The following is a 124571-nucleotide window of genomic DNA, read 5'->3' on the forward strand; positions in this document are numbered from 1 at the left end:
ATCAAGGTGCATTTCCCCTGTCGGGTTTCCTGTATGTCAAAGCCATGTTAATTCTCTTTGATTTTCTTCCCTTAGCCCCAGCCATTGCTGCAGATCCTTCCTCTCTTTGTCCCTTTGGACATCAAAGGCTCGCGAGGGGACAGCCCTGGCGGGAAGCTCCTCCCTGCTCATTAGCCCCATAAAACAGGAACTCACCTTGGCTGGCGGTGCTGGACTCCCATCCTCATCCCTCTCACTCTTGACACTGGATCTCGGAAGGAAGGACTTGTTCTTGCTTCAGGAAATCAGACCTGCTTTTGGACTGGACTATTGTGGCTCCCCGTGCAAGAACTCTGGTGGCTCTCTTGGCCGTGCAAGCTCCTAGACATCCCAGTACATGGAAAAATGCAAGCTCTACCAGGTAAGGGAAGGACTCTCTCCCTTTCCTTATCCAGTGGAAAGGCCCTAGACTTACACCAGAACAAGCGCTCCTGAAGGGCTACCAGCATTTATAGTGGTGTGCAGGGGGCTGGAGAAGATTTATAAACCGGTTTTTCATTAGGAATAGATGAGAAATTGTGGCCTTTGGTGATTTTTGTGAGCTTTAGAAGATATTTTCTAAGGGAGCAAAGGTTTGCTCCCAGTGGGCCCAGAACTCCCTGAGCCACATCACGTTGTGCAGTGTGATCCTTCACTGCAGGCTGGCGGTGTTACTTTTCTATTGTGTGCAAAGTACTGAGTTCTTCAGGTTGAAGGCCAGGGAATGTTTGGAAATATTTGTTCTAATAATAGTTCTGATACCAACTATCTAGTTGTTTGGGGTTTTTTGGTTTTTTTGCGGTTTTTTTGTCTTCCCTCTGCCCTTCGAAAGTATAAACCTGAAGCAGGCATAGCCCACTTCTTCCAGGCTCGTGCCCAACACAGGATTTTTGTGATTTCCGTAGCCTTTCATTATGTTTTCCTTCCTCAGCCCATCTTGTAATGTGCTGGTAACCTCTCCTGTGTGGGGCATGATTGGATTGGGCACAGTGACTGAGATTCACTGGGAAGCCAAGGGCCAGCCCAGAGGCTCTGCATTTGTCAGTATGGCTGTGCCCCAGATTTACTCCTGGGTTTCACTCTGCTTCAGAAGGGACCAGCTGTTTACCTGTTTCAGGTGTGCAGTTCCTATTACACATTAGAAAAGACTGTGAATTCTCAGCTTCCTTTTTCTTCTTCTGCAAGGTGTTGTGTCATTCATAAGCAAAATACCTGTGCAGTGACTCAGTTATTTCCACCATCGCTCCTGTTTGGGGTTTTTGCAGTCCCTGCTGTGTTATCTGATAAATACTGATTTCTGCCACTTGAAAAGAATTTTTCATGAAAAAATATAGCCTGTATTGTGGTATTTGATCATGTTAAAGAGTCCAACTATTGCAGAAGTCACCTCATTTTCTTACTGAGTTGCTTCTGGTGTGTGACCCCCGACAGCAGAAACACTCCGGGTGGTGGTTGGTGCATCTGAGAGATGAAGCCCTTGCATTTGTAGAAACACCATATTTTTGTTATTGCCAAAAAACCCTCTGGTTCTGAGAAATGAGGTTCCCTCAGGAGGGTCAGGGCATTTCTACTGACATTTAGAAGATCAGAAAACTTGAGGATTTTTTTGATTTATGGCAAGATTAATTTCCTAAAAGGCTTTATGTATTGGCGTGCATTGCTTCCTGTGGACACTGGATAGCTGTTAGTGTTGGACTTCTTCACTCAGAAGATAACTGCAAGAAATGTAATAATAACTGGGTTTAGTGAAGGTAAAAAGCATCTTTTGCCTTGTTGGAGTTTTCCCAATATTTCAAACCCTACCCCATATATTTTAGAAGGGCTACAAAAAATTTTCTGACATTCTAACATTGTCTCAGCTACTGACAATGAATTGAGGGTTTGCTATAGATGAGGAGACTGTACTCACACATTTTCTATGCAAAGATCTTCCTCCTCCTGCAAGAATTACCGAATTGTCTCTCATTTCTCTTTCTTTCCTTTCTGTCCCCAAGATGGGAAAAAGATATGTACAACTTATTCTAGATACAGAAACTGTAGGACATGCTGCTCCTATTGGTATAAGGACTTTCAAATGAAGCACAGAATAAAGATATCCTAATTTTCAGTGCCTTTATCATCCCAGTTTTCTTCCTTTTCAACCTCCTCTGGGCACAAAGAATATGTTTTGAAATGTGCCACATGTGGTGTTACCAAAACAATGATAATCATAATACTTTTTAAGAAGCTTAGAATTGGAATTCTTGGAAAATGTTAAAATCTCTCTCAAATAATACTTAAAAACTAAGTAACATAGAAGAGGAAATCATAGAAGTACAGGCCTAATGGGTTCCATTCAGTGCTTGGACTCCCTGCCCAAACATCTCTGCTGCAATTCCAACAGGCAGGCAGATTGGGAGGGTGTTTTGTGCCTAAGTCTTGGAATTAGTGACAGGGGCACAAACTAGCAGGGAATTTGAAGTGTCTTCCGAGCCAGCCTTTGGCTCTGCAAACAGAATCCAGAGTGGCTCCTACAAGCAGATCCACTGCAGGATCCCTCTGGCACTGAGAGCGCGTGGCAGGATGTTCTGGCTCTGTGGATCCCAAGCTCACACCACTGCTGTGCTCCAGGGCCTCCTCCAGGCTGCTCTTGTCCTGCTTTTCAGCTTCAGACTGTGCACAAAAATCCTGTGTGGTGAAAGGCATTAACTACATATTAAAATCTTTGCTGCAGCTTTTATTGTCCCTGTGTCCCACAGCATCACACTCCTACAGGTGGACTCATTTTGGTAAAAACCAGATTATAACATCTGCCTTTGATTTTTAATTCAGTGTTGAACCCCTTCCACTTCAGTTCCTCTTGGCTTCATTGAAAGTCTCCCCTCAGCAAGGACTCCTGAGATCTGCCTTGTTGTAGTCTCATTTAATGGCATTGGAATTTGCTTACAGAAAAGTTAATTCCAGAACCCATTTGGGGAAGGAGCAAGCATCTGTCTAGCTAATCAAAATCTGTTTGCATGTATTTGTGACTGGATGGCTCCTGTGGGAAATCAGCCCAATTTTATTGTAACTCCTTTTGATACATGTGCTGCACTGAGCTACCAAATGCATCGTCTCATGGCAGCTTTCATGTCTTTGCAAGAGGATATGGGGGAAGCTTTAGTAAGAAGATGTTAACAGGCTAATCTTAGTGAGCAAACCAGGTGTCACTTCTTGGCCAGTTCATTAATGTTGGATCAAAGCAGAAAAAAAGGATAGAGGATTTTTTTTTAAATGCTTAAAGATCTTTACAAACTGACAAAATTACATTTAATTGTTTTTTTACTTCTTAGTACTGAAGGAAGAATCTCTTAGACTCATGTTGGGCTGTTTTGGTAGAAAGATGTCCCTTTATGAAGAAAGCTAATTTCTCTGGAAATAGCTGCCTACCTTTTGTGAATGTTCTTTTGAAGACATTACTCAGGAGAGCTGTAACAAGGTGAAAATTCCCTTTTATTCTGCCATGCTCTGCATGAGATCTGATCAGGCTGAGAGGCAGAAAAATCTCCCTTTTAAACAAATAGCTGTGCCTGGCTGCTAATGCATGACCCGGAGAGGTGTCCTGCTGGCTCTGAGCTGGGGCCAGCACTGCTGCCCTGGGTGCCCGGCAGAGCAAGCTCATCCATCCCTTGGTCAGACCACAGGGCAGAGTTAGTAAAGCCCTGCTGGGCATGAAATCAGCCCACCAGCACTAAACCACATCACATTTTGACCTAAAGTGAAACTGGGCTTTTCAGTACGGCAGCAGCAAACTTGCCTGCCTTACAGTGTTGTTAAGGGCAAATATTGGATGTCCTTAATCCAAACACCTGTGCAGAGGTGGTTGGTATCATTAACACCAAGGATGGTTTCACCAGAATAGTTTCCCCTTCCTCTTCCCCAGGACCTCAGTTGGTTCTCTGCCTCTAACGAAGTGCAGGCACGTTGCAGGCAGCTCCTCTGATGTGTTACCGTAGAGGTGCCTTCCACTACCATCACAGGCTCCTCAGTTGTTTCCAGCTCCAAGTCCAGTTCAGACCAGCCATCCTCTTTCCAGAATATTCCACAGTCTATCTCTGTCACCTCCTTTTCTTGCCTTCACTTACATTCAGGACTCCTGTCTCTCCCATCTCTGTCTTCTGGAGGGATTTTTCACCTCTGCTACCACCTACCTGTTGTTTTCTCCCATTACCCACTGGTACACTTACAACCTTTCCAATCCTATCAGCTTTCTCTTGGTAAAAGTGTTTTGTGTAACCTTGATCATACCAGAACAGTAGATTGTGGCCACCTGCCAGTATGAGTTTGCAACAATGGGATTTAGATTGAGTTGGTACAACACACAGGTGTTCACAAAAGAAGCTGCCAGCTCAAACCAAACCTGTTGGAAAAGGCTCTGAGCCTGTTAAGTAACACAAATCCTTTGAAGAAGAATGACAGATGTTAAGAAGTTTGCTGTGGCACAGAGTTCTCAGTCCCTGGCTGTGCCAGGTTGGTTCCCTTCCTGCCTGTCTGAAGTTGCCGTTTTCTCTCTGTCTCCAGACATGAAAGCGCCGTGTGAGGCCCTTCCTTCCCCCAGCCTGGAGCCCTATGCACAGAGCTCCATTGTGGTCACCCTCGAGGACATGGGGCTCTGGATGAAGTTTCATCAGATTGGAACCGAGATGATCATCACCAAATCTGGCAGGTGAGGGCAGGACAGCTGAGCACCCCACACCTCTGTGGAGCTGTTGTCAAAATCTCCAAGTGCTCATTTTTTGAGTGGTGGTCCTTAAACTAGTTTTGTAGCCAGTCACTCACATCTCCCTGATCCTGGCAGGAGAACTGCATTTTCAGGATGTCATAGAAGTCCAAACTGTGAGGTGCAAAAGGTCACTTGTGGGGCTGATTTGCTGAGAAAACTTCTGTCCCCTTATCTCACACTTAACACTGGTGTTCTTCCTGTCACTTCGAGGTTGCTCTGGAAAGTGCCCTGGGCTTTCTTTGCCTGGGTCACAGACAGCAGTAGATGAGCATTAAATGCCTGAGTTTGAGTCTGCATTTGCAGACAAGAACATGGTGTAGACAAGAACATGTAACAATCTGTGCATGCAGAATACTCTAAAGTATAAATGAGTCATGTATTGTGGAGCTTGCAGGGAAAGAATATGGAATTGTGCAAATCTAATGTATTATGTCAAAGCTGCTGTGAGCTGAAATAGTCCCTTTGGGTAGGGAGGTAGGTGTCAAAGCTTTTCTGCAGAGTCAGAAGTAGAATACAGGAACAGAAAGCCGGATGTGCTCTCAGATGAGAGCACGTTTTCTACCCACGCTCAGGAATGCTCTGATCCATCCTCCAGGTCTGTGAGAGCTGCAGCAGGTGAGGAACTACGTACAGACTCCAAATAGTTCCTTTTAAATTTCCCACTGTTGCGTTATAGGAATTGGAAGAACAAAGGCAGTAAGAGTCAGGCTGTCAGTGAGTGCTGCCCTGTTGGTGCCTATCCCACCTAAACCCATGAGTGAGATGGACAAATGGTCAATAGCTGGCCAGAGAAATACTGTTGCAAGGACTTTGCACAGTAGTTGGTAAATATGGCATGCTGCTTGATCATTAATATCCACTTTATAGAGAAATCTTTGTACTCTGTTTTTCATTTCTCCTTCAGACGAATGTTTCCACAATGCAAAATCAAAGTCTCTGGCTTAATCCCATATGCCAAGTACCTCATGCTGGTAGATTTTGTGCCAATGGACAACTTCAGGTACAAGGTAAGTACTTTAAATAACAGAATTTATGCAATCCTTTCATCTTTGTTTGAAATAGATTAATCTTTATGCTTCACTGGCCATGCTGATAAATAAATTCTCTTTGGACAACATTCTGAAGTAATTGGTGGATTTTATGCCTCTCTGGAGTTATTTGTCAGTTTTGCTTGGGGACCAGCTGGAAAGGTAACTAATTTTCATTGTAAGCAGTAGAGTTTTAATCATGATTAATGTCAGACTTCTCTGACAGCCATTGGGAGAACGAGAGGAAAAATGAGGCCTAAGCTTGGAGGTGATTTGGTAAAATGATAATGGCTCATAAGAGAGAAGCTACTACTTGTGCTCTGGGGGAATGCATTGAATTGACAGTGAAGCCAAGTTGCTGGGCTTTCCTGTACTGAAAGCACTGGGGTTTTTTAAGCTCCTGATTTCCTTCTTTCCCTTGACAGTGGAATAAAGATCAGTGGGAAGTTGCTGGAAAAGCAGAGCCCCAGCTCCCTTGTCGCACCTACGTCCACCCAGATTCCCCAGCTCCTGGCAGCCACTGGATGAAAGAACCTGTCTCATTCCAAAAGCTGAAGCTCACCAACAACACTCTGGATCAACATGGGCATGTAGGTTGTGCTGTGTTCTCTTGGGAACAATCACAGATGAATGTTGTGGGAAATAAGCAGGATTTGTGAGAAATTAGATCATGTGGAAATTAGAACATATTCAAGTGCCCTTTCTTCCTCCCTCAGCCCAGCCATTGTGCCCTCTTGGGGGGGCTTGGTCTGTGTGTTGGCAGTGTTTGCACATAGAAACCTTGTGCTTTGTCCCTGTGCCAGATCATCCTGCACTCCATGCACCGTTACAAGCCGCGCTTCCACATCGTGCAGGCAGACGATCTCTTCAGTGTCCGCTGGAGCATCTTCCAGGTCTTCAGCTTCCCAGAGACTGTCTTCACTTCTGTCACTGCCTACCAGAATGAGAAGGTACAGTGTGCAGGCACTGCTTTTGGTCACAGTGCTAAAAAATGTCTTTAAAAATCATTTAGAGGAAAGTGTCTCCTTCCAATCTGCTCACCCCAGGTACTTGGATGGACAGTGGGAGGAAACAGGCACATGGTGGTTCCTGTGGAAAACATCCTCTCTGTGATGAGATGAATCATGTATCTTAATGGCATTGATTGTGCTGTCAGTGACACACAGAACTCCAAATGCAGTAAAAAGTGTGGGCAAAAGTCCAGATAAAGATACTGAACACTGTATGTTTCTCTAGTTAGATGAATCTCACCCTGCTGACCCTGGCAAGGGCACCTCTCTCTGTCAATTCCTGATCAATAATGGGACCTGCTGGGAGAGCTCAGATACAAGCAAGGGCTTGTCCAAAACCCCCAGACAAGCTGTTGAGATAAATACCGAGATGAAAGTCTTGAAACAAAGAACCACCCAACCAGTCACCATGATACTGAATCTTGTTCCTTTTATTTTAAGATTACAAAGCTCAAGATTGACAACAATCCATTTGCTAAAGGTTTCCGTGAACATGGGAAGAACACTCGAAGGTAAACTGTTTTTTCATCTTAATCTATTTATAACTGGAATTCACTTGTGAATCTTACCCAAGGCCTTTGATCTGAACTCTGCCAGCCAGCTCTGCTGAGCCTGCTGCTTTGTGCACACTGCATTTGCCTGTATCTGGGAATGATGTCCCCCAGTGCAGCCTCCTCCCAAGAGACTTGGGGAGTGGGAGGTGATAATTCCTACAAAAATGTAGGAGGTGTGAGAAATTTGAGACCTACATTCCCTTGCAAGTTGGAGCTAGACTGAAGTCTGACATGTGAATAGCAGTGATAACAGGAGTCCACAGCAGATCATTTGGTCAGGTTGATCCTGACATTTGGAGGCTCACTTGTCTCCTTTTCCTGTGGGTGGAAAAACTTCTCTTCCAACAGGATATTTTGTCTGCAAGATGGATACCAATACCAGGGAGATGATCTGTCTGGTCTTGAGGCAGCCAGTGGATGAGATGAAAAAAAAGGCTTAAGTTGCAACCATGGACTGGCAATAGAGAAGGAAAAAAAATCATTTTTGTCCAAGCAGAAAATGTTACAAAAATATCTGAGAATTTGTTTTGTGGTATTTTATGCCTGAAGAAAAATCTCATTTCCTGACGTAAAAAGGCCAAAACTGACTCTTTTTTACTTAAACTTTAAAAATGTCATGGAGTTTCTTTCTCCTCTGAGTAGCATCATTCCTGCTTAAACTTAAACTCACCTTCGATTTAGGAAAGAGCTGCTTTCAAGCGACAGATCCACCCTGCTATGCCCACACCTGTGTGCACAGTGTGTATATCCAACATCAGGCTACACTTACAAACTCACTGCCAAACCCTCTGGTGCTGAGTTTCCAAGCTGATCATGCCTTTTGTACAGACATGAAACAGGAGCCCTTTCCTGATTTATCCCTGCTGTCACAGGCAAGGGCTTTCTCTGGAGGAACACAGGGTTGGCAGGCACATGGTTGACCCTGAAATTTGGCCATGTGTTCCCCGAGGGGCTGGCAGGAGAGATGTCCAGCACAGAATATCATCCCATCTTTTTGTCTTCCAGGCTTGTCCAGCATCCCTACATGTTTATCTAGGCAAAAAGCTTACATCCAAGCTACCCCCATGTCTTGTTTCTTTCCAGGGAAGGACGAGCCAAATGCCAGAAGTCCAGTCCAACCAAGAGCCAGAAGAGGAAGCTGCCTGAGGAGAAGGAGCCTGGTGCTGAAAAACGTGGTAATATTGATCCCAACAAACCCAGAGAATGATACTCTAAAAGTTCTTCAAGCTGGATCATTCCTTGCTCCAGCTCAGAAGCAGTAGCACAGCTAAGGAGGCAGGACAGGGCAGGACTGACCACCAGTGTCTGGGTAGAAAAGAGCTGGAAAGGGCTATTGCCTTAAGACAAGCCTGCAGGAGAGGTGTTAGCGTTTTTCCTTCCACCATCCTGTGATTAATGCAACTGCCAATAGACCATCATGAACTCTGTCTTTCTTTTCCCCCTTCTCATTCTTTTCCATTCTTTCTTTTCCCTGCTGTGAGTCAGATTTTGAGAAGGATGAGAATGTAGATGTGAAGGAAGAGAGTAACCCCGTGGTGGTCAGCAGTGGATATCCCTTCTGGGGCTCAGAGCAGAATGGCAGCCAGGCCTTCCCTGCAGCATCGCCAGTACCTGCGGAGCAGAGGGAGGCTCTGGCCAGGGAGCAGCAAGTGCCAACCCCATCCTACCAGACATACCGGTGAGTGCTGCCTTCTGGTCCAAAGCCATCCTTTCATTGATGGGATTCCTCTTCTTCTACTGGGTATTTCCTAAGAGAAACAGCTACTTAGGGGTAGGGAAGCCTTTCTGTTGAACAGTATTCGTGGTTGAGAGGTGTTAGATTAGCATGGACACAGGTCCACAGAGCCTTTCTGTGATGCTGCTTCAGACCCACTGATTCTGAGCATAGTTCTGTCTTAGGAATGCTCTCTATTTCCCTGTCCCAAAATGCTCTCCCAGCCACCTCTGTGTACTGCAGAGCTTGCCTGTCATTTGGAGGAAGATTCTGGGAGGAGTGGCAGGACTCCAGGGATTTTTCGCCTCTTACTGCAAAATGAGTGAGCCCAGACTTGAGCCCAGCACTAAGGTAGTCTGGTCTCACCTTCTGTGGCATTTCATTTTTCTGTGGGAACAACAGTGAAGCCAGGACTAGAATACACACTAACAGTAAGATGAAGCAGTAGGCAAGAGGGAGAGGTCGTACTGAGAGCTTGCCCTGCCTTCCCCCAGGGATCTGTGTGGGTTTTCTGTGGCTTTCTTCTGCGGTAGGTTTGACTCGCTCCTCTCTCTGCCCTGGGGCGCAGGTTCCACGAGGCTGGGGACAGCCAGCAGCTCCCCACCCGCGATGCCACGACCTTGAACGATTTCCGGGCAAGGTGCCACACCTTGGATCTCTCCACGGTGCCTGAGCACGACTCCAAACAGCTCCCCGAGGGCTTCACCAACCTGCCCCCGCTGCCGCCGCCCCTGCCTCCCCCCCAGGACTACACGGGCGTGGTGAACATGGCTCTGGACTCTGTCGGCAAAGCCGCGGCCCGGGCGCCTGTGTACGGCCCCTATGGCACCGAGCAGGGCCTCGGGCAGTGGGTGGTGCCGCCCCACAGCCAGTACAGGGCCATGAGCTACTCGGCCTTCTCCACGGAGTACAACACACAGGGCGCTGCGGGACATGCCCACGGGACCATGGCCGAGTGGAGCCAGTACCCTTTGTTCCCCTACGCCTGCTGGTGAGCCAGGAGGACCCTTCCCAGGGAAAAAAACTGAGAAAACTGTAAATGAGATCAAATTTGCTCTGGGGTGTTGGACTCTTGGAGCCTTGCCTACACTAGGCAGAGGTATTGCTGCAAGCAGTAGAGTGAGACACCTTCACTTCCTTGTCTCCTTGCACAACAACCCTCACCGTGTTTCACAAGCACTGGCTAAACTGGTGGCTGCTCCAGCTTATGTCACTGTGGATCAGACTGAATAAATGTGTTCTGCAGTGTCTTTTTTCCCAGCAGGAGCAGGAAACAACAGGATCTGCAGGGACAGTATTTAAAGAGCTCCCAAACTCAGTCACAGGCTGTTTGCACCTCACTTTTGGCAGTTTCCAAAATCCCTTCGTCCCTGGGACTTGGTGCAAGGAGATAGAGGCTGAGAAGTTTCAGTAAGCCATCCAGGTGGCAAAAAAGCTGTAGACAATATTGCAAAGACAAGCAAAACAAGCAATCCTGGTGACCTTTGAGCAGTTCCTCAGTTAGTATAGTCAAACTAAAGCTAGAGTCTTGCCTTTTTTCCAGCACCAGAAGAGAGTAAAATGCACAGCAAGGCATGTCTGGAGTGCAGCAGTGGGTCATGCAGGCAGGGAAGAATTTGTTCCATGCAGGAGAAGGGACAGCAAGGCTGTGTGTTGTGTCTGCATGTCCCCATGCCCATCCCTCCTCCGTCAGCCCTAGATTCAAGGTCAGTGAAATGCTCTTCTTTCTGCAGAGGTGGAGGGAGGTTGTTCATGGAAGGTGGGGAGCTGCCCAAGGTTATCACAAGCAGGGCCATGAACAGCAGTGCTGCTGTTTAACTCCACCATCTTCCTTTAGAGTAAAGGAAATCAGCTGCTGTGGACTCCTTCCTTCTCCCACACCCTGCCACCCCTGGAGTGTATAATTTTTAGTTGTGGTTCCTGTGAAGTCATCTCACCACTGTTTGGGAGTCTATAGGGATCTGTTTCCATGTTTAGTTATCAAAGTGGTCCCACCTCCCTCCTCTCTGGTCTGAGCCTGGACAGGAGCTGCTCTGCCAGCGAGCAGCCTGCATGTGCCATGCAAGGAGGGTTTCCTTTCTTCTTCCTGTTACAAGGGGGAACCTTCCCTGTTTGTCCAAGTGGCAAATGGCCCTGGCTATGTGGTCTTGTGTGAGACAGGCTCGTTGCTTCTTGGGGAGAATGGGCATGTTCCTAGGTGTTATTTAAGCAATGTTTTCTTGTCACACTAATAGCTGCTGTGTGGCCTGTTAGCTATCAGCAGGCAGACAGGTGTGTCCTTTAGCCTGTGTGCCAGATGGTGTTCTCTGTGTGTGTAGCAAGATGTTGTCTGTGAGCAGACCTGGGCAGGTTTGTGCCCAGAGCATCAGAACTGGGATGCAGGTACACTGGAGAGGCTGTGTGCTGATCTGTTGGGTACCAGCTCATCACTGTGCATCTGCATAGCATAGACATGTTGACCTACGTCTGTTATTGTTAAAATTACTTTGAAAAGTAGCCCTATAAATTTCTGGATTCAACTACAATGACTATTTCCTTATTTAAATTGTATATTGCTAACTGTGTTTGTACCACGATGATGATCCATGCGGAGCAGCTGAGTACTTCCCCTGGGCTTCCCAGGCTTTGAGGCTGTGCAGCATTGCAGTAAAGGTCAGACTTCCCCACAGTACCTGTACACAGTGCCCTGTGAGCCTCCCCTCTCAAGGCCCCTGGCCAGCAGTGGTTTGTACCTGCTGTGCATGACACACGTGTGGATGTGAACGACTCACTAAAGAGAAATCTTGTTGGAGAAAAAGCTGTGGAGGAGGTTGTTTTTAACCCCAGAATATTGTGATTTCCTGCTGTCAAACTGCCATCTGCATGAAGGCAGGTTAGCTGTAAAAGGCTGACCTCTGTGGATGAGAAAAATAGTCTGTCTCTAACCGTGAGGACTTGATTTTGCCACTGTTTTTCACACTATGGAAATGTGATGAGCAGAATGGCTGAGGAGTCGAGTGAGTGCCTTGAGCCCCATGTGTGGGGACTCTGGGGGTGCTTTGTGACCAATAGTCTTCCTGGCACCCACCAGGATCACTGCCAGTGCCATGCTCACAAGAAAAGAGACAGAATACATCCTCCCACAGGCTACCTGGTTAGATCTGTTCCTTTATCTTTGTAGCTGGGATGTGTTTCCCTGTCACAGGGTGCTAATGAGGATGGAAATCATGCTGTGGTATGAGTAACTGAGGAGAACTGGGCAGCTCTGGGAAACTCCTGTGCAAATACGAGTGCAATGTTTTTTCAAACCTCCAGAGTAGCATTGCAGGTGCTACTGCCCCATGGGCTGTTGGTAGGGCTGGTGTTTGGCAGACAGCTCTGCACTGGGCTAAAAGACTCAGCCTTGTGCCTAGGACGAGCCATTAATTACTCATCAGCCTTCTGTTGCAACAGGACCACTCGCCCTTCAGTGAATCATCCAGCTTGTGAGAGAAGTACCTTTACTTTCCCTCTCACTGTCTCTGGTAAGAGGCTGCCGGTCTGCTGGTTTGTGCAGCCTGTGGAGATGGTGCCCGTAGGTGTGTGCTCTGGACTCTACTCCCGCCTCCTCCCTTGGCAGTTCCCACTGTCTTGTTTTCTTCAGCTCTGGCATTTAAAAGTCTGTATGAGCTCGACTGAAATGCTGTTTTTGCACCCATGTGAGATAATGTAATGCCTCTGATGGCTTCATTAAAAGGAAATGAGACATGTGGAAGGTAGGCCATTAAGAGCAATAAAATAAACTCAAAAGTGTGGGGTTTGTGCATCTTTCTCAAGCACACCAGTGGCTCTGCTTTAGTCATGTTACCTGGGGCCAGTTTGTACATGCATGACACATACTGTTAATCTCAGTGTTCATTGTTCTCTGCAGTGTGTTCAGTGAGCCTCAGGTTATCTGCTCACACTGCTAGATGTGACTCAGGCTCTTGCACCAAATCTTTGCAGCAAATTGTTTATTTTCCTCTGTATTTTCTGCTCCTCTCCCACAGAGGAATTACATAAGGAGAGGGCAAATGGACTATAAATGGGATCTAGGTAAATTTCCTATGGGAAATAAAGATCTTGATTTATTTTGGTTTCTCCTACTGTTTTTTGCAGCCTTAAGCCTTGTCTGATGCTGCTTCAATGCAGATGGGAATGGCAGAAAAATGCTTTCTTGCCAACACTGCAGTTCTTCCAGAGGCATCTCCAGGCTTGGGAGAGGCACCTGTTTCCCTGCAGCACAGCAAAGAGATATGGAGAGTCCTGCCAGGTTCCCTCTCACCTGGCCCAGGATGTGGTCTCTGCTTATACCCTCTCTAGTTCTGCAGAAGCAGCTACCAGCTGGTTTCACTAAGAGCTTATTGCCTTTCCAGATGCTGCAGGGACAGAGAAGTGCTCAATAGGTGCAAACCAAACTCGCTGCCCTCTGGCACCTGCCGTGCCACCTGCTGTTATCCCGTGCGTGGTGCGGTCCGTCTGTCCCCGAGGGGTCAGTGGGAGCCCAGGGAGGCTCCTTGCCTGAGGACATGCTGTACAGCAGCGCTTCCTTGCCATGCCAAGGTGGGCTGGGGCTCTCGAATCAACTTGTGCTGCACAGCCAGGCTGAGCTGGACTCTCCCTTGCTTCGGGTTGGCCCAAGTGCCCCGTGTGGGGTGTCTGTCATTTGGTGCTCCGTGAGCCTCCCCGGGGCCTCCTGTGTGCATTTCCTTGATCTGTGTATGTACTGGATCACTTCAAGCAAATCCAAGCAAGCAGCGCAAACCCCCTTCCAGGAAAAACAACATTCTTGAAGTCAAATGGGTTTTTACTGCGAGCTTAAAAGCCACTTAATTCCCGAGCTCCAGGTTAGGGTACGTGTGGAGCCTCTTGGCAGGGGGGCTGCAGCATTTGGCAGCAGCGAACAGCAGCCGACACGCCCCCCCCCCCCCCTCCACGGGCAGAGCCGGCCCTCCCCCCGCCCATCGGGGCCAAATGTGCCGTGCAGGTGTCTGCACGTACCTGCTCACCCCACCTCGGCCTCCAGGGACCAAAGAGAGACGGGTAAAACTGTGCGGGCCTAGCCGGGGAAGGGAGGACAAAGGGGTTTCCCGGGAGCGTGGGGAGGGCTGGTCTGCCCTGTCCCCGGTGCTGCCGGCTGTGCTCCAGCTGTGCTGCGGTGCCCGTGTGGCTGCGGGGCTCGGGGTGCCCTGCCCGGGCTGTGGGCAGCAGGTGAGATGCTGGCCTGGCTCCCGGCCGCCCCAGGTAAGCTGCTTTCGCTGTCGCGCCTTGCAGAGCTGTAGTGAGGTTTACATGTGGTTTCTGATTATTACAGCAAATCTGAGCAGGAGGAACCGCGGGAGAGGTAGCGCAGCTCACGGGACACAGCGAGAGAAAGCGAGGTGTTTCTCCCCTGCCGTTCGCGGTACAAACACTGGAGCATTCTCGAGACCTGGACCTGAGGAGCAGTGTCGGACACAACTTTAACCAGGGGTGAAGCAATCCTTCAGTGCAGGGGTGAGCAGAAGCTGTGCTGAGCAGTGTTGCTGCATAATTTAGTGTTACTCTTTCTTTTGTTTTTCCAGGTCCTGTGAGTTTGTTTTATGGCCTGAAGTACTTTGCTGTGGGGTGGCTGGATTGCCTTTGACACTTCTCTAATACTCCATTTTTGTTTTTCTTTGAATGTGCAGGTGTACAACTACAGTGTTCTGGCCCAGACAGCACCCCTGCTTGGTGAGTGTAATGGATGGATTTAATTTCCATCTCTAACAGTTCTTTGGGGACATGCTGAGATTTTCATTTCTTCCTTCTCTATTTTTACTGGAGAGAGTAAATTATGTGCCCCCATAAAGGAGAGTGGGAGTGGGCAGCCAGCAATACAGGACAGGCACTCCATCAGTTCCAGGCATAAAGCACTGCTTGCTCACTTTTTTGGTATCTCTGCCTCTCTTTGTACAAATGAGACTGTACATGTAAAACAGCAGCTGTTCACAGGAGAGACTTTCTTGCGTGGTGCCACTGTCACTGCAGCTCCCATCTGCGGGGTCACAGAGCACCGGCATTTGGGAACTCTGTAACATCCTTGCTGGGACGTGGTACATTAAGGGTAGATCTGCGTGGAAGTGCTGGTGCAGAGTAGACAGGGATGAGTCAGGCGTGATTGCTGGCACACAGCGGGGTCTGTCCCCATGCTGGCGCTGTTCGTGCTCAGCAGCCAATCCTCTACTCACCCGCGATCTGGTTTGGGCGCTGCTTTGCCACCGAGAAGGGACTCCGTGCAGACAGAGCTCTCCAGAGCCGCTCAGGCACGACCCAGCAGCAGTCGGGTGAAGGGGGAAACGAGAATTGCTGTGGTAAGTTTAAGTCAGCCCTCCTGCATCCTTGGGGGCGCCCTTGGTTATTGTTCTCCAGGGATAAAAGCAGTGAATGATCGAGCAGTGGAGCGTCCGTGAACAAAACCGCGCTGTTTCCCAAAGGGACATGCTGAGCATTGCACTGACATGGGCTGAATGACACTAATGCGCTCCCTGTAGAGCCCCTGGGGGCACAGGGGCATTTTGAAAAGCAGGGATGAGAAAGCGAGGCCGGGGCAGCGCGGGTCGCTGCTCTGCAGGCGGGGCTGGCGGTCCCGCGTGGAGCCCTCCGAGTCGCGCCGCATGTTTCTCATCCTGCCCGTATGGCTGTTAATGGCCCTGTCCTGCCTCCATCCTCAGGGACTAATTGCCTCACACTTGAGCAAATGTGCTCGGTGTTTGAAAGGAGTCTGTCGATTTGTGCGTATTCCTGAAAGCCTCCCAGGGCCCTGTTCCCTTTGAAGTGTAAAAGCATCTGTCTGTCTGTGCTTCTCCAGCAGTGTCCTGCTCCGTTTGCATCTCTTCTCGGCTCGCAGGGGCCGCCCAGGAATCCATCCCTGGCCCCATGCCGCGCTCCGGTTTTGGCTGCTGAGAGGATTTCCCTGCCATGGGAAGATGGGACTTGGAGACAAAGGTGAACAGCTTCAGTCTGGGGAGGGGGTTGAGCTCAACTTGCAGCTGGGGATGCTCAGGATGGAGCTGTTCCTGGCGGCCAGTTTCCACTACTCCAGACTGGGAATGCTCTCGCTGCACGTTCATCCCTGGTGGGTGTGTTGATTAGGAAGGAGAGGAAATAGCCCCTATCTTCTTCCCACCATGGTACTCACCTTCCCACCCCAAACAGCATTGGTTTGGTAAGGAAGTAAGGTCAGACCTGGGCTGCTTTGGATAATCCACCATCTGGGAGGTGACCTGTGCATGGAGAACCAGAACCTGTGATGGTTCTGTGATGTACATTCTAACAAGTACTATTGAAATGCAGCCGAGTCCCTGCTCTGTGTGTGGACAATTTGGCCTGTGATTCTCCCCATCCCACCTTCCTGGACAATCGGACTGGCCCTGGAGGGGCTGCTTGTCCTCACTGGGGCATTTTCATGTGGGCACAGCCTTACAGGGGTGAGTGTATTTCTGGAGCCAGGACTAACAGCTCTGTCACTCCTTGGTTGTCCCTGGGATGGTGGTGAGAGGACAGCAGAGATAACTCCCGGCTGGAATTGCAGGGTCTGCCTGTAGCCGCTGCCATCCAGCACCTCCCAGATGGTGCCTTGGGTTTCCTATTTCAAGGGGCCCTAAGCAGAGCACCTCGCTGCTGGAGGCAGTAAATGGGCTTCCATCTGGTTTTAATGATCAGTAGCACTTCGGTGCTTGTTTATTCCCATGTTTTATGCTTCAGCAATAAAATACTGCTTCAGTTTGTTCAATCCATCCTGGGGCTGGATGGAGATGAGTTCACAGCCTTTGACAAAGAGGTCCCAGCGGTACACAGGATGTTGGCTTTTTTCTCAGACAGCTGGGCAGCATCAAATGATGTAGTGGCTTTTAATGTACAAACATCAGTGGACACTATAGAAGGAAGGGCACACAGCTCATCGTGTGCGTAGCAAAGAAATCTTGTCCTTGGATTAAAGGAGTTCTGGAGCTGGAACTGTCTGTCCTATCCTCCATGGGGCAGCACAGGTCAATATAGTCTAATATTAATTTAATCTGGGGGAAAACTGTTTGTGAGGGGCTGTGGGACTTTCTGATGTCACTCCCCTCTCCTCAGCACACTCGTGTGCCTGTCTGCCACTGCTCTGGTGCTCCAGAGGGATCACCTTCCCAAGGGATGAGCAGTAACACTTTGCAGTCTCTGGCAGTTGGTATCTGGGGATCCTGAACCGTTTTTGCAAATACACGTTAAGCTTTTCAGCACGTCTAAACATGACTCTGTCCCGCGGGGTAGGTGAGGACACCAAGGCGAACAGATTAAAGGCAGTAAACCACAAGGGGAGAAATGGGCTGTTTGTCTCCCTGCTGACTTTTATGGAGACCTGGAAACCTTTCGCTTTCCTATCTAACTCTTGTCTTCTACCTTAATGGTGGAGAAACAGTTTCCTCCTCTTTATTTCCCAACAGTATGCTCCTTAGAGGATCTTCAGCTCTTACTCTAAAGAGCATTGATTTTCAGCAGAGACCCTTTTCCCCAGCTGTTTGTCAAGGCATGGAGCTGTAGGTGGCAACTAAAGAGAGAAGGATTTTAACAAACTAATTAACCCCCCTCCAAGTCATTCAGGGTCCGTTCCCTTGGTGCCACTGATGTGGCATTTGTGCTAATTTCCCCTGGAAAGGTCTAATACAGGGGAGCGATTAAAGGAAGCTTTTCTCTGGCTGCTTTTACGCAGCAGGAAGAGGGAAGGTGGCAGCTGCTGCTCCAGTTGGTTATTACTGTCCCCAGGGTCGTCCACCTCAAAACCCTCTGCAGGTACCCTCTGCACAGGGGTCTGGGTTTCACCCAATGTGTCCCCCCTGCTTCCCAAACAAACGCGGGGTGTCGGTGTGGAGGGGGTTTGCCGTTGTGGTCGTGGTGTCCCAAGGGCTGCTGCTCCTCCTGTGAGCGGTGCTGGCTTTCAACTGCAAATGAAGCAAATGAAGCAAATGGCAAAGCTTTGACGAAGGGCCTCCCTGGCCTCTGCCCTGGCCAGTGCTGGGTTCTGCCTCTTGGCCCTCGACTCACACTGATGGTGTAAAAGCTCCTGGAGTTCAGGGCAGAGCTGTGTCATGGTGCCCTGGAAAGGTGAAACCATGATCCCTATGGATGATCCTCTTGGCCTTGTGCCCCTGGAGCCCAGTGGGGCTCTGAGTGATGGGAAACAAGCAAAGCCAGGCGTCAGAGCACTGTGCCCACCCTACACTGCTCCCAGCCCCAAAGAAGGGACGGTAGGGAGAAAAAACGCTGTGATTCCTGGGATGTGGGGCTGGGACAGCCTGTGAGCTGTGGCACGAACTCCTTGAGTCCAGACTATAAAGTACTTCACAAGGCTGTCCCAATTGCCTGGCCTATTAGTTTTATGGAGGGGCGTGTTGGGAGGATGCAGTTGATCTTTTGCCACGGTGATGAAAATGTAACCGCAGCTGGGAGAGACCCCGGCAGGGAGGCAGCCGAGCCCGTGTTTGGGTGTTGGGGTCACCTCCCTGCAGGTGCCCGGGGTCCCCGGGCATCCCTCAGTGCTGGCTGCCACACGTGGGTGCATTTTGGCAAGGAGAGCCTTTGACGCTTGGCCCAGGCAGGGGTTCCCCCCGCCCCCCGGCCCCGAGCAGAGGAGGAGGATGGAGCTGGGCAGCCGCACAGGCAGGGGCACAGTGCCACCCAGTGACTGCGTGTGACCTGCGAGGGGACAGCTGGGGCAGCCTTCGCTGGGTTTGCTGCAAAGGTGTGGAGGCCTGGAAGCTGCAAGGTGGGGGAGAATACGGGAGAAGCCAAGAGACCGTCTGTGGTGTTGCTTTGTGGTTCCTGCGCACAAGGGGCAGAGCTCTGGTACTGTCGGGGCGTGTCTGGAGCGAGGGGTTTGCGTGACTCGTCCTGTTCAGGTGCTGACAGAGGCTGAGTGTTGGGCATGTTGGGGCTGAAGCAGCTCACGTTTTGGGAGGTACCCTGGCAGCAAAACAAGGGGAGGAGGAGGTTATCTGGGATGAGCTGCTTGCTGTGGAGAGGATGTGTCTTTGCATTGGGAAGGACAGGATGGCTCCAGGGCAGCGTGTCCAGTCTCAGAGAGAAGAGGCTGTTGCAGGGGCTGCCTCAGAGCCACTCAGCCTTGGCTAGCCTGGCGCTGGACTGGAAGGGACCCCTTATGGCATTAGGTGACAGCCACGTGTGGTGGATTTCTGATTTGCACCCCGAAGTTAATACAAGATCCTTGCTGGGTCAAGCCTTGTGTCATGTTCCCAGGCTGTGGCAAGCATCAACAGGCAGCTTGAATGGTGGGGGAGAGGGAAAGGAGCCAGGTACAGTGGGGTGCAGTGTCAGCAGCTCCTGAGGTGGCTCCCTGCAGTAAATTGCTGCCCCAGCAACGCCCTGACATGTTTCCAGCAGGGACTGTGTCTTGGAGGAGGCACAGAATATGGCTCTATTTTGGCTGCTGACTGCAGAGCCCACAGAGCATTTGGCAGCAGAGAGGGGTGTTAAATCAGCCTGGCCTTCTCCAGGTACATCATCTTCTCCCTCCACTCCCTTCCATTTTCCATAGCTGTTCCAGTGCAGCGATGCCCCTGGGCTGAGGACTGGTGTGCAGCTGAAATCAGGGCACTGCAGTGTGGGAAGTGAGCCCTGCACAGCCTTGCTGGAAATCCAGCACCTGGTCCCATTGGCTGCAGAGCTGTTTCCATCCCATCACCCAACTCTGCCTCCTTCAGATGGTCACTAGTGATGGTGAAGGTGGATCACTCAGCCTCATACAGGCAGGAGCTGCCACTGAGTACTGGGAGTAACCTTTTCATCACTACTGGGCTACATCCTGCAGTTTGGGATGATTTTAGCCAGAGATTGGAACTGCTTTACCTTACCCTGCTTATCCTGTGTGTGGTGCTCAGACCTGTGTTACAGCCCATTCAGCAGAATCCCAGACCTGAGCCAGTTTTAGCCTTTCTGTTTTAAGACTCCTGCTGATGTGTCCCATGTCCAGGCCAAGGTGCTATTTCTTGCAGGAAATTATCTTTGTTAATTTTAGCTCTAGTTCTTGAAAGTGCCGAGTAGGCACAGCTATTCCAGGTAGTTGGGCACAGCGGGAGGTGTTCAATCTTCACGGGATGCGGCTCTTTCTTGTACAAGGAAGGCCAAGCCTGATGAATTATGTTTCCTTTGTGCCATGCAGAGTGTGAGGCTGATGCTCAGCAGGAGTCCAGCCCAGTGCTGTGTATCCATCCTCACTGCAGACTCCGAGCCAAATCACCAGCTGTGATACCTGGAAAGAGAAAAGCTGTTTCCCTTCAAGGTTGGTGGATTAATGATATCCTTGGTCACAAGATGAGGGCAAAAAAGAGATGGTGTAAGATTACAGAAATGGATGCAGAATGTAGAAATCCCCATGAGAGCCCCTGAATTACCTCATAATCCAGATCAAATTGGTAAAGTAACAGAATATATGAAAAAATTGTGGCATTAGAGTCTAGAAATACAGGGTGCCATTACTGCACAGTAATGAAAAATGGGCAAGTTTAATTTTTTATGCCAAGTTAAGGGTAGCAACAGTGTGCTCTAAGACCTGGCTGGGTTTGTCACTTCTGTCAGGAGCATTCCTGGAGGTCTCCAGCTTGGCTGCCGAGTGGTGGTGGGCTGAGCAGGAGTCGAGTGCCAAGAGCCTCAAACCAGCTCCTGTTGTTCACTTATGGCAGTCCCTTCTGTCTGTTCAAAACAGCATCCACTCCCCACTTGCCTCTCCTCCAGGTCAGTTGGATCTCAGGGGCAGGGGCAGCTGGGGGAAGGCAAAGCAGCACGTCCAGCGCTGCCCTTCTGCCTCCACTGCCCTCTGCCAGCCCAGAGAGAGCTGTTCTTGTTGCAGGGCCTGGAGAGGATGGTGGAGACTGGGAATCCACAGCACAGTGCAGGGTTAACAGTCCCCGGGATCCACACTCTCCCTGGTGCTTTAGTGATACATTTCTAGACCAAACACAAGTGATGAATTTTTCACCACTGACTTTCAGCTGCCCTTGTTGGACCAGCCAGGACGTACAAAGCAGGAGCCAGTTCCCTGCGGATCCCCCAGATTTAGCTCTGATCCCAATTGTCTGGTGCGCCAGCGGCAGGTTCGACTAATAACTCGTGCCGGGAGGGTTCTGGTTACAAAATGCCTGGAATGAAACAAGCAGGTGCTGGGGAGGTCATCTGAGGGGAGCACTGTGTTCATTGCCTGTCCCTCGCTCCCCTGCCTGCCTTGGAAGCAGCGTGGATGGCATCTCCCACAGGTGAGGCTGCACCTGGCACACGAGGGGCTGCCACAGCCACCACACCACTGAGCAGCAGCAGTAGCTCAGCTTTTAATTGTGCCAATCTGGAGCAGGAGGGACAAGTCTGAGTCAGTGGTGGGTGCTGGATTCCCAGGCTGTTCCTGGAGAGGGTGGGCAGCTGGAGCAGTGCATGGATAACCTGACCCAAGGTGGGGACACACCAGACTGCACTAATGAGTCACAATAATTGGTGCAACTTTGGCTCTAGGCAAGCTGTTAGGGCTGGGATTTCGGAGCAGGGGGCTCACTCTGGGACAGCTGTGATGGGTTTCTTTCCCTGTGCCTGTCTGTCCTGCTTGGACCCGTGGTGTGGCTGCAGGGGGGCTCAGCTGTTTGCAGTGACTGCCAGTTCACAGCTGGGGCTGTGGAGGTTCCTGAAATTGGAACTGCTTTACCTTACCCTGCTGAGCTGTGACTGGGGGTCCAACAGCTGCTATGGGAGCAGCTGACCTGCCCTCTGAAAAAAAGGCAGAGGAGACAATGTAGGGGACAGAAACTGCTACAGCTGCTCCAAGGTGAGCCGTCCCTGTCGGTGAGTGTGGACCTGAAGGGCTTTCACATGTGCACAATCTACACTATGGAAAATCATGTGAAAAATTACACAGTAACTGTGTTCTGCTGAGGATGCATTTTATCTGAGGGTATTTAGATGTATTTCCTATTGGTGTAAGCTCCAACAGACACACCTGAGTATGTCCTAAAGGGGTGTTTGCCATTGCACTGGTTTAGACATAAAATTTTTAATTAAATGACAAACTGATGAACCCAACTCATCCCAGCTACCTTGCACTGAAAAATTAAGGCTTATGCTGCCTGTTGTTGGACTGACCCAGCTAAATTAGTTCAGATTTGCACTGGTGAGAACTTCGATACAGGTAAGCCTGAAATAAACCCAGCTTGAGTTACTGCTTGTTTCTTGTTACCTTTGACTTTTGGCTGTTGCTGGAGCCTTTGGTGGCTGCTGTGCTGGGCAGTCCTGGTACAATCCCCCCCCCATTGCAGCTGCAGCAAGGGAGGAGCTGTGCCAGCCCCTGGAGAAGGGGCACGTTCAGAGCAGCGATCCACAGGCACCCCCACTGCCCAATGGACGTTTGGTGTCAGAGCAGCCTGGGGAGTACCAGAAAGCCCCACCACCCCTTGCCCCACACAGAGATCTGTTGTGATCCAGTGTGCAGGAAGCAGACAGCTGGAAGAGCAGGGACACTTGAGTTTGCCACATAAAGCAAGAGATGCCACCGGAAGCAGCCACTGCAACAGGCAAGCACTGCCAGCTTTTGCCAGGAAGCCAAAGGCACACAAAGTAGCTTGAAGCAGGATTATCAATCCCACTGCATGTACCTGACCTGTTCTTGCTTGTCTTTAAAACAGAACTGGTTTTTCTCCAAAATGTAACTTGCCAAATGTAACTATTTCATAAGACACTATGCAGAGTTGACTATGAATGTTTATTAACATCACATGGAAATCTGCACTCCAGAGAAGACAAACACAAGGCTGTCACCATACCTACAGAGTCCAGGGAGCCAATGCAAGCTTTGTAGGCTTCTCCTTTGCAGCAGTTGAGTGTCTGATGTTCCTTTTAAGTTTTCCTCCTATACAGGATCATCTCAACTATCAACACCTTGTTAACGATTTATGTGAAAAACCTTAAGTTTAGTTAGTGCTACTCTTGATCTGGATTGGCTAAAAACAGCCAGAAGACGACCAGGATCCGGGTTTTCACTTTCAGGAGACGTTTCTGATGAGTTAGGCTGGCACCCCTCAGGCCAGAATGCCAGTCACTCCTCCCCGCACCTGCACAGGTTACACCTTATTTACTCAACCAATAAAAACCTAAATGCAAACCATATGCATAAACCAGTCATTGTTACAAGCACAGTCAAGGGTATCACAGTAAACAAAGGTCATGGTTTGCAGAGACCCTTAAAAGCCTTGGCCAAAGAGCAGCGTTAAATACAATGGAGGAAGATCACTGATGTGTCGGGCGTGAGGGTGGAGGAAACAGTGATTATCTGGATAACCAGAGATGCATCTTTTCCAGGTGAACCTCCAGAGCCCAGCAGAATAGTCTAAGAGAGGCACGAGGATGAAATGGGAGCATCATTCAGCCTGGCAACAGCGTTTTCTCCTGCTTAATTCTTCCTTTGATTCTGGAGAACTTCAGTTGGCACTCTGTTCACCCACAAAACAGGGCATCATAATGAGAGTAAGGGCTTACATACTCTGCTGTTATTGTCAAAGTTTTAAGACTAAAGACAACAAATAATACTGTGAGGTGAGGCGAGTTTTATTCAGACTGTACAAACAGGCCATTGGGGAAAAAACACAGTGGCTTGATGTTGGGACCAGTTCTATGAGTGGAGTAAGAAATTAAAAGGCACTAATCTTAAGAAAAGACACTCCATATATTCTAAGAATATAATTCATTTAATACTGTTAATCTTATAGCACAAAAAATAAAACAAGCTATGATCCCCAAAATAAATTTTAAAAGCTTACACTTAATATTATTGCCTGAAGATCATGGTCTTTAAATTACATATTGTGTTTAAAAGTTTACACAGTGAAGACTGTCTCAAATACAAGGCCACCTTTCCCACTGCAATAATTGTATCCCTGTCCCAGAACACACTTTAACACAAATGAACAGAAAATGACAACTACAGAGGAACGCTTTCACTGGTCCCAAAAGGCAGTCTTTTAGGCAGGTCTCACTTTCAAATGCAGGTAATTGAGGAAAATGCTTGAAAACTGGACTAGAAAACAAAGGCAGCCCACTCATTCCCAGGGTGTTAATATAATATAAAAATTCATTTACAGGCACATGAAATGGCACAAAGAATGCTGTTTTTCCCTTTACAAAAATAATGCTCAGGCTCTTCAGAGCCCCAACCCAAACAGGATATTCCCTTTTGTTTATTCTTTCCCAATTTGTAAACAATCATGAATTAAATTAGCGCTTATCCAGTGATGGACACTGATTAAAACAGTCTTCATTTCAACTTTCAGACTGGTCAGAGGCTTCAAGGTCTATATACACATGTACACAGCAGGAGGAAGCCAAGCACTGAGCCTACTGTGGCACCAGGTCATTACACCAGCTCTCGTTCCAAAGCAAGAACAGCTTTGATGGTGCATAGATTGAAGCCATCCCTTGTAGGCTCTCATGCTTCATACTAAGGTTACCTTACACGCCCAAGAACATTTACACTGAGAGGTTATCACTCAAGTTTAAGAGGATTCATAAAGCAACAGACAGCACACGTGTAAGCAAGCAACAAGTGACTGAGAATCCAGAGTCCTTCAAAGAGAAACACACACTGATCAAATGCAGTCTTTATATGAAAATACTTGTCTCATAGTAAAATAGCCAAGACACATTTTGAAGCAAGGTTACAATCAGCTTAGGCTGGTCAGTATGCTACATTGAGACCACATTTTACATACCTGAACCACACCACTGCTACTCGGAGAAACACTGTTCAGTCGTGGCCTAAAACCAGGTTCACAGAAATTAAAGAATTCTTGTCTTTGCATCAGATGCCACTACACACAGAATTTGCATAGTTTTGAAGGCAAATGTTTTGCTTTTCTGCAGTATCAGAACATAATTAAACCTAAACCAACATTTGTGTTCAAAGTGTACACCTTATTCAGTGAGGGGATGAGTCAAGACGTTTATTTCAGTGAAAAAAGTCCGGTTAAAAGCTGTGTTCAAGATCTCAAATCTCACAGTATTTATTTACCGCGCAAAGGAAGAATTCAACCATCAGTCCTCTGAAGAGCTGCCTGTAACTAGGTCAGGCTGAAATAAGATTTCTCTGCAGCAGACTGAGTTTAGTGCAGTTTCTGTATTCCAAAGATGACTTTCAGTAGTACAATCTGTGTAGTAAACGTGTGGGTATCACTGGGGCACAGGAAAAGCATGACCTCCTTTAGTGAAGAGCTGCATAGCTTTTCTTTGCAAGACAAAATGTCAATGCCTATTGTCAAGAATTACAGCACCAAACAATTCAGTCAATGCTACTCTACTTCACAGTTAATTTGGTAGTAAAATGCTCTACAAGAACTTCTAGACTGTCAGCCACTTGATCAATACTACAGAAAACAGCTATTGGATGAACGGAGAGACTCCTTTAAACCCAGCATTTGGAACGGTGTGTTGCAAATGCCATTTCTGCAGTTCTTCAGTGCCTTCCAACTAAGGATCTCATGGCACTTCCATATGAACTAAGAACAACGTGATTTTATTAGGGTCAAGTAACACAAATCAACAAGAAAACATGCTGGAGCTTAAGACAATCATTTGACATTTATAAGAACTGGTGATATTCTGCAAGTATTTGAAGTTTCTCATCTTGCTACAAGTGACAGCCTTCAGAAGTTGAAAAATGGGGGCTCTGCTGTTTTCCTGTAGCTTCCACATTGGACATTTGCTTTAACCAGGCTGTCTGAAAAGGGAGGTTTTGCAGTTGTAGTCTTTGCACACATGTGTTCTGTTAACTCAGTGTTCCACCATTTTAAAAAGAGTATTCCAGTTCACCTACAGCACACATTTAAAGAAGGTGGTACAGGATTCCCCTGTACCTGTGCTTTGCTATCCTGCCCCGAGGCTGAGGATCAGCACCTGCATGGCACCCACTGCACCTGCTGTGAGCACAGTTACAGCAGGACAGCTCAGGGACAGGGACAGGGACAGGGAAGCACTTTCCTGGTAACAGACACCTCCGTGGCCTCCTCCAGCCTGAGCATTCATTTATCACAGGGGGGAAACCAGGCAGCTGACTCCAATTAATCATCTTCTAGAGGGTGCTGGGAAGGGGAGGGACCTGGGCACATACAAACCAGAGCCAACTCATTTGGAAGGGTAAAGAAAGATGACAGCATGCAGAAAACTTGGGGTACAAGCAAGGAAGGAGGGAGGGGGAAAAACGAAGGTGAAAGCAGTCCTGAAAGAGAAGCACAGCAACACAAAGACACCCTGGAAAAGAAGTTACTGTGTTTGAAAAGGAGCTTTCAATGAGCTGGGGCTGGCATAGCTAGGAAACTCTGGAGAGAGCAGGGACCCGACAGAGACATGGGTATAAAAGGTGTTTAATTGTTTAAGAGGATTTTATCACTATTTATCAAGTTCTTCTGTCCCGCTCCTCTCCTGCCTTTCCACACCCTGTCAATCTGATCTGTCTACCAGGTAACATGAGCACTTCTACACTAAACTACACTTTCAACATTGCAGAAGAGCTGTATGTAGAGCAGGCCAAAGTGTTTCCCCTTAAAGCTCATTTCTACAGTTAGTGCTTGCAAAAATCAACAGAAAATCATTAAATATGTCAAAACCAGGTTACAAGTATCAACCCCTCCTAAGTTTCCTTATAAATAAATGCCTCAGCTTCAATGCAGCTCAATCAATGGTTATTTGCATTTAACACACACTGTTTCAGGAAGGTCAACAACAAGCTTAAGAGTTAACAGAAAAGAGCAGTGTCTAATACAACTGCTTAGAATACATAAGCTCCAATTATTGTCCTTTGAAAAGACCATCATTTTAAATGTACTACCTTAGGACAGGTAATTTTAAAACTAAATCTTTTTCAGTCCTAAAATTGCATTTTCGTTGTTGCTTTTTGTTGGACAGTAATGCACAAGTTGCATGTTTGATCTAAGATTAGGGCTCTTCCTACTGAACTAGAAAAAGTCCATGGAAGTCTCAAGAGGAAAGGTTTTCTTCCCACACCTCTCTGCTAATATTCCAGTTCAGTCTTCTCCAGCTTAAGGCCCAACAGTTTTTAGAAGTGAAACTAAATTCTGGATGATGCACCTATGGTAGGAAGGTCAGGCAGTGCCTTCAGGTGTGTGTATTCCAAATGTACATTAAAAGAACCGTCAAACTGCAGCAAGCTGGAAAATGGGCAATGCTAGGGATGTGCCAGGGAGTCCCCATCCCACCTCAGACAATGCCAGTGACAGCCAGGAAAGGGAAGCAGCCGTGGGAATCGGGCAGAGGGAGTCACTCGCTCTCGTCTGGGTTTTGAGGGTCAAATATTTTGACGTGTGTGAAGGGGAACAGCCCTTTCCGACCGTTGACTTCTCCTTCCCACTGACCATTGATGTTCATCCTTGTAACCTTCACAATATCTCCAACCTGTGGGATTGGAAATAAAAGAGAAGTTATCACACATGGGAATCTCACCCCTGACACAAATCAAGTGAAGAGGAACAAAAATACGAGCCCATCACAGGGAAAGAAACCTCACCCTCTTCTTGGCATAAGGTTCAAGAGAGGAGTTACTTCCACCTAACTACAGTACCAGTGTTTTGCTGCTCAAGGTGGGAATGTGGTCTGTGCTCCTTCTCATCGAGTATATTTACATGTAATCTAAATGTAAATCTACAAACAGAAAGACAAATTACTGAACTACACCTTTTCCTATAGGAAAGCTTACAGCTTTTACAGTATCTTTAGCTTAAGATATAAATTAACATCACTAAAGATACCATCAGTGATGAGATGCAACATCCACTCAGAAGAGCACAGTGCTCCTACTGGCTTTAGCATCATCCGACTTACAGGGAATTTAGTTTTTCAAAGAGAGATTCCTAAGGCAAAGAAACCATTAACTGAAGTTCTAGTTCTGATTATCACAGTTGAAGAACCCTCTGTAGTTTCTAAAATACTGGTACACTTCCAAATCAGGCAAAAGCTCTCTCAAACCTTTTGTTAGTATTAGATGTACAGATTCCAGCTTTATTTGTTGTTTTCACCTCTACTTTCTGCCAAAGGATTTGCAACAGGAATGATGAGATGTCAAGCCTTTCCTTCCATAACTATGTTTCTTACTATCTGGCAGTGAAAGATGAACAAAGTCTTAAACTATGATCAAGCAAGAAACACCAGCCCAAATGTTAGTAAATTATACTGGTATTGTTCAATACCTGTATTTAATTTGGATTAGGACAATTTAGAAAGCAAAATATCCAAACTGACAAGTAGTATTTAAGGCAAGCTAAACAGTCATTCTCCCTGCAGTGCTCCAGGACAGCTGAACGTGTGGTCTCTTGCAGCAGCTCTCAACTCTCCACTCCCTTCCTGTTTACTTAATTGACTCTGTGTGGTAATGATGGTAAATATTAGAAAAGTGGTATTAGCAGCTGAGAACCAACTTCACAAAGTAGAATCAGCCTATGGCCAATGGCCAGTGGTTGCTTTCCCAAACTCTTTGGTCCAAGCTCTTTGTAGCTGAGATTCAGTTACCAAACTACTACTGTGAAGTTCAAAGGAATGTGGCTTTAATCTTCTTACTTAAGGAAAAAAAACAGACTTTCATCCCAATACAGGATGGATAATCATTGATCTACATTATCTAAATTGTATTAAAATTCAGAATAGATGCAGGTAGGCCCTTGGCCAAGGTCCTTAAACTGGAACTTTTCAGGTAAGACCTGTGTATTTATGTTAAAGAAAAAAACCACTACTTTACAAAACAGTGTGCATGTCCCTTGGTGATCTGAAGCCTGTTTAAACCAGTTACCATTACTCTAATAGATATTTTTTGAAGATCACTCAGAAGCAAGAATCTTTAAGTGAAGTTTAACATACTGTAATAACCTGCTTGCTAGTCAGTCACTCAGTGTTATATCTTTTACAATAGAATTTGTCAAACTTAACAACTATTTTTAGAGATTTAAGCTTTGTTGTGTATTAGAGTGAAATCAGACTTGTGAGCAAAATGTGCTGCTCTGCCTTCCCTATTTTTTCTCCACTATTTGGGTTGTCTGTGTCCTGTCTCCCCCTCCAAATCTGAGACTGTCACACTTGCAACAATCCTAATCTTGTGCTTTTGAGAGGAGAAACCCCTGGGAACTCCCTTGAGTTCTCAGGATACAACTACAGAGAGCATATGACTTTCTTAAACAGACATTTTTTATTTATGCTGTCCCTGAACTCAGAGATGAATCCAGCACACAGGATGGAGTGGTTAAACCCTGCCCATGACAGTCAGCACGTCCTCACAGCATTAACCTGACAAGTTCTCAGCTCTCAGGGCCTGCTGCAGCAATGCCTTAATTGTGTGTTTGCTAAAAAGCACAATTTGTCTGACTTCTCATCAAATAGAAAGGCTAAAGCTTTAAATAGTAACAGGATGACCTAAACAGGAACCCAGCAAATGTCCCTTTAGGAAAAGGCTGATAATATCTAAAAATACTCAGTGTTACATTGCTATATTTAAATAACCCTTGAAGGCAGATCTAAATTCCAATTTTTAGACCCAAACTGAAGAAGACACAGCCAACATCACACCAGTTAAAAGCTAATAAGAAATTGCATTTACACCACACCATAAACCAAATCCACTCTCAAACCCTTTAATATTACAAATAATCTGTAGTACACTGGATCAAAATTATGGGCCTGCATTTTCTGAGAGTCTGACAATGTAATTCTGTTCATGTGAAGACCAAGCCATTATTCATTTTGAAGCTCCAGAAAGATTCAGCTCTGAGTGACTTCACAATGTGAACAGGTTTGGGAGTGTCACTTGAGCTGAGTGAAAAACATATTGACAGTACATCTCTTACTGCATTGCAACAAACTGCCATGTAGATGAATGGTGTGAAATGTCCTTTATGCTGCTGGGGGGGCAAAGCTGCTACATCAGCACTGGCCACTCAGGAGCTGGCCAAAAATACCCCCATATGCCAAGAACCATTGAAACAGTAAAATAATTTGCAGTAACTTTGTATTATTTTTGTGAGGTTTTTTCCAAACCAAAGCTTCTGAATATTCTCTCATGTGAAATTATAAAAAAAAAGGCAGTTTCCCTAAGAAGAGTACATGAAACAGTATGTTGAAATAAGATTTTTGGAGCAGAAACCTTGATTTCATGATAGAGTAACTCATGGATCTTACGGTAAAGACCTCCATTTTGATAATCTCTAGAAAATTCTGATCAAGGAGTCCTTCTGTGTATTTCTCCCCCAAGCATTAAGTAAAAGCAGGTTTTGGTAAGTGCTTTATAAAGCATCTATAATATGGTTGGCTGAGGTTGATCTCCCACTAAAATTATTTAACACATTATTTTTTTGAGACAATGTTTTAAGCCAGTCAGAAGGATTGTCTTATGATCAGGCACAGGACAGAGTCAGGAGACCTGGTTCCATTCTCATCTCTGCCACCAATTTCCTGCATGACTCTGGACAGCTCATGGCCCGTATCTATAAAGCAGGATAACACTTCCTTGGACTCAGCATTTCTCAGATAGGCTAATTCAGCATCACTGCATGGAAGCAGCACTGCTGCAATGAGTAATGCTGCTGAAATGGAGCCATTTGGTTACACCCAAAGGATAGAAATCAAAACGTACTTTAGATAGCATCTTTCATTCTGTCCTTGTTAGAGCATGAATCCAAAGCCCTGGGGAAACACAAGCTGTGGAACATGCCAGTCAGAAAGCTGAATTCATCCACTCCAGACTCTTCCATACCTGTCCTCCATTTGAAGCTGATTCATGACTCTACAAAATGCCCTTTTAGTCACACAGTCAACCCATTCAATGAGTTTTACAGATATTCCAACAATTGCACATTAACAGTTCTATGGCTGATAGTTCTGTAATGTCAGTTTAAGGAGATAAAAATGCAGTAAACTCTAAATCATTGCTTTAGTCCACTGGGTCAATATTATAGAAAACATTGGTCTCTGGAGTCTGTAGGGTGTTGAATCTCAGTCATTACCCTAATTAGTGTCACAGCTCACCTTCTCTGGTAACTGATGTCAGTACCAAAACCAACAGAGAAGAATAAGCAAGAGACACTGAGAAACATCCTGATACCCACTGTCCTCAAAAGATTTGGAGCTACACAAAACAAGTGCCATCCAGCCACACTGCAAACAGGACCCAGGGACACTGAAGGAGCTGGTGCTTTATGTACTGCAAGAGCCAAGAAACCAAGAGACTGAAAGCACAGCTTGATTTTCCTTTACTTCTGATGTTCTCTGCCAGAAGAATAATAGGTGTTCAAACCAGAGAATCAGAGAGTTCAGAGGAAAGACCTTCTATTCTCAAAACATGAGAAAAGGTCAAAGGGTAGCACAGAAATGTGAAATCCTAGATGCAATTAATCTGGCCTCACCTAGGAACAGAGTAAAACAAAGGAACTTTAAATTTTGCCTAGAGCTAAGCAAATTGCCAGAGTAAGGGTTGCAGCACTGAAAAAGTGCTGCTTTTCATTTAATAGTGGCCTGTGTCCCTTGGATTAAGCAGCTGTCATGATTGTACAGAACGTGGAGAGCTGACCTTCCATTCAATAGTTAAAACAACTACAGTTCCCCAACCAACCCTTCACAAGAATAGGCTCAGTATTTGGCTTAAAATCCAGACCTTGTGGGTTAGATGCATTTTAATGTTTACCACAGCAATGCCGAGTTTCCTTGGCTTAAGAAAAACACACTGATTGTTGTCTACTGAAAGAAGTAGCCTAATTTCCTAATTAAGAAAGTTCTACTACTAGCACATTTTGGCCTAGTTCTCTCAACCTTCCTTTGAGGAGGGAAAAAGTTAACTGTAACCTAATTGTAACAGGCTCGAGAGAAATACTGTAAGTCAGTTATGTAATTATGGTGAATAGATATTTATTTCACCAAAACATTTGGGTGTCAGGTTGACTTTACCAGCAAACATACATGTGTATGATTGATACATTATGAAAAGATAAACTACCTAAGACTATAATGCTGGCACAGATCTGTAAAAAGCCATCCTAGTGCAACTCTTGTTTAAAAACAATTCTTTGGTTACAAAACACCATCATGTTATGCCTGGAGATGAACTGTCAGATCACTCCTGCCTTCAAAATTGTCTGACACTTATTAGAGCACTTGCAATATATTTTAAGAACCATTTTTTAAATCCATGACAGGCATAAATCCAGTGGCTGCTGCTGGTCTCCCATTTTCTGGTTCCTGATGCCATTTTGTTCCATTTGTAAGTGAATTTGGAATTTGTTTTTCATGTCCTGGTTAGGGCTTGCCAGTTTAAACCAAAGCTTCAGCAGCAGATTGTTGCTAACAGGCTGGCAGTGGAACTGCTGCCAGGTATTAAATGCTGAGAAACTCTCAGGTGGACTTTGCTGCTCTGTATCCCAGTGCCAGAGCCTTTGCTCTCACAGAACTCATCACCTCCTTCCAGTGCCATCCCACATGACCTCAGAACACAGGATTGCCCTCCTAGTTTTCCCACAGTAAAGCAGGATTGAGGACCAGCAGTTCACCCTCCTGTAAGGTGGAATTCCAGTCCCAGCAAACACAGGACACTGTCCCTGTCCTTCCTATTCCTTCCTCTGCAGCACCAGAAAGGAAGGAAACAGCTTCTTGGCTGAAAGCACACAAGTAAAGAAACAGATCTGGGTCTCTGGCTGTTGTGCTTTTCAGTTGTGTGGTTGGTGTTTTTTTATTTTCATTTCATGGTTTGGTTGTTTGGTGGCCTGTTGTTTGTTTTTAAGGCAGTATCCATGAAAATTCTACACATATTAGTAATGAAATCAGTTGTAGTGAGAAACTACAGACTTCAATCATCTAATTAAAAACATCAAACCTGAACTGCCAAGGTAACTAAGTCAACTGACAAGAGCATATGTAAATCTTAGAAATACATGTAATTTATCACAGGCTTTGATTGTTCCCTGGTGCAGAGAGATGCTCAAAGTTACATGTACCACCAACTGTAAACTTTGAGATAACAGCTATACTTAAACTACCATTTTAGCCTATAAAGAGATTATAATTTAATATTTTTATTTTAGAGAATGAAAATATGTAACACAGTAGGATTGAATCAACACAGACATTAGTCACTTCAATAATACCACTAATGAGAGAGGTTGGTAACTCCATCTCCCTGGAGTGTCCAAGGCCAGGCTGGATGGGGCTCTGAGCAACCTGGAGTACTGGGGGGTGTCCCTGCCCATGGCAGGGGGCTGGAACAAGATGATCTTTAAGGTCCCTTCCAACAAAAACCATTCTGTGATTCTACAGGAACACTCCATCATTATCCAACCAAATAGATGTTGTTTCAGATTTTCTGTACAAGAGTCACTTATTTTACATTTTTTGTGAGAAATTAAAAGGAAAAAAAATCATACCTTGCTTACAAAACAAACTTCTCTGTAACAGGATGGCTATGAATTTTTCCTTTTCTTGAGGAGAAATTCTGTCAGGTTATGTAAACAATAATATACAATAGAAAAACTGGACCTGCAGGCAGGGAGCTTGTCCCATTTTCAAGCTGACCCCAAGAAAATGCCATCTCTCCACTTAAAAGGAAGTAAAGCATTTACTGTGCAATAGCTTTATTTACTCCAGATGGTGTTCTCTTCCTTTTAAGTACTGTCTGTGTGCTGACCACACAAGGCTAGAGCCAGTCAAAGAAATTTGCTCTCATATTGTTTTGTTAGTTGAAATGAGATTGCACAATGCAGAACCACATCATCACCCTAACAAGGTGTGCTGCCTGCACAGGCTGAGCTGCCACTTAGGGTGCACTTAACACTAAGGCAGAGCATGTCAAATACTTTTTATGAAAGAACACCATGAACTTTCTTCCCCAAGATAGTCCCACAACCTGTTCTTTGTCTGACAGCAGCCACTTTCAATGGTCTTACAAAACAAAAGCTTCAAATGGCTTAGATAATTTAGTGATGTGTAGAGCCCTGACAAGTTGGGATTAAATACATCATCAGTGCCCTGAAGGTGTTTGGCAACCTGAAGGAAGATCAAGAAAAGCTGAATGTTTTTTTCTTTAATAGCCCCTGTTACCAAAAAAAGTTCCCTATGCATGGAAAGATATGAAGAAGCTGTAACTACTGATTTCAATGAAAATACAGATCAATTCTCAGAATTCTGCTTCTGAAGCTCTTCAGAAGCCAGAGAGTGGATAAGGTGCACTTGCAAAAACCAGAGTGCATGGGACAAAACATGCCAGTGCTGGGAGACACAAAGACATGAGGCAGTAAATGATTAATGCATGGGAAGAATCTTTCAAACAAAACTTCAGCCATTTGAAGGTTCAAAACAAGTCAAACCTCTGTGTTGGTCAGAGAATTCCAAGCAGTTCTGCCACCCTGCAGCAATGCAAATTCCCTGAAGTAATTCCATGACACATTGATAACACAATCAACTGCTTGCCTTGCCTTGCATGAGTAGCATGAGTAGTTTTGGCAGGAATCTTCTGTACAGTGCAACTGGCAGTGAAGTTACACTTTGTTCTATGATAATTTTCACACACTTCACAAACAAGCTTCTAGATTTCGTAAGACACAAAGGAAACTCAGTGATATATATTTAACTTTTAACCCCATAAGAGTAATAACCTGTAGAAGTTTTACAAATACAGGAGGAAAAACACTTAGGGTGAGTACTATGAATAACTGGAATTCAAAAACCCAACCTTCCAAATTTCAGTCAAAAGTATCAGCCAAAGGTAACAGCTTTAACTTGCACAGTAATTGAGCAAAAGCAACATGAAAAGTTCAAAAGCATTTTTAACACCATTATTATTTTACTTGCTAAAATATTGTTGCTTCCTCTGCTTGTTTCCTTGTGATTGTTCTTTGAAGTATTGCAGCACATTCAGATTTAACCCTGGAGACCAGCACAGGTTCCAGGTGAGAGACCTTTGAACTATGGGTTAAGTAGCCTTAACTAGTTCAGTTAGTACATAATCTAAATCTAACAGCCTCAGTATTCTGGATATTTAGAAAACTTCTTCCAATCCATCACTTATTCCAGTTAAACTAGTGTTCTAACATGAATTCTTTACTATTTACAGAATAAAGCTCTGAAGTCTTACAAATATCCCAAATAAAAATTAAAAATGCTTTGGCAAGCACAGGAACTTTCAGCACAAGTTTAGAGGTTATGCTACACTCCCTCTAACCCTCTCACCCCCAATTTAGGCCTTAAAGTTTCTCAAATTCCACTTTTGAAAACCCAAGTAAAAGGGACTAAAGTATTTGCAATATATTCTGCCCTGATTTCAGCTCTCAGCATGAGATCTGGAGCAGCTGAGGATCAGAAAGACTGTGTATCAGCAATCCTTACCTCTCTTTAAAGGATGCCAGTTCTCCACCTGGAACAGTGCAGTGATTAATGAAACATTTTTCCTTCCCCAAGATTAAGTGGAGAAGCAAAGTCATCCTGGACTAGCACTGACTTCCACAGCAGCACGTGTAGAATGTGCACACCTCACTGCCCCTGCAACATCTGCACTGTTGAACAAGCAAGGCAGGGAAAATACAGGTCCTGAAGTTACTGACTTGGTCACTTTTCTCAAAGGAAGTGGTACAGATGAAGCAATTTTTGTAGATATTTCTTCAGAATGTGACCTAACTCCTTCTCAGCCCCTCGACATATCTCAGCAGACTCCATATGAAATCAGCCACACCAACTTCACCCCTCACAATTTTTAGTTTCTTCTTTTACAAAGCAACTGAAACCTCTAAAATAGGAAAACTTACCTCTAGTGCCAGCGCAGTCTTGTCATAAGCACAGGGTACTCTCTTTTGGATGGCTTTGGCATAGACTGGTCCATTCTGCGTGGATGGCAGGGGATTGATCACTGCTCCAGGTGTACTGGATACTGAGGGAAGGGGACTTGCAGTTTGAGGCTGAGCGTAAGCGTGGGCAGGTTCTGGAATACCGTAACTGTTGGAATTCCTGTTTCCATGCTTCCCAATAGAAGATCTGACTAGCTTTTCTACATAGGGCACAGGAATCATCCCAAGCCGCCCATCCTTGTTCCTGGCACTCCACCACTGTTCTTCCGGCTTGTCCACAATTACCAGAATCTCGCCCTTTTTAAACGGAAGGTCCTCGGCATCGTTGCCAGGGAAGTCATAAAGAGTCCGAACATACTCCACATTTTCCTCTGCAGTGGACATGGCAGGGGCAGATCCTGATCCCATTGGTGGACTTGGATACCTGAGTGTAAAGAACACTTGGTAAAGTGATGGATACTGGTTTGTGTTTCCAGAAACTGAGCTAAGTACTGGTTTTACTGCAGGAGCATCAATTAGAGCAGAATTCCTTATTCAGCTTTGTAATGAAGTATTGGCTTGGCAGCACCGTGAGGCATTTCATGAGTAACTCATACTCTCAAGTAATTACTTAAATACCCAAATTAGCTACCCCAGAAACCCAATAAAAATCTATCATGGATGCAGCAAACTGGGAGAAATAATGTAGGATCTTCATCCTCTTGTTCTGGATTGTTGTGAGGGCTTTAGGGTAGAGTAGAACTAATTCTATAGTGTAAGTTATGAGAGCCATGATACAGAAAACAAATGAAAATTATTTGGATGACTGGGGTGGAAGGGCAATACATAAAAAAGTAGCTGTGAATCTCTCCAAGAGCCCCCCCCATCCTAAGTCATCCAAATAATTTTAGATCACTTCAACTTCAGCATCCACTTCTGGAGAATTCAGTAACTCCAAGTGCTACATTTGAGCCACCACAGTGGAAAAACAACAAAAGTATGAAATCTTCACAAAAGGGTATGAAATATTTGCATCCACTGGTAAGAAGGGACTAAGGGGGAAAAAAATCCAGCCCCCTGGAAATATTCTGTTGCCTTATTAACCACGGTGTTATCTTTATTCACTTAATTGTTTATTACTTTGTCCATCATATGTCAAATACAGGCCCTTTGTTGTGTGTGGTAACATATGACTGGCCATCAAATGAGACTATTTTCACTGCAATGCATTTTCATCCTAAATGTTATACACTTTACTCAAAGCAGCTGTCAGAGATCTTAACGGATATAGGTCACAGCAGGTATTTATTATCTAAGCTATGACAGCAAGAATGCATGTCATTGGCCTACTTCAATTCTCTTTGCTACCTGCAAAATACAATGGAAGTCAAATCCCTGTGATTTCTGCAAGATATGCCAGAAGCCCTGAACAGAAAGGTATTCAATCTCTGACACCCTGCTGTGGCCAAAGAGGGGGGAGAGGGAACCTTCAGTCACTCTGCAAGAGCAACAGCTCAGGAACATCTGCAATGATGGTCAGAGCTCATTATTAGAGACACAAAACAAAGTTTAAAACAGTCTATTTTCAACTGTTTAAAACGTCATCTCTGAGACCTAAAAGCATTGCATGGCTCTGTACAACAAACTGCTTAATCCTACTGCAAAAGCCACCACTCAGGCTGTACTTTATGAAATTAAAAGCTTGAACAGCTTTCAAAAGCACAAGCATCTGAGTGCAATGAAAATGCCAGGGAAGTAAGAATTAGCATAGCAGTTCTGAAGCATGTACCTGTTCACCCCTATTCTAAATCTAGCTCATCAACTAAAAATAAATTAAAAAGAAATCCGGAAATGCTACCTATCATCCTCCCTCTCACAGCAGGAAGTTTCCTTTGAACAGAATTTCAAGCCATCAACCACGTCATTGATTTTTCTAAAAAGAGTTTTAACAGAAGTCATGCTAAGGAAAACCCCCTAGTCAATTCCATTTATAGCTTTATAAAAAGCCTGTCAGTTCACATCAGTTTGGGTCCCATCTGTCTGTGCTGGGAGAACAATGAGCAACTGAAACCTTGAAAATAAGGTGGTGCTAGAACGTTCACAGAACATTTCACAGAACATTTCACACAGGACTCCTAACAAATACCAAGCGAGCAAGTGGAGTCAGCTCCAAGTTTTCAAATGTTTTGAGAAAGGAAGTCAGCCATGGCCACAAATGATTAAGAATGAATATTTACATCCAGAAAGGTACAAGAGTATCCAGGTTAAGCAGAACAGAGATAAGCACAAAGATTGCTTCAGTGTAAGACTTTTTTCCTCCCAACTGTCCACAAGTCTAAGCATGCACATAACACTGGCAGCTCCATTTAACCATTCCTGCAATGGTGAAAGTGATTTTTCTTTCTTTTTCCCTACCCATCTTTCTAGGCAGTCACTACACAGAAGACTTGTGAGCATCCTGAAGAGTTCTTAAAGCACAGTCACATCCTGCCCACCACTTGAGGTTTTCTACTTGACAAGCTATTGTCAACCTTTGACAGGCTGCTGATTGTCATTAAGTCCTGCTCTGAGCAAAGGTTAAATTTCGATTATAAACCTCAAAGTTATTCCTCCCCCCTAAGAACTTGCTAATCTGCAAGACATAGTAAGATGTTAAAATGCAGAATTTAGAAGTGAACCAATCTGAATTTTGGTTTTTAGTATCACTACTTTTCTAGTTTTTGTATAATTTCATTCTATCCAGGAAGCCCAAAAGCTTTGAAACAGGATGCTGAGAAAGGCTTTATTAATTAAAAATAAGAAATATGTTCTAGGGTTCTTGATAAGCAGTTTACTGATGCAGGTTGCAGGTATGTCCCATGCTGGGAACAGGACAAAGAAGGAGCTCACAGCCAAGTCACATTTTCCCATCCTCCTAGAGCAGCATTTCTCAGCATAGCATAGGGAATATGCAGATACAAATGGAGAGTGACATAACCAAACTGTGAGAAATAAATACCTTACATTCTTCTTGGGTGGGAATGCCACTCTAGAAGTTTCAGAAATGCTGTCCTAGAATGTATTAATGCTGACTTAACAGGGTGAAGCAGTCTGATCACATAAAGGCCTGTTCTATTGTAATCAGTGTGGATGGAGGGGCAGACAGCAAATTAAGCTCCAACGCTGTACATCCATCTCTAAACTAGTGAGCCAGCTTCTCAACCATCCTTGGAACAGAAAGACAATACCAGAAGGGTAACACAAAAAGGGTGACGTGCTTTGGCACGACCACACCCTCTTGGCGAGGCAATTACAGCCAGTGGTACAGAGTTACACGGTACCTTTACACATCCACACGCAAGGTAAGGACAGAGCCCGTGCCTTAAGTGGGTGATTTAACTGAAAGAACAAACCATAATGGTTGGCAAGCTCAGGGGGTTATGAAGGCCCAGTGTGAGAAAAAAAAAATGTTTCTTTAGTATACACAGCATATACGTCCAATGCCAGGATCCCGGAGCTCCTCGGCTGGACTGTGACACCTTTATAGGTGTCGCCTCCCGGTGCCACCTCGAGCAAAGGTGGGGTGGGTGGGGCAAAGGGGAGGGTGGCACTCACCTGGGCGCGGGCTCGATGAGGGTGGTGGTGTCCAGGTAGTGGATCTTGTAGAACTCCAGCAGGGCTGGCAGGTGCTCGAACTCCTGGTCGCCGATCTTAAAGCGGCGGTTGGGCAAGGAGTTGATGATGTAGTGGGAAACGCGGGAGTTCTCAGACACCGAGAGGACATAATCGCCCGGGCAGGTGGACGAGTCCCGCACCAGGAACATGCCGTGCCGCTGCCCCTGCAGCCGCGTCTGCGCCTCCGCCCGCGACACCGGGCCCACGTACCAGCTGGAGCGGTCCGACGAATCGAAACGAGCGGCGGAGGACATGGCTCCGGCCGGGGAAGGGGGAGGGAGGGGAGGAAGGAAGGTGAGGAGCCCGAAGGCCCTGGCGGAGGAAGAGCCCCGGAGAAGGGAAGGCCTGGGCGGAGCGGCCTGGGAGACGGCGCGGGCTTCGGGCGAGGGGGAAGCGGCTCGTGCCCAGCTCAGGAGAGAGGAAACCCAGGTAAAAGGGGTAAGGGAGAAGGAAGCTCGGCGCCGCGGAACGCGGAGGGCCGAGGAGCGGCTGGGGTGGGGCTGGCCAGACGCGGCGCTCAGGGCCCCCGAGTCTCCCTCAGCGGCGGGGTGTGCAGGGCATCCTTCCCGCCTCCCTCAGGCCTGCGGGGGGCCCGGCCAGGCGGGTGGGCGCAGAGCAGCGGCGGGCGGCGCGGGCTGGACGGCGGCGAGCGGAGCCGGCGCGGGGCGGGCCGGGCCGGGGCAGCAGCAGCAGCAGCGCCGCGTCCGCCGCGCTCCCTCCCCTCGCGAGCGAGCACCAAAATGGCGGCGGCGCCGGGCGGCGGGAGCGCTCCCAGACACCGCCCCGCGCACGCGCCATGGCGGCGGCGGCGGCAGCAGCGGGGGCCGCGCCCGCCTCAGGGGCTGGGCCCGGGCGGCGGGACGGGATGGGGTGGGGTGTCGGTGTCTTGGTGTCCAACCCTGCCTTTCAGGGCAGAGGCAGAGCGCTCCTTCCTCAGCTGTCCGGGTTAGGGTCGCTCAGCCCTTCCCGGCCGCGGTGGACGGACGTGCTCTGGCCGAGGCAGGGGCGGCCCCGCGCCCGCCGCAGCCCCTCACAGCGCGGGGCCCCCGCGGTGCTGCCGGGCGCGCTTTGGCGCGGCCCACCCACAAAAACTGACCAGCCTTTGGTCTTAAGACATCAGAGGGTGACCCTCCATCTTCTCAGCGCTGTCCCGGCACGTGTCCCGGGCTGTCCTCGCCGTGCCCGGGGCCCCGCACCGCTCCCTCGCCTCCGGGCCCCTCCGCCGCCCTGCCCTGCCGGGTCGGAGCGCGGCCACCGCCCTGACCGCGGGCGCTGTGCAGACACACAGCACTTCCCCTGAGGCTTTGGGTTTTTACTAGTTAATTCTTTATTTTTTTTAAGGAACAAAACGGACCACTGATAACCATCTGTGATCGCGAGATAACTCCCTCTGTGCTCTAAGAGGCTGTTTCCTGCCTCTTCACAGCCTTGCTCCGACACCTGGGGCAGGGAGGGAAGGAGCTGTCGCGGGCGCTGCGGGGAAGGAAGCCCCGGGGAGGACTCGGCGGGTCAGTCCTTGGCACTGGGAGCAGCCGAGCTGGTGGAATTTGAGGGAGGTTGGCGGTAACCCCACTCCGAGCGCCGGGGCCTCTGACGGGTCCGCAGCGCCGGCCGTGCCGATCCCGATCCCGATCCCGGCGCGGTGCGACGGGCAGGGCGCCACAGGGTAATGCAGGAATTCCCACTCGTGCCAGAAACCTTTTCAAATAGTGTGAATTTTCAGCTCAGTCTTGTGACTTTGTGTAATTTGTGCTTTTAATTTTGGTTTTCTTTTCATTTTGCTTCAGGGCTGGCAAGGTGAAATGAGGCAGCACTTGAAAGTAAAAAACCAGTTAAAAAGGAGAAATAGAATCAGAGAATCGATTGGGTTGGAAAAGACCTACGAGATCATCAAGTCCGACCCTTGGTCCAACTCCAGTCCCTTTACCAGATCATGGCACTCAGTGCCACGGCCAATCTCAGTTTAAAAACCTCCAGGGATGGTGAATCCACCCCCTCTCTGGGCAGCCTATTCCAATGCCTGATTACTGTCTCTGTAAAGAATTTTTTTCTGATCTCCAACTTCAGTTTCCCCTGGTGGAGCTTGAGCCCGTGCCCCTTTGTCCTGTTGCTGACTGCCTAAAATAGATTTGTCTTCTTGAAGTGCCTAACTGGACTGTTGTGCAGTGTTATCCCAGCTTTGCCATCCTTCTTTCGTGCCTTCCCTTTTCCAAAAGCTCGGTCACAACATAGTCTTTTTTCCCCTCTTTGTTCTTCTTCCTACATTGGCAACCAGTGCCAGCTGAGGTGTCTGAGTTGGAACATACGGGCTGTGTGTCTGCAGACATTTAGCAGAGTTCACATCAGCTAAAATGGAAATCTGCTCCAGTGTCATTGTTATGTTTTAGACAAAATCATCCAGGAAAGTCTCATATAACGTCACTAACATGAAAGGATCTTACAGCAGGTCCTGAATACATGCACAGGTATCATTTTACCAGGCTCTGAAACACGGCCATCTCCTGGGTGGAAAACAACAGCTGTTAGTCATGTACAGCAACACTGGCAAAACAGTGACCCAGAGATGAATAATTACATCTGAAAATCCACATCTATGCAAAAATACTTCATCCATTGCTAGGGAAGCTTACTTCATAGCTATCACTCTGCTCCATTCCTACTGGTTTAAGTGCTTGTATCTGCCAGTAAGAGTCAGTTTGAAATACCTGCAGACAGGCTGCAATAGATTATGAAGATTATGATGTTTTCTTGTGTCATTTGAACAGGTCTGGATCATTTTCTGTTTGGCCATGACCAAAATACAGATCGAAAGATAGCATTTGGACTTGCAATAACATGCTAAATACTGTTTAAAGATAATTACAAAAGCCACAAGTTAGCAGCAGATTTAGTAACACATAGTATATAAAAAGGAAATAATCATAGCTATTGCTGCATTTGATTGAATTACAATTTTTGTTAAAATGAAAATTAAATGTAGTAGGTCAAGTACATAGTGATTTTGCCTCCATTTTGCAGGGGCAATACTAAAATCTAGGCAGAGTTGAAACATCAGAAATAAAGAGTATTAATTATAAATTGGTTTTTGTGCAGTATTGCAGGGGCTGGACTGATGCTGGAGAACCAGCACACACATGTGCCCATCCAGAGAGGATTCTAAGGCATGGAGAGGTTTTCAGTCTGGAAGGAAGTGCCACATTTAGATGTTCTGAGCTTGTATGGATGCAGACTGTGTGCCTCCTTCAGGTAAGGACTTTCAACAACTGGTTAAACTAGAACAGATTGTTTAGGTAAAAGATCCCACATTCCACTTCCATACGAGAAGAAGGGGATTTCTTCAAGATTATTAATGTTATTTGATAGTACTGGGCTTCAACTTCTAAGACTAAAGACAGTCACCTCAGATGTATTGCATTCCTACAGCTGCATTTGGTTTAAGAAGAATGGATGAATGTCTGATACCACTTTACCTTTTTATTACATATAAATACATTTATGCTCTTTGAGTTCACCTGTTGGCAGCTTCCACCCTCAGAGCATGGCCAAATGGAGGAGGTGGGGAGCTCTCAAAGTGCATCAGCTGCTGATGAAATAAAAACTCACTTGGCAGAATATTCCCTTGAGAAGGTCCTGTACCTCTTTCCCTGTGCCCAGCTGCTCCTTCTTCCTTTCACCAGAAGCTTCTACCCCATCAGCTGGGCTGAATGCCAAATAAGTTGTACATGTGGCTGATCTCTAAGTAAGTAAATTTCTGTAAAGGGTACAGAATAAGAATCTTTATTTTGTTTCAAACCAAGTACTGGGTATGCTTCCAATGCAAAATTAACAACCCTAATTTAAACTCTGAGGAAATGGGAAAGAATATGTTGGTTTGGGAGGTAGACAGCTGGAGAAGATATACAGTAGTGAAAGCAGTTATGAAACAAAAACTGAATCAATCACAATCAGTTCTGCAAATGTGGCAGCCTGAAATACTTCAGGATACAAGTCCACTAATTACAAATCTGGCAACTATGCCTGTACAGATTTACCTCAGTGCTGGCAGGAAATAGGAAAATAGATCATCAAGAAACCTAACTATTATTCTTCTGGACTTCCTAATGCATCAGCAGTTTAAGTGTTGGTATTTTGATCACTCAGTTCTGGAAGAGCTGTTTGATTGTTCTCTTACAGACCAGAAATAACTTAAAGCTTTCTTAGTTCATTGTCCATCTGTCCACAATATCTTGTGTTCTCCTGTCTTGGAGGGTTTACTGTAAAAAAAATTAATGTTTTTTACTGTCAGATACAAGACTGACATATTTAGGACATCAGAGAATTTATAAATAAAAAAATACCGAATGAGCTGAAAATCTGTATGAATACACATTTTTCTTGAGGTAACAGAAAGCTTAAGTGGACTCTTGAAGCATCATTCGTGATAGAAAACTGATCAATAATAATGACAGCTCTGTATATCAATCTGTAATCTCTCCTGCAATGTGTTTATACAGGTCATTGCAGTAAACAAGAAGTGCTTTATGTCTGCCAAGTTAGAGAAAATCGCCGATTTTAAAGCAAAGTAATTTGGTTTAAAAAGGACCAAAATGAGCTACATCTAAATGACTAGGATCATCTGAGCTAAGCTAAACTCCATGGGTTTTTACTGAAACAAAATAAATGCAAGACAATGCATACTGTAACTTTCATCAGTCCTGTTACACTGGGATGTAAAGAAATTTTGGGGGTGAAAGCAACAGAAGTTTTGTTTTTATCACATAATACCTGCCCTTAGGTTTAGTTCATGTAACTTAAGGGTATTATACCAATAATTAAAAAGAATTAGAAAAAATAATGCAGCACTAAGGTAGATGATCATCTGCTTTAAGGAAAAGTAATTTCCTTGTAACTGCATTCTAAGCCTTATATTGATTTGCATTGCACAGCATCCAACTGCAACATTAATGCATAATGCAATCACAAAATTGCACACGCTGATAAAGGGAGTGACAGATGAGCTCACTATCTAAAAATCAGTATTCAAGCACAGAAGGAGTGACAGGGTAGAAGCTGGAGCTCCCCCCCCCCCAGTTTTCTCAAGATATTTCTTTGGCTTATTTATTACTCCTGAATGTCTTAGAATCCATGTCATCTAAGAATCAGCCACTCAGCATGGTTATTTCTAATAGCAAGTTATACCCTCTAGTGGTACACATAGGAAAAGGAGCCAGATAAAGATTGATTATTTCTTTTTTCATTGTTAAAGAGGCTAAATGCTATTTTATATACGTAACATAAATAACCCTATAACTTTGTATTGATTATTTCTTTTTTCATTGTTAAAGAGGCTAAATGCTATTTTATATACGTAACATAAATAACCCTATAACTTTGTATAACATCAGTATCATTGTCTGCCAAGCAGTGCTATTTAAAATGGAAAATGCACTGCATTGAGTTAACTGTCTGGGGTTAGTTAGAGCTGCTGAGTCTTGAATCACTTGTTTGCAGGTGAAACAAATTGCCACTGCAGCATCTGCAGTCCAGAATGAGTGGTTCTAGCCATGCCCAGGTCAGAGAGATATGTTCTTATATCTGAGGGCCACATTTAATTCCTACACATTAAAAGGAACTCTGTAGACAAAACAGAAATACTCAGCGGTCTCTAAATATTCCTGTGTAATAAAGTCTGTATTTCCAAACTCTGTGTGCAGTCCAGAGTTCATTCTCAAGAATTTTCTGAAAAAGCTCATAAACAGAGTTGTCTGCAGTTACCAGGTCTTTTGTTTTATTTACCAATTGAGAAAGGTTCAGAGACTGAAGTGAAAATTGTGCTGGAGAATAAAATCCAACAAATGCCCCTCTTACCAAGAAAGAGCTGGTGAACTTATTTAAAGAAGTGAGCAAATACTCTTGAATCCTTTTCCACTGATGTAGAGTCATCTAGATCCATTTGGAAAACATCTTTGTTTCCATAACAGAATATCCCCAAGTAATGGGTATCCAGGAACTCACTGCATGTCTCTGAAGTAGCACCTTAATGTGCAGTATTTGTCGTGATGTGATGACACTTGACTAGCACTGTATAATTGTGATTGTCACTTTGGTTTTGCCCTTCTGCAACTCCATTATAGCTACAAGATTTAAAAGTACTTTTGGTAGTTTCTCAGCATTCTCTGGTGGCACTGATTACTTGCCACCCCTTTTACACTATTCAGGTATCACACTGGTTCAGGCTTTAAGTCAGCTTCTAAACTAATGTTAAGCAAGATGGTGGTCAGGAACCAATTATTTTAAGGCCTCATGAAGGAAGGATTTACTATGCCTTATCTTTCTCAGCTGTAGCTCCTGGCATTAGCTTAGCTACTGCAGGGTCTTGGACCAGTGTAATCTTCAATACTTCTTGTTATCTCATTATTATTTTTTTCTTTTGCTGTGGCTGTTCTCTTTATACTCTTCTAAAGCATATAATAAAAGAATGAAAAAATTGCCCATCTCCCAGGCTGGTGCAATTTTGCTGATACTACAGTAGTAGTATAGGATCTAATTAACTTCACTTACTTTCAGCCTCCACATCACTGTTAATAAAACTGAGACAGCAGTTAAAAAAGTTCTGATAAGAATTTATTAATTTATGGTTGAGAACAACTGTGTCTGAGTGGAACGATAAGACTGCCATACTCTGTACAGAGAGTATTTTCTAGAAATCTTCTTTCCACTGCCTTGACAGAACTTGCAGTATAGAAGTTCAGGAGTGGGTGTCAGTTCACAGGCTCTCTCCCATTTACAAGGATGGCTGCATGCCCAGATGAGATGAAGGTTCAGACTTTGTTGCTACTGTTCCTATTTCAGTATGTTCAACCTTGCTGAAAAACCAATCAAGCTGTCTGACACCTGGCACAGGAGGGGGACACCAGGTGTCACCTTCCTGTGTTGAGCTGGCTAGGAAGTTTTATTACCAAATAAAAGGAAACCCAAAAATCTCAAAAAGCTAGTTCAAGCTAAAAGCTGGTAAAAGCTGGAAGGGAAGGTATTTTCTCCAACCCTTAACTTCCTCTTCCACTGGCAAAAAAATAAATATTAAAAGTTCTCTAATCTTCACTTGAATTGTCAAATTCCTCCCAGTCTGATACACTCATAACTTCTGAAGGGAAGTCAAGATGATGCTTCATTTGGTCTGCATGCCACTCTGAGAGCCATTTCTCTGTCTCCATTAAAATGGCCCTGGGCAAAGTGAGGACACAGGCAGCCATCCCAGAAATATCATCCTCCAGACGAGGTCCTTCCTCCCAGCAGTCTCTCTCTGCATCATAAATGTGGACATAGTCCACACGGATTCCTCTGTTGTGGGATCTGCCTCCCAAGACATAAATCCTGTTGTCTAAGACCGCAATGCCTGGCTCTCCATGTCCTGCAGGAAGTGGACACACATTTGTCCACTGATCAGTGCTTGGCTTATAGCAGGCAACCTGGAAATAAAGAAAAAGAGATTAGCCAAAATTGAACTTGTATCCTAGTGAGAGAGCCTGGCCATATGGCAAACTATTTAGGAAGGAATATCATCAGTCTTTTGACAGTGTGTTGATGTGTATCACTGTGTAGTGGAAGTACAGCACTCAGCAGAAAATTGTGCATAGTTGCCACATAGCTTTGAATCACAAGTTCTGACCCTGCTGCAGTAACAGCTGTATGTCATTCCAAAAATGTATACAAAAGTGAAAGAGATGGGGACGTGCTAATAAAAGCCCAGCCATAATGCATCTGTTTGCATAAGAAAAAAAGTATGCTGGAACATACAAATATGACAAATCTGCTAAGCTGTCTCTGCACCATATGTTGGAGAGTTTTAGATTTCATTGGGTACCTACTTGGATAACTGCTTTCACTTGTAAGTACCTTTTTATCATTCAGACACACTCTTCAGCTAGATTTAATTCTGCCATCTCTACTGGCTGTGTAAGAGCAGTTACTTTCTTATCTTCTTTTCCAGTCTTTAGCAGTTCTAGAAGCTGGAATAAGATTCAAGAGAATTCTCTCCAGACATCACCAGGTACTGTACCTTCAATTGCATTATACAGTGGCCATCCAACATATCCTTAACAGCACTGTCCTGCAATTAGACACTGGTAATTCAGAAGTCCTCAACTTAATAAAAATGCATGTGAGAAGACAACATAAACTCAATTTAGTTGATGTGCTCCTTACTGGGTATGTGCATGCCAATGAATGTTATCCATCAAAGATGTTTTAAAATTGCTAAGCATTCCAAGTGCCAGAGCTTTGATATTTGTGGGTGAGACCAGGTGTTCAAGACAAACAGTAAATAAATCATTGTGAGCTGTGTGGTTGAGTGGGGAGAGCTGGTGCAGCAGCCATTGCTGGGCAGACAGTTTTATTTGCATACTTTGGAGGAGAAAGACATTCCATCAGAGTGCCAGCACTCAAAGGCTCCTCCAAGGAGGACACAAGTATGACATGCTCTCACCTGGTGAACATCCCTTCTGTAGCCAGAATCATTGTTGCTGCCTCCGATCACGTAGAGCTTTCCCAGCAGTGCAGCCATCCCATGCCAAGCTCGTCTCACGGGGCCATCTGCTAAAACCTCCCAGCAGTCAGTCCTTGGGTCATAACACTGCAGCTCCTTCAAATAGTCTTCCCCTCTCCTCCCACAGGTGATGTACATCTTCCCATCCAGTGCCGCTCCCGCGTGGGCATAAACCTGTACCCCATATGGGAAAGCAAGAGGGGCAGGTCTGGGTTTATGTATTTCTCTCAGTTTCAAAGTATGGGATAGACATTAAGGGAGTGACATTCTTCATGAGTTATTCAGATATGAAAGGATTTTCTAGCAGACAATTCTTTCTAAGTGATTATAAGTGAATTTCTGAATGAAATACCCTAGAATTTCTAAAACTTCCAGAACTGCAGTGGTCTCCTTTTTTATTGTACCTTGATTAGGAGATGATTGATGCTATAACTTTTCTCCCTAGTCTACTTGGAGGGCTTTCTGTTGGTGATTTTTCTTACACAACCAGCTGTATCAGGAATGCAAGTTTTCCTACTTAGTACCACTCAGTTGAATCCTCAGGCTTTTTATATTTTCAGCACTGATGCACATTTATTATCTGTGACCTCATGAAAGCTGTTTATCCTCTTCTGCCTCTGCATCCCTTTTGTAAAATGCAGTAATATTTTTATTTTTAAGTTGTCCTGAGTTTCTCATTTGAAAGGTATTATTTGTGCTGGTCACTTGGCCCATATGTTTTAAAAGATGTAGTAGAAATCAGCATAGTTTCTTGAATGATTACTGAGGATGTTAATTTTCATCCCTAACCAAAATTCATCAAGCAGTTGTCTGTATTTATCTTTCTCCTTTGCATCACTTTTAACCTGAAAAGGGAAACTCCTCTCCTTTTTACCAGTATTAGAATTTAGAAGACTCACAATCCCAATTCCAGAATTTGTTACCCAATCTCACTTCTGTGTCCAGGAACTACAAGGTCTATAGAAACTGATGTTCCTTCTTACTGGGGCACTATCTCTTCTGATCAGCAGGAGTCAAGCCTGTTGTCAGGGCTGTAAGTGAGAAGCTTCTACTAATGTGACTCCTGGTTTGCCTGCCTGGAAGGAATGGGGATTTCCTTTGTATTATGTGTTCAATTTTAAATAGTTTAAAGGATTAACACAATGAAGGTGCAGGGAAAAACAAGAAAACACAGAAAAAAAGCATTTAACATGAAACTGTAATTTACATATATTATTTTCTTGTTCTTCATTTATACCATATACAGAGGCTACTGTTTTCCATCTGACTATCAGCAAATTAAAGTTACATATGAGAAAAACATCTAAAAAGATTAAATCAGTAATTGGGGAACTGTAGTAGTGTGTGTGGCTAATGCACTCCTTACCTCCTTCTTCAGAGGTGTCACATATTCCCAAGTGTTGCTTTTAGGGTCATACCTCTCCACTTCCCTCAGGTCTTCATGGTAATCTCGGCCTGCCACTGCATATATATAGTTGTCCACAACACAAACACTGAGGTCAGCATGTTCCTGCTGCAGGGACTGGATCTGGAACCACCTGTTGTGTCGTGGGTCATACCTTGTAAAAGAATGGGATCAAAGGAAGTTTTTCCCACAGCCACAGAATCATTGCTGGAATACCAGGCAGCACCACTGCTGGGGGTTGCTGCACTGCCTTTGGCTGAGATTGAGCTCAGCTGTAAGCAAAGTGAAATTTGGCATTGCCAGCATTTTACTATTAGCAAGGTTTTCTGATTCTATTTTTAGAAGATGTATTTTAGCTGACATAATCATGCTATAAAAGCCTGTGTTTTCCATTATCTTCCATACACTGCTGTCAGGTTACATATCAAAATCTCTGTTTGCACAAAGCCATTCTACAAGGTAAAACAGTCTAAAAATAGCACAAAGACTAAATCTAGATCATCAAGAGCACAAGAAAGGCATAAATATGTAGTGGGTTCTTTGATCCTTTCCACCAAATATGTGCTGCTCAAAGTGAACCTCATGATTCCCTTTCAGATCAAACTATCTCATCTGGAAATTTTAGTTACAAAGAAAACTGGATGTGAAGTGAAACTATGCATGCCATAAAATAAGAGCAGTTCAGCCAAGACCAGTAAAAATGACCACAATATAAAGACAACAGGGTTTATATCTGTTTTTGCAATGTAATAGGCATGAAGGTCTAAATCTGATCCCTCCTCCTGCTGTTTTCCCTGTTAGAGAGTAATTGCTATAAAAGGACCCTGGAATGCTACTATTGTGCTCACAGATTCTTGATAATCTATTGGGAATACCATTTTACTTAAAACCCCAATTGGGTTGCTATATTTGTCCCATTGCACTGGGACAAAAACTATGCATAGAAGACTTCCAGAAAATCCAAGTTCAAAAGCATCTAGACAACCTAGAATTCTAGGTTCCCACACCTTTAATACTTCCCCCCACCAAGAGGGCAGAAAGCAGCACATGTAATTCTCCTGAATGAGTAGCTGTTCCTACCCTGTCAGGCTTGGCTTGGCTTCATCCCATCAGCTGGAAGCTTCCTGTTACTACGAGGCTCGTTTCTTGTGTTCTCTTTCAGTGAGGCTCCTTCTCAGTTCCTGATCTTTTGGCTAGCAAGGGTACTGACTGTGCTATTGGCTTACTGACTCAGAAACAGGCAACAGAGTGGCAATAAAAATAATAGCAGGATTATCCTTATCTTACCTCCAACACCTGGACTCTGCTCGAAAACCACTTACATTGTTGTCTCCACCAATTAAATATACAAAATTATTGAGAACAGCAATCCCTTGGTTGGACATTCTGGGGGCTAGTGCAGCTGTGAAGTGCCTCCACTCTCCCAACAAGGGGTTCAGATACTTGGCTTGGTCACTGAGGACAATGGATGGAGTAGAATGCATCCCTCCAAATCCCACTACACACTGGAACTCTGATCTCAGCTGTGTCTGGGAGCTCTGGAGCATTGGCTGAAGACATTCATTTTTGTGGTACATTAATGCATCTGCAACTGTGTCTTTTAAAGGACATGGACTCAGTTTGTCATGAAGCCTTTGCAGGATCTGGGGTTCCATCAGAGGAAAACGAACTGTCTCAAGTAGCTTAAGGGGCTCCATCAGGGAGACCTGATCTGCCTCCAGTTGCTCTGGAGAATAATGATAAAACAGTGCTCCATCATAAACTTCAAACTCATAGTTAACCTCCAAACGGTTGCTGCTGAGAAGGGAGTAGACCTTTTGCAAGGGTAGCTGTCGGTACACTTGTGTCCTTGAGAAAGCTGTGAAGTTCTTCAAAATGTAGGAGTCCAGCTGATCACTCAAATGCCTCAAGTCATAGTGGTCAGCAAGTCTGTACACGTCAAGGATGTTCTCTTCATCTACCCAGGACATGAGGAAATCACAACAGAACTTGATGACTTCTGGAATCTGCAAGAGAGAGGTATTTTTCAGTTTAAACACCACCTGCCTCATGCTTGGGAGGCAGGGGACAGAAGCCTGGGATGACTGTAAGAACATTGTCCACAAGTTGACTGCTCTCCTCACAGTCTGATCACCATGCCCTATTCACCTTTCCCCAGAGAAAAGGAACTCAACGTGGGTTCATACATGAATGTAACAGATCTTCCAGCCACACTGCACTGCAAGTCTATGAGCTTGGCTTCAGGTGCAGCAGCAATGTGTCTTCCAAGACATATGGGGCACAGGACAGCCAGGCTGCCTACTCTGTTAGGCTCCCTAGGATCAGTCAGGAACATGGAGGGCATGGAGGACATGGCAAATACAGTCACTCTGTATTTGTTCTTTCAGAGCACTATAGACATACTATATCAAAGACTGTATCTGTAACAAATATATCACTCAAGAACACAGGAAGTCATTGGAAAGGAAAATGAGTACTTAGTTTTGTCTTCTGAATACAATTTAAAGTTGTATCTGGCAGGAGGAACTACTGGCAAGCAAAGAACTGCTGACCAAGACCCCCTCTGCTAACAAAGTGGTGCTAAGTATGTAAAAATCAACCAAAGCAAGCACTCATGGGGTTCTAGACTTGGTACCAAGGCCTTGTGCAGTAGTTACCTGCAGGGGAAATTAGAGAGAAAAACCTGTCTTAGAGGCATTGTGAACCCTGCACTTAGTCAGAAACCATAGTGGTAGGATTTCCTGTAGAAAGGTCAGGAGAGGTTATGTGCCTGTGGAGTCAGTTGGGGGAAGACCTTGAGCAGCACAATTTCTGGGCAGCAAACCCTGTCCTTTACCACAGGCCAGAGGTATTCTGTTTCAGGGAAGCTTTCATAAGCAGATCAGTGGAAGGGAATGCTGTATAACATAGTCCTCTGGATGAAATGGTAAATGTTTGTAAGTAATGAAGTCACTAGCACAAATGAGATGTGCAAGGACTCATTCATTGTTCCTACCCTTCCATAGTTAGTTCTAGTGGATACAGCACCCCAGAAATCCTTATCCAGATCCATGTTCCTATTCACCCCCTCACCCTCCATCTAACCAAATATCCATGTTTTCTGTTTCTTTCATTGTTCATTTCTGGCTTCTTTTTTGTCACATCTCCCAGTACCTCACCTGAAGCTGACAGGCTGCAGCTAAGGTTTCCTGTACACTGTTCACACTGAGTTCCAGCTCAGAAGTGTAAATGAAGTTCAAGATTTTACACATTGCATTGTAGGAGATGCCATGAATATGAACTTCTTGTTGTTCCATCTCTCTCAGTCCTCCTGCAAACATTCCTCTGCAAAACAGACAATGGCACATGCTATGGCAGATTTGCATTGAAGCTATTTTCAGTTTGCTTATCTTATGTTGTCCTGGGAACATAAAAAATACTCAGAAGGATAAAAACCTAGCTAGACACTTCTTCTCTAAGCTAATGATACAAAGAGTACAGGTCTTCAATGACCTACGAAAGTAACTCTTCATTCTGCAGGAAAACAGTAGGGGCCACCTAAAAGTTAAAGTTCACAGCTGAAGGACTTAAATACAGACCCAGGACATATGGACAGTCAATGGTCAAAGGCAGATACTCTGGCTGTGGGGGAAGAGTTAAAACAGAGGAACTTGGGACTTGAGGATTTTTTTCTAAGCTAGACCAGTTCTTCCTCCAGTTAGAAGTTTGTCTGGATTGCCTTGTGATTTGTTTGTTTGCTCTATGGAAATATAGTCAGTTCAAGAAACTGCTCATCAATTTGACTGGGGAATGCCTGGTTTAATGCACAGTGAGCCAGACAATGGGCAAATAACAGAGTGACCCACTTCCAGTGACTTTTTGTTTATTATGAAATGATCACCACAATGGGCAAAGTCTTACAATGCTAAGGATATGTTAATAGCCACTTAGGCAGAAGACATCTCTTCATACAGTCTCTCCTCTTTATAAACCTCCAAGTACCACAGGCAGTGGATTTAGTGGAGGTAAGCTCAGTGTGCAGGAACAAGAGCTTTACTTCTGTAGAGAAACAACAGAGAGATGAATAAAGCCACAGTTAGTATATTGAACACATTCAGCTCCATCTTATGGGTCTGACTTTAGATCCAGAGGCAGTGTGCCAAGGCAGAAGATTTGGGTGCTGCAGGTTCAGTAACATTCAGACACATGCTCGTTACTGCCAGACTGAGGTGTACCTGAAATAGTCACAGGACGCAGCGAGCAGTATGCGATGAGCCTCAATGGGTTTCTCCTCCACTACCAGCACTACATCGAAGAGGATGCTGCTGTCTCGGAGGGACACCAGGCCACTGAGCAGGGCCTGCGAGTGCTCGGCACTGCGGTACGTGTTGCTGCTGCGCTGCTGGAGGGAGGGCTCCACTTGAGCTTTGTGTGGCTGAGTCAGCTCCTGGTCCTCCGCCATCCCAGGCAGAAATGCTCAGCCACAGCTGTAGCAGAATGAAATCTGTGAGGCAACAGAATCAGCAAAGGTTTGTGCCTTTTGCTTTACAAATGGTCCTCTGACCCCTGCCCGTCACTGAAAATAAATCAAAGCAACCCTTCAGTCAATGGAGAGACAGTTCTGCCCTGAAGAAATTATTCTGAATTATAATACTGGAAATAGGCAGATGGACATCAGCACACCAAAGTGGCAGAACATGGGTTTTCAAACAAGTATTCTAACTCTTGGGTTTTCAGTCCAAGAGTCAGAGTATGTATCACATGGGGATAACTGTTTTTCTTAGCAAGAGTTTCATATCCCAATCCATGACCAAAACCCTTTACTTCTTTTGAATTTCTGCATCATTTATAATAAAAAAACAGACTGAATTTTTGCCAAATTCCAAATTGCCTAATATCCTCAGGTAACTTTGCTGCAATATAAACTGCATCTTCCATCTGTCTCTTGACCAGAGAATCAGAGTTCTCCTCTCTCCCTGTCTTTGCTTTTTCCATTTTCTGTAGCTGAGCACATTTCTAACTATAATTTTGCAAAATACTGTATGAAACTCAGGCTTCAAAGTGAGTTCTCTTTTGTGACAACTTCAAGCTATTGTGCACAACTGCTCTCCATTTCCCTGTGATTCCCTGCAGAGAGAAAGTATTTCCTCCGGCACACACACTGCACAGGGCTACCCTGTACCTTTCTCTGCTGTTGCCACTGACATAGCGGGAAGGTCCCCTATGGCACACAGGGAAACACCTGTAAAAAGCTGGCTGGAAATGATTGTGTTTCGTGTCTATGGTTAAGCACTCAAAGTCTCATGAGTCCTCTTCTACCATCCTGTAATTTACCCTTTCCATTGTCTTTGAAGAATGTCAGAAGTTGTAGCAGTTACAGCTTATAGACTCTATCCAGTTGTCAGCGCATTAAAAAACACCCCAAATTAGCAAAAGGAAATAACTGAGCTGATATGGCTGCTTAACACATTTATAGCAGCCTCTCCTCTCCTCCAGCGGCCTGGGAAACAGCTTAGAGGCAGAGGGGACAGTCACAAGGGGTTATCAGCAGTCAGGGAAGCAAAAGCAGAACAAACCCAGCAAATCCAAACAAACAGTGAAGAAATGGAACCATTGTTTAATTGTGCCAGCAACAGACAGCGAGTGCAGCACACAGGAAATCTCTCAAAGCACTGCAGATATGGGCAGTGAGGAAGGAGCTACCTGGGTGACACCAAGAAATATGAAAATGTTTATTGTGCTGCCTGAGAGAAGTTAGCCTGCACTGTCCAAAACAAAAGGAAACTAGCTAGGTGGCATTGCATGGTGAATGGGATGGAAAAATCCCTTAAAGAGTATATTAATGTTTGTCTGCTCTTTCCAGCAAAACCAAGACAGCAGCTCAGAAGAGGAGCTTGGATGAGACATCCTTCTGGGGAGCACTCAGGTCGATTATACAGGGGAAACTATCCATCATCAGCTGAAGAGATGAGTAATGGATTATTTTCCATGACAGGTTGATGCTTTTCCTAGAAATAAAATGGAAGCAGACAAAACATTACTGTATCATTTGATCTGCTCCTGGGGAATACTAAGAGTGATGGATTAAGGCAAGGGGGATAATACAGAAAGAAAGGCAATCAAAACAATGAGTGTCATAAGATGTTGATCAGTAATTTCCCATTTTACCAAAAGGGAATAAATGCAACAAAACCAAAGTAAGGTGAGATATGATCCAAATGAGGAACTGATTCAGATTAATTCTGTTAATGCAGTTTAATGTGGCTAATGCTCCACAATGGGTTACATCTTTTGCTCTTCTTAGAGAGCTGTACAAAAGAAGCCTCTGTGAGAGTAAAATCATTGTATCAAAAAGCAGAAGTGAAAGTAACAAACAACCTATTTTCTGAATTCAAAGGCTTTTCATGAGTAGGGGAAATGGCATGAAATGGCCTGACCTTTGATACAATCTCCCAGTGTGTCATGCAGTGCAGTCCTTGGCGGAAGAGAGGTGAGGGAAGATAATGAAAGATAAAACTCCACAGGTCACTGAACCCCTGTAGCAAGTGTGAGCAAAGACATGTACTGTAGTTTCCAGAGAGAGAGAATGATATATGCAGCATAGGGTGAGAAACCTGTACAATCATGCCAAGCCTTTATTTATCTACTTTTAATTCATATGACTGTAGACAGCTACTATTCAGAATATATTCTGTATCCAAATAAAGAGTAACAGAAAGGGGATGAAGCTTTTGACATGTAAAGCCCCAGAAGGGACCGGGTCTTACAAGCTGGGTGACTGGAACCAGGAGTATCAAGTGGTATTATGAAACACAGTAAATAAACAAAAATTATAAAAAATAGGAAAATAAATAATTCAGGGATTCTATACCCTGTATGAAAATTAATATCTGCACAGCTTTCAGTGACAAGTGGGGCTGTCTTAAAGCCCTGCAGGGAGTTTATCTCACTGCTAGTTCTAGTAGATTTGGACTTGAATTATCCCACAACTATTACCAGTAGCTGAACAAACCAGCCCTTCTGGCAGAGCTGTGGTAAGCCCAGTGTGGTCAAACACAGATGGTGGGAGTGCAGCTGAACCATCCTCCACAGCTGATTTTTGGCTAGTCAACAGCTGAGCCTACAGATATTTCCTATATTCTACTCTCTGAATTTTGTCCGTTCCTACTTCTTGTTCTCAAGTTCTGCCCCTGGGTTGTACCTTGGGTGTGTCTGGAGCACAGAGACACAACAATATGGAAACTCACCACTCTCTGTAGCTTCCCATGAGTATTTTGCTACCCACAGTTACTTGCCACTGACCAGTTTTGGGTGTGTAGGTCAAGTGTCAGTGGTGCTGTGGAAAACATGTTGAATACTTCTGAGTGGGTACAGTGTATGTGGTCTAAAGTTTGCCAGCACTCATAACCTCTTTTTGTACATGGATATGTGAAGTTTCTTATTCCCACTGTGGCTACTCAGTGAATCTATGTCCTGTTTTGTGCATAGTTTTAACCAGGGGTAACAGACTGCTCTAGAAAAATTCTCACTCCAATCATTTTAATGAACTGTTTCCAACATATCAAATTAAAGGTGAGCATTTGTGGTATTAGTCTATGGTACCTGACTAACATAGGTGGTTAAGTCTTCCTTGAGCCAAAAGCCAAGGAAAGCCTCTAAACTCCAACCTATGTAGTTTTAGGAGCTGGTAGAAAAGACAAAAAAACCCCCCATGAATGGCAAAACCCTCAGGGGTACCTAGAAAGATGACTGCTCTTTTTCAGTAGACTGAAATTTTCTATATTCTGGGTCTAGATTCTATTTAGGAATGAAGAGAAGCCAGCCATGCCTTGCAATGGAGGGAGTATGAAGGAAATGTACCACTTCCTTCTATTTGCTGTATTATGCACTGTCTCACTAGTGGTCTCTGGTAACAAGCTACAGTGTCTCAGTGACTTGCTGGTAACTCTGTGTCAGTATCTTGTATTCGAACTTCATTTCCACAACATGTTTCTGCAGACTACTGGCATGAAAAAGCAGAAATCTTAGGTTTCTGAATATTCAACTGAAATAACTCCTTAACTGCCCATGACAAGTGTCATGGTTAATTTTTTTAAATCAAAAACCCCTCTCTGATCCACAACAGAACATGTGTTTTCAAAACAAAGGTATGTGGCTTATGTCTGAGGAAGCTGGCACTGGGAGAGGAGGAATTTAGGGAATGGACTGTAGCTTCATCATCCAAATGGCAAAATACTGAGAAACTGGTGTGCTGGCTTGCTCTTGTACTCACTGAAAATCCTCCTCCTCCTTTTAAGAACACAAGGCTTAGGAATGGAAGAGCTCAGCTAGAAGGAAGAGAAGGGAGGAAGGGAAAAGTTAATGGCATGGCAGTGCCTGCCCTACCTAAATAGGTGCTGAGCAATTGTTACACCACGGTGTGTCTGTGCTGCCCTTGTTTTCTGGTGAGACAGTTCATGCACTGATCCTGTGCTTTGAATTTGGTGTAGATAATTCAGAGTGCTGAATCTGTTGTTGGTGTTACATGGTATGACACACACCCAGCCAAGTCTGCACCCCTCCTATGACCAGCACCCAGGCCATGGAGTGATGCTGCTATTCTGTGGTGCATGTGTGGATTTGGGGGTGGCTTTTTGGTTAAGTTGTGCTGACAGCCTTGATTCTCTACTGTAGACAAATGGCTGGATGCAGGAAGGATTATCCAAGTTAGTTTCTATGGAAACTCAGACATTTTTGTATTCAAGAGCTTGTGGCTGTCAGTTACATCTCTACAAAGAAGTGTTTTACGCAGATAGTGATATTTCCTTGTGCATCAGCTGCGCCCAAAATAACCCAGAGCTTGCTGGTGTCGGGTATCCAAAGCTGTTTAGCTTACTGCCATATGGACAGGTGGCTCCAGCTCGGTGGGGGTCCCAGGCTTTCTTAGAATTGTGGAATAATTTAGACTGGAAAGAAACTTGGGAGGTCTCTAGTCCAATCTGTGCTCGAAGTAGGGAAACCTTCAAAATCAGGTCAGGATGCTGAGAGCAATGTCTAGTGAAGTGCAAAATCTCCATCCTTTGTCAATAATCAGAAAACTGATTGTTTAACCACCAGATTTGGGGTTTTTATCCATCTGAATTTTTTTTCCCTGCAGTTTGTGATGCCTCTCACTCACTGCACTGTGCACCACAAAGAAGAGTTTGGATCTACATTTTCCTGTACCCTTTTGGTAGCTTAAAAAATGGCTACTGGCTCTGCCCTTATCCTTTCCTTCCCTGTATGAACAAACTCAGTCTTCCTGCCTTGCCCTTGCTTGTACATGTTCCTGCCCCCTGTGGTTCCTCCACTCATCTCTTGGGGTTTTCTTTCAGTACAGAGCTCAAAGCTGGGCATGGTGCATTCAGATTTTCTGGGCTTGTAAGTGCTGATTAGAGTGGGAAATAATAATTTCTTGTGACCTCTTGCTAACACAGCCCAGTATGAAAGCTGGGCCCTATGGGGGAGTCATATTCAACTTGCTGCTCCTCAGGACCCCCAGGCTCTCTTCTTCCAAAGCTGCCTTCTAGCCAGGCTTGTCTCCAGTACATGGAGTTACTCTGACCCAGGTGCATGGTTTTGCTTTTGACATTGAAATTTATGTAGCTCCTCTTGGTCCACTCTCACAATCTGCTGATGCCCCTCATTGCAGCTCTGTCCTCTTTCTTGCAGGCCATATTTGTCAGAGCTTTTCCCTAATACAGAACCACCAGTGTGTTGTGCTGGTTGTGATGCAAATACATCAGGCTCTTAAAAGTCTTAGTGCACTGAGGGAAATTTAATATCTGTGCCCCAAGGCTTTCCACATCTTCATTTCTCCCTAGGGAGTAACAAGGGTTAGGATCTAAACCAGGCATCAGCTGCAAGGCTGGCAAGATGCAAGACTAGAGCAAAATGCTGGTTGTGCTGAGTCCGAGGGGTTGCAGATGCAGAGGCAGAACCTGGCTCTGTACCACAATTCCAGCAGGGCAGGGGGCACACAAACCAACACATCAGCTGGTCACGGAGTGTGCAGAAAGGGGAGGCAGCTGGCTGCCTGCCAAAACAGTTCAGAAAACAACTGTAAAGCCACAAACAATGTAAAATGAAGAGCAAAACTATTGTTTGTTCTAACTGGAGCGCACAAACCGGAATAATTCACCAGCTACATGATAATTTGTAACGGGCACTTGTGAGATTGTTTGCTACATGGAAGACAATTAAGTTCACCACTATGTGTAGACAAGACTTAACCCAGTTTCACGCCTTCTGAAGGAAAAGGGAGGAGAAGGAGGGGGAAGGAAAGGCAGCAGCTTTGCCCAGCAGTGCTTCTTTCAGAATCGTCCCTCTGTACGTTCACAGCTGCACTAAAATAAATCTTTCTGAAATCCTGCCCTTTAGGAACCTTCTACAAACACAAGCAACAACCCTAACAACTCCTTTGGACCAGGATCCCCTCCAAAGGAAAAAATGAGCATATCTGGTACTCTGTAATATCTCAGCATTATTTTTGAACACTCAGATGATGAGATGCCTTTCCCTGCTCCGCACACACGATCTCCCTTTACGTCACCGATGGAAATTCGCAGTCACACACTCTGGGCTGTTGCTGAGCCATTTGCAGTTTCCAGCATCAGGAGTATGGTTGGAGTGTGGGAGGAAACCAAAGGGCGTGGCTTGGCAAGCAGCTTTTGTGACCTCCACTGACTCACAAATTTTGGCATTCATTCCTTTCAGAAAACACCTGGGCTCTTTCTGTTTTGTTTATTCCCCCCCCGCCCAAGACTATTACATGTTATTTCTAAGATGTAACAAGAATAAAACATCTCATATTTAATATGTATATGGCAAAACAACCATGAAATGTATCTATATTTAAATATATGGATATTTAAAATAATTTTCCCCTAGCATAACCTAAAAAGTGTGAGATTTCTAACCTGAATGTTTTGCCTTAACCATAACAAGTTTGCATCTTACCCAAATTCACTGAATTGTTACATTTTCTGTTGTGCATTTTAGGAGGTGACCTGTGGCCCAAATGCTACCAAGAAATTGTAATAAGGAAAACAAAAATTAAATATAGTACTAAAATGCTTTCTCTTATGGCTTCATCATCGTTTGAAAAGTTTGATTAATTTTTTTTTATTCTTGCTCCTAATCTTGAAACAAGACTTATTTCTTAATCCAAATCTTTCAATAGTCATGTTCTGGTTTGGATGGAGTAGCTGCTTGTCTTTGAAGGAAGGATTGTAAACCAACAAGATTTAGGCAGGGTGTACCTGCTTACCCTAAAAACAACTGGCCTACCATTAAAGTTCCATTTTTTTCCAGACTCAGGACACAGCATTTAGTGCTCTGTCCAGACAGACCCGGTAAACCTCTCAGGAATGTGTTCTGACCAAATCACTTTAATTATCCCAAGAATTCTTAGAAAGCCTCCCAAAAATCCTGAAGTCTTTCCCATGATGAGAACAACACCTTTTTTTTAAATGAGGTTTCTATGGGATTAAACTCTTTAAGGAACAACTATGCCAAAATAGACAGTTTATAAATCAGTCAATGGTACATGTTCAATGAATCTTGAGACTCAGCAAGTTGGCAAGACTTGAACCTGGTTTGTGGTACTGCTTAAACCAATCAGGACTCTTTAGTATTCTAACAAATAGAGAGTGAGAAAAGAGTTAGAAAGAGTCAGAAAAGAGGCAGAAAGTAGTTATTTCTCTGCCAAATACAATTAAGTGACCTGGAAGAGAGCAAAGGTCTCTTCCAGCACGTTCCAGCTCCCATCTCTCTATCAAACATGAATTTGTTCATATTCTTCAGCCCATTAATTTTATCCCTGGAGGGATCTGTGGGTTCTGCGCTGCACCTGGGACATTTTCCCCCGAGGAACACAGAACGGGCAGTTCCCTCTGCGGGGCAAGGCCAGCTGGGGTGGCACAGCCCTGGAGGGGCAGCCAGGCCGGTGCCGAGGAGGTGGGAGCCACTGGGGCACCGTCCCGGTTTCACGGTCCCTTCCCGGCTGACAAACCCCTCGGCGGGTCCCGCTGTGGCCGCCCCCGGCCCGGCCCGCTCCCGCCGGGGCTTCGGTGCGGGCGGCAGCACCACGGCCAGGGCTGCGGGGCCCGGCGGTGCCGCCCCCGCCCCGGCACCTGCCGCCGCCCCCGGTCAGCCCCGCACCGGCACCGCTCCCGTTCCCCCCGGCACCCCCGCGCCGGGCCGGGCCAGGCTGCGGGGGCTCCTCGGCACCCCCGGGGAACGCGCAGCGCCGGGACCGGCAGGGCAGCCCCGGGCGGACCCCACGCCCCCGCCCGTCCCGCAGCACCTACCGGGAGCGGCGGCGGCGCCTCCGCCTTCATGTGCGACCCGGAACCCGCCGGGCGAGGGAGGGGCGGCGGCGGCCGGAACCGGGGCGGGTGGCGGGGGCGGCCCCCGGCGCCGCCCGAGGGCCCGCGGGTACCGGCGGAGCGGCGGCGGCGCGGCCGGGCCCGGTGAGCGCCGGGTCGGTCCCGCCGCGGCTGCTCCGGGGGCTGCGGCGGCCGCGACCCTCGGGGCTGGTGCCGGCGGCGCGCCCGGACGGGACTACATTTCCCAGCGAGCCTCGCGCCAGCTCTCGCGAGACGTGGCCAGACCGGCGCCGGCGCTTCATTTCCCTGGGGCCCTGAGCGCGCCGGAAGTGGCGGCGGGGGGAGCGCGGCGCGGGGCGGCGGCGGCGGCGGCGGCTGGACGCGGTCGGGGCCTCGCCCTGGCCCTCTGTGCCCGCGGGGGCGGCAGCGATGGACGTGACCGGGCCAGAGACCGACTGGCGCAGCACCAACTTCCGGCAGAAGCTCGTCAGCCAGATGTGAGTGCGCACCGCGGGCTCGGTGCTGGGTAGGCCGCGCACGGGATTCGGCCCCTGACCGAGGGACTCCCGCCACCCCCGGGGCCCCGTCCCGCCTGTCTCCGCTCCTCTGCCAGCCCCTACCGGCCTCCCCCGGGCTGCCTGGGTTCTGGCGCGGTCCCCGGCCTTTCCTCTCCCCCAGGATTTGATCAGACTCTGTGCCGGGAGTAACCGAGACTAGTTTTTTACTTAATTTCTCCCAGCTCCCTTCCGTTTCACTTTGCTCTTCCCCAGGAGCACCGGCTCCCAGTCCCGCTGACAGCATCTGCTTCAGGGCTTCGTGTCCGTGGTGTTGTGAAATTTGACGTATTCAGTCCTATGAAAACCACTATTATGGGCTTGTGTCTGACTTTTTAGGGCAAATATGAGATAAAAATGCTGGTGATTTAATGTAAAGTTTAACTTGTTGCCTTTTTAGTTTTTCTTTGTGAAACAATTGCGTTACCTGAATCGTTTTGCTGCTCTGCAGGCTTTTCCTATTTTATAGAAAGTTCTGCTGTGCAGGGTGGTTGTTACAGAAGTGAAAGCACCGTCCAGTGCTTCTGGAGTTGTAGTGAAGTCCTAATTTATGGATGGTTGGAGAGCTTGACCTTAACTTGCTGATTATAAGAATCAATTCTAAAAGTGGACAGTCTTTTTTTTTAAGATATATAAGCAGTTTGCTGTTTGACTGCCTGTGGTTTTGCTTCACTTAAGATGCTGTTCCAGAATTAAACTGTTACAGTACTCATTAAAAAAGTAATGATGTGTGTCTGTCAAAGCCAAGCAAACTTTCTCCTTGCTCAGAACTGATGTTTCACTTTCTAAACTTTCTGTAAAGTGACTAACCTTGTTCAGTTAATCCCTTGTTGCTGCTTCTCCTCTGCTACTGCTTCATCCAAACAAACAAACAAACAAACAGAAGTGCCCTTGAATGCTCTGTAGCTTTGAGGAAATAAACACGTTGAATGTGTGGAACCCACACAGTTCCACTTGAGTGCCTTGGTGTAGCTGCTGGGTACAGATGTCTTGATTTGTTGCAGTTTCTCACTAAGGTTTCCTTTACCGCACCAGATTTCAAGCTTTTTGGGGTTTGATTTGGTTTTTTTTTCTTTTAAATAGTGGCATGTGAGTGAACATTTCAGCGATGCTGTGGGGAATGGGTGTCCTGGGGAATGTGTCAGTGGTCAGTGTGTGTGATTGGTTATTTGGGAGCATTTGAAGACCAAAGAACCTCCATCAGTGCTGGATTCTCTGTGGCTGCAGGACTTCCATAGTGCTGCAAGATCAAGGAAATCCTGAGCCAGGTGACTGAGGCTGAACAGCAGCTTTGGCTTCTCCCAGGATGTTCCAGAAGACAGCAGTGATGTAGGAGTGTGGGTACAGACTTCTGCTTGCAGAGTATCCCCTTATTCTGGCCCTTGGTGCCTGGAAGTCTCCTTTCTAAAAGCTTTTCCTTAATGTGTTTTTAAATGGTGGTGTTGCCTGAAGGACAAACCTGCCCTGGATTGTGTGCAGTGCCTGCCCTGAGCTGCTTCCAGGCTGTGTTGGAAGGGAATTGTATTGAGCGTAGGAAAGGGATGGAACTGAAGTTGTGTGATGGTCCATTAATTTTGTGTTCAGTTTTTTGCTGGAAGTTTTCATATTTTTCATTTAGTTAATGGTTCAGCTGGATGAGAAGAAGGAATGTGTGAGCAGAAATCAAGATGAGAATGTGAAAAGCATATGAAAGGAGGAAGAAGAGGAGACTGAGGAAGAAGCAGGCAGGAAATGAGTGGAACAGCTGCAATTTTTTGAGTGATGAAGGAAAAACTAAGAAAGAGAGATTGCATTGCTGCTCTCCATGAAACACTTTAAAATACTGGTTCTTAAAGCAGCCTGAATTTCATATTCCTGCCTAGGTTGTCTGATGACAATTCAGGCAAAAAAGTCCAAGAGGGCAGGTGTTTCTCCCTTCCTGAGACTGTAGAGAAAGCCAGGGATTAGAATTTCTCAAAGTTAAAAATAACTCAGGAAAAGTGGATATTTTAAACCTTGGTTGTTCTGGAGTGTTGCTGATGGCAAAGCTGCACACACAGTTGTACCAGCATGGCTTGGCAGGGATGGCTTCTCACCAAGTCACCTCTGCTGGAGGAATTCCTTCCCCTGGGGGATGTGCTTGTGGAGCTACGAGGGGATGAGTCTGTGTGTGGTGGGAAGGGGTTTCTGTCACTGCAGAACTGGAAGGAAAGGTGGTGCTAGAACTAGAACAAGGCCTTAGGGAGTCTGGGGGGTCCTTTGCATGCCTCGTGTAGCTGAGGGAGCTGTGCTGGGGACCTGCACCTTTCAGGCCTGCTCTGTGAAGCAGCTGAGAATGGAAGTGCTGTGAGTGATTCCTGCTCTGAGCCTTCTTTGGTGTGTGTTGTTACGTGGGTTGCCCTGCAGCGAGGGCTGCTATTGATGAAATGTAATTCCCAAATGTTGTGTGGGACAACTATCTGCACCAGAACAAGTGATTTAAGTTTAATGTATTTGTTGATGTTAACTTTGAGGTTTGTAAAGCTTACAGTGTGCACAGCTGTGGCTCACAGCTCAGCAGCACACTCCCCCCTGCCCACCCGTTGCTGTTATAGGCAAGAAAGGTTTGTTGAACTGAGTGTCATAGTCATCAAATATTCTGTTTCACAAAGCAACATGTGATGATTTTACATGTCTAAATGTGGTGTTGGCCCTGGAACTCATTGACTTGTTTCATTGGAACAACTGATTCATGCAGTCATAGTGTGAACTGGGCAGGGAGCTGGTGTAGTTTTGAACATGTTTTGCAAGATTTTTCAGCTAGACCAGCTGGCCTGAGTGAGACATTGCACATATTTGGGTTTCTTGGGAATGGAGGGGGAATTCCTGAAGCTGGTGTTGGTGTTGAATGCTTTGTCTTTTGAAACCACAGCTTTGAGTGTTGTGCATGAAATCAGAAGGACAGATTTTTAGTGCACATCTTGTGATCGTTTACTAAGTGCTCATGAGGCAGATGAAGGTTGAATAGTCTGGTACCATCTAGTTTTCAGAGTTTTGTTGACTTCAGTCTCTTCTGCAAGGATATGATATGTAATTTGGTATCCTTAGCTGTGCTGAAGCTGTGTCTTCTTTTCAAGTGACTTTCCTAGTCTTTTAATGTAAATATTTTTGTGTTGACTGCAGCTGAAATGTAAACAAGGAAGGAGTTGAGTGTTTTTGCTTCCTCTTAGTCTAAACGTTTATTGGAATGCTGAGATATGACATGGAGAGCTTGGAGTGGCATTTTTGGTAATGCAAATGTAGTCATAATAATGTGTCTTTCATGTTCTGTAACTTCAAAAGGAGATGGTAGATACATATAAAAATAGATAATTTCTTCTTTTTTCGCCCAAGTTCCTGATACCCCATTGATCACTGTCTGTATCACAGCCACTGAGAACCACCTACACAGTACTTTCTTTCCTTGCCTCTGTGTAATCTTTGTCTTCTCTTTTTGCCAGTTCACTTTTCTCTGATCTCAATATGAAAGGCATTTTCAATGTACTGGGACTGGGAAGTTAAGGAGGATTCAGAGAGTAGTGTGGATTTAGAGTCAGCCTTTCTGAAAGAGAAAGCATTCAAAAAGCTGTTGTCAATAAAGAACTGGATGCAGCCTTTTCCTCCTTTGTGAGCAGTTCACTTCAAGGCCTATTTGGTCCTGGAGGAGCAGTTGTTCTGCATTATGTTCAGATTCAGCTTCAGTTTGAGTCACTTCACCCACAAGCAGCACGTGTTTAGTGTCTGAAAGGCCACACCAGGAGGTTGCCATGAGGGCCCAGCAGCAGGTAGAGTGTCCCCTGTGCTCTGCCTTGCAGGCTGCAGCAGGTAGAGTGTCCCCTGTGCTCTGCCTTGCAGGCTGCATCAGGTACAGTGTCCCCTGTGCTCTGCCTTGCAGGCTGCAGCAGGTACAGTGTCCCCTGTGCTCTGCCTTGCAGGCTGCAGCAGGTACAGTGTCCCCTGTGCTCTGCCTTGCAGGCTGCAGCAGGTACAGTGTCCCCTGTGCTCTGCCTTGCAGGCTGCAGCAGGTACAGTGTCCCCTGTGCTCTGCCTTGCAGACTGCAGCAGGTACAGTGTCCCCTGTGCTCTGCCTTGCAGACTGCAGCAGGTACAGTGTCCCCTGTGCTCTGCCTTGCAGACTGCAGCAGGTACAGTGTCCCCTGTGCTCTGCCTTGCAGACTGCAGCAGGTACAGTGTCCCCTGTGCTCTGCCTTGCAGACTGCAGCAGGTACAGTGTCCCCTGTGCTCTGCCTTGCAGACTGCAGCAGGTAGAGTGTCCCCTGTGCTCTGCCTTGCAGGCTGCAGCAGGTGGGCCCTCTGCTGCTGGTCTGCAAGGGGAGGGAGTGAGCTGTGGCAGCCTAAGCTGCATTTCAAGGCTGTAGAGTCTGCTCTTCACTTCTGTGATTGTTCCTGAGGTAATTCAGGAAGCTGAACCAGCTCACTGCTTGTGCAAGCACCATTCCTGCTGTCTGGGGGGTGGTGGAAATTCAGGGGAAATGGTTCACCAAAATGGGTTACATTAATGCTGTCATTCAGGTTTCCTCAAATGAACAAGTCCTGGTATTTTGTCAAAGTGGTAAAATAATGACTTGCCTAGCAGTTGTTCTTGAATTTCTGTGAAGAATGTTTATGTTGCCTTTTAGAAATTAGTGGGCTTTGTTCTCCATCATTTCAAGAAATTTTAAAGAGTGGTGATTTTAAGTATTGTATGTAGTGTTGGTTTGGTATTCTGTTTGTTTGTTTTATATCATTTATGAGAGGGGGCAAAAAGCTGTTTTTACAGACCTTGCTAACTACAGAAAGTATTTACTGATGTTCTCAATTAATAGCCAGCCTTGGTTTTTTTCTCTTTTTTTCAGTGATGAAGCCATGAGGAAAGCTGGAGTTGCCCATAATAAATCCAGCAAAGATATGGAGAGTCATGTGTTCATGAAGGCCAAAACAAGGGTAAAGCATCTGTGTTTGTTTCCACAAGTTATTTGGTATCCAAAGAAGTTTGGAACAACTTGCAGAACTAGCACAGCCAGTGCACTTAGTTAACTGTCTCTGTTTATAGTACAGAGTTACTTGAAATTTTGATTTATATGTGCTGCTTCTGCCTGGAGGGGAAGTGAGGGGTTTTGCATCCAGTATTTGTGTCAAACTGGACTTAGTGCAGCTGGACTGGGCTGCAGCACTGAGTGCAGATGTGGAACCACACTTTTCTTACCTGAGTATTTATGTACAGAGAATTGCATAGAATTTCCCATATCTTGGGTGTAGCACCCTTCCATATGGTCAGAGAAACCTGGGATATCAGGGCAAAGGCTCTGCCAAGAGGAACACCAGAGGAAGTCTGTGGTCTCTGTGCCAGTCTGGCTGTATGTACAGTTCTACACTCTACCAAAACATTGCATTCTCCCTGGAGCTGTGTTATGAGAAATTGGGTACTGCTGCTGTCCCCAGACAAGCCACATTTGAGATAGAACTTGTCTTGGTGAAAATTTTATAATACTGGTGTCACAAATTTGTGCCTCTTGGTGGCATCCCCACTGGTGAGTTGGTAGTTTCATGGAAGGCTGTCTCAGCCCTCTGCAGTTTCTCACATGTTATGAGGAACAGTAATAAAATGCTGCAAAGAATACTTGTCTTTTTACTTCTGACATTTCTATCATGTTAGTCTTCAAAGTTATTATTTTACTTGTATTTGTAATATGAATTTAGTTTAAAAAAAGTTCTCATAGCATGAATGTGACAGAACTCAAGGACTAAAATAAGCCAGTGTAGCAAGTGAGCAGGTTCAGTCCTTATGAAAAAGGAATTATAGTGGATAAGAACCGGAAATTGGATGTATTGTTTTATAATGTTCATATATTGGGATCCTGTTATTGTAGCTGTCAGGGCAGTTCTTTCCTGTGAATTTTGTGGTTTCTTGGCCTTCTTGTACCATCAACAGCAATGACCTATTAGTAAAAATATTCTGACTTAATAAACAGGCTGTTTCTTGGAAGTGAACTGCTCTGAAAAGCTCACAGACATTGTAGAGTAAAATCTGGTGTGTTGAGGAAGAAGACTGAAGAACCAGAAAGTAATGGTTGCTCTGCTTTTATTTCTTATGCTAAAATACTCTTTTTCACCTTTAGGAGGAATATCTTTCTCTTGTGGCCAGACTTATTATCCATTTTCGAGATATCCGTAAGTAGTGTTTCTAGTTTTGGTTTCTTTTTTTTTTCTCAGTCATGGGGTTGCTCATCTCAGCCTCTTAAAAAAAAAAAAGGCAAATTTTAGGGTTTCTGTGGGTGGTTCTGCAAGTGACTCTTCACAAACTGCTTTAAAATCTTCCTGATTTCTATATACTGTTTCTTTTATGCATCATCTATAACTGAAAAGTATTTGAGAAATTGTTTAAACTACTATTTATACTACTTTTCCTCCTTCCTAATTTTTCCTGTATTTTTGCTTCTTTCCATTATTTATGTTGCATTCTGCTGACCAATTTGGCTTAATGTGTTTTATTAGAACTACAATAGATAGTGATTTTCTATTATCTTTTTAAAATTATATGAATGCATTTCTTTTTGAGAGTGTGTCTAATGGGCCAAATTTATGTGCAACAAGATTAGGAAAGATGATTAATTGTTTTTTCTTTGCAGACAATAAGAAATCTCAAGCCTCAGTCAGTGGTAAGTGTTAATTTTTTTGGTTATTTTCTTCCTTTCCCTCTGTGCTCCCCATTTCTCAATAGAACAGCTTAGAAATCAGGGCTGTGGAATACTAAGAAAGCATCTGTGTATTCCCTAGCTGGAATATTAAATATTGCTGGAGAAAAGGCAGGGTAGGGTGATAGTCTGGAATTCATTCAGTGATGAGGGTGACAGGCTTGGACAGTGCTTGGGATGGAACACAGGAGACTTCTTTGTTTCCCTGTTTGTACCCTTATTAGCTTAAAACACTGGGATTCTTGGAAGCACAGGAGTGATAGGAAATATCTCCTGCTGAGCAGCCCAGGTTTCTGCCTGTTCCCAGCTTGAGGCTCCTCAGTGTGTGGCATCAGAGGCAAAAGTGTTTGTGGGACATCTTGCACTCTGCTGGTTGGCTGAGGTTACAGCTGGTCCTGTGTTCTGCCTCTGTTATAATTCTCACTGCAGTGTATGTTATACAGTGTGAGGCTCTGTTTTTATTCCTCTGTAGGCTAAATATGCAGTGTCTGCTGCTGATTACCATGCAGCCTGGCCAGCTGGAAATTATGAGTATGCCTAAGAAAAAGGGGTGCTGCATTCTGTACCTGATCAATACTGCTTCTGCCCCCCTGCAGTGTTTTGCCCTCTAGAGCTGCCATTCCCTCTTTGACTTCACTTTTCTATGTCCCCAAGATTCAGTTGATGAGAACTGTCCTGAAAGGCAGTGAATTTATCCACTGCATAATAAAAGTGGTGTTAGAGAGGGAACTGTATAGCAAAGTACTTCCTCTGCTCAGAGTGTTGCTTCTCTATTTGACTTCAGGAGGAAGAGGATCCACAGTGGGAATCTCTTGGTCTTTAAGGTAATAAGCTGTATATCCTCATGGACTTCTGTTGTTTTCTTCGTAGATCCGATGAATGCCCTGCAGAATCTCACTGGTGGTCCCACAGCAGGGGCACCTGGAATGGGCATGGCTTCCCGACCTCAAGGAGCACCGATGAGTGGGATGAGTGGCCTTGGTCCAATGGGACAACAGATGAGTCTTCCAGGGCAGCAGCAGCCTCCTGGAACCTCGGGAATGGCCCCTCATGGTATGCCTGGTGTCTCTACAGCCACTCAGCAGAGTAAGTGTTCCGTTGACTTCAACCACTGAAATTGTTATGTCAGCTTTTCAGTCTTAACTCCTTTCCCCAAGGAAAAGCCGAGGAGATGTCATACTTCGGAATAAATCAGCCAATTCCACTGCTGGAAGAATTGATTTTAAGTACTGTCTTCCTTTTAGTATAGTATAGTGAGGAACAGTCTAGCTGTTGTATGAGTGAATTCTTCCATCCTGCTGTTGTCAACTTCAGAACATTGTTTTTGTAGAGCTCACCTGTTTTCTGTAGTTCAGTGCTTCCTGCTGGTGACCTCAGTGCACATTCCCTCCTGCACATTTTTATTCTCTTTACCTGGCTTGCTGACTTAATGGGGGTACTGTGAATTAGAGAGGTTGGTAGTACAAAGTGTCATTAATTCTGTCGTTAACGTGCCTCATCCATCTGAGGAAGCAAAAGCATATGCTGCTAATGAAGAATCTTAATCTCACACTGTTTGAGTCTCATGTTTTAACAGTCTACGCTCTTTTTAGACCAACTTCAGCTGCAGCAGATTGCCCAGCAGCAGCAGCAGCAGCAGCAGTTCCAGCAGCAGCAGGTGGCCTTGCAGCAGCAGCAGTTCCAGGCCCAGCAGTCGGCCATGCAGCAGCAGTTCCAGGTGCAGCAGCAACAGGCAGCGGCCGCCGCGGCAGCGCAGCAGCAGCAGCAGCAACAGCAGCAGTTACAAGCTGTCCAGCAGCAGCAGCAGCACATGCTGAAACTGCAGATGCAGCAGCAGCAAAACCAGCAGCAGGTGATGACAAACAGCTACAATGGCAAATGAGGTGATCTGTGATCAGTTATTTGTCAGGTGAAGCTTGGCATGTGTGGAAGTTGAGTATCAGCTCTGCCTGTTACCAGTGCCACTTCAGGGCAGGGCTTCTCCTTAGACTGGCAAGTTAATTGACAGCAATGTATTATATCCTAGAGGAAAGACTTAACAGATGCTTTGTTGCTTTCTCCTGTCATAACAATAGAGAATTAAAATCTGTCTCCTTTTTTTTATAAATGTCAGGATTGTCTTTCATTCTGACAAGAATAGGTATGTGGGAAAGAACAGCAGTACTGTAGCAATAGTGGCTGTTTTGCCTCTGTGAATAACACATTTCCACTTTAAAAAAATGTGTGCTATGCACAACATATATACATATATATACACACATTTATGTATGTATGTATATATAAATACATATATTAGGCACAAAAACAGATAAGAAAATTCAGCTGTCGTACATATTCTTGTGCAGTATTTGGTAAAGGGTGGTTACATTTGAAAGTGTGTCTGAGCCCATTTGTAGAGGAGAAGCTGATGGACTTCACCTTTGCTTTTGAAAATTGTTTTAGTAGTGAGGAAAGCTTGTCATGTATAAACTATGGGATGTAGCACTATGTAGGGTGGAGATATATGAAGAAAGAGTGGATAAAAGGGTTCGGCTTTCTTTGTGGGCTTAAAACATCAGCCAGATATATTAGGATTCTGTTTGCTCTTGGTTTATGCTATAAAAATAAGCCTGCTGCTGCACTGCTGGAAGCTTCAACATCCTGGCTTCTCCTGCTTTGCAGATACAGCAGCAACAGCAGCAGCAGCAACTGCAGCGGATTGCCCAGATGCAGCAGCTTCAGGCAGCACAGGTGATGCAGGCACAGCAGCAGCAGCAACAGCAGCAACAGCAGCAGCAGCAAATACCACCACAACAGATACAGCAGCAGCCACCTCAACAAGTCATGCAACAGCAGATGCAACAGATGCAGCAACAACAGCAGCAGCAACAGCAGCAGCAGCAACAACAGCAACAGGTTGCTCAGGCACAACAGTCTCAACTTCCACCACAATCCCAGCCTCAGCCCCAGCCTATGGTATCCCAGCCACAGGCAATCTCGGGACAAATTCCCAGTCAGGTTATGCCTGTTACTCTTACACCACAGCAGTTAAAAGCAATGCAGGTAAGGGCTAATGACCAGCTGATTGCTGGTTTGTTGTGATCCTCTAGATAAATAAAAAATATATTTGACTTTTGTTGATAATGAAGTAGGAAAACTGTTACTTGTTAAGAGCTCTGTAGTTGGCATGTTATGAGTACAGGGTGCTCACAGGTTTATGTCTGGCTCTGCCAGTAGAGAACAGTTTTGAGCCTAAGAGTGGGAGTTCTGGAAATGTGTGAAAAGCATTTTTTCAGCTAATAATACAAAATAATTTCTTGTCTTACTCTTGAATGGACAAGTGGGAAAAAAAGAAAAATAAACAAACTCTGGTTAAGGAAAAATTACCTCCATGATGTTTGCTGGTCTAGAACATGAATAAGTGCTTTGAGGTGTCCAATGCATTTGACTGGAGCCAGGGTTGCCTCTCTAGCATGCTGGCTTTGCTTCTGCTGCCATGAGTAGAGGTTTGGGTCAGAGTTTAATATACTGACTGTTCCTGCCTTGAAAAGAATGAGGACGAGAAAATAGCTTTACTCTTTTGAATCCTTGCTGGGTCATCCTCTTAATGGTGCAGCTTTGTGAACTGTTGTGTTACAGTCATTTTTATCTGTCTCCATTTGTGCTGTTGAGCCAAAGCTCAGATCTGTTTTTCTTTGGGTCTTGCTGGGGAGGAGTGGAGTGTCAGCCATAGTTGGGAACTGGATGACTTGATACATCCTCTTTGTGCTCCTACCAGCTAAGCTAGGAGTAGCTAAATGCCATATTTGTCACACTGACAGTTGCAATGAATGTATAAATACTTGAAATGCTGGTCACTGGTAGGTGCTTGAGGGAAAAAACCCACGTGTGTGGTTAACTGTTTGCCAGAAAGCTAAATATCTAATATCATCATAGAAGACCTGATAGTACAGGGAAGGTGTGCAGTCTGTGACAAAACTGTTCTAAATGTTATTAACATGGGAACTTGTTTTCACGAAGAAACATCAAAAACTCTAGTTTGTGAGGCTGATCTTGTCTCCACACTGGTTTTTATGGGAATAATCCATCTAATGGAAACAGAAGTGTCAGACTGTAATCACGTGTGTATGTTTACTTAGGTGTTTTTTTCATACTCCAGGTAAGAGCTCAGCTGGTGCAGCAGCAGCAGCAGCAGGCAGCAGCAGCAGTGCAAGCAGCTCAGGCCCAGGCTGCTCAGATGGGAGCCTCAGGGCAGGTAAGGGCTCAGGAGCCAATGTCACTGGTTACAGACCTGTAGCAAGTGCATGCTAGAGACGAGCATGGAGATGGGTTTCTGGTGGTTTTCTGGTGAGGGGTCTGACATGGGTCATTCTCTCTATAAAGGGGATATGGTCTTTGCTGTTTCTCCTTTGCCTGGAGTCAGAGGCAGGATTTCATTGACAATCTCTCTGTGCATGCTCTGTCCCAAGTAGGTGCAGTTGTTGCCTGCACTGACACAGGAATGCACATGAGTAAGAGCCTCCTGTGGGCACACTACAAGTCTGACTGTTGGTACCTGGAGTGTATCACCTCTTCCTTCATTAAACTCTCTTGATTGACTGCTTTGTTGTGTAAACTGATCTCTGTACTGTGAATCTTTGCCTGCTGTCTTTAATCATGTGGGATTTACCTTCCATCTTCATGTATTGACTATAAAAAAATAGTATAGACAATGAAATCTCTTTGCATTCCCCTTTCATTCCTTTCATCTTTCGTTCTTTTTCTGAGTGAAATGGGCAGTAGATCTAGATTGCTCTTGTTCTGGGTGTGAATTGTGCAGAAAAAATGGCATGTGTCACAAGTGCAGAGTTACATTAAAAAAAGCAAAAACAAGTGCTGGGTGAAAGCTTGTTGTCTAACACAGTTTTCTAATCCTGCAATACACTTGTAGCCCCAGTGGTTGTTCCTTGATGTGTGTCTGGGATGAAAGAGATATGGGGGGGTAAAAATAGGGAGTGGCTTGAGCTGAACCTCTGATCCCATTTTTCCACAAGAATATGAAAGTCTTTCATGGCTTCCCTCTGTAGTGTTTCATATTGAGGCATTTTACAGACATGGGTAAGTACAATTATCACCACTTTGTAGATGAAGAGACAGGCAGACAGATGAAATGAGGCTGATTAGGATTAATGGCAGAGTTCATTTTGTACACCTGGACATTCCATGTCTTTATGCACCATTTTCCCTTCAGTGCACAAGTAATGTTATAGATGAGTAAGACATTTGGAAGGTTTTTATGTGAACTGTGGTAGCAATTGGTTCTTCAACATACATCTCCCAGACTTTTATCAGGGATAGTGTCTTGTGCCATCAAACTCTCATGTGGCCCACACCCTTGTTGGGGGCCAAGTTCTGTTTCTGTGCTGGTCCTTTGGCTTGTGTCAACGTAACACAGGATGTAAAAGCTGAGCAGTGGTAAGTACAGTTGGTACAGTACTGGCAGCAGTGCAGAATTCTCTTTCTACAGTTGAAATGTGAATTAAAACTTATGTTTGTTTCTTAAATGATTTCAGGTGGCAGCTGCAGGGATTTAGGCTGACTGGAAGGACATTCTGACTTTTCTTCTTTTTACTAACTTAATGGTGCTCTTTTCAACTCTGAAGCAGATGGATTGTGTTTATGTAGAGTCAACTTCATTCTTGCCCTGTTCAGTGACTTCATATGCCAGTGGCTTAACAGCACAGTGCATTTGATAAGTTTTGGGTGATAAGATGGTTGACTGAGTTTTGTATTGCAGGTTTATTCAGTCACAAACAGTAAACTTGGGGATTGCTCTTTATCTATCACATGTGGAATTTAGAATATTCCACATACAAGCTTTACTCCATTTATGTTCATGGCATTGCACTGAGTCTACTAAAATTCACTTAACACTGACAAGTCCAGTAATTAAATGGGTTTCTTGTACTTGTGTAAATATTTTCTGTATATAATACTTAATTTTAAGATTGTGGCTGTGTATGATATTACAATGCAGCTTCAGTGTATAAGGATTTTTTTAATCTATATGAAATTTCTTTTAATACTAGATTTTTGCTTTGCATTTGGTATATTTTTCACTAGCACCATCATTTTTAATAAATCTGCCTCTATTTCTTCATTTGGTTCAGGGAAGCTTTTGTTATAAACAAACCCTGTCCTAATCTTTGCTTGTTAAATTTAAATGTAGTGTCTAGGGACTTTCCAGCTGGGGATTTTGCTGGACATATCTGTATTTTTCCTTTTCTATAAAGTTTCTGTTCATCCTCTGTGTCAAAGGAAAAGCAATCCCAGGTTTAAACATGGATTCTTGTGAGCTTTGAAGTTCTTGTCTGAAGTTACAAAGACACCATGCAGGTCATTGTTACCCTGCTCAGGTCTAGTCCTTGTGGGCCTGTAACCCATGGGGCAGCTCTGACAGTGGGAGCATCCTTGTGACCAGAGAGCTGTGCAAGAGCTTGCAGCACCAAGGGAAAAAGTCTATAATCAAGTGGAGTTAAGTATTAATAAAGTTTAAATCACTGTTCTGGTGCAGTTCCTTCAGGTGCTCAGAATGCAGAGTGGCTGTTGCTTTCTGAGAATCCAGGCTGCCCTCAGTGCAGTGTCAGTGGCACTGTATGTACAAATGCTCATCAGAAGCTGGATATTTACAGAATTCTGAATGTTTGGATTTTGGATAAAAGAAAGTTAACAAGTTTACCATTCTAATTGTTATATTCCACTTCATTTTTATGAAATAATAGTGTTTCTATCTTGCTTTGGAGGGAGACTCTTCCTCTTCTTGCTCTCTTGATTTCTCTCAATGTACAGAATCTAGAATTTTACACCATGAAAATCAGTTTCACTTGTGGAGGAGGTTTTGTGTTCAGTTAAAATCTTTTTCAAAAGTACTTGAACATTTCTGGTTGTGTTCTTGTTTTAGACAAGAACAGCTCCTTCATGGATATATTGCTCTGCATGAAACAAACCCTTTTTCCTGACTCCTTCATCAAAAGGTCACAGGTTTTGTAAATGCAAATCAGTTGGAGAATGGGGAAAAATAGATTACTTTTGTTAAGAGAGTGGAATTGGTGTCATTTTATAATACTCACTTCTTTTTGAAAGCACACATTTCAGAAAATACAGAAAATCAAACCCAGAATTGTGTGCATGTGCACGTTTGACCAACTGCAATACTACAAACAGCTGAAAGCCTTTGGAGTTTGTCCTGTTGGTGTTCAGTGGTTTGCCAGACACTTAAACCATGAATATGCGTCTTAATTTCCTTGGCCTCAGTGGAAATAATTAAATCTTCACACGTTGGTGGTGTGGCATGAGGAAGAGGCCCAAGCTGGGACATGTGGGCCCACCATAACATCGCTGGGATTCCACACAGTGATCTCTGTGCCTTCTCAAGGGTCTGAGATGGGGTGATTATGCCTGGAAGGATATGTTGGGGTTTTTTCCCCTAGCAATTTCCCCCTTTTTTTTTGGTTTTGTTAGGGTTGTGTTGCTTCACCAGCTCTCATGTTGATTCTGTAGCTCTTCACTGCACTTCATGGCATCCACCTGTGCTTTGTGGCACTGCTGGGTTGTTGTGTTTGCTCGTGGTGGCTGTTGCATGCTGTGTGTGCACGTGTGCATGTGTGTGTGATGTCTGAGGCGCTCCCATTTGTTTCTCTTTTGAAATCCTGTCTCTGACCATCCCTCTTTTCCTGGATGGAAAGGGACTGCATTGCTCTGATGTTGTGAACTAACAGCTGTGCTGAATTTGACACTATTTTCTTTATCAGTTATCGCTTTTCTTTTTCAGTCTTGCTATGTTGTTTTTAGTTTTATTTATTTTTAACAATTGTAAGCACATGCATTCTCTGACTCTTTAAGGACATGTTGCTGGCTGCTTCAGTCCATTCATATAGACCACTAAGCAGGAGTGCCCCAGCCATTTACAGGGAGGAGACCACATGAACTTCTAGGTTGGTTAGGACTGCGTAGGTTCCTTGGTAACATGTAAGCCAGAAAATAATGCCCAGAGAACTTTACTGTAGATCTTTGAAGTACCAAACAGAAACTCTTTTACTGATGAGTCAGTCTTCCAAAGTTACCTAAATACAACCTCCAAAATATGCTGTATTTGTTGCAAATTCTCAGTATAATACCAAATTTTAAGTAGCAGGACTATACAGATAAATATAGGTACAAATACAGATATAATTAAATCTATGTGACTCATGCAGGCTGATGGTTCTGAAAGAGGCTTCTAGACACCACAGAGTAGCATAGTGCTAATACTGTTTTAAAATAAACTTCATTCTAATGTTAACCTGCATCATTTATCCAAAATGATTGTACTTTAAGATGTGCTCAGTCTGTACAGCTGGAGAATCAAACTGTGCATGAGCAAACTTGAGGAAGATTATGGACCCATAATAGAATAATCTAGCACAGCTTAGTAATAGAGAAATGGGTATTTGTCAAAAATATGGAAATTAAAAGGATATATTTGACTTGCTCTGTGGGTTATAAAAGGAAGGAAATAGCCTTGTCAAACCCAGAAGTCCTTTTTGTTGTCTTTGGCATTGTTACACTGTCATGGGTTAGGCTGGTCTGGAGTTTTGCCCACTGTGGAGCTTTGCTCCTGACAGTTTCTGTAGAACTGTCTGACAAAGTCTTTTATAGTGAAAGGGACCTGTGCAGATATGGCTCAAACCTTTGAGTCCACAGTGGGGGAAACGCACATCAGAAACCTGTGGCATTGCAGAGCTCCTTACATGGAGCAGTGACAGCAATCTTAGAGCACTTATTTCCAAGAATTTTAGAAATTCAAGATGTCAGGCAAAATTTAGGAAAAGCCCTTCGTGGAAATCACAGCACAGTCAACCCTCGAGTCTGAATCTACATATTGCTTTCTTTAAGATAACTAGAATTCATTTGGGTGCTTTCTGAAAACAGAGAGAAGTGGTATTAAAAGGAGTTTGGTTTCTAAGCTAGCATGTTAGGTTAACCTTTAGAGAAGAGCTCACTAACCTTCCCTTCATGCTCCCCCTTCCCTGATTCCTGGAGGTTGCATGTGCTTCTCATCCTGCCAGTGCACTGCATTTCTTGTTTTGCGATTACTTTTGTCTGTTGTCCCTCTGTCCTCAAAGATGATCACCGCACCTATGGCCCGAGGTGGGATGCAAATCAGACCACGGTTCCCGCCTACCACCGCTGTGTCTGCTACAGCGCCAAGCTCCATTCCCTTGGGCGGACAGCAAATGCCACAGGTATTTACTGGGTCAAAGCTCATCGTGTCAGGGCTCCTGCAAAGCCCTCGCTGCCTGCTGGGGTAGCACTGGCTTTCAAGCAGGGGGCCGTTCACTTCTGCACCAAACAGCGAATGAACTTGCTGGTGTTAGTCAGGGTGTTGGGCTGTTTAGCTTGGGGGTTTTTTTATGGATCTTTTTACACTTTAAATAATAGGTTTTCTGAGAGCTTGGGATATCAAATAAAGCATTATTAAAGTGGCATTGATCTTCAACGTTTAAAACTTTTCTGTGTTTAGAATTGTCCGTACTCTGAGTGTGGGTTTACTGAGAGTGTTGCAAGTCAGCACTGCAGTGTACTGGCTGAGTTGTGTCCAGGACCTTGCTTGTCATGTATTCATGCCTTGTACATGCTTCTTTCATTACTACCTAAACTGGGGCTCATTTCAGTTTTTAGTAAATTTTTGGTATGATATCAGGGACCCCCCCAAAATTTGAGCTGTTCTTTTCTTTCATGGTTGTGTAGAAGGAACTGCCAGGAGGATTTCGCTGTACCTGCACCAGAGAAGAGCCTGTATAGGCAGGCTGGCAGCACCTTTCCAGCTATTGCTGGAGAGTGTGTGAGGTCACAGTACTGCATTTCTTCTCAGGAATTCACAGAGGTAGTTACAGTGACCAGGCAAACACACCTGTCATCCTTTCTGGTTTAAGATGGATGGTCATTTCAATCCAGGACAGTGTTTATATATTCAGTGACAAACCTGACCACAGCTGTGGAGTCAGAACAGAATTTATTTTGAGCTTTAGTTGCTCTGTCAGTTTATATATAGAGAGACAATCATCTCCCATATGAAATATTCACAATATTTGGTTTGATGGTGAGGCTTTCCCATGGGTATTTAAGTATTAGTTTCACATGTATTTAATATTTGACTCATAGACCTCTAGTTCAAGCATTTGTTGCCATAGGCTGATCTTTTAGCATTGTCATTGTTTTGAGGAGCTTTGATTTCCAGCATCAAGTGAACTGGTCATCAGGAGCTCTCTCAGTAGGAGGCCAGGGATTGTGAAAATGAACATAGAAGAAGAAAAGAAATTTTTTCATGAGCAGTGATTGGGGTGACAGTGGCTCTCGGCAGGTGGTAGGATGAGTGAGTGAATTGTGGTTTACTGGGGGCTGGAAACATGTTTGAAAACCAGTCTGACATGCCATAGACTTGACAGCTCTGGATCAGCATGAATCTCTAGTACCACCTGCCAAAACATTTAGTTCAGGTTCTGGGTAAATGACAAATTAGAAATGTTGTCATTTACACATTTTAATTTTGTAAGATGCCTAAATAATATTGTCTGTTGGATATATTATAACTTCCTTGTTGTCTGAGCCCTTGCAGCTGTTCACAATAGGAGTAAAGGGCTGTAGCAATGCATTTGGTTATTAATTACTCATTTAAGAGCGTGTCATCTCCTTGACTGTAGGATCAAAATCCATGTAGACATGGTAATAGTAGTTCAGAGTGTATTTTTCTCTTCGGAAGAGGATCTTGGTGTTTCACTGAAGAATGCCTTACAACAGGGGGACCAGATGTGCTGTCAGTACTGTATTTATTTTTAACTCATATGACAAAACAATCTGTCCTTTTTATCATGAGACTCAGTTGATTCTGCAGTGTTTGTTTTCTTGGCCTCTTTTGCTCTTACAGTCTTTTCAATCAAAACCATGTATTTACTGATACGTTATTGTATTCCACAATCTCCTGCTCTTTTGAATTGCTGAGAGTTTTTTTTCTTAGTCAAAGTTTGCTTGTGTGGGAAGAATTACCAAACTTGAATTATATTCAATGTTAGTGTCACTTTTTGAATGGCTGAGAGAAGTTTCACAGACCATGTTTGGGTGGGCTCACGAAACCTGGAGACAGGGGCCTCATGGCTGGGTTTGTATTCCAGCATGGTGGACTCTGAACACTAAGAACAGCTTTAATTCAGTCCATATAAATGCAGACTTTAATCATGCAAGCCTAAGTCATTTTGGGCAAGACTTCAGAAAATGAGGGCTTGGTGTCATGATCAGGTCACTGTAGAAGTGCAGAGCAAATCCACGTTCAGTGGGCTGAAATAGCTGATTGTGAACATGCTTGTAGGGCAGAAATTCATATCCCTAAGTGAAAAAAGTGTGGAGTTCCATTTCCTTGTATCTGTTGAAGGTTCTACAAATGGTCAGTAACTGTGGCTTAACTCTAGAGTTAAACGAGTTCAGTGGAGTTAAAGCTCTAGAGGGAAAGTTTAATTTGTCTTTTGGGTTTATAGATAATTTTTGTGGGTTTTGTTTTGTTTTGTTTAAGACTTTTTACTCTGAGTTGCCTGGAAAGAGCATTCCTTAGAAGTTGAAATTTCATTGAATTGTTGTGATATAAATCCATATCCTGGAAACAATGTAGAAACCTAAAACTGAAGATCTATTCTACAGAACGACATCTGCAGTTATTATGTAGCGAATGAACTGCTGTCAGAACAAAGCAAGGCCTAGAGCTCAGAACTGCACACTTCTGAATGCATGTTTTTGAAAATGTCACAATTTTACTCACTGTTAGACACTGGCCCTTGGTATTCTGGGATGAAGCTGGCAGGGAGCAAAGCTGCTGTAAGAAGGAAAGCTGTTTGCCTGGGCATGTACTTGAATGAGAAGGGATAATGCAAAAAAGTTCAGTTCATTCAGTGCCTTTGTGCACAGCAGAGGCTTCATGTCCTTTTCTTCGCTTTTCTGCACCATTTGTAGATTAACGTGAAGGGTCATTTGTGTTGAAGTAATTACAAATCTTAAATCTGGTAGATGACCTAAGGAATTCTTTCTCCTTCCTTCCCAAGACACAAGGATGGAAGTGTTCAGAAGTAATTACTTGTGACCAATTTGAGACATTTAAAAGGAGCCCAATTTTCAGGGAGTCATGAACCACTCAAGGTGGTCTGAGTTTGACTTGATGAAAAAAATCCAAGTTCTAAATCACTTACTGTTTAATAGACTTGTAAAAAGGCAGGCAGTGCTTTTTGCAGTGCCCATCCCAGCTTCCTTCCCAACAGTGGTGAGCAGATTGCTTTCTGTGGGAGGCAGACTGTGATTTTCAATCCCAGAAATGCTTTCCCAGCTGTTGAGGAGACACACACTGTTAAAGAATCCACCTCTTATGTATCACAGTGAGCACAGTCTCAGTGCTTGTTGGTTATGGAGGAAAGGAAGACATGGTAGCTCATTTAAAACATCATTTCAGCCTCATTTGTTCTAAATGTAATCTTTGTGGGAGAGGTTGCAAAGGTGCTGGGTTTAGTGAAAATTGTAAAAACCCATCGTAGTATGTCAGGCTGCATTTGATTTTAAGCTATTCTTTAATGGATGATCAACTAGTATCTTCAAGCTTAGTAGTTTTGCTCAGAGCTGGGGATTGTTTGTGCCCTATTTAATTTTGGGTTTTTGTAGAATGTGGCCTCCTGCATACCTGCAATGTGATATTCCAAGCAAAGCATTTCCTGTCATATTCAATGTGTACATGCAAAAGTAGATCATGGGGTACTTTTAAAATACGATGTCTTTGGGATACAGTTGGATGATTTAGGTGGATACTTAACGAGAGTGAAGGACAACACCAATTTGCAGTGCCCATGAAGTGTCTGGGACTTGTAGTTTTACTGGGATCTTTGCTTAAAATTGATTTAGACTGAGGGAAACAGTTGTTAATTCATAAAGGTGCTAATCAGTGACTTACAGAATGGACATGTGGGTTACTGAGCCACCATATGTCTTTGTAGGTACTTATTTATAGCCTCAGGTCATGAGAACTCTGCATGTGCCTTAAACAAACATGATCCCTGAGTATCTGCTTTACTGTATCATGCTCTGGATCACTGTACAGGTGTTCTTGTTTGGTTTTAAGTGATCAAGGGGAAAAATGTGTACTAGAACAAATGTGAGAAGCTGCTCAAATTTGAGCATCATTTGGCTCTGGCACTGCAGAGTGCACAAAATAAACTTAGTTGTTACCCAGAGTTTGGTGCTGTTCTGGAAATGGTCTTACTCACCTCTTTGTCTTTAGGCACACCTCATCATTCTCCAACGGTCAGAAAGCTGCTCCATTTTTTTTCCCACACAGCCATTCAGTTTGGAGTGTTTCCATCTCACCCAGTTTTTCAAAGCTGAATATTTAAACAAGATGTTTGTGATTTGGCTGACTTAATTTTTTTTCTTCCTTCTTCCTAAATAAGATGAGTTGGGAAGCTACAGTCAAGTCTGACAGACCTTTGAAAACTGTAATTAAAAGGTCAAAATAAGAAGGGGTTTTTATGACTCTTAATTCTCAAGTGAGAACTGTCTTTTCTTCCTGCTCTTGTTTAGTTCTAATAAAGTATGCGTTTTTCACATGGCACTTCTGACATTTTAATTGTAATATGATGGTTTGGGAAGAGAAAAACAATTATACAGTTATTGAAATTATGTACAATTTCAGTGGTTGTTTCCAGTTAAGTCGTTATGAAGTACTGCCTTGAGAGCCTCAAGAGTGATGCAGGTGGGATTGTCCTTATTGGGGGAGAAAGGAAACTAATGCTTTCATTTCTTGTAGGCCTGAGGACGCACTTCTCTCCACAGGTAAAGCCTTGTAGTTAGGTTCCCATTCTCTACTCCCTGTTGTTGTTACTGATCTGATCTTTTCCCACGTTTCAGGTCAGCCAGAACAACATTACTATGATGTCATCCCCATCTCCTGTCCAGCAAGCTCAGACACCCCAGTCGATGCCTCCACCACCACAGCCACAGCCATCACCCCAGCCAGGCCAGCCAAACTCTCAGCCAAATTCAAATGTCAGGTGAGCCACACTGCAGCTTTTGGGTGCTTGTGTTAATGTAGTAAAGGTGAGGTTTTCATAAGCATTCAGCATATCTTGCTCTGTTTCCACTGAAGTGATTCAATTTTAATATCAACTGCACTGAGAGCACAGGTGGGATTGTACCAAATACAGTCTGAAAACCCCCATTTTAAAGAGAGAAGCTGGTATGAAGTCCTCACCAAGGCAGAACTAGAGTATGTATAACAATGCTTACTGAAATTGTATCTGCTCACAGGCTGATGACCTTTCCTTGTCAGATTCTGGCAGGTTTGATTTTCTGCTCATTTTTCAGCTCTGGCCCTGCCCCATCACCCAGCAGCTTTCTTCCCAGTCCATCTCCACAGCCCTCCCAGAGCCCGGCAGCTGCACGAACACCTCAGAACTTCAGCGTCCCATCCCCAGGTCCTCTAAACACTCCAGGTAAATTATCTGAGAGCTGTTCTGCAAACCTTGAGTTGGGCTGTGTTCTGGTAACTGTGGCAGTTCCCAGGAAACCTGTTATTTCTGGCGTGGTGTAAACTCCAAAGAGCTCCACACAGCAGCCAGCATTGCAAGCAGTGAACGTGTCACATGACCACATAACAACAACTTGGATACCTCAAATCAAAATCAATTGAAACCTCTTTTCTCATTGCTGAAATATGTATTGAGTTTTTCTCCCCAGTCTTTTGAAAAAAGAATGATAGTTAATTTAATGGAGCAAGTTTATATAGTTCCATTCAGGAAGGAACCCTTAGCAATATCATGGAGTTGTAAAGGATGTACCCACCTAATCACAGAGAGCAAGCTGCTTTACTCCCAAACACCTTCCCAGGGGTACTGTGGCACTTGTGCTCTCTCTCTCCCACATACAAGAAGCAGTTTCTGATACTTTGCATAGAGGTAACACGTTGGCTCCTTCTCACACCAGTGTTGTGTGCTTTGCAGTTTGGGAAGCACCTATGTAAGAAAAACTGCAGCAAATTCATTGTGTTGATTTAGTGTTTAGTCCACCAGAGTGAAGGCAAAATGAGAACCTAGAAAATGGATATATGGAACTTTGGAACTATTCAGACAAAAAGTGGCGTTAAATGGGAATTGCTGTTCAGTCCATACAACTTTATTTCTACACAAAGACTAGAGGTTCAGAACTTAAACTGTGGAGGGCATCCAGTTGTAGATTTGGATGTTTGACATGAGCTGCACTTTGAGACTGCTGCATTTCAGATCTAGATTCTGAAATGTGAGAATAATGTTCTGCAGCATCTTTTATCACCCTGTGACCTGCAGTCTTCCTTCTTGCCAGGAAATCCAAATTCCGTCATGAGTCCAGCCAGTTCTGGTCAGTCAGAGGAGCAACAGTATCTGGAAAAACTCAAACAGCTGTCAAAATACATTGAGCCACTCCGGAGGATGATCAATAAAATAGATAAAAATGAAGGTGAGGTTCCCTATAATTAGCCTTGCATTTCTCTCTGTCAGCTCTCTCTTCTGCTGAAAGATGCAGTACTTTGCCTTGTGTGATGATTTGTATTACAGGGATTAAAAACTACAGAGCAAGTTAGTTGTTTTCTTGCCTAAGACTAAAGATTTCACTGTAGTGAGTGGGCAAAATCCTTACCCTTATATTATCATCAGTTGTCCTTTACTTCTGATGGTTTTTAGACACACAGACCTAATGCAATGGATCTCTGTGATTAGATTAAAGATCTGTGATCCACACTACTGTCTTCAGCGTTGGTATACACAAAACTATATACTTTCAACAGTATACTGTATTTCTGTGTGCTATTCTTGCAGTCAGTGTTTGTGTCTCTGGTACTATTTCAGACAGGAAGAAGGACCTGAGTAAAATGAAGAGCCTCTTGGATATCCTGACTGACCCTTCAAAACGGTAACTCTCTCCTTTTGGCTGGGCATCAATTTTCCCAGCTATTCCAGAAATTTGTTGTTTAGCATCTGGCTACGTTGACATTAAAGCTCTTGGGGCTCAGGTAGCAGGAACACTTCAGCTGAGGGGATGATGATGATGTTTGTGGTGATGAAATCTCTCCTCTTCTGCAGGTGCCCCCTGAAGACGCTGCAGAAATGTGAAATTGCTCTGGAGAAGCTGAAAAATGACATGGCTGTGGTATGTAGTGCTTTGTGCTAGCAAAGATAGGCAATTAATTCTGAAAGCTCTTATGATTTGGCAAGATAATTTTTTGCATTTCTTGTTAGTCATGCTGTTAAGGCTTCAAGTAAGGCTGGACAAAAAAAGGAAACAGGAAAAACTGGATGTTTACTTTTCCTGCAAGTCACCTCTGTGTGTCTTTTAACTGAACTTTGAAGTTCTTGTGCTTTGTGCCAAGACTTGAATAATTCTTTCTATGAACTTTTGTGGCTGATTTGAGGACAGCCTTCCTAAACCAAAGCTGCAGATGTCTTTTTGCTTTTTGCTTCTCCCCTACTGTTACTCTGTGCAGTTATGAGAATCATTTGCATTTCCTGCACTGGCAGTTTACCTCTACCCAATTTTGCAAAACCAATAGCAGAAATTTCTTTTTTGGTGATGATTAAAAGAAAAGGGGCTTCTCTTGTGTTTCAGCCTACTCCACCACCTCCCCCAGTGCCCCCTACCAAACAGCAGTACCTGTGTCAGCCCCTCTTGGATGCTGTTCTAGCCAACATCCGTTCCCCAGTGTTCAACCATTCCCTGTACCGAACGTTCATGCCAGCCATGACCGCCATCCATGGACCACCAATCACGTACGTATCACCAACTGCTGTCTGTCTGGAGTGTTCATTATTGGGGGAAGATGTTTATTTGGAGAAACTATCAAAAGAACAGATGGGTTTATGCATGGGGATAAGTTAGAGCTGTCCTTTTTTTTTACCTTTTTTTTACTTTTGTGGACTGTGTCTTACACAGGGCCCCAGTTGCTTCCCCACGAAAACGGAAATACGAAGAGGATGAAAGACAGACCATTCCAAATGTCTTGCAAGGAGAAGTTGCAAGATTAAATCCGAAATTCCTGGTGAATCTGGACCCTTCCCACTGCAGCAATAATGGCACAGTTCATCTCATATGCAAGCTAGGTAAGCAAAGAGAAACTAAGGGCTGAATTCAGAAAGAAATTCTAAGCTTTTGATTGTAGGAATTTGAAGACTTTGCTGACAGTCATGAATCTGGCTAACCTGTGCCTTCTGCATGAAGTCTGTCCTTAGCAGGTTCATAGCACTGCATAATCACACCATTCTGCACAGCCTGCTTCAGGGTTCTCCTGGGCATCTCATTCACACTGATTGATCCTTTCTCTGCACTGAAGTTGCAATTGGTAATTTCAGTGTTTAGAAATTTCCTTGCTGTAATCTTGATTCCTGATTTGACCTGTTCTGATATGTCAGAGTTGTTCTACCTCCACCAGCTAGGACAGAGCTAGAGGAGTGGTGAGTTAGTTTTTGGGAGGGCCTATTTTAGTCTGTACTAATGATCACTTGCAATAGTGTATGTTCAAGAAGGAAATTCAGATTGCAATTTTTTTTTCATCTTAGCTGAATAATCATAAAATGGTTTACTTGTTTGGTTCTTGAATTCCAATAGGGAAAATAGATTCTTTCCTCCTTCCCTTCCTTTTAAAAATCAAGATTGATTTTGTCCTGAGTATTGACACATAACTTTCAAAAATAAGGTGTCTAACTTGGTGAAGTTGGGCTGATGAAATGGTGAGATTGGCAGGTGCAGAAGTTTGTAAGAGATGGAGGAATGTTTGCCAGGCTTTTCTTCCAAAAATATAAGTATTGTTGTAGTGAGCAATGAGATTTCCTTTCAGTAAAAAAGGAGATGTGCAGTCAGGTTCCTCCTTGGGGTTCAGAGACTGGAAACCAACTGAATTATGCAAGGAAAACCTCCCATCCAGCAAGGAATGCTTTGTTCTGATGGGAAGTGTGTTTGCATCCTAGATGACAAGAATCTTCCAAATGTCCCACCACTCCAGCTCAGCGTTCCAGCGGACTATCCAGATCAGAGCCCTCTGTGGATAAAAAACCCCAGACAGTATGGTATGAGCATGTGGCATGACATTTATTGGGCATGTGTCTGTGGTAGTAGTGGGGAAATGTGAACACCTCATGTTACTCTTGTATTTGAAGGGGTTTTTTAGTATTTTATTATAACCTCCTATATCTGTTATCTTTTTTTTTCCAGCAGCCAACCCCTTTTTGCAGTCAGTGTATCGATACATGACTTCAAAACTGTTGCAACTTCCAGACAAGCATTCGGTCACAGCACTCTTGAACACCTGGGCCCAGAGCATTCGCCAGGCCTGCCTCTCTGCTGCATAACAGCTCACCTTCTACATTGTGAAGCAAGAAAGGTCTCAACAGCTGGGGCCTCTCCCACATGCCTCTGGCAAACCACAGTTTGGAGAGGTTCCTTCAGAAGAAAGAAGCCTTATGTTGTTTTGTTTCTAGGTGTCAGGTTCAGTAGAGAGCCTGATGTTAGACTTAGCCTTCATGCTTTTTATCTTCTGCCTCAGTGGACTTTTGCCAGCATTTTCAAATATACAAAATGTGTATATATGGTTCTTGAGACTGTATTTCAGATGAGTTTTTATTGTCTTCTTAGAGAAGAAATTATTTGTGGACTTCCATCAGGGAGTCTGGTATAAGAGGGAGTAGGGAGAAAATGTCCTAATTTGCTTCAAGGTTTGCTCAGTGCCAGTATTCCTTTCACACTGTATGTTTTGTGACCTGATACTGCCCCAGAAATAAATTAGTTCCAACTAGAATGTGCTTGCAAACTTCTCAGTGGTTGTAGGAATCTATTTGCCTATTAGCTTTGCCCAGAGGTGGGATAAATTACAGTCTTTTAAGGCATCCCTCAAATAGGTGAGATAAATCTGGACAATTACACTTGGGGGTGGGCGTGTGGAACCAAATAGAGCAAAAAAGGTATTTTATAGCTTATTTTGAATGCTTTGTATAAACATTTTTTGTTAACATGGACCATGTTTCTCAATCCAAAAGAGCAAGGTTGATGAGAAAGAAGAGATAATTATGTGCCCACTGACTTCCTCTATAAATTCAGTGTATGTGTACGTGGAAATGTGAGGGGGAAAACCCAAGAGTATAAAGGCCAAGTGACACCAATCAATCCAGCAGGCTCATAGCTACATTTCTTGTTTTATTAAGTCTTTCTGAGGCATCTGGCTTCCTTTGGGAGTTGAGGCAGTGCAGTGAGAATGCTTCTATACTACATCAGTTTGTTTAAACAGAAAAGGCAAAAAACCAACAGCTCTGGAATAGAACTGACAATTAGCACGTTGTGCCTTGAGCAATGATGGGCTCTGAAGTCAGTCCTCAGCTGCCTTATCGTTGGGCACTTCTAATGAAAACATTTGCCACAAGTAACACTAATTTCATACATTTTTCATATTTCCCCCATGCTTTTAAGTTCCTCCCTCTTGATTTCCTGGTGCAGAATTTCAAATATCAGACGTTCCAGTTATATCCTGCCCCATCTCTCTGTATTGTGCAGCAGATCCAAAAGAGTAGCTGTGGGCTGTCTTGCAGTAGTGTCAAGAAATTGCTGTGACGTCCATAAATGTGTGTGGTGTCATCAGTTTTAGGATGTTTTTAAAGGTGGGTACTTAGTAAGCACTGACTGAGGCAGCAGAATGCAATCAGTATTTTGTAGGTGAACTAACGTGTCACCTGTTTGTTTCTATTATAATAAATTTATTATTATTCCTGTGTTAGACATTGTATTGCTCTTCCCATGCCAGATACCAGTTCTGGTGTGCCACTGGATGGTGGTTACTGTTCTGTGGTAAGTGAAAACTCACAGGCTTTGGAGGGAGGTTAGGGGACAAAATCGTAAAGGCCTTTGTATCCATGCAACACTATCCTTATTGTCCCCTTAGTGAACTGAAAGACCCAGTCAAGAGGTCAGTAATGGTACCTGCAAGTGCAAGATGTACTTTTTAAACCTGTGAAAAAGAGAGAAATGATGACCCAAGTCCAAAGATGGCAGAGCTGATGATGGAAGTAGTGGGGAGGAGCAGTTTAAGTAAACAAGTTAACAAAACCAAGGCCCTCATGTATCAAATGGTCAGATCAATGCAGCAGGACAATTACCTACAGCAGGACCATGCCTAGTAAGTAGGAAGTGTCTTCTCTTCCCACTGCTGTGGAACATCATGAGATGCAACCCTTGTGCAGCTCCACGGCTCAAGCACATTGATGGATTTGTTAGCAAAAAGTGGCTATCACAGGCTTATTTTCATGGTATGGAATTCTTTGGTTCCTACAGCATCATTTTGGATGTTTATTTACATTTAGTTTATAGGTGTTTTCTTACTGAACCCCATTTTGCTTTGCTTACCCTCTTTCCTGGGTGCACTAATGTGGCGGTTTTTAGTGAGCACAAAATGGTTGGTATTTTTGTCTTGAGCTGCCTTTGGAAGCTGATCTTTGGATTTGGATGTTTTGAAATCACAAAATAGACTGTGAAAATGTGCTTTTTATGTAGTACCCTGGATAGTGCACTTTGTTAATGAGATCGTTTACTGAGACCCCACCCTGCTGGGCAGGGGTGGAGCTGAGCTCCATTGGTGTTTAAGGCCCGGGTCAGACGCTGCTGTGAATGTTCCAATGCACATGTGTAGGTCTTCTCCTGTTTTCAGTAAATGTTTTCTCTCCTTGTCTCACTGCTGTGTGCACTCCTTGATACTTCACAGGAGTAACACTGCAGAGCAGCTGCCTGAGGGGGGAACTGATGGATTCCTTAAGCGTATGTTTAACAAAAGGGTATTTCTTGCTCTTTTCATGTCAGGGGATCAGGACAACGAAGTATTTGTTGAGCTCCAAGAGAGGAAAGTTCTTATCTCTTGCCTATAACTACCAGGTTAAAGGAGAAACAGAGCAGTAACTCCTGTTTTTCTAAGCAAGTGTTAGTACCCCATTGAGCCCAGTGGCTCCAGAAGACATGCTAACAGCATGAAGTGGTTTATGGAGGTGGAGGACATAAACCTGCCTGGGCTGGGGGGGCCTCAGGCAGTCAGGAGGAGGTTCAAGCCCAGCACTGGGCTATGAGATGCCTCTCTTGCTGCTTTGTCCCATCTTCTGTGTTTGTTTGTATTCTTTTTAATCAGTGCAACTTCCTATAAATCTGTGTGCACTGTTATTTCTGTTACCTTTTGTAAGCATGCTTTGGAGGTCCTACAGCCAATTCTTGCTTTAGAACAGTGTAAGAGGCTTGGGAGCAGTTATTGTTTCATCAAAAATATTTCTATATATGGCATGGTTTATTTCAGTTTTATAAATACTGATGACTCATTCTTCCGCCCCTTAAAAAAACCCAAACAACTCATTCACTAGATTCTCTAGGAATGCTTTTATAAAAATAAAATTTACATTGATTATCTCCACAAGACCACATAATTGTTTATAAAACTCAGTTAACTTTAGTATTAAAAATACTTTAGTAAGTTCTGATACAATTAAAACATTTTAGTCATTGAATTCCCAGGCTCATCCTTGCACCATTTATTTTTACAAGTATAAGCCAGGAGAAGGAAACTAGTGTTCATGTGGTTTCCATCCTTCGAAGAAAAAGGTCATTATTACAGCATAAAGAAAATAGCCAGTGAGGGTAATGAAGGTGCAGCCCACTGGCCCAATGTAAAACCAGGATGCAAGGAAGTAGATCATCAGCAAAGAAGTGAGAGTCCTGTAGCTGGCCAGAAACCTCAGACTGATCCTTGGTCCCCACGTGTGGCTTGTTCTGTCCCTCACCACAGGACTATACCTGATTTTCTGTACCAGGTGGGGGTTGGTGAGATGGTAGCGACAAAGTCTGCCAACAAAATCTTCCCTGGAGCAAAGCACTTCCATCTGATCAGCAAACTGAGGAAAGAAACATTAAAACATTAGTGCTCTACTGCAACTACTGTCATAAAGTAAGTGTAACTTATTTTACAATTTCCTTAATTTATAGGATGATGATTATAGGAAATGGGGGGGATCAAAATGCACTTTTCAACAGCAGAACTGCTTCAGTGCAGACTTGCCTTGTGTTCTCATAGCTAGAGGAAGGAAAGAATTTGAATGTTTCTCAAACAGGAAAAGCATTCTGAGAGATACTCCATTGTTCATCGACCATAAAGAACACCTTAATAAGTAACACTTTAAATGTTTTGTGTAGGAAAAGCAGAACTACAGGTACAGAGGCAAGCCTGACAATATTAGGAAATACCCATCTAGACCACAATAAAGGAGAGATGGAGTAAGAACAAGTGTTCCAAATGTGCATGTGCAGTGAAGAACAGAAATTTGCAATGGACAATGTAACAGGAGGCAGTGCTGTCCTTACCCTCTCGTTCAGCACCGAGGACAGGCGGAACAGGAGCCGCACCAGGGTGGCGTTTTCGTAGCTCCGGATGGGCTGCAGCTCAGAGTCCCCCTGATACTGCACCTCGAATCTGCGCAGCCCATTTATGATCTAGAGATGGGAAAATAAACACCTTATCTTGAGCTTCTGTCTGAAACACCTTTAATCTGGCAAGTCTCTTAGCCCCATTTTGCACTTTTTTGACTGTTGAAGGACAACTTGTTTTTTCAAGAACAATCGAGGCAGTGACACGGAATGTTTGTTCTCTCACCTGGTACCTGCCAAGGGGTGTCAGAATGAGGCCATCCTCGCTTTGAATGCAGTCTGGAAGCTGTTTTTTTCCATTCTCATCTTGAGCTGTCCCACACTTCATCATCATCTGGGTCAGTTGGGCCTCACTCAGCTATTCAAGAATAACACAGTTCTAAAGCAGGTGTTTGATCTACCTCCTATTTCATGTATTTCTAACTTCACAAACTCATTAGCACTGGAATTCTTTGAAAGCCAGCTCAGATACCAAGAACTGCTTAAGAGCACCTCAGTTAGACATTAAAAGGAGGTAAGTCTCCAGGTTAATCCCAGAAAGGTGTTCTGGTTTGTATGTCCCTTAGCTCTCAAGGAATGTCAAACAGCTGTCCCCCAGGCCAATTCTGCATAAGGGACTGTGGCTGCAGAGAAATGAATCTGTTAACTTTAACAGTTCATCCATAGCTGCAGTCATTTGTACCATTACAGCTCTACATTTAGAAGATACTGGGCTGTTTGGGCTGTTTTTAAAATCACTTTGCCTATTTTTAAACATGAGGACAGGCCAAGGAAAGGGACAGGTTTGGTATACAGTCCAAAAGAGTGGTCACTTGACCTACAAAGTAGGCTTGATATTTAGAAATTCAGAGCAGCTAATTAATACAGATACATTGAAATGGGTTTTGAAGTGGTCAGGTGAAGTCAGGAGTCTAGAAGGCATTAACAATAAATTTGCCAGCAGGGTCTCTGGATGGCTTTGTGACCCCACAGAGTACCAGAGACACAGAAATACACTTGAGGAATCCTGACTCTTGTTCACACACTGCAATTTCTTAGATGTTACGTACCTTAAAGATTTGGCACAAGTATTCCAGTGCCTTCTCTAAATATTCATCTGTTTTTTTGATGCTGTCTTGCCCAATTTCATCCAGGTCATTGCCTGTGTAGGAACCGTTCATGTCAGATGGTGTAAATCTGAACCACGAGAAGAAGGACTGGGTAGCTGTTGCCTCTGCAGAGTGGTCCGACAGGGATTTTGCTGTCTGCTGTGCCTGGCAAATTAACTGAGCCAGCTTTAACACCTAAAACAAAAAAAAAACACCAAAATTTTGTGGGACAAACATAAAAGACCACTGAGCATTAATACATGGATAAAACTGTGCCTTGATAGCTGGCAGAGCAATCCCAGCAAACTCACTCTCTCAGCTTATACGGACTTGTGCTGTTAGTTGCACTTCCAGCAGGGAGAAGGTAGTTTGATGTTGAAGCATTTAAGAAACCCAAGTGCTGCTTAGGCTTTTCAGCTGCCTTTTTTTTTCTGCTGCTATTTTTATCTGACTTGCTGATAGGTTCTGATCAACACAGTGAATCAGAAGTTCCCAGTAAGCATGTTGGAGAGGAAATACCCACCCTACACTACTCCAAGGCAGTAAAGCTGTTACACTGACTTCTTATTTAGCAAAAAGCAAGCACATTTTTACAGCTGTGCTGGATTGAAACCCCTCAGGTTCCAGAAGTCCCTATCAGCACACTAAATTATGCAGTAATGCAGGGTGTGAAGCTTTCCACTCTCAACTTCTCATAACGTGGATGCTTCAGCACTGAGAAAACACCTGTTGGAGCAGAAAAGCACCTGTTGGGTGATGAGAAGCTTGTTGCTTACCAAATTCCTGACTTCTGTGCCAAACATCTGTTTATACTGGAAGTCCTGTCCTTCCAGGCTGTAAACATGACTCTTCACCTTGAATGAGGCATCTGTAACAGCTGGAGACCGTGATGACAAAAAGCTCCCACCAAGTGTGGGGCTCATAAAAAGTCGGTGTTGACGGTGGGGAATAACAAGTTCTGGCTCCAGGAATAACTGTTCTCCTGGAATTTGAGAAAAGCAGTGAAGATGGTTAAACAATACTTGTTTTGCCTGGGGAAGGTCTAGCTGTCTTAAGGCTGCTGAGCAACTTGCTTTTATATAGACAGGTGGTTCTAGGGGGAAAGAGGCCTTAATTACCTTTTTTATTTCATTCTCTCTGCCCACAGCAAAAAAATGTCAGAGTGCATTCAAGGCAGACCATACAAGCAGGATTGTAAGCCTCCAACATTTTTCAACAAAGGCAGTGCAGAATCATGACACCTCAGACATTGATACTTGTCAAATCTTGCCTCTCCCCAATTTACTCTATCCTAATTATCCTGAAGCACATGCACAACCAGCTGATTAGTTCTTTTGCTAAGTATAGAGACTTTCAGAGAGAATAGTTTTAATCCTGAGGGTAAATAATCAAGTAAGACAACTGTTTAATAAAAACTGCCCATTGTAATTGTGTTCTTTAAGAAAAAGATATGGAATGAAATCTAAATTATGGTGGTTAGAAAAGAACTACAGACATTCTAAACCAGTATGACAAACATTAGTGAAGACACACAGACCTCTGAATGGCAAAATAGCATTTAAAATGGGAGAGAAGTCTATTCACCTCAGTGCTTCTGAAGCAAGATGTAGCTATCGTGAGGACAGATTGAGACAAGACAGCATAAGATGTCAAAATACCCTTTTACCTTTCAGGATCATTTCAGCCAGGTTGGGCTGAGCAAAGACCTTGGCTACTCGGAACACCATGAGGGCATTTTTGGGACTGACCAAGTCTGTTCGAAGAGCTCTGTTCAGAAATCCTACAAACAGCTTGGTGTACATGAGTAGGTTTTCTTGAATGAAGGCAGCCCTGTCAAAGAGAGTACAGGATTTGTGAGTACAGCTATTTAAAAATAACTGTTATTTTGTCTTCTGCCAAATGAGCCATTAAGGGAATCACACAGAATCACAGACTATTCTGAGTTGGAAGGGACTCACAAGGATCATCGAGTGTTTTACACTGTCCCTGGAAAGATGGTCAATTTGCACTGAGACAAAAGAATACAAAAACTCGTGTTCTAAGAAGTCATCTCCACTCTTCTACAGGAAGTTAATTCAGGCTGATGGATAGTTCTTGGAATGGTGCTGTTTTACTCAGGATGTGCACACACTTGAGGTTGGCTCAGATTCCCCACAGCTGTTTCCCTCCTTACCATTTCTCTGACACGCTGCGAGGCAAAGGCTCCGCGCTCTGTGGCGGCTTTTCGGGCGCGTACCTCCAGGGCTGCAGGTAACTCAGCCACATCTCCAGGACCTGAGCGAGACACACACAACCACTGCAGTATCAGTACTTTAGTGGAGAAGAAGACAAAAAGGGGGTTTTGTTTGTTTCTTTCAGACTTAATGAATAGGAAGAATAAATCTCTCTCTAGTAATCTGAGAAACTTTGAAAAAGAACTGAAAAAAGTGTATGTTCTTAGAACCAATCTGGATTTTCTGTAATGCCCAAATGCCTCAAACAGCTACTACACAAAGCCAGCTTAGTTGTGATTACATTTAAGGTGCATTTAACAGCTCTGATAGTGTTCACTGAATCTACTGAAGTAAACAAGATGCTACATTAATACAACTGCAGTACTCCCCACCCTGAGAGAACAGCAGGGTCCTGACTGCACTGAAGTCAGGAGTAGATTTGCCATGGCCACTGTAAATATTCTCACAGTCTGCCTTGCAAGTGTATCTCAAACACTGCAATACAGCTAATTTTAGGCCCAGTCAGCAAGATGCAGCCCTGTTACATCCTGCACTTTCAAACTTCTGCATTTATTAGTATGATCCATGGTCTGATACATTTATTTCCTGCTTGCAGGGGGTAGTGTTTGCAGTATCTATTGCAAATGAGTATCATATTACTTTTGTTTGTGACCTATTGTATTAGATTAGATACATTCACAAAGGTCCTAATTTCTTAGTATCTGTTTTAAGAGTGACACCTACTTTTTCCCCCCAATCATCAGCCACTTTCACTGTCAGGAAAATCAGCCAACAATTTGTAGTAATTCTCACCAAGATCTATTCAACTTTCTCCTTATGTCTAATTGGTACTCTTTGTCTAACTAAAAACTAGTTTTCTTAAGTACAGACCTAGAAAGAGAAGCAGGTACATACTGCTCTGAAAGAGGCATCCAGAGGCCAGTGGCCAAAACAGTGTTGTAGAAAGATGTAAAGCTTCTCCTGGACAAACCGGGGAATTACAACCCTGCAAAGAGATTCGAGGACAGTCACATGTATAACATGGCAGCAAATTTTAGAAACAAAACAACTCAACCAACCAACAACTTCCACAAATGCAAATACAGAAAAGACTGTTCCTTCTTAACTGAAGTTCTTTCTTAATTGGAGCTACTTCTGGCCATTGAATTTCAACTCAAATTCATAAATATCAAATACTAAACTAACCATGGCTTGAATCCTCTGGTAGCATTTTCTTTTCTCTGACTTGAGCCAATACACAGACCAGTCTCACAGCTGCTGCTGAGACTGCCCCCCTCAGTGGATGTGAGAAACATAATCCATTAGCTCTCACGTATTTTTAATAATGTACTTCTGCATTTAGGGATCAAAACAAGACAATTCAACCTCTCGGTGAAAGCTGAGCCTTACAGGGGGAAGCCCTACACATTTCAGAGACAGGCTGCTTGTGTACCTACCTTTTAAACTCCTCCAGGGGACTGGCAGTGTGGGAGTGGGCTGAAGGGGAGAGGGGCTCAGGTTTCAGGCTGTTGCTGAAAGCATGCAGGTGTTTGACAAGCAGTCTTACCACTAGCACGTGCTCTTCTGTGGGCTTAAATGACTCCTACATTCAAAGCAAAAGAGAGGAAACTAATGAGTGTCATATGTTAAATGTCCAGGACATAACTCAGGAAAATTATATTCTCAGCTTGAAATATAAGAAATGCTCTCTTCTTTCTAGGTTCTTCACCACAGTTTGGTGCCACCTGATTTTGGGCAGGCTTGCTCCCCAGGACAAGCTGTACCAATCTTCTGCCATTAGTTCACTAAGAAACAGTAAATTATTTTGATATAAGAAAAGGTATCTACAGTAATCTAATGCACTGGATTTAGAATTAAAGAACAGAATAACTTGCAGATTTCAACTTACCCCTTTCTAAAAAAAGAATATTCAGCCTTTCATTATGGTTATATGTTCATTGCTGCAGACAGCACAGCAGGTCCTTAGTCTATGCTCATGGCTGGCTTTTTACTGAGTTCTCCTTCCTCTGCTTGCAAGAGAGAATAATCCTAGACAGAGTAATGGGAAGAATAAGACCTGCCTGGAGGCCTGAGTGATCCTGTTGGTTCTGGCATCCTTAGGGGGGGGAGCAGCATGAGGAGTGAAGGTGAGCCACAGTGATGTTACTGAATGAGTGAGTGTGTGATGGAGCAGGGAGGTGAAGGAGGTACCAAAGAGCTGGTTCTGGGTGCCCAGCACCAGAGCTGGGCTGCTGCAGAATCTGGGGACAAAGCACAAACTCCTTTGCTACTGTGATTTGCTTTCAGAGCAGTGAACTGATCTCAATCCACCACTGATGGCAGATTTTGAGACAGCATTTGTATTATAAGTTTCACAAAAGTTGAGAACAGCTGCAGGATGTTTCCAGAGTGCCAGGGGCAGCCATGCTAAGGTGAGACACTGAATATTGAGGGACTGGCAGGTATTTTTATCCAAAAACCTTCCACTTCTTAAACCCATTCAACAGTATTTCCAGTGCTGAGGGCAAGGAGGGGTCTCTGTGTGTGTCCATGTCCTTTCTCTGCAATGCCTGAGGCAAAGCAGATGTGTTTTTACACTCTTAAGATTTTTAATACACTGCGGAGTTCACTCCAGAAGAGGATTCAAGGCTTGATGATACAATTGTGTAGTACAGCCAGATCTGAGACTCTTCTACAAGTAGGACAAATGGCTATTAGTTCTAATGAAGGCTGGTCCTGTGGGTTTCACAGCTCTTGTTTATGTCAGGATCTTTCCTACAGTCCTGAGGAGAGTTTATGTAAAAGGGTAGAACTCTGAGAAGTTAAGTGGCCCTGGGAGTTTGGATCAGGATCTCCAGAAGCAATTAGAGAGGCTGAGTAGTCTCCTATAGGCCTTGAAAGGCTGTAATTTTAAAAAAAAATCCTACACTCCCCTTAAAGGTACCTTTTGAATTTACAAAACCACCACTATTTCAATACATCATTTTGGGTGATGTCAGTAGTTCTTCCACTTAGCAATTCTCATAATTTCTCAGCCCAGATCACACCATTATGAACATCACTGGTTTAAAAACTACTTTTCCCCAAAAGTGCTTTTGTTGTCAAAGCTTATCCTGTAGAATGGATGGATGCCACTCAATTCTTAACACAGCAATTAGAGAAACAGAATAGTAAAAAAGATTTAAAGCAGTACTTTCTGTGTTCTTCTCTAAACAGCACCTTGAGATATCACAGCACTTAATGAAAAAACAAAGATTAAAGAGCAGGAAAATGCCATGTAGTGCTAAAGAGCTTTATAGTACATAAGCTTAGCCCTCCCCACTCCCAAAATGAAGACCCAATGAATAAAGGCTGAAGTAGGGAGAGAGGACTCAGCAATCTGTTCCAACAGGAATGTTTTTGCATGCACATTTCCTGAACAATCTGCAAATGTATCATTAGTGCTTTTTCAAAAGTGGACAGCCAGGTTCACATTGGAGAACACTAAATTTGGAGTGGCAATGACATTTCCTTGGCTAAAAAAACCTAGATGGTACCTACCTTAATTTGGGTGACAACCATGCAAATTCTGATCTTTTCTTCCATGCAAGGTTTGTTTAAATGACTAATGAGTGAGGGGCAGAAATCTGCCATTGGTGAAGACAGCTTTGGTGTCAGAAAACATCAGCAGAGCTGGTAACTCTTTCTAGGCTGCATTACAAGAATGCATCTGTAGAAATGGAGTTCCCAATTGGTGCTCATAAGATGCCAGAATTTAACTATTTCCTCCATGACCTTTGCTAATATCTCTCGGTATCTGTTTCACTGAAGAATTTAGTAAATCTCAGTGCAGTGTTCTCTCAATCAAGCTGTTGGCAGGAAGAGCTGCTGCACAGCCAGCACCAATACACTTCGCAGATTATATGATGGAACAAGATTTTTCCAAAGGAAACAAATGAAAAGATGATAATACTTGGTATGCGTGGAGGGCCTGGTAGCTGGATTGGGCAGGACTACCGTGGTGTTTACTGGAGATACTGAGTCGGTAGTGGAGAACCTCCAGCTGAGACAACAGAAACAAAAAGGAAGGGGGGAGGGAAAAAAGGAGAGAAGAGAGCAAGAGAAAAAAAAAGTGAGAATGAGCCCAAGGAAAAAGGGTGGGGGGAAAAATGAACATCACAAATACAGTCAGGGACAACATATCACAGTAACAACTGCAGCCACAGTATCCTCTCCTTTCTGGTGCTCAGTAGATCCATTCCACAGTATTTCATGCCCTTTATCAACTTGGAAATAAAAATGGGAGCAGGTGTCAAAAAAGTGGCTGTTCTCTGCTACCCTTAGAGCAACTACTGGTAGGAGATATGGAGCTTTTGCCAAATAAACTCCCATTTCAGAAGTTGCACTGCAGCAAGGATTTAAACACTTGCAGTGTTTTGTTGGAGTAAAAGAGTGCAATATTCTGCAAGCTTTTTTTAAATCTACTTTGAAAACTTTGGCATTTCTTCCTGTGCTGCTGGAGAAACAGTTTGTATATGGGGAAGAAACCCAATTTGAAGTTTCCAGTTCAGAGAAATCCTGTCTTCTCTCTACTTAAAGGCCACTTTGGAAGGCTGCAGGTCTTGTGAATTTCCTCAAAAGAGGGAATTATTTTTATTATGCAAGAAACATCACAAGTATAGAAAGGAAAAAGATATACCTAACACAGTGTTATGTGCTGATGCAAAAGGCACTGCCATAACACTGAAGCCTCTGCAAGCCTCAACCAGATCCCCTCTGGAATGAACAAGGAAAGGAGTCTTTTTTGACAATGTGATGAAGAGGATACTGTAGCAACAGTGACACACATGTATGAAATTAATGAAAAAACATAAAACAAAAAATGTACACTACACAGATCCCAATGACTTGTCAGGCATCTAAACTAACTCTCCAGATCACACCTCTGCTGTCTTTAAACAGCTTCTACCCAATCTCCTCCAGTGTCAGTTTGGCATCTCTTGGTTTTACACTCTTAGAGGGGTAGGATTATTACTGCAACAACTCAGGCAGATTCTCTGCTTCAGAACTGACTGCCCTGCCCCAGGAATCTGCACGACCCCGTGGTCTGAGGGGTGTTCCACATGCAGTGCTGGGGGCTGAGCACCTGCCATTGGAAGGTCGGGAAGCATCACATAAAGTTTGGTCAAACTACTTTTTCTAAGGGTTCATTGTGATTACAGAAGGGAACAGGAAAAGAGATGCTGCACATTTGGACTCTGGATCATCAGAGAAAGAAAAAGCAAACAGACAAAAGAATTGGAAAATAGTGGAATTAAGGGGAAACAGTGACACTCAGCATAGCAAATAGCTTCAACCTCAGGTTCACAGCAGACCCAGAAAGAATCAAAGTTGTAACATAGTATATCTTGTCAAAAGAAATTATTTACCATTCATTCCCATTCCACTGCCTTCTACTTGTAAGGGGAAGTCTGTGATTGCCATTAACAAGGTTTAAGGAAAAATGCATGATTCTGCTTCACAAGATGTTTGCTTATCTGGGATCTGTCTTGGCCCATCAAAGCAAACAAATCTGGCTGCTGGACAAAGAAAGAGCAAGTTCTGCAGAACCTCATCCCACCTTCAGTAGAGGGATGTAGCCAGTTCAAATCACTGATGGTCAGCCAGGGATGAATAGTCACTAATTACCCCTCCTTCCAAACACACAGAAGGCTAAATGGGATCAAGTGAACCTGCACCATTACTGATAATTTTACTAGTGAGTGTAGGGTGATTTTGGGTTCCCCGTCGAGGCCTTTACCGCTTGTGCTAAAATAAAACTCACATTTTTGGGTATTCTACTTCCTCACTTGAGGACCTGTCAGGCAGACTGTTCTCCTTCAGCCCACCCTGAGACCAGTCTAAAAAGTTTCCTTTAAGCATCACAGGCTTATGAACAGTCCCATCCTCATCTGATCTGGAACCTTTCCCCAGTCCTGCAGGACAGATCCTTCACCCATTTATGGATGTCACTGGGAATTCTGGTCCCCCATTCCAGTGTTCTACCCCCCAGAGAGTGAAGACTTCCTATTTCACATGCTCATGATTACTTCCCATAAAAGATGAAAGTAAAATACCATCAGGGAGTTATGGCCTCAAGCTGTGGCTCAACACACCTTGTGGAGGATCCTGAAGTGCTGATTTCAAAGACCTGAAAGCTCTATCTAGGCCCTACTCCACCATAATGTGGAGTCATTGTCTGCAACTGCTGCTCCCTAGTGCTAGGAGAGAGCATCTGAAATACAGAGGGTGAACAGAGGAGAGAAGTTTAAAGCAATCATCATTTCTGGCCTAAGCACAGCACTTGATGCACAGAGACTGGACAGACAGACAGACCAAAGGTACTTCAAGCAAAGCCTTTCCATCACAGGTGCACAGCCATGCTGCTGGGAGTCCCAAGTGGAGACTTTGCAACATTACTGAGTTTGCATTTTGACCTCAAGAATAAAAGACAAAACCCGTCACACTTCAGCTCTCCCCTGGTTTTCCCTAGCAATATATTATAAATGTGTTTTATTTCATATCCTGTGGAGTGAAGGATTAGAATATCTCAGTCAATCAACTCTCATATTGCTCTTTCACACAGGAATAAATCCTGAGTAGCTTTTGTATTTTTCTCCCCCTCTATGAAAGTCCCACTGTGACCCAGAGGGAATTCAGAGGATCAACATTTTCTCCTTCAAATTCCCTTTACACTTACATTGCCTTTGATCTTGGCCTCCCCAACACTTACTTACTTCTTACATGCAGTAGTTTGTTACTGAACAGGCCACCACAAACTGTTTGTAACTGTATTATCCGAGCAAGAGCTTGTCAGACATTCTGAACTCTGCAGCTACAGAACTGCTTCTGACACCATTATGGTGAAAAGCATATTTTGGAATAAGAAACTACAAAAATGGCTTATTTGCTTAAAATGAAGGACAATTTAGTAAGGTTTTTTTTTTAAATTTGGATTTATGCTAAAAAATGGTTATGGATCTCAGAAATTACTAATTGGTATTTCAGTAACAGTTGCTATCTCTGCTGGAAATCAATTGTAGATATTTTTAGCAGCCATGTTGTCCCAGTGAGATTTAACACAATGGTTTTATAGTGGTATCTTCTTCACCACCAGAACTTTGATTATTGGTGTTCAGATTGTTGTGACCATCCCACAAACTCATCTTGTACAAAAAAAACCAAACAACAACCAGAACAAAACCAACACAACTTCTGCAATGAAGGCAGATCTGAATGACACACTTATTCACAACATTCTTCGCAAGTGGATTAGCAATTCTGACACACTCATGTAGATACTCTGGAAAGTTATTTCTTTCCTTTGGACCAATATACCAAAAAAAATTCTCCACAGAATAGATTTACTGTTAGACAAGAGTTCAACCACCAGGTGATGTTCATGAATAAAGTACAAACCATTACCTTGACATGAGGGGACTGCATTTTCTGATACATTTCCAGTGAATAATGATGAAGCCACATTTCAACAAAGATCTGCAAAACAAGTATTTTCTCAGCTAGGGAAAAAGGAATAATAATCCAGGACTGTCAGTCACAAGATATGCATCAGGAAGGCCATTGTTTATAATTTGAAAACTAAGCTGTCCTGGTAAACAGCCAGGCACCTATTCAGAGATGTTTCAGGTTATTATGCCAATGACTGGGATGGCAAATTCTTGCACTTGCCAGGCATCAATCAGTCAGTTCAGCAACATGGTAGGAACTTGTTTCAGAGCAACTGTTAAGTGCAGATTTTCCTTTCCCTTTGCTTGATGGTGAACAGAACCAATTTCTCTGTGCTCAACTCTTGCACAGAGCATGGAATTGTTGTAAGATTAACAAAAAAGGAAATCAGGTGTAGAAACTTTTCAAGAAAAAAGGACTCAAATGCTTGAGATCAGCAATTAGAAACTCAGTCTATAACCAAAAGATATTGACTGCCTTTCCAAGCCACGACTTCACTGTTTCACTAACGGAAAGCAACAGCTGCACTGCTCAGTTCCAAAAACAAGCTACAGCAAAATGGCCTAACTGTCTCTGGTTGAAAAAGAAGAGAAGCCTCAGTTAGCAGCAGGAAGTGCAGCTCACCTGCAGCAGCGTTTCTGACCTCCAGATCTCCTGGGAAGCCGGGTCGGCGTTCACGGAGGGCTGGTGGGCAATGTGCCGTTTCAGCAGGCTGGTGTGGTGCATGCCGTAGGAGGAGAAGGGCACTGCTGGAGACCTGCCAGGACAAAGCAAAGGAAATACTGACCTCGGGAAGCCCCAGTGCAGGGCAAGCTATCCTTGCTTTTAATCACCAGTCTGTAAACTGGAAAACAGTCTTTCAAACTGCATAGTTGGTTACCCATTTCAAACTTCTGCAGCTTACTGTAACTACTAATCACTTCAACTATAACCAAACACTGGTTCACTATTGCTACTGCATTTTGTAATTATATAATAAGTACATACAGATCGAAGTGTGGAAGCACTTTCTGCTTTTTAGATCTTGCTCAATGAGCCACATTTTGTACACACAGTTCCCACAGTTTGCCTTTGCTCTGCAGTCATTACCTGGGAGTCGGGGAAGGGATGGCTCCCCCGGGGTTTGAAGAAGGTGGAGGGAGGACAGTCCCTTCTGTGGGGAGGAAACACTTCAGGTACGTGTCCACCAGGATGAAATAGGCACTGTTGGAAGGGCTGACGTGGTGGGTGGTGACAGGTGAGTTCTGTAACACAGGGTAGGCCTGGGGTTACACACTGTGGCTTTACCAGTGCTGGGAGTGAGTGGTGCTGCCCAGTCAGAGCCCTTTAACAGTGCTGGGAGTGAGTGGTGCTGCACAGTCAGAGCCCTTTACCAGTGCTGGGGAGTGAGTGGTGCTGCACAGTCAGAGCCCTTTACCAGTGCTGGGGAGTGAGTGGTGCTGCACAGCCAGAGCCCTTTACCAGTGCTGGGAGTGAGTGGTGCTGCACAGTCAGAGCCCTTTACCAGTGCTGGGAGTGAGTGGTGCTGCACAGTCAGAGCCCTTTACCAGTGCTGGGAGTGAGTGGTGCTGCACAGTCAGAGCCCTTTACCAGTGCTGGGAGTGAGTGGTGCTGCACAGTCAGAGCCCTTTACCAGTGCTGGGGAGTGAGTGGTGCTGCACAGTCAGAGCCCTTTACCAGTGCTGGGGAGTGAGTGGTGCTGCACAGTCAGACCCACTCAGCAGAAAGAAGAAGCCCAGAGGTTGTAAAGGGTGAACTGACAGTAAAGACACTCTGGAGTAAAGGTAAAGTAAGAAGCTGTAAGAGAACTGTTGCTGTAGCAGTGAGTGTAACCAAGCAGGAGAAGAGAGCAGTGTTAATGGCACAGGTAACAACAGGCAGGGGAACCAAATAACCACACACACTGTGTAGAAGGTCTTATTTGACAAAGGGGTAGGAAACCCACTTGGAATCCATTGCCTGTTCCTTTTTGGTTGGACTGACTGCTTATTGGTGTATCTAAGGTGGGTATTCTGCTTATTTTCCATGAACCAAACCAAAGCAATAATAAATTTCAAAAGAACAGACAAAACTGCTGTCAATTCAGCTGGACAGCACCTCAGCAGGCTGTTAGAACACTGTGAAGAAAGGCTAACACTCTTTTAAGGGAAAAATTGCTAAAGGTACTTACCTTCTGTGTAATCAAACTAATTGCAAAATAAAACATGTAATACTCAAATGGATCTGGAATAACAGAGTCAAGGATCAGGTAATAAAAGCCAGGCACAGCTGTTAGGTATTGGGGGATGCTACATAGTCATTAAGTTTTTATTTTGTCAATACTAAATTACCCTGCTAAAGTTTAACAGCAAATTCAGCTTTGCTTTCTTGCTTCCCAGCTGCCTCAAACTCTGGCAGTTGAGGTGCTCTCTGTGTGACAAGGTGTGTTTCCATGACTTTTAGCACACTTGACAATCTCAAACTGAAACCAGCACAGCTACAGCTACACAGCTTCCAGCAAGCCCACAGGCTGCACAGTGAACATGACCTTTTCCTGCCATATTGCAGGAACTACCAGCAGTTACAAAACCAAACATTGTGAAATACACGACTCTGAAAACACTGGGAATTTTGTTGTTGGCTTCATCGAGGGCAGAAATTCCCCCCAGCAAGGGTTTATAAGAAAAGGACAAATTTATTTTTGTTATCTAAATATTTCTAATCAGCCCAAACTCTTTAGCACAACCATAAACACACATATAAACAAGTATACAATAGAAACACTCACAATCTCTCAATTTTAGATATTTAAACAGAAGTAAATATCCAACTGTTAAAAGGATACTAAGAGCCAGATTCAAACCTAAACCACCAGATGAAGGAAACTGGACTTTGTTGTGGTATAAAGAGCATTCTGGCAGAACTTGCTCTTGTATTGAAGCCTTCACAGGGCCCTGAAAGAGAGAGCAATGAAATATTAACGTGGCTACTCAGCATACTGCAGAGTATCTTTTCAGACAGAGGTTCTGCATTCCAGCATTCTGGAATGATCTCTACATTCAGCACTGCAGTAGTTGCTTCTGCAAATGCAAAGTCTTTACAGAACTCTCAACTTTCTCACTGAAAATGAATATTCTGTATTTTTTAAATTTAAATTCAGTAATTTTAAAAAAAATCTTTACCACAAGTTTCCCATTGGAGTGGGAGAACTGGTGTTTGGCTGATGGTTTTGTCCGGGAAACTGAGCTGTGGACCAGCAATTACCATCTACTTAAATGTTTCCTTTTGTTAAAGACTGTAGAACCACCTGAACCAATTTCTGGACAGCACATAACCAGTAGCAATGGAAGAAACACAGTGAAACCACCTGCAGATGAATAATTTTCTTTGAAATGTGATACTCCATGTCCAGGATGGCAGTGGGACTTCAAACACGTGGGTACAAAGCTAAGCCAAGTCACTGCTCTGTGATGAGGCTGGAAAACTATTTTCAATTCTGCAACTGCTGGTAACCACAGGACTTTCTCTGGGGACAGGGCAAGAATCACAATGCAGCTTTTTGGCTGAGCAGCACAAAGATCCAGCTGCTGAGTGCCACAATCTGCAACAGAGTTTCTGGCTGGGAACTCTCCTCCTCCAGGGGAGGAAAGGGACCAGGTCTGCTCTAAAGCTGCATCACTGAGGCTACATCACAGCCTATAGTGAGCCACAGGCATGCAAAGTGCCAACAGCTGCAACAACAACTGCCTACTTGTATTACAAACTCCTCCAGTTACTCACTGGAAGGTACGAGACTGGGAAATCATATCTGTACTCTTCTGCTTGGAGCTTGTAAACCAGCTTCATCATCGGGCCACTGCAAACAAACAGCAGAGAGAAAACCCTGGTAAGGACCCTCTCCTGTCTCACTGCTGTGCACTCATGTTTGCACAGTGGGAAAAGGTCAAACACTGGCTATTTGTTCACTGACTCATTTTTTAATCTGTGCTGGAGTGAATGAGTTTACCTGGGATCCAGGAAATCCAAAGCCACAGAATATTCATTAGGGTTTGTTCTTCCCTGCAAACAGCGAAGATTCCACCCTACAATGATGCCATCCAGGCTACCAAAAATGCTCTCCACCAGCCACGGGAAGATTCCATGTAGTTCCTTTAAGGAAAACACACACAAAGAGTTAATGTGCACAATTCCTCATGGGACAGTGTCTGCTGCACATCCCAGAATGCACAAAGGTACCTTCTGCCAGCTCTTTATGGCTGTTTCCAGATTGTCACTGGGCAGAGCTTCCATTCAAAACACTGCATTATAATAATGGGAGATCTATTCTCATTTCTCATCCTACTGAGGTTGCAATGATACTCATCAGCACCACATGCAGTTATTTGTCACATTTTTAAAAAGTTTTCCTTCTAAACTAAGGTTCAAAGGTATTAATGAAGTGCAGTCTAATGAAATAAACCTTTAATGACTAGCAAAGGTTTTGAAGCCTTGGAAACACTGTATTCCCCCTGTTCTTAAAACTCAGAATCACAGAATCAGGTTGGAAAAGCTCTCTGAGATCATCGCGTCCAACCCATGACCCGACACATGATGTGCCCTAGACCAGAGCACCCAGTGCCACCTCCAGTCTTTCCCCGAACACCCCCTGGGACGTGACTGCACCACCTCCCTGGGCAGCCCCTTCCAGACAGGTTATCTTGGCAAGACAAAGAGGAACAAAGGAAACCGTAACATGAAACCCCCCTGACGCTGCCGGGCCGGGGGTTCGGGAGGGCCGCGCCGCTCACCTTGGCGGGGAGCTCCTCGATGAGCGTCTCCAGGTCGTGGCAGCGCTGAGCAAACGGCTTGTTCACACAGTCCGCCTTCAGCGTGGCCTGTTACCAACCACAAGGCAACCCAACCCCATCAGCAAGGACAACGTTTATCGCGGCCGCGACGCCAAGAAAAATAACAAGGCCCTGACAGCGCCCCTGCTCCGCCATCGCTTCTGCCGACCCCGACCCGCCGCGAGCGGCCCTGGGGCAGCACAGAGGAACCCGACACCGCCCGCCCGCCCCGGCCCACGCACCAGCAGGAAGCTGGGCTGCTGCAGGTGTGGCCCGGCCATGCCGCCTCCTCCCGCTGCTGTCCCGCTGCTGTCCCGCTCGGGATCGGGATCGCGATCGGGATCGGGAGTCGGCCCCGCCGCCTCCCGCGCTAGGAGCCCGCGCGCCCCTTGTGCGTCACGGCGCAGGCAGGTGACGTCACTGCGCTGTTGCCATGGTGACGCGCCGCGTGCGGCGCCCAACATGGCGGCGCGCAGGGCCCGGCGCGGGCTCGGTCCTCAGGGACACACCGCGGGGCTGAGGGGCAGCGACACACACCGAGCCCGAGTTGGGCCCTGCGCAGGACACCCCGCGAGGCACAGCCCCATCTGCAACGCGGGCGGACAATTAATGGACTTACCAATTTCCTTTTTTTATTATGTATGATTTCTTTTTTTTTTAAATAAACGTCCAGTATTTTGAATGTAGCACACTGGTATCGACACGTAAGACAGTGTGACTGAACAGAAATGTTTTGAGCTGTGTTAGTTGTGATGTGACACGTGTGTGTGTCCCGTGTCAGCTGTGATGTGACATGTGTGTGTCCTGTGTCACTGTGATGTGACATGTGTGTGTCCTGTGTCACTGTGATGTGACATGTGTGTGTCCCATATCAGCTGTGACACGTGTGTGTGTCCCGTGTCAGCTGTGATGTGACATGTGTGTGTCCTGTGTCACTGTGATGTGACATGTGTGTGTCCTGTGTCACTGTGATGTGACATGTGTTTGTCCCATATCAGCTGTGACACGTGTGTGTGTCCCGTGTCAGCTGTGACACACGTGTGTTTCCCCCATTTCAGCTGTGACACACGTGTGTTTCCCCCATATCAGCTGTGACACGTGTGTGTCCTGTGTCACTGTGATGTGACACGTGTGTGTGTCCTGTGTCAGCTGTGATGTGACATGTGTGTGTCCTGTGTCACTGTGATGTGACATGTGTTTGTCCCATATCAGCTGTGACACGTGTGTGTGTCCCGTGTCAGCTGTGACACACGTGTGTTTCCCCCATTTCAGCTGTGACACACGTGTGTTTCCCCCATATCAGCTGTGACACGTGTGTGTCCTGTGTCACTGTGATGTGACACGTGTGTGTGTCCTGTGTCAGCTGTGATGTGACATGTGTGTGTCCTGTGTCACTGTGATGTGACATGTGTTTGTCCCATATCAGCTGTGACACGTGTGTGTGTCCCGTGTCAGCTGTGACACACGTGTGTTTCCCCCATTTCAGCTGTGACACACGTGTGTTTCCCCCATATCAGCTGTGACACGTGTGTGTCCTGTGTCACTGTGATGTGACACGTGTGTGTGTCCCGTGTCAGCTGTGACACACGTGTGTTTCCCCCATATCAGCTGTGACACGTGTGTGTGTCCTGTGTCACTGTGATGTGACATGTGTGTGTCCTGTGTCACTGTGATGTGACATGTGTGTGTCCCATATCAGCTGTGACACGTGTGTGTCCTGTGTCACTGTGATGTGACACGTGTGTGTGTCCTGTGTCAGCTGTGACACACGTGTGTTTCCCCATATCAGCTGTGACACGTGTGTGTCCTGTGTCACTGTGATGTGACACGTGTGTGTGTCCCCCACACCAGCTGTGACACCTGTTTGTGTCCCGTGCCAGCCGCGATGTGACACGCGTGTCCTGGGTAGGATTCCCGGCGTGTTTTGCACGTCCCCTCCACAGATGGGCCGGGCCGTGAAGCGAACGCTGCTCGGAGGGGTCGGTGTCTCCTCCAGGTGGGGATAATGAGCCGCTTTAGCTCCAGGCAGAGCTGCTGGGACCGGCTGACCGAGATTCTGCGATGTGCTGCTCATTTAGCCATAAAAGTTATGGGTACGAGTGCCAGAAGTGAAGGACACAGCAGACCTGATGTGTTTTCAGTGGGTGATAGAGGTGAAGAAAGAAACAAGAATTAAAAAATGATTGGGTGAATACGTGGAAGCAGAAATCTGGAGGGGCTCAGTGACACCTGTGCAAGCAAATAACAACGGGAGAAATTTATTAAATTGTTTTCAGAACCAATGGAACTGCTGAGCAGAACTGTGGAATGACAGTCTATTTATATTTGTGGGTGTGCCCTGGAGTCCACTGAAATCAGTGGTGTAGGTCCATTATTCCCCTTATATACAGCATGTTCAAATGTAGATATCACGACTGTACTTTCCATTTTGCAGATGGAGACAAAGGCCCACAAAAGTTCAGTCACCTGCTGATATGCCACTTAGGTTTCCTTTTTCCTGTATCCCAAATTATAGCTCCCTTTAAGCCACAGCAACCAGAAAGGATTTTTGTTTTGTTAGTATGTTTTTCCTGAGAGGAGTATTCCTGAGAGAGCTGGAGCCTGAGCTGTTTTCTGAAAGTATAAATTCCATTCAGTAATCTGGTTTGGTGCTTGTTTTATGTTTTTATCACTCATTGTGCCAGAGGTTTCTGTCAGACAGAAGTGACTAACCAGCCATACTAACACTTTTCCTAGGTGGCTTCACAGCATTTTGTCACCTCAGTGTAATCACTACAGCATTATAATTACTCTACACAGGTAATTAAGCTCATGCAATTGTCCTAAAGATGAATGGCTCAATTTGTGCATAGCAGAGCGAGTTAATACAACACTCAGTCGAGAATATCCACTAGGAAAAGAGACTTTCTCAATCATCCCATGGCAACTTGCACTGGTACTGATGTTCAGGGTGAACATCTGGGACATGAAGAAACCAGACTGTGGTTCTGGTGCTCACAGAGCTCTCTGCAGCTCACAGAGCCTTCTTTCCTGAAAGCAGGACTAAAATAATATCCAAATTAACTCCTGTGGGGCCTCCACTGCATTTTAGAGACTTCAGTGGGGAGTTTGGTGCAGGAGGAGTGTTCCACCAAGGCTTCAGTGAGTGGCTTTCCCCCTGTAAAACGATGTTTGTAGAGAAAGATGCCACCTGTTCTGGTGCTGATGGGCATCAGAGGCACAGACAGCCCGGCCCTGGGCACTCCAGTTCTCACGATCTCTCACTCAGATGCAGCAAAAACCACAAGTCCGAGCTGGGAACATGTAACTGTAACTTCAACCTGACTATGCTAATCATGGAGGGGAAAAGATAAATTAGAAATAATCTAATTTAGAGAAATGACAACGTGTTTGATAACATAGTCAGGCCCTGTTGCTTGTGCAGGATTAATTTAATCTCTTCCTGTAAGGACAGATTAAAGTGTCATAACAGTGAAGATCTGTCAAGTGTGTGCTTTTGGCTGGAGAACTGTTTGGGTGTTGATATGTCAGGGATGGGTGACATGATCAGAAAACATATAGTCTGTTCAGTTGTGATGGGAACAAACCCAGACTGCCAGTTAATGAGAAACTGGCTGGAACAGAGCCTGGATTCATATAGGTGAGGAGAAAAGGGGAATTTTCAGAACTGTCATAATGTTTCTGGTCCAGTTGAAGCAACTTCTCCCTGCAAAGCTGTTCAGTTCATGCAGACATCCACTTTATACTTTCCCTAACCTGCACAGGCCTGCCAAGGGTGTAAGGCAGAGGTTCACATGGATGAAGATGAGACTTCTTTTGTATTTGAGAAAACATGAACCCACTCAGTGGATGGTTTTCCTTCTGAAGCAAATGCCAACAGGCACTCAGGTGTGTTTAACCATTGCAGGACGAGGTATCCCCATGTCTGCCTCCTTTCAGAGTGCAGCTCTTTGGGCAGTCCCTTGTGAGTTTAATTTATTAAGCTGGGACAAAAATGTTCTATATTGAACCTCATCCTCAGGGTAAATACATACATATCTAGTAGCAGAATCTTACAGAAAACCACAGATTCTCAAAGGATAGGATTTCCTGTGGATTCCTCTTCATATTATAAAATTTCATCCTCAAGAAACACAAGATTATTGCACTTGTGCACTACCAGTGCCAGGGCACTCTCAGACTGAAGTGGAAGGTTTAACAGAAATGTTGCTCTGGCTTATCTCTTATGCTGTAACTCTTTTAATTTTAATAAAAATTGGAGGAACTCTTTCTTCTAAAATACCCAGGAGCAGGGACAGTGGTGCATTGGTATCTGCTGAAATGTGTAAACTGCAGAGTTTCATTGAAAGCACTGGGACAGCTGTGCAAGGGGAAAAAAGTGTTCTTTGGGGTCTTGCATCATATCCAAGAGGGAGAGAGAAAAGACACAGTTGTTGTGTGTATGAGGTAATTTTAATTAAGGTATATGCATTAGTTTTTCCTAATGACTTCTACAAATCTGTTTTATTTTTGCCTGACTTCTGCAAACAGAGGTTGCTTAAGATATTGCATGACAGCAAATCCTGGAGTTACAGCTCCAGTTTGCCTCTCAGTCTTGAGAGTACCTTAGGAACAGTCTGATTTATCTAGCAGTGTAATGTGTACTTTGAGTTTTGCAACTTTAGCAGTTCCATTTTGAAGATATTCTTCTCCTGGTAGAAATATGTTTTTAATTAAACCTCAATTTCTTGCATAATCACAGGAATCCAGGAGCTTGAGGCATTAAGTAAGCTCAACATTTCAACACTTGGAATAAAATAAGAGTACTGGTGTCAGAGTGTGTGAACATAATGCATTATGCAGAGGGCTAAAACAACTCTTGGATCAGGAATCTGAGGAAGTTTGAATATGGTGACTATTATTGCTGAAATTACTTTCCAAGTTTTGCTTTATTAATGTAGGGTTTAGTTCTGGGATTTGGACTTCAAGAAGTAAAGAAACATTTAATGTGCTGTTTCCCATGCCAGTTCTTTGTTCCACTTGTGAGAAGGTTTCCATGTTGATTTAGAAGGAAATGGTACTTCAGGCTGGTAACTGTGGTTTCATTTCCAGGTACTTCACCATGTTTGCAAAGCAAGATCTTGATGCAGTAAGATAAGGATGGATTGCTCAGCTTTAGCCAATGCTTGAAGCCTGCAGTAGGAGCTCTGCTTGCTATTTATACTTTGCCAAATTGATGTTCCTGTTTCTCAGTCCACCAGGTTTCTGCAAAGTGCTGTTGGGGACAATGTCACCTTTTCCAGGTGAGTTCAGTTTGACTCAGGGGCACTGTGGAGAAGGGGCTTTGCCTTTGGCTGTGCCTCCATCACACTCCTGGATGTGCATCCTGCACCCTCCAGCACTGAGGGAGGGATGAGCTCCCTCTGAAATGATCCTCTGGCTGTGGAATTTGTTACAGAGCCCCAAACTGGCCTCTAAATTCTGTGCATTCCCAGCTGTACAGTGTGGACCTTCCAGAGAGAATCTGTTGTATGTCAGGCAATCATGGCTCTCACTCAGAACAGATATCTCTGTGTTCCTACATATTTCCCAGTGTCTTCCCAATGGTGTGATACTCCCCAGTGTGGTGGAGAAGCCTCTCTCCCTCAGCAGAGGACACAGTGACATCCCTTGCCCTGCTGTGCTGGGTGCCTACAAATGTGATCTCTCTCTCTGTGTCCCCAAAAACCTTCTCTATGTCCAAGATTTGTGGTAGGGTAGTTTTCCCAGGGAACCTGTATATCACTGTGGCAAGGTGTCCTTGGAATAGTTTAGCATCCAGGCCCTTTTATAACCCCAGTACTCCAAAAAAACAAGTAAATGCAGCTCTAAGCTGTTTAACAAAATGAAATATAATAAAGAAGAAATATTAGCCTTAGGAAGGGAGGCAGTTCAGGATGGAATTAAGCTGTGGCTGGTTGGTTTTGTAACTGATACAGTATTTTATGTTATTTTTATCCTTCCAGTTAAAACTAGATACTGTCGTTCTTAAAGAGCAGTGAATCTATTTAATGATAACATTTAACAATCTCCTCTTCCTTTTGTAAGCCATATTTGGGGAGCAGAATGTCTCTCCCACTAATGTCGTGGCTGTCTGCCAGCTGGCTTTCATCTTTATCCTGCCTCATTCTGCACTCTCTTATGGATGTGAATAATTTGCTCTCAGAACATGCAGCTTTTAGCTCCTGGCAGTCCAGAAGAGAGAAATCAATGTGGATTGCTGGGGTGAGTGACCAGGAGGTGACACTTGAAAGCCTTGGATATTGGCTGCTTCAGCCTGACAAGCACAGTGAAGTGTGAATGGGGAACTGCACAGAGTCCATGAAGGAGGATCAGTCACAGGACCTCAGAAAAGAATATAAAAAAGAGCAAATAAATAAGATCCCCTGAGGTAGAAAGTAGAGACTCCTGTAAGAATGCCCTGCAAATACTGGGCAGGGCTCTGGGGCTGCACAAACCAGTGGAAGGACTGGGAATGACCTCAGTGCTGGGAGACCTTTGGTCTGCAAAATTATTTTTTCTGTGGGCCTTTTAAGATAAGGACTAAATAAGCTGAGTATCCTCTGACTCAAGTTCCTTCAAGTGAAAGCATCTGCTATTGAGCAGCTTTAGGAAGGGGAGCCTTGAAATGGCTACTGGAATTTGTTTGCCTACAGGGATCTCCATCACTGGGAGTTGGGACAAGGCTCCCTGAGAGCTGAGGGGGAGACACTTTGGTTTTTCTCTGATTTGGTACTACCCGATCCAAGTGCTCCAAGTCAGGTGAGAGTTCCTGAGGTCTTTTTAAGAAGGTGTTTGTTATGGATTTTTTTTAAATATGTGCAGCATCCCTGAGATAAATGTTGCATATCACACATCTTGGAAAAAAATCATGGAGGTTGGCACTACTGCCTGCCAGTTGAAGGGAAAGGGCTTTGAGCAGATTCTCTGCATTCTCACACATCTTCCTACCAGAAGAATAGAGATTCAGCAACTACAAGACTTCTAGTGAAAGACTGGGAGTACAAGGGTATTTGACCTAGAAATCTGTCATAGATAGTTGCTTCATGTATGTTTGAATATTGTCTTTGCATCCCTTTGTGAGATGGATGCCATTCATTTGACTGTCTCCCCTCAGCTGCACCTCTAGAAAATTCAGCACTGCATTTTAGAACAACCTCTGGTGTTGATTCACCTTTCAAAGCTTTTGTGCACAATTATTGTTCACTTTCTTTTCTTTCTTTGACCTAACCGTGTGGGAGGCCAAAGATTTGTGTGAAGATGTTTGCAGAAATGGCACTGACATCTGTATTGAGCCAAATACACTTTTAAAGGTAGTTTGCATTTACATGATTTTTAACTTCTCAGGAGCTGACACTTTCTTGTTTCTTGCAGGTGGAAGATGGATGTGTTTCCTTACAGTACAACAGTTGAAGTGCTTTTCTAATGTAACACCATTTTGAATGCATCAGACTTTCCATTATCCATTATTTGCCTCTTTAATGTTTTTTTCTTATTTCAACTGCCCATTTCTGTAACCAAAATTGCCATGATAACATCTCTCAGTCATATGGGACTGGTACTTGCATAACATTAGGATGGAATTAAGAGCTTCTGCTTTGGATGCAGAGCCAACACTCAAGAGCATTTTAAATGTTGAAGTGAGAGAAACTGTCTTGGAACAGGCTGTTCTCACCCTGAACCAGATTTCTTGGTGTATTTCCAGCAGTACTGAACATAACTGCAAAATGGGCCCCAGAACTAAAATTTGGGACCCAACAGGACCTGACCCGTCCTATTGTTTTGCTCCCCGTGGTGTCAGAGCCAGCCTAAAGCAAACTGTGTCCCAGGGGCACCAGGCTCCCTCCTGCTGTGTGTGGGAGCAGCACACAGAGTTACCTGGAGCAGGGACATTAACAACCAGCAATTCATCTGATGCACATGAACTCAACTGCCAGATTTCCCAGGCTGAACTTTATTTTGTACCATGAGACTGGATTTAAAATACACCCTGCATTTCTTCATGGTGTGTCAAGCTGTACTAAATGTAGGGAGGTCAGTGGGGTCATACTGGGAGCAGGGTGGTTCCCAAGGGCTCACTGGAATATTATAAAAACCAGCACATTACATTGCTCCATTATCCCAAATGCTAAACCTTATAATCTTTCTTCCGAATATGAAATATTGAGTGGTGAATGTCACAATAGGTGCTTATAAATCATTTAAGTTTGGAGTATAAGTAAAACATTTGCCTGAGGGGAGACATAAATTTTTATTCCCACTTTGGTGGGAAATGAACGTGATTTGCAGGATTGCTGTGGGTTTAAATGCAATATCCTTTATTGCATAAAGATGAAGGGATTCAGATGAGTGCCATGGGCAAGGCTATTTCTGTTGTGCCATATAATGGCATGATTCAATCCCAGCACTGAGGTGGGCTGGGGCTGGTAGGGCCTAGAAGAATGTTAGGACTGAGCTCAAGGGAATTGTTAGCTCCTGTTTGATGGCCCCAGTGTCCAGCACAACCTGCTTTGTGCAATTCTTTGTTCCCAAATAGGCATAACCAGAACAACCTAGAAGTTTCTGCAGGTTGGTCAGCCCCAGTGGTTAAAAAATCAGCACCACCAACTCCAAAAGAGCTCTGGGTGCACACAGAGCACTATCAGTCACCTTGTCCAGAGCTCCCAGCTGTTCTGTGCAGCACAAACCATGATGAATGTCAGTAACATTATTGAAGCAATGCTTAAGGAATAGCCTGGGGAAGATCCCTCTTCCTGTAGGTGTCCTCATCTCCCAACCTATTTACCAAACTGAATATTAATTTCTAGATGCCCCGAGGCACTTCTGGATTATGCACAGATGTTTCTCATAATATAGCCCACCTGACAGGACAGAGTACTCACCAAAGCATTATTAGAGAACAGCAGTAGCTCTGCCTTTGGGGACTGTTGGGTCCATCTCCCCCTAAACCTCACCAAGTTTTGTGGTGTATCCCATTGTATATGACTCGGTGCAGGCACTGAGTTAGGGTTAGGAATTAAAGAAAGAAAAATCTAGAGGCACAGTGAAAGAGAGACACTCAAAAGGAGTTGCCAAAATAGTTAGAAAGCTGTTGGTAGGGTTTCCTCTTCACTCTGTGACCTGGGGATGTGACTGATACCCTGGCTGAGAGTCCAGTCAGGGTTTAGAGTCGAGATCATGGCTCTGAGAATGAGAAATTCAGTACAGTAACAGCAAAGTTCAGTTTTAGCACAGTAAAGTGAGGGCCTGCTCTGAGAGCTCCCCCTGAGTGATCCTTTCCCTGGGGGACTGGAGTGCCCCAAGGACAAGTGCCATGAGGGATGGGGCCAAGTGGCTCTTAGGCAGGGACAGTGGGGTCATAGAATTGTTGAAGTTGGAAAAGATGCTTAAGATGATCAAGTCCAGTGGTTAATTCAGCACTGCCTTCCCATCCAGAGCCTGATGTCCCTCTGCTTCCTCTGAGTTCTGTTTCCTGTGCTAAGTGTGAATGATGCTCGTGCCAGTCCCCAGCCAGGCCCCACAGTTCACTGGCAGTGGAACCAGAGCCAGAGCCACAACCCCCTCAGAGCCCTGGCAGGGCATCCACTTATGCCAAAAGCTTTAGGGCTGTCACTGCCAGAGAGGAAAACAACATGCCATGACTTTTTCCCTATCACAGCGACACGACCTCAACACCCACTCATTTTTCTGGGGACAGAGCTACCCTCCTGTGTAAACAGAGATTAAGTTCATTGCATCCTTCCAAAGGCCCCCACTGTCAAATTGTGTTTAGGATTGCACAGAGGTCCAGGGAGAGGGCAGAGTTCCCAGTTTCACTAATGAACTTTGTTTTCAAGCCTGTATATTTTTCTTTTTTTAAACTCTTCTCCATTTCCCAGAAATGTGTTCTGCTCTTCAAGCCTTAGAATTCATATCTCACTTCTCTAGCCTGCTGAGAAGTCCCAGCTCCATCATCCCTTACTTCCTGCCCATGATGGTTTAACCTCTGGGCATTCACATGCTTTCACCATCCCACTCGAGTTGAGGTTCTGTGATTCCCTGTCTATTGCCATTCATTTCTATTGTCTCCTGCTGTTCTCCAAGCATTTGGGTTGGACATTCCTATTACTTCTAGTCAAAGAAGGTGACTAAACACCAAGGAACAGTCTTTGTTTGACATCAGGTTGGTGAATGTTTCAGAGCTGCAGGAGTGCTGCTCCTTCAGCATGTGGAAAGCTGTGGTCATGTGCATTTCTCCTTGTTAGGGAGTTCCTGGCAGTGCCTTGAAAAGCCAAGTCCTTGACCAGAATCCCGGGTTATATTGAATTATGTTTAGAGTGAAGTTATCCCTGAAGAAAACCACAAGTTCACTCATTATCTTTTAAATAGTTCCATTTCTTTTAAATCATTTTACTATTACTGACACGGATCAGAAATGCCAAATTACACCCCAAGAAAACCAAAACTTTGGTTCCCTTACAAGAACAATTCCTGTGATTTGCAGGATGAGAATTCATGCTGTGCTGTCACAAATGACCAGGCATCAGCTCAGAGCAAGGAGGAGGGTGGGAGTTAGTTCCAATTTCTGGCTCTACTAGTGAGGGCACTACTGTGACAGAGGTTTTAAAACCATAGACACCTGTCCTCTGCAGCAAGAGTCACCACTCACCCTCTCTTTGCTGAGTCACTGAAGAACCACCAATGGAGCTGCTTGGACTCAAAATCAAGTTTCATCTTTAATTATTTATTATTTCATAGCTGGCTATTATGGATAGTAGCTGTAGTCTATTTTAAGTATTATTCTCTGCCATGTTCTCTGTTGGAAATGATTTCCAGTCCACCACGTGTTCTCAGTAAGACAGATATGCTGTCCCTGCCTCTGCTGTGGTTGTTGGTTCAGCAGTTAAACCCCTGAACCTCAGTTCAAGTGTCAACATAAGTATAACTGGGATAAGAACTTGCTTTTGGGTTTCTAGCGGGCCACGGTAAATGAAGTTTATAATTTGTAAGCTGTGATTTGAGATGTTTATCTTGAACTCTTCTGTCATGACATATTTGCATTTATTGGGAGATCCCTGAGCTAAACACTGGCTGTAAGTTCAGGGTTGTGGTTGGATGGATAAAGCCTGTGGTTTTGGATAGGGGTAAGTGGTTACTTAAATCTCCCTTTTTCTTTCTTGTTATAAATCCCTCTTTAGTTCATGTTCCAGGACTCCTGCTGGGCCATGACTGTACCTCATCTTGTTTTTCAGAAAACAAGAAAGCCCCTAAAAGTTGGTTCAGCTGCCTAAAGGCCCTTCAGAGCACGGGCAGCTCTCTCAGTCTCGGTGGGTTTCTCTCTGATTCTTCACTTAATGTTCCCAAAGCCTTTATTATCCCAGATCCTTGCATGGCTTCTCCCTGGTGCTCCCGGGCTCAGGGTGCTGCAGTCAGGACGTGTCACAGGGCTGTGTGAGGAGCAGTGGGGTCCAGCAGAAGTGTCAGCGCTGCTCTGAGAGCAGGGCTGTCCCAGTAACCCCCTGGCTCTGGGCTCACTGGGGCAGCTGCAGGGGAGGGTCTGACAGCAAAGTCCTCTCAGATGGTGAAGAGACAGAGTTTCTTTAGGTCAAATAGAGCTATTCTGACAATTCCTGTTTTTCCAAAGTCCGCACTCGCTGCTCTCGTTCCACTGCTGGAATAACAGCGGTTTAGGGGCCTGAGGGTGAAGAGCCTGAAGGGAAGCAGCACAGGGAAGGTGTACTTTGCTCTGAAAACTTGTATCACCCAGCAGATCAGAAGCTGGATTAAAATGAAGAAATTCATTAAACTAGATTGCCAAGGGTTACCAGATTACAAAGAACACACCTGTGGCTCAGAAGTTTCTGAGCTGTAAGTATTTGGAGGCTGGGAGAGTATTTAGGCAAAAATCACTATGGTTTTATTGCCATAGTGTCCCTGGGCATCCAGTGCCAGCTGCTGCCAGGGCAGGAGCTGTGGGGCTCTCACTCCGACCCACCTGTCTGTTTTTGTGTTCTGGTGTAAATACAGTCAACAGCTAAGCCTGTTGTTTAGAAGGAGTTGAAAGCAAATGTAAGCAGATGAGACAAATGTTCTTCAGATGAAGCAACATCCATGCTCATGAAACCAAGACAGGACCACACTGAATGTCTTTGCATTTGAATGTTGAACTATTTCAGGGGGTTTTGATTTTGGTTTTTGTTTATTTGTTTGGTTTGGGTTGGTTTTTTTGTTTTGGTTTTAATATATTTTTCTCTTTCTAAGCAGTATCTGAAGAACAGAGAAGTTTTCTGAAAATAAGCTCTTTTACTGAGTTTATGTTTTTAAAATGCCTGTTTGCTTGGCCTGGAGTAAACAAGGCTCCAAAATATGGTGTTGGGCAATCTTGGCCAATAATGTGTGTGATATGTGTGTGTTTATATGTTCAGACTGACTGAATGTTGTGTCAGGCAAGGAAATACCAGTCGTGTCCAGGTTTCTGGAATCCGGCAGAGATGTGCCCTTGACTGTGCACCAGTGTCTGACCTTGAGGAGGAAGCAGAGGAGGGAAAGTCCAGCTTGGCTCTGAGGCTGAGAAGCGGCACCTTTTTAGCATTTGACATGAAATAGAGACTGACATCCAGGAACTGAGTTTCACTTGTCTCTTCTTAGTCACCCCAGGCTGTGAGGAATGGGAACAGGCAAAAAGAAAGGAAAAAGTGCTGATTACACTTTGGCAGCAGCAAAGGGCCTGCTGGGGCTGACTCCAGAAGGGTTTGTTTTGGGCTTGGGGTACCCCTTGGTGGTGGCTGCCTGACTCTGAAGGACTGAGTTTTCTCATTCCAGGAGATGTTGGCTGCTGGGCAGAGCTGCTGGAAGAAAGGAATTGTCCCTGTGGCAAAGGCAGGGCCAGGCTGTGCCATGTCAGGAGGGGGCTGGCAGGGACAGAGCGGCACCAGGCACCGAATGATCCAGAAAGGACAGAGATGAAGTTGCAACACTAAGGCACTGCCCATGGCTTTGGGCCACCCAGAGGATCTCTGTAACCCACTGTGGACTCCACATGGTCTGGGGATAGGATGTTTTTTGGCTGTGCACTCCAGAGGCTGTGCCAGCTGAGAAGGCTCTGTGTGTGTGATGGATATCAGGAAAGAAAGCACATGGAGGAACAAAGATGGAATAATGTGATGGGAACAACTGCACTCACCTGATGGGAGAGTTGTGGATCTCAGGCCCTGTAATTCATTCTGGGGCCTGAGGGGACACAAAGGTTGCTCACTGTTCCTGTGCAGCACCCAAAAGACTCTGCCTGAACTCTGCAGCAAAGTGGAAGTGCTGTGAAAGGTGCTGATGCAGAGAGGGAGGAGAGCCAGGGCTGGAGCCAAGACACAATCAGCCATTGGCCTGTGGCGGTGGCACCTGGACCTGGGGTTTGGTTTCTTGATTTTCACACAGGATGTGTGAGGCTGAAGGACCAAATCTGCTTCCTTTTGTTCAGCACCATTCTGGCTGCTGGCATGGAGCTCTGGAGATGCACCCTGTGACCCACTTCCTGTGCTCCAAAAGCTTTCAAGTTAATTTAATTTTCATTAAACTAGGACACCCTGTCCAGTCACCCCTGGAAGTCTTTTAATCTATTGCAGACAAACCCCAGATGTTTCTGTGTGCATTATTTATTTTATGTCCTTTCTACACTGACCCTGGTGCACCATGTAGAGATTGTTTCTTTTTGTTAAATGCTGCTGTTTCCATTTGCCCTTTGGTATGAAGACCAGTAGCTCTGCTTTTTATGCAAAAAATAAATAAATGAATCAACCCCCCTCAAATCTTCAATGTTTTCTTGAGTAAAAGTTTTTCCTTGTGCAAGTACCTTTTTTTTTTATTACTTCTGTGGGAGTCTACACATTTCTGTAGTGCCTTAGGGTTTGAATCCAGAGCAGACTTGGGAAATGTTCTGTGCTGGCACAGCTATTGCCACATGATGAGGGCTAGAACGCATTGCTGGCGGGAACTTACTTACATTTTCCAATCTGATAAACTGAAAATGCCTTCAATATGGTAAGAAACTTAACCAGATGCTGTGCAAAGAAAGGTCTTAAAATTAAATATACAAGGTAGAAAAGAAGGGAAGGATATGCATGAAATTATGAAAATGGCTTATTTTCCATTGAAATAAAAACTATGTAGCACTCATCCAGCTCAGCTCAGGCATTCTTACACTATATATTTAACATTGACAAAGATTAATATTCCAGTTCTGAATGTGAGTAAGAAGGGATTTTTTGCATTCCCCATTTTTCATTCTCATGAATGAGTAACAGTTGACTTTTTGCATTTTCTACGCTGTGTCCCAGCTGAGTAAATTTTGGGACTGTAACATCAGCTTGTCCCTAGAGGAAAGAGTGTAAAAATTTGAAGGAAGAAAGGACTACAGTGTTCATTGTGTGGGAAAGTGGCAAAGGATAAGTAATACAACAGCTCCAAAGGGAATTTTGCAAGAGCCTGGAAACACTGTGTTTGAAAGTATTTGAATAATGGGGAATTTCCAAAGTAAAACAGCAATGAAAGATGAACAGAAAAAAAGAAAAGGACAGAAAACAAACTCTGGAAGACTGATTTTCATTTTCCCTGCATGCTGCTTGACCAGTTTCTCAGGAAGAAAGCACTGCTGTATTCTTGCACAAGAAAAGGATTACCTCTCACACCTCCCAGGGCCATTCAGAAGGAAGGGAAGTCATTGTGAAGCAATGCTGTTATCATTGGAACCAACACAGAGCCTACAGCTGTAGTTGCACCATCAGCAATAGCCTTCATTTTTTCACCAGGACATGGGAAGGGCTGTTTGTGGAGCTGCTTTTTATCCTTCTGTCAGCCTCTCCATTGCTTTGCTTGTGAAGTTCATGAGGATCACAAAGGCAGTTAAGAATCTGCTCTTCCCCCCTTCCCTTGCAGGGAAGCTCAGCTTGTCCTGGTTTTCCACATGTGCTGGCTCTCTGGGATCCTGACTGACTTGCAGCACTCTCTCATCTGGCTTATGTTTCCACAACTTATCCTTCCCAAAGAGCTGGAAGTGCAGCAGGAAGAGGGCAGAGGTGCAGAGTTCTTAGTCTGTGTTTAAGCTGGGACTCATGACAGGGCAGGCTAAGGCAAGGGTGTGTCTCTCCAGCAACTTTTGGTTTCCCAGAGGCACGTCCTGGTCCCTTCCTACCCTTCCTGCCCCAGCTGCACATGTTCCCTCACTCTCCCTTTCAGCACCAGCCCTGATGCTGGTGGGTGTCACTGGATTCCAGTGAGATGGTGGGAAACTGCAGAACTCCAGAGGGGATGGCGTGTGTGCCTTCACTTCTTGAGAAGAGCTGCAGGGATAGGCAGAGATGGGGCTGCTGTCTCCACACCATCTCTTTGGCTCTGTTTGTTGTCTGATTGATCAATTCTGCTCATTTTGGAGAGGAGATGGAATCCAGATGCTGGTGCTGGTCTTGACTCAACTCAGAGATTGCATTGTGATGAAGCACTTTGGAGAGGCTCACTGTTCTCAGCCGCACAGCTCTGTCATTTACCTGGTAATCCCAGAAAAGCCTCAGTTCTCATTTAGGGGATTTCTAGAAAATTTTTCCCATCCTTGCTCCTCTTTCTGAGGGGATGAGGTTGTTTTCAGATGGCCTCTTAAGACAAAAGTCCCTGTTGTTTCTATATACCCTTAAGTAACACCAAGATCTTAAAAAAAGAAGGAAAAATAAAAAGGTTGTAGCAGCTGCACAAACAGCCCTATGCAGAGGAGGCAGGCCTGTCATCTGGGGCTCTGCACGTGCAGCCTGTGGAGTGTTTGCCCTCATCTCCTGCATGGTGAGAGCATGTGCTGACTGTGGGAGGTGTTCACGTGTCCCTCTCTGCCATGGAGAACAGCCCAGCTCCAAGACCCATTGAATATATTATATATTTCAGTATAATATGGTATATTAAAACCAGAGGAGGTTCCAAAGCCTCTGTGTGAGGTCAAAGACAACAGCTCAAGCTGCCCTGAGGATTCAGCCCTGCCCTGGCAGGGAGGCCATTCTGTATTTCCCCTCTGTGCTTGTTGCACTTCCTCTCTCCAGGAGTTTGAACAGGCACCATTTGTTCCACCTCTTCTCTACAGCTTCTCCTGAGCTCCCAGGGCTCAGCTCTCATGGCAGATTGCAGTATTTTGGGTGCTGCCTGAGGAAGAGAACAACGTCCCTCGATCTGCTGCTCTGAAGGAGCCCAATATCTGCTGCCCAGGTTGTGGTCCAAGGTCAGCCTGGCTGCTCCTGCAATCCCAGCCCTTTCCAGGAGAGCCTGTGCAGAGCAGAGTTACCTGCCTGGCTGCACATCTTTGCCCTGCTCTTTCCTAACTTCAGGAAGCTTCTGTTCAAGTTCAGCAAAGTCCCTGTGAATGATGCTCCGCTGCCTGCACTGTCAGCCACTCACCTCAATTTAGTCACAGCCAGAGATTTGCTGATGGTGCATTTTTGTCCTCAGTGATTTCATTTTTGACTTCCAAATTGTATTTTAACAACACTCCTTTGAACATTCTTCTGGTGGTTTTGGCATTAAGAGTTCAGGATTTGGGTGTGTTGCTTCTTCACTCTCCAAAGATCCCTGGCAAAATCACTCCTGAGCTTCTTTAACTGTTGTGCTTCTGTCATGCATTCAGCAGTTCATGCTGCCTGTGCTGTGCTCTGGGCAGCCCCAGGGACCTCCAGTCTGCACAGCATCCAGGGAGCAAATCCTGATCCAGGCAGCTCTTGAGTGAGCAAGGCAGGAATCACTGCTCCACTGGGAACTCACTGAGGGCACAGAAACTGTGTGATGGCAGCTCTGAAGGCCATTACATACGGATACATGTGCCCTTCACTATAAATATGTTATATTTAGTGCTTCCATGTGAGTTAAATCCCCCCTCCCCTTCCCCCAGATATCCTCTGGAGTCACTACTGTAATACTCTGCTCTGGTTTAGTCAATGCAGAGTTCAGACAGAGTTTGCTCGTGGTGCCTTTGGATGCACACAAAGCCCCCTTTTGTTTTCCACTGCCAATACTTTCAGCTGTTATAATAATTGTACTAATGAGGTTTAGTCTTTAAGAAAACTGCTGGATTTGGTCCAGAAGGGCACTCAGGAGTTAAAGGCTGAATCAGAAAGCTTCACTGTTATTCTAACCTTGAGCATATCTCCACTGTTAGGGGAAGAATGAAATGCTGATTCTTGCAGTAAACTGTGCCTGGCAATCCTCACTGAATAAAGCTAATGGAGAAGAGTTTCCCTTGGGCCATGTGTCCCATTGAGTAGAGCTGTGAAAAAATTGACTTGCAATATGTCACTGTCCCTGTCGAATAGAGGATGTTCAGGTTTGGGTTCCACAGAGCGTTTCTCTCAGGCATTACTTTGTAACTAGCAGGAAAGGAGCAGGAGGCAGCAGCTCTGCCTTTAATCTGGAGA

At 44.6% G+C, this 124571-nt stretch overlaps 5 protein-coding genes and 3 long non-coding RNA genes across 20 annotated transcripts; 5 read left to right on the forward strand and 3 right to left on the reverse strand.

Annotated features, from left to right (window-relative positions):
- Positions 1-384: 384 nt before the first annotated feature.
- On the forward strand, positions 385-10455 carry LOC139679958 (T-box-containing protein TBX6L). Its single transcript, XM_071572135.1, has 9 exons — positions 385-400; positions 4558-4702; positions 5664-5766; positions 6213-6377; positions 6591-6737; positions 7239-7309; positions 8435-8526; positions 8837-9029; positions 9634-10455. Exons 1-9 carry the CDS (start codon positions 385-387, stop codon positions 10058-10060), a joined length of 1359 nt encoding a protein of 452 aa, XP_071428236.1. The 3' UTR covers positions 10061-10455.
- A 4799-nt stretch (positions 10456-15254) lies between these two features.
- On the forward strand, positions 15255-24348 carry LOC139679765 (uncharacterized). Its single transcript, XR_011699235.1, has 4 exons — positions 15255-15394; positions 15892-16028; positions 20242-20361; positions 23415-24348. It is a non-coding gene; the product is annotated as an uncharacterized lncRNA (long non-coding RNA).
- CRKL (CRK like proto-oncogene, adaptor protein) lies at positions 22800-40316 on the reverse strand. The gene is made up of 3 exons (XM_071571797.1): positions 39497-40316; positions 35885-36347; positions 22800-27515 (listed from the first exon to the last, which is right to left on the reverse strand). The coding sequence occupies exons 1-3, from the start codon at positions 39808-39810 to the stop codon at positions 27381-27383; spliced, it is 912 nt and encodes a 303-aa protein (XP_071427898.1). The 5' UTR covers positions 39811-40316; the 3' UTR covers positions 22800-27380.
- LOC139679766 (uncharacterized) lies at positions 39503-60551 on the forward strand. Of its 6 annotated transcripts, none has more exons than XR_011699237.1 (6): positions 39503-39985; positions 40898-41222; positions 41344-42802; positions 47526-47585; positions 53768-53845; positions 55328-60551. It is a non-coding gene; the product is annotated as an uncharacterized lncRNA (long non-coding RNA). The 6 variants fall into 6 exon arrangements; XR_011699239.1 differs by lacking the exon at positions 53768-53845 and having other exon boundaries at positions 55328-55390; positions 59863-60551; XR_011699236.1 differs by having other exon boundaries at positions 53768-60551.
- KLHL22 (kelch like family member 22) lies at positions 46147-62026 on the reverse strand. 5 transcript variants are annotated; one of them, XM_071571792.1, is made up of 7 exons: positions 61794-62026; positions 53700-53951; positions 52644-52809; positions 50773-51491; positions 49447-49639; positions 48021-48254; positions 46147-47004 (listed from the first exon to the last, which is right to left on the reverse strand). In XM_071571792.1, exons 2-7 carry the CDS (start codon positions 53924-53926, stop codon positions 46627-46629), a joined length of 1917 nt encoding a protein of 638 aa, XP_071427893.1. In that variant the 5' UTR covers positions 53927-53951; positions 61794-62026; the 3' UTR covers positions 46147-46626. The 5 variants fall into 5 exon arrangements, with proteins under 5 accessions (XP_071427893.1, XP_071427892.1, XP_071427895.1 ...); XM_071571791.1 differs by having other exon boundaries at positions 53700-53968; XM_071571794.1 differs by lacking the exon at positions 61794-62026 and adding an exon at positions 55902-56222.
- A 116-nt stretch (positions 62027-62142) lies between these two features.
- On the forward strand, positions 62143-90426 carry MED15 (mediator complex subunit 15). Of its 3 annotated transcripts, none has more exons than XM_071572339.1 (18): positions 62143-62308; positions 67219-67306; positions 68482-68533; positions 68992-69021; positions 69928-70143; positions 70650-70909; positions 71719-72099; positions 73196-73291; positions 78180-78299; positions 82990-83132; positions 83446-83573; positions 84439-84573; positions 84963-85026; positions 85197-85263; positions 85720-85880; positions 86044-86210; positions 87075-87173; positions 87319-90426. In XM_071572339.1, exons 1-18 carry the CDS (start codon positions 62241-62243, stop codon positions 87453-87455), a joined length of 2412 nt encoding a protein of 803 aa, XP_071428440.1. In that variant the 5' UTR covers positions 62143-62240; the 3' UTR covers positions 87456-90426. The 3 variants fall into 3 exon arrangements, with proteins under 3 accessions (XP_071428440.1, XP_071428441.1, XP_071428442.1); XM_071572340.1 differs by having other exon boundaries at positions 87322-90426; XM_071572341.1 differs by lacking the exon at positions 78180-78299.
- On the reverse strand, positions 90070-107516 carry SMPD4 (sphingomyelin phosphodiesterase 4). Of its 2 annotated transcripts, XM_071572337.1 has the most exons (19): positions 107382-107516; positions 107101-107187; positions 106320-106462; positions 106094-106169; positions 105159-105267; positions 104505-104557; positions 103424-103578; positions 102959-103091; positions 102293-102364; positions 98802-98891; positions 96307-96452; positions 95765-95855; positions 94810-94910; positions 94303-94466; positions 93413-93618; positions 92598-92831; positions 91775-91906; positions 91486-91614; positions 90070-91019 (listed from the first exon to the last, which is right to left on the reverse strand). In XM_071572337.1, the coding sequence occupies exons 1-19, from the start codon at positions 107418-107420 to the stop codon at positions 90693-90695; spliced, it is 2487 nt and encodes an 828-aa protein (XP_071428438.1). In that variant the 5' UTR covers positions 107421-107516; the 3' UTR covers positions 90070-90692. The 2 variants fall into 2 exon arrangements, with proteins under 2 accessions (XP_071428438.1, XP_071428439.1); XM_071572338.1 differs by lacking the exon at positions 98802-98891.
- A 4475-nt stretch (positions 107517-111991) lies between these two features.
- LOC139680083 (uncharacterized) lies at positions 111992-115055 on the forward strand. The gene is made up of 3 exons (XR_011699301.1): positions 111992-112029; positions 112231-112421; positions 114532-115055. It is a non-coding gene; the product is annotated as an uncharacterized lncRNA (long non-coding RNA).
- Positions 115056-124571: the final 9516 nt, after the last annotated feature.

This window comes from Pithys albifrons, chromosome 17, assembly GCF_047495875.1.
Source record: "Pithys albifrons albifrons isolate INPA30051 chromosome 17, PitAlb_v1, whole genome shotgun sequence".
In the NCBI taxonomy this organism is placed as follows: Eukaryota; Metazoa; Chordata; class Aves; order Passeriformes; family Thamnophilidae; genus Pithys; species Pithys albifrons.

Coding starts and splice junctions, on each gene's coding strand:
- LOC139679958 (XM_071572135.1), top strand. Junction 7,310..8,434: donor CATGGGAAGAACACTCGAAG/GTAAACTGTTTT, acceptor GTTTCTTTCCAG/GGAAGGACGAGCCAAATGCC. Junction 8,527..8,836: donor GCCTGGTGCTGAAAAACGTG/GTAATATTGATC, acceptor GCTGTGAGTCAG/ATTTTGAGAAGGATGAGAAT.
- MED15 (XM_071572339.1), top strand. CDS start 62,241: ATGGACGTGACCGGGCCAGAGACCGACTGGCGCAGCACCAACTTCCGG. Junction 62,309..67,218: donor CAGAAGCTCGTCAGCCAGAT/GTGAGTGCGCAC, acceptor TCTTTTTTTCAG/TGATGAAGCCATGAGGAAAG. Junction 72,100..73,195: donor AGCAGTTAAAAGCAATGCAG/GTAAGGGCTAAT, acceptor TTCATACTCCAG/GTAAGAGCTCAGCTGGTGCA.
- KLHL22 (XM_071571792.1), bottom strand. CDS start 53,926: ATGGCGGAGGACCAGGAGCTGACTCAGCCACACAAAGCTCAAGTGGAG. Junction 52,810..53,699: donor GCGTCCTGTGACTATTTCAG/GTACACCTCAGT, acceptor TCTGTTTTGCAG/AGGAATGTTTGCAGGAGGAC. Junction 51,492..52,643: donor CTGCAGCCTGTCAGCTTCAG/GTGAGGTACTGG, acceptor TCTCTCTTGCAG/ATTCCAGAAGTCATCAAGTT.
- SMPD4 (XM_071572337.1), bottom strand. CDS start 107,420: ATGGCCGGGCCACACCTGCAGCAGCCCAGCTTCCTGCTG. Junction 93,619..94,302: donor GGCTGAAATGATCCTGAAAG/GTAAAAGGGTAT, acceptor CTCAAATTCCAG/GAGAACAGTTATTCCTGGAG. Junction 91,907..92,597: donor ACTTGTGCCAAATCTTTAAG/GTACGTAACATC, acceptor ATTCTTGAATAG/CTGAGTGAGGCCCAACTGAC.
- CRKL (XM_071571797.1), bottom strand. CDS start 39,810: ATGTCCTCCGCCGCTCGTTTCGATTCGTCGGACCGCTCCAGCTGGTAC. Junction 36,348..39,496: donor CTCATCGAGCCCGCGCCCAG/GTGAGTGCCACC, acceptor CTTTACACTCAG/GTATCCAAGTCCACCAATGG. Junction 27,516..35,884: donor AGACTGCGCTGGCACTAGAG/GTAAGTTTTCCT, acceptor CCAATCCCACAG/GTTGGAGATATTGTGAAGGT.